The sequence below is a fragment of the Zea mays genome, chromosome 3 (genome assembly GCF_902167145.1).
Source record: "Zea mays cultivar B73 chromosome 3, Zm-B73-REFERENCE-NAM-5.0, whole genome shotgun sequence".
NCBI lineage: Eukaryota > Viridiplantae > Streptophyta > Magnoliopsida > Poales > Poaceae > Zea > Zea mays.
This window is the reverse complement of record NC_050098.1, coordinates 187493731-187637346: the sequence shown is the minus strand read 5'-3', so window position 1 is coordinate 187637346 and position 143616 is coordinate 187493731. Positions and strand designations below refer to the sequence as shown.

The window sequence follows — 143616 nt, the reverse complement described above, 5'->3', positions numbered from 1 at the left end:
TTGCCCAACACAAATAATTCGACTAACTAGTTTGCTCTAGATTATATGTTCTATAGGTGCCAAAGGTTCATCTACAACTATTCTAAATCGACTGTCCAAAATACCGTAGATTATTCCGGACAGGAGAAGCTTTTTGGAAAAACAGACTAAGCGCGGACCGTCCGGGCCCTTGCGGCGGACTGTCCGCGATACCAGGATGACCCTCGGATAGAACCAATGCAAAAATCCAAGTCTACACTACGGACCGTCCAGATTAAAAGCAAGCACCATCCGAGACCACGCGCGGACCGTCCGACCTCAGAAAAGGACCAAGTGACCGTTCGACCTCAGAAAAGGACAATTCGACCTCAGAAAAAGCCAATAAAAAGACCAAGAAAAGGGTTCAACAAAAAGGAGCAAGGGATAACCGAAGTGTTCCCTGGTCTGGCGCACCGGACTGTCCGGTGTGCCACCGGACAGTGTCCGATGCACCAGGGAACTCCAAGCCAAACTCTTCACCTTCGGGAAAACGCAGAGGCTCTCCGCTATAATTCACCGGACTGTCTGGTGCACCACCGGACAGTGTCCGGTGCTCCAGAGGAGAGCAACTCTGAACTCGCCAGCTTCAGGAATCTGCTCCGCTATAATTCACCGGACATGTCCGGTGCACACCGGTCTATCCGGTGAGCCAGCGGAGCAATGGCTACTTCGCGCCAATGGTCGTCTGCAACGCATTAAATGCACGCCAACGCGCGCAGAGGAGCAGAGCACGCACGGGTGGCACACCGGACAGTCTACAGGACTTGTCCGGTGCACCACCGGACAGCCAAGCGAGCCCATAAGTCAGAGCTCCAACGGTCGAAACCCAACGGCCAGGTGACGTGGCTGGCGCAGCCTCCACCAAACGGCTAGTTTGGTGGTTGGGGTTATAAATACCCCCAACCATCCCACATTCAAGTCATCCAAGTTTTCCACCTTCCAACTACTTACAAGAGCTCTAGTATTCAATTCTAGACACACCCAAGTGATCAAATCCTCTCCCAACTCCACACAAAAGCTTTAGTGATTAGAGAGAGTGATTTGTCGTGTTCATTTGAGCTCTTGCGCTTGGATTGCTTCTTTTCTTTCTCAATCTTTCTTGAAATCAAACTCACTTGTAATTGAGGCAAGAGACACCAATTGTGTGGTGGTCCTTGCGGGAACTTTGTGTTCCATTTGTTTGAGAAGAAGAAACTCACTCGGTCCGAGGGACCGTTTGAGAGAGGGAAAGGGTTGAAAGAGACCCGGTCTTTGTGACCACCTCAACGGGGAGTAGGTTTGCGAGAACCGAACCTCGGTAAAACAAATCCGCGTGTCACACTCTTTATTCGCTTGCGATTTGTTTTGCACCCTCTCTCTCGGACTCGATTATATTTCTAACGCTAACCCGGCTTGTAGTTGTGATTAAGTTTGTAAATTTCAGATTCGCCCTATTCATCCCCCCTCTAGGCGACTTTCAATTGGTATCAGAGCCTGGTGCTTCATTAGAGCCTAACCGCTCGAAGTGATGTCGGGAGAACACGCCAAGAAGGAGATGGAGACTGGCGACAAGCCCACTACAAGCCACGGGAAGACTTCATCGGAAGAGTCCCGCAAAAAGGGGAAAGGGAAGGAGAAGAAAGCTTCCCACAAGTCGCATCGGAGTGGCGACAAGAAAAAGAAGATGAGGAAGGTGGTCTACTACGAGACCGATACTTCATCACCTTCCACCTCCGGCTCCGACGCGCCCTCTGTAACTTCTAAGCGCCATAAGCGCAAGAAGTTTAGTAAGACCCCCCTACACTACCCTCGCATTTCTAAACATACGTCTTTACTTTCCGTCCCATTAGGCAAACCACCAACCTTTGATGGTGAAGATTATGCTAGGCAGAGTGATTTAATGCGGTTTCACCTGACCTCACTCCACAAAAGTATATGGGATGTTGTTGAGTTTGGTGTACAGGTACCATCCGTAGGGGATGAGGATTTTGATGAGGACAAAGTAGCCCAAATCGAGCACTTCAACTCTCAAGCCACAACTATACTCCTCGCCTCTCTAAGTCGAGAGGAGTATAACAAGGTGCAAGGATTAAAGAGCGCCAAGGAAGTTTGGGACGTGCTCAAGACCGCGCACGAAGGAGATGAGCTAACCAAGATCACCAAGCGGGAAACGATCGAGGGGGAGCTCGGTCGCTTCCGTCTTCGCCAAGGGGAGGAGCCACAAGACATGTACAACCGGCTCAAAACCTTGGTGAATCAAGTGCGCAACCTCGGGAGCAAAAAATGGGATGACCACGAAATGGTTAAGGTTATTCTAAGATCACTTATTTTCCTTAACCCTACTCAAGTTCAATTGATTCGTGGCAATCCTAGATATACACTAATGACTCCCGAGGAAGTAATCGGGAATTTTGTGAGTTTTGAGTTTATGATCAAAGGCTCAAGGAAGATCAACGAGCTTGATGGTCCCTCCACGTCCGAAGCACAACCGGTCGCATTCAAAGCGACGGAGGAGAAGGAGGAGGAGTCTACATCAAGTAGACAACCAATCGACGCCTCAAAGCTCGACAATGAGGAAATGACGCTCGTGATCAAGAGCTTCCGCCAAATCCTCAAGCAAAGGAGGGGGAAAGACTACAAGCCCCGCTCCAAGAAATTTGCTACAAATGTGGTAAGCCCGGTCACTTTATAGCAAAATGTCATATTTCTAGTGACAGTGACAGGGGCGACGACAAGAAGGGGAGAAGAAAGGAGAAGAAGAAATACTACAAGAAGAAGGGTGGCGACGCCCATGTATGCCACGAGTGGGACTCGGACGAGAGCTCCCCCGACTCCTCCTCTGACGAGGACGCCGCCAACATCGCCATCAACAAGGGCCTTCTCTTCCCCAACGTCGGCCACAAGTGTCTCATGGCAAAGGACGGCAAAAAGAAGAAGGTTAAATCCAAATCCTCCACTAGATATGAGTCCTCTAGCGATGATAATGCTAGTGATGAGGAAGATAATTTGCGTACTCTTTTTGCCAACCTAAACATGCAACAAAAAAATTAAATGAATTGATTAGTGCCATTCATGAGAAGGATGATCTCTTGGACACTCAAGAGGACTTCCTTATTAAAGAAAACAAAAAACATGTTAAGGTGAAAAATGCTTATGCTATAGAAGTAGAAAAGTGTGAAAAATTGTCTAGTGAGCTAAGCACTTGCCATGAGACCATTGACAACCTTAGAAATGAAAATGCTAGTTTAAGTGCTAAGGTTGATTCAAATGTTTGTGATGTTTTAATTCCCAATCTTAGAAATGATAATGATGATTTGCTTGCTAAGATTGAAGAATTAAACATTTCTCTTGCTAGCCTTAGAAATGAAAATGAAAAATTGCTCGCTAAGGCTAAAGAATTAGATGTTTGCAATGCTTCCATTTCCGACCTTAGAAGCAAAAATGATATATTACATGCTAAGGTTGTAGAATTAAAATCTTGCAAACCCTCTACATCTACCGTTGAACATACTACTATTTGCACTAGATGTAGAGATGTTAACATTGATGCTATTCATGATCACATGGCTTTAATTAAACAACAAAATGATCATATAGCAAAATTAGATGCTAAAATTGTCGAGCATGAACTAGAAAATGAAAAATTTAAGTTTGTTCGAAGTATGCTTTATAAAGGGAGACGCACTGGCATTAAGGATGGCATTGGCTTCCAACAGGGAGGCAATGTCAAACTTAATACCCCTCCTAAGAAATTGTCCAACTTTGTTAAGGGCAAGGCTCCCATGCTTCAGGATAACGAGGGTTACATTTTATACCCTGCCGGTTATCCCGAGAGCAAAATTAGGAGAATTCATTCTAGGAAGTCTCACTCTAGCCCTAATCATGCTTTTATGTATAAGGGTGAGACATCTAGTTCTAGGCAACCAACCCGTGCTAAGTTGCCTAAGAAGAAAACTCCTAGTGCATCAAATGAACATAGCATTTCATTTAAAACTTTTGATGCATCTTATATGTTAACTAACAAATCCGGCAAGATAGTTGCCAAATATGTTGGGGGCAAGCACAAGGGATCAAGGACTTGTGTTTGGGTACCCAAAGTTCTTGTGTCTAATGCCAAAGGACCCAAAACCATTTGGGTACCTAAAGTCAAGAACTAAACTTGTTTTGTAGGTTTATGCATCTGAAAGCTCAAGTTGGATCATCGATAGCGGGTGCACAAACCACATGACAGGGGAGAAGAAGATGTTCTCCTCCTACGAGAAAAACCAAGATCCCCAACGAGCTATCACATTCGGGGATGGAAACCAAGGTTTGGTCAAAGGTTTGGGTAAAATTGCTATTTCACCTGACCATTCCATTTCCAATGTTTTTCTTGTAGATTCTTTAGATTACAATTTGCTTTCCGTTTCTCAATTATGTCAAATGGGCTACAACTGTCTTTTTACTGATGTAGGTGTCACTGTCTTTAGAAGAAGTGATGATTCAATAGCATTTAAGGGAGTGTTAGAGGGTCAGCTATACTTGGTAGATTTTGATAGAGCTGAACTCGACACTTGCTTAATTGCTAAGACTAACATGGGTTGCCTATGGCACCGCCGACTAGCCCATGTTGGGATGAAGAATCTTCATAAACTTCTAAAGGGAGAGAACATTTTAGGATTAACAAATGTTCATTTTGAGAAAGACAGGATTTGTAGCGCATGCCAAGTAGGGAAGCAAGTTGGGACTCATCATCCACACAAGAACATCATGACGACTTACAGGCCACTGGAGCTCCTACACATGGACCTATTCGGCCCGATTGCTTACATAAGCATCGGCGGGAGTAAGTATTGTCTAGTTATTGTGGATGATTATTCTCGCTTCACTTGGGTATTCTTCTTGCAGGATAAATCTCATACCCAAGAAACCTTAAAGGGATTCTTGAGATGAGCTCAAAACGAGTTAGGCTTAAGGATCAAGAAAATAAGAAGCGACAACGGCACGGAGTTCAAGAACTCTCAAATTGAAGGCTTTCTTGAGGAAGAGGGCATCAAGCATGAGTTCTCTTCTCCCTACACTCCACAACAAAATGGTGTAGTGGAGAGGAAGAATAGAACTCTTTTGGACATGGCAAGAACCATGCTTGATGAGTACAAGATGTCGGATCGGTTTTGGGCCGAGGCAGTCAACACCGCCTGCTACGCCATCAACCGGTTATATCTACACTGAATCCTCAAGAATACATTATATGAACTCCTAACCGGTAAAAAGCCAAATATTTCATATTTTAGAGTCTTTGGTAGCAAATGCTTTATTCTTGTTAAAAGAGGTAGAAAATCTAAATTTGCTCCTAAGACTGTAGAAGGCTTTTTACTAGGATATGATTCAAACACAAGGGCATATAGAGTCTTTAACAAGTCCTCTGGACAAGTTGAAGTTTCTTGTGACGTTGTGTTTGATGAGACTAACGGCTCTCAAGTAGAGCAAGTTGATCTTGATGAGATAGGTGATGAAGAGGCTCCGTGTATCGCGCTAAGGAACATGTCCATTGGGGATGTGTGTCCTAAGGAATCCGAAGAGCCTCCAAATGCACAAGATCAACCATCCTCTTCCACGCAAGCATCTCCACCAACTCAAAATGAGGATGAGACTCAAGTTGATGAAGGACAAGATCAACAAAATGAGCCACCTCAAGATGACGACAATGATCAAGGGGGAGATGCAAATGATCAAGACAAGAAGGATGAAGAAGCAAGGCCGCCACACCCAAGAGTCCACCAAGCAATCCAATGAGATCACCCCGTCGACACCATCCTCGGCGACATTCATAAGGGGGTAACCACTAGATCTCGTATTGCTCATTTTTGTGAACATTACTCTTTTGTTTCCTCTATTGAGCCACACAGGGTAGAGGAAGCACTACAAGATTCGGATTGGGTGGTGGCGATGCAAGAGGAGCTCAACAACTTCACTAGAAATGAGGTATGGCATTTGGTTCCACGTCCTAATCAAAATGTTGTAGGAACCAAGTGGGTTTTCCGCAACAAGCAAGACGAGCATGGTGTGGTGACAAGGAACAAAGCTCGACTTGTGGCCAAGGGATACTCCCGAGTCGAAGGTTTGGATTTCGGTGAAACCTATGCACCCGTAGCCAGGCTTGAATCAATTCATATATTATTAGCCTATGCTACTTACCATGGCTTCAAGCTTTACCAAATGGACGTGAAGAGTGCCTTCCTAAATGGACCGATCAAGAAAGAGGTATATGTTGAGCAACCTCCTGGCTTTGAAGACAGTGAGTATCCTAACCATGTTTATAAGCTCTCTAAGGCGCTTTATGGGCTCAAGCAAGCCCCACGAGCATGGTATGAATGCCTAAGAGATTTCCTTATAGATAATGGCTTCAAAGTCGGAAAGGTCAATCCTACTTTATTTACTAAAACTCTTGAAAAAGATTTGTTCGTATGCCAAATTTATGTTGATGATATCATATTTGGATCTACTAACGAATCTACATGTGAAGAATTTAGTAGGATCATGACACAAAAATTTGAGATGTCTATGATGGGGGAGTTGAAGTATTTCTTAGGATTTCAAGTAAAGCAACTCCAAGAGGGCACTTTCATTAGCCAAACGAAGTATACTCAAGATATTCTAAGCAAGTTTGGGATGAAGGATGCCAAGCCCATCAAGACACCCATGGGAACCAATGGGCATCTCGACCTCGACACGGAAGGTAAATCCGTCGATCAAAAGGTATACCGGTCGATGATAGGCTCTTTGCTCTATTTATGTGCATCTCGACCGGATATTATGCTTTCCGTATGCATGTGTGCAAGATTCCAAGCCGACCCTAAGGAAGCTCACCTTACGGCCGTAAAACGAATCTTGAGATATTTAGTTTATACTCCTAAGTTTGGGCTTTGGTATCCTAAGGGATCCACTTTTGATTTAATTGGTTATTCGGATGCCGATTGGGCGGGGTGTAAAATTAATAGAAAGAGCACATCGAGGACTTGCCAGTTCTTGGGAAGATCCTTGGTATCTTGGGCTTCAAAGAAGCAAAATTCCGTAGCTCTTTCTACCGCCGAAGCCGAGTATATTGCCGCAGGTCATTGTTGTGTGCAATTGCTTTGGATGAGGAAAACCCTTCGGGACCACGGTTACAAATTAACCAAAGTTCCTCTTCTATGTGATAATGAGAGTGCAATCCGCATGGCGAATAATCCCGTTGAGCATAGCCACACTAAACACATAGCCATTCGGTATCATTTTCTAAGGGATCACCAACAAAAGGGAGATATCGAGATTGCATATATTAACACTAAAGATCAATTAGCCGATATCTTTACCAAGCCACTTGATGAACAAACTTTTAACAAACTTAGGCATGAGCTAAATATTCTTGATTCTAAGAATTTCTTTTGATGTCTTGCACACATAGCTCATTAGTATACCTTTGATCATGTCTCTTTTATATGCTATGACTAATGTGTTCTCAAGTGAGTTTCAAACCAAGTCATAGGTATATGAAAGGGAATTGGAGTCTTCGGCAAAGACAAAGGCTTCCACTTCGTAACTCATCCTTCGCCGTCGCTCTGAGCATCTCTCCAAACTTTGGTATTGAAAGTCACCTAGAGGGGGGGTGAATAGGGCGAAACTGAAATTTACAACATTAATCACAACTACAAGCCGGGTTAGTGTTAGAAATATAATCGAGTCCGCGAGAGAGGGTGCAAAACAAATCGCAAGCGAATAAGGAATGTGACACGCGGATTTGTTTTACCGAGGTTCGGTTCTCGCAAACCTACTCCCCGTTGAGGTGGTCACAAAGACCGGGTCTCTTTCAACCCTTTCCCTCTCTCAAACGGTCCCTCGGACCGAGTGAGCTTCTTCTTCTCAATCAAACGGGAACAAAACTTCCCTGCAAGGGCCACCACACAATTGGTGCCTCTTGCCTTGGTTACAATTGAGTTGATCGCAAGAAAGAATCAAAGAAGAAAGCAATCCAAGCGCAAGAGCTCGAAAGAACACAAGCAAATCTCTCTCACTAATCACTAAGGCGTTGTGTGGAATTTGGAGAGGATTTGATCACTTGGGTGTGTCTAGAATTGAATACTAGAGCTCCTGTAAGTGGTTGAAGTAGGAAAACTTGGATGACTTGAATGTGGGGTGGTTGGGGGTATTTATAACCCCAACCACCAAACTAGCCGTTTGGTGGAGGCTGCTGTCGCATGACGCACCGGACAGTCTGGTGCGCCACCGGACAGTGTCCGGTGCGCCAGCCACGTCACCAGGCCGTTGAGTTCCGACCGTTGGAGCTCTGACTGCTGGGCCCGCCGGGATGTCCGGTGGCACACCGGACATGTACTGTAGAGTGTCTGGTGTGCCACTTCGCGCGTGCCTGACTTCTGCGCGCTCTGGCGCGCATTTAATACTTCTGCAGGTGACCGTTGGCGCGAAGTAGTCGTTGCTCCGCTGGCTCACTGGACAGTCCGGTGTGCACCGGACATGTCCGGTGAATTATAGCGGAGAGAATTCCCGAAGCTGGCGAGTTCCAGAGTCGCTCTCCTCTGGGGCACCGGACACTGTCCGGTGTACACCGGACAGTTCGGTGAATTATAGCGGAGCGCCTCTGGATTTTCCCGAAGGTGAAGAGTTCAGCGTGAAGTCCCCTGGTGCACCGGACACTGTCCGGTGGCATACCGGACAGTCCGGTGCGCCAGACCAGGGCTGCCTTCGGTTATCCCTTGCTCTCTTTGTTGAACCCAATTCTTGGTCTTTTTATTGGCTAAGTGTGAACCTTTGGCACCTGTATAACTTATAGACTAGAGCAAACTAGTTAGTCCAATTATTTGTGTTGGGCAATTCAACCACCAAAATCAATTAGGAACTAGGTGTAAGCCTAATTCCCTTTCAATCTCCCCCTTTTTGGTGATTGATGCCAACACAAACCAAAGCAAATATAGAAGTGCATAATTGAACTAGCTTTCATAATGTAAGTGCAAAGGTTACTTGGAATTGAGCCAATATTAATACTTATAAGATATGCATGGATTGTTTCTTTAATTTTTGACATTTTGGACCACGCTTGCACCACATGTTTTGTTTTTGCAAATTCTTTTGTAAATCCTTTTCAAGGTTCTTTTGCAAATAGTCAAAGGTAAATGAATAAGATTTTTCAAAGCATTTTCAAGATTTGAAATTTTCTCCCCCTATTTCAAATGCTTTTCCTTTGACTAAACAAAATTCCCCCTTAATGAAATCTCCTCTTAGTGTTCAAGAGGGTTTTGATATATCAATTTTGAAATACTACTTTCTTCCCCTTTAGAACATCAATAAGATACCGATTTGAAATTTCCAATTGAAAATCATTTTAAAATTAGGTGGTGGTGCGGTCCTTTTGCTTTGGGCTAATATTTTCTCCCCCTTTGGCATGAATCGCCAAAAACGGAGTCATTAGAGCCCTATTATAATTACTTTCTCCCCTTTGGCAAATAAAACATATGAGTGAAGATTATACCAAAACGGAGAGATGCTCGGAGTGACGACGAAGGATGAGTTACGGAGTGGAAGCCTTTGTCTTCGCCGAAGACTCCAATTCCCTTTCAATATACCTATGACTTGGTTTGAAATAGACTTGAAAACACATTAGTCATAGTACATAAAAGAGACATGATCAAAGGTATATTAATGAGCTATGTGTGCAAATCAACAAAAGAAGTTCCTAGAATCAAGAATATTTAGCTCATGCCTAAGTTTGTTAAAGGTTTGTTCATCAAGAGGCTTGGTAAAGATATCGGCTAATTGATCTTTAGTGTTAATATATGAAATCTCGATATCTCCCTTTTGTTGGTGATCCCTTAGAAAATGATACCGAATGGCTATGTGTTTAGTGCGGCTATGCTCAACGGGATTATCCGTCATGCGGATTGCACTCTCATTATCACATAGAAGAGGAACTTTGGTTAGTTTGTAACCGTAGTCCCTAAGGGTTTGCCTCATCCAAAGTAGTTGCGCGCAACAATGGCCTGCGGCAATGTACTCGGCTTCGACGGTAGAAAGAGCTACGGAATTTTGCTTCTTTGAAGCCCAAGACACCAAGGATCTTCCCAAGAACTGGCAAGTCCCCGATGTGCTCTTTCTATTAATCTTACACCCCGCCCAATCGGCATCCGAATAACCAATCAAGTCAAAAGTGGATCCCCTAGGATACCAAAGCCCAAACTTAGGAGTATAAACTAAATATCTCAAGATTCGTTTTACGGCCGTAAGGTGAGCTTCCTTAGGGTCAGCTTGGAATCTTGCACACATGCATACGGAAAGCATAATATCCGGTCGAGATGCACATAAATAGAGTAAGAAGCCTATCATCGACCGATATACTTTTTGATCGACGGATTTACCTCCCTCGTCGAGGTCGAGATGCCCATTTGTTCCCATGGGTGTCTTGATGGGTTTGGCATCCTTCATCCCAAACTTGCTTAGAATATCTTGAGTATACTTCATTTGGCTTAGGAAGATGCTTTCTTGGAGTTGCTTCACTTGAAATCCTAAGAAGTACTTCAACTCCCCCATCATAGACATCTCGAATTTCTGTGTCATGATCCTACTAAACTTTTCACATGTAGACTCGTTAGTAGACCCAAATATAATATCATCAACATAAATTTGGCATACGAACAAGTCATTTTCAAGAGTTTTAGTGAATAAAGTAGGATCAGCTTTTCCGACTTTGAATCCATTAGTGATAAGAAAATCTCTGAGGCATTCATACCATGCTCTTGGGGCTTGCTTGAGCCCATAAAGCGCCTTAGAGAGTTTATACACATGGTTAGGGTACTCACTATCTTCAAAGCCGGGAGGTTGCTCAACATAGACCTCTTCCTTGATTGGTCCATTGAGGAAGGCACTCTTCACGTCCATTTGGTAAAGCTTGAAGCCATGGTAAGTAGCATAGGCTAAAAATATGCGAATTGACTCGAGCCTAGCTACGGGTGCATAGGTTTCACCGAAATCCAAACCTTCGACTTGGGAGAATCCTTTGGCTACAAGTCGAGCTTTGTTCCTTGTCACCACACCATGCTCGTCTTGCTTGTTGCAGAAGACCCATTTGGTTCCTACAAAATTTTGGTTAGGACGTGGAACCAAATGTCATACCTCATTCCTAGTGAAGTTGTTGAGCTCCTCTTGCATCGCCACCACCCAATCCGAATCTTGAAGTGCTTCCTCTACCCTGTGTGGCTCAATAGAGGAAACAAAAGAGTAATGCTCACAAAAATGTGCAACACGAGATCTAGTAGTTACCCCCTTATGTATGTCGCCGAGGATGGTGTCGATGGGGTGATCTCGTTGGATTGCTTGGTGGACTCTTGGGTGTGGCGGCCTTTGTTCTTCATCCTCCTTGTCTTGATCATTTGCATCTCCCCCTTGATCATTGTCGTCGTTTTGAGGTGGCTCATTTGCCTGATCTTCTCCTTCATCAACTTGAGCCTTATCCTCATTTTGAGTTGGTGGAGGTGCTTGCGTGGAGGAGGATGGTTGATCTTGTGCATTTGGAGGCTCTTCGAATTCCTTAGGACACACATCCCCAATGGACATGTTCCTTAGCGCGATACACGGAGCCTCTTCATCACCTATCTCATCAAGATCAACTTGCTCTACTTGAGAGCCGTTAGTCTCATCAAACACAACGTCACAAGAAACTTCAACTTGTCCAGAGGACTTGTTAAAGACTCTATAAGCCCTTGTGTTTGAATCATATCCTAGTAAAAACCTTCTACAGTCTTGGGAGCAAATTTAGATTTTCTTCCTCTTTTAACAAGAATAAAGCATTTGCTACCAAAAACTCTAAAATATGAAATATTGGGCTTTTTACCGGTTAGGAGTTCATATGATGTCTTCTTGAGGATTCGATGTAGATATAACCGGTTGATGGTGTAGCAAGCGGTGTTGACCGCCTCGGCCCAAAACCGATCCGAAGTCTTATACTCATCAAGCATGGTTCTTGCCATGTCCAATAGAGTTCTATTCTTCCTCTCCACTACACCATTTTGTTGTGGCGTGTAGGGAGAAGAGAACTCATGCTTGATGCCCTCCTCCTCAAGGAAGCCTTCAATTTGAGAGTTCTTGAACTCCGTCCCGTTGTCGCTTCTAATTTTCTTGATCCTTAAGCCGAAGTCGTTTTGAGCCCGTCTCAAGAATCCCTTTAAGGTCTCTTGGGTGTGAGATTTTTCCTGCAAAAAGAACACCTAAGTGAAGCGAGAATAGTCATCCACAATAGCTAGACAGTACTTACTCCCGCCGATGCTTATGTAAGCGATCGGGCCGAATAGATCCATGTGAAGGAGCTCCAGTGGCCTGTCGGTCGTCATGATGTTCTTATGTGGATGGTGAGCACCAACTTGCTTCCCTGCTTGGCATGCACTACAAATCCTGTCTTTCTCAAAATGAACATTTGTTAATCCTAAAATGTGCTCTCCCTTTAGAAGCTTATGAAGATTCTTCATCCCAACATGGGCTAGTCGGCGGTGCCAGAGCCAACCCATGTTAGTCTTATCAATCAAGCAAGTGTCGAGTTCAGCTCTATCGAAATCTACCAAGTATAGCTGACCCTCTAACACTCCCTTAAACGCTATTGAATCATCACTTCTTCTAAAGACAGTGACACCTACATCAGTAAAAAGACAGTTGTAGCCCATTTGACATAATTGTGAAACCGAAAGCAAATTGTAATCTAAGGAATCTACAAGAAAAACATTGGAAATTGAATGGTCAAGAGATATGGCAATTTTACCCAATCTTAGCAAGCAAATCATTATTATCATTTCTAAGATTGGGAATTGAAACATTAAAAGCAATAGAATCAACCTTAGCTAACAAATTAGCATTCTCATTTCTAAGGTTGTCTATGGTCTCATGGCAAGTGCTTAGCTCACTAGATAATTTTTCACATTTTTCAACTTCTAGAGCATAAGCATTTTTAACTTTAACATGCTTTTTGTTTTCCTTGATTAGGAAGTCCTCTTGGGAGTCCAAGAGATCATTCTTCTCATGAATGACACTAATTAATTCATTTAATTTCTCTTTTTGTTGCATGTTTAAGTTGGCAAAAAGAGTACGCAAACTATCTTCCTCATCACTAGCATTATCATCGCTAGAGGATTCATATCTTGTGGAGGATTTAGATTTAACCTTTTTCTTTTTGCCGTCATTTGCCATGAGGCACTTGTGGCCGACGTTGGGGAAGAGAAGTCCCTTGGTGACGGCGATGTTGGCGGCGTCCTCGTCGTCGGAGGAGTCACTAGAGCTTTCGTCGGAGTCCCACTCACGACAAACATGGGCATCGCCGCCCTTCTTCTTGTAGTACTTCTTCTTCCCCTTTCTTCTCCCCTTCTTGTCGTCGCCCCTGTTACTGTCACTAGAAATAGGACATTTTGCTATAAAGTGACCGGGCTTACCACAATTGTAGCATACTTTCTTGGAGCGGGGCTTGTAATCTTTCCCCCTCCTTTGCTTGAGGATTTGGCGAAAGCTTTTGATGGCAAGCGTCATTTCCTCGTTGTCAAGCTTGGAGGCGTCGATGGGTGTTCTATTCGGTGTAGACTCCTCCTTCTTCTCCTCCGTCGCCTTGAATACGACCGGTTGAGCTTCGGACGTAGAGGGGCCGTCAAGCTCGTTGATCTTCCTTGAGCCCTTGATCATAAACTCAAAGCTCACAAAATTCCCGATTACTTCCTCAGGAGTCATTAGTGTATATCTTGGATTGTCACGAATTAATTGAACTTGAGTAGGGTTAAGGAAAATAAGTGATCTTAGAATAACCTTAACCATTTCGTGGTCATCCCATTTTTTGCTCCCGAGGTTGCGCACTTGATTCACCAAGGTTTTGAGCCGGTTGTACATGTCTTGTGGCTCCTCCCTTTGGCGAAGACGGAAGCGACCGAGCTCCCCCTCGATCGTCTCCCGCTTGGTGATCTTGGTGAGCTCATCTCCTTCGTGCGCGGTCTTGAGCACGTCCCAAACTTCCTTGGCGCTCTTTAATCCTTGCACCTTGTTGTACTCCTCCCTACTTAGAGAGGCAAGGAGTATGGTTGTGGCTTGGGAGTTGAAGTGCTCGATTTGGGCCACCTCGTCTTCATCATAATCCTCATCCCCTACGGATGGTACCTGTGCTCCAAACTCAACAACATTCCATATACTTTTGTGGAGTGAGGTTAGGTGATATTTCATTAAATCACTCCACCTAGCATAATCTTCACCGTCAAAGGTTGGCGGTTTGCCTAATGGAACGGAAAGTAATGGAGTATGTTTAGGAATGCGAGGGTAGCGTAGGGGGGTCTTACTAAACTTCTTGCGCTCATGGCGCTTAGAAGTGACGGATGGCGCGTCGAATCCGGAGGTAGATGGCGATGAGGTGTCCGTCTCGTAGTAGACCACCTTCCTCATCTTCTTTTTCTTGTCCCCACTCCGATGCGACTTGTGGGAAGAGGGTTTCTTCTCCTTCCCCTTCCCTTTGTTGCGGGACTCTTCCGATGAAGCTTTCCCATGGCTTGTAGCGGGCTTGTCGCCGGTCTCCATCTCCTTCTTGGCGTGATCTCCCGACATCACTTCGAGCGGTTAGGCTCTAATGAAGCACCGGGCTCTGATACCAATTGAAAGTCACCTAGAGGGGGGGTGAATAGGGCGAAACTGAAATTTACAAAATTAATCACAACTACAAGCCGGGTTAGTGTTAGAAATATAATTGAGTCCGCGAGAGAGGGTGCAAAACAAATCGCAAGCGAATAAGGAGTGTGACACGCGGATTTGTTTTACCGAGGTTCGGTTCTCGCAAACCTACTCCCCGTTGAGGTGGTCACAAAGACCGGGTCTCTTTCAACCCTTTCCCTCTCTCAAACGGTCCCTCAGACCGAGTGAGCTTCTTCTTCTCAATCAAACGGGAACAAAACTTCCCTGCAAGGGCCACCACACAATTGGTGCCTCTTGCCTTGGTTACAATTGAGTTGATCGCAAGAAAGAATCAAAGAAGAAAGCAATCCAAGCGCAAGAGCTCGAAAGAACACAAGCAAATCTCTCTCACTAATCACTAAGGCGTTGTGTGGAATTTGGAGAGGATTTGATCACTTGGGTGTGTCTAGAATTGAATGCTAGAGCTCTTGTAAGTGATTGAAGTAGGAAAACTTGGATGACTTGAATGTGGGGTGGTTGGTGGTATTTATAACCCCAACCACCAAACTAGCCGTTTGGTGGAGGCTGCTGTCGCATGGCGCACCGGACAGTCTGGTGCGCCACCGGACAGTGTCCGGTGCGCCAGCCACGTCACCAGGCCGTTGAGTTCCGACCGTTGGAGCTCTGACTACTGGGCCCGCCGGGATGTCCGGTGGCACACCGGACATGTACTGTAGAGTGTCCGGTGTGCCACTTCGCGCGTGCCTGACTTCTGCACGCTCTGGCGCGCATTTAATGCTTCTGCAGGTGACCATTGGCGTGAAGTAGTCGTTGCTCCGCTGGCTCACCGGACAGTCCGGTGTGCACCGGACATGTCCGGTGAATTATAGCGGAGCGAATTCCCGAAGCTGGCGAGTTCCAGAGTCGCTCTCCTCTGGGGCACCGGACACTGTCCGGTGTACACCGGACAGTCCGGTGAATTATAGCGGAGCGCCTCCGGATTTTCTCGAAGGTGAAGAGTTCAGCGTGAAGTCCCCTAGTGCACCGGACACTGTCTGGTGGTACACCGGACAGTCCGGTGCGCCAGACCAGGGCTGCCTTCGGTTATCCCTTGCTCTCTTTGTTGAACCCAATTCTTGGTCTTTTTATGGGCTAAGTGTGAACTTTTGGCACCTGTATAACCTATAGACTAGAGCAAACTAGTTAGTCCAATTATTTGTGTTGGGCAAGTCAACCACCAAAATCAATTAGGAACTAGGTGTAACCCTAATTCCCTTTCAGGTATAATCTTCACTCACATGTCTTTTACCAAAGGGGGAGAAAGTAGTTCAAAGGGCTTATATCTCACTCAAGTATCCGTTTTTGGCGATTCATGCCAAAGGGGGAGAAAGTATTAGCCCAAAGCAAAAGGACCGCACCACCACTAATTTTTAAAAGAGTTTTTCAATTGGTATGATTTTCAAAAGTATCGCATTGTGTTCAAAAGGGGGAGAAAGTAGTATTTTCAAAATTGATATCTTAAAACCCTCTTGAACACTAAGAGGAGGATTTCACTAAGGGGGAGTTTTGTTTAGTCAAAGGAAAAGCATTTGAAACAAGGGGAGAAAACTTCAAATCTTGAAAATGCTTCGCAAAATCTTATTCATTTACCTTTGACTATTTGCAAAAGAACCTTGAAAAGGATTTACAAAAGAATTTGCAAATACAAAACGTGGGGTGCAAGCGTGGTCCAAAATGTCAAAAATTAAAGAAACAATCCATGCATATCTTGTAAGTATTTATATTGGCTCAATTCCAAGTAACCTTTGCACTTACATTATGCAAACTAGTTCAATTATGCACTTCTATATTTGCTTTGGTTTGTGTTGGCATCAATCACCAAAAAGGGGGAGATTGAAAGGAAATTAGGCTTACACCTATTTCCTAAATGATTTTGGTGGTTGAATTGTCCAACATAAATAATTGGACTAACTAGTTTGCTCTAGTCTATAAGTTACACAGGTGCCAAAGGTTCACAAAAAGCCAATAAAAAGACCAAGAAAAGGGCTCAACAAAAAGGAGCAAGGGATAACCGAAGTGTGCCCTGGTCTGGCGCACCGGACAGTGTCCGGTGCACCAGGGAACTCCAAGCCAAACTCTTCACCTTCGGGAAAACGCAGAGGCGCTCCGCTATAATTCACTGGACAGTGTCCGGTGCTCCAGAGGAGAGCAACTCTGAACTCGCCAGCTTCGGGAATCCGCTCCGCTATAATTCACCGGACATGTCCGGTGCACACCGGACTGTCCGGTGAGCCAGCGGAGCAACGGCTACTTCGTGCCAACGGTCGTCTGCAACGCATTAAATGCGCGCCAGCGCGCGCAGAGGAGCAGAGCACGCGCGGGTGGCACACCGAACAGTCTACAGGACTTGTCCGGTGCACCACCAGACAGCCAAGCGGGCCCACAAGTTAGAGCTCCAACGGTCGGAACCCAACGACCAGGTGACGTGGCTGGCGCACCGGACACTGTCCGGTGGCGCACCAGACTGTCTGGTGCGCCATGCGACAGCAGCCTCCACCAAACGACTAGTTTGGTGGTTGGGGTTATAAATACCCCCAACCACCCCACATTCAAGTCATCCAAGTTTTCCACCTTCCAACTACTTACAAGAGCTCTAGTATTCAATTCTAGACACACCCAAGTGATCAAATCCTCTCCCAACTCCACACAAAAGCTTTAGTGATTAGAGAGAGTGATTTGTCGTGTTCATTTGAGCTCTTGCGCTTGGATTGCTTCTTTTCTTTCTCAATCTTTCTTGAAATCAAACTCACTTGTAATTGAGGCAAGAGACACCAATTGTGTGGTGGTCCTTGCGGAAACTTTGTGTTCCATTTGTTTGAGAAGAAGAAACTCACTCGGTCCGAGGGACCGTTTGAGAGAGGGAAAGGGTTGAAAGAGACCCGGTCTTTGTGACCACCTCAACGGGGAGTAGGTTTGCGAGAACCGAACCTCGGTAAAACAAATCCGCGTGTCACACTCTTTATTCGCTTGTGATTTGTTTTCCACCCTCTCTCTCGGACTCGATTATATTTCTAACGCTAACCCGACTTGTAGTTGTGATTAAGTTTGTAAATTTCAGATTCGCCCTATTCACCCCCCTCTAGGCGACTTTCATAATCAAAGCAAGAGACACTAAGTTTGTAGTGGTCCTTGTGGGGTCTAAGTGACCCGTTTGATTAAGGAGAAAGCTCACTCAGTTTAAGTGACCGTTTGAGAGAGGGTAAGGGTTGAAAGAGACCCGGTCTTTGTGACCACCTCAACGGGGAGTAGGTTTGCAAGAACCGAACCTCGGTAAAACAAATCATTGTGTCATCCGCTTTATTTGCTTGTGATTTGTTTTCAACCTCTCTTTCGGACTCGACTTTATTTGTAACGCTAACCCCAACTTGTAGTTGTGCTTAAAGTTTATAAATTTCAGATTTGCCTATTCACCCCCTCTAGGCGACTTTCACGCTCCATACAAATTATGGTACTTCATAGCAATTACTAACGTTTAAAACCAATAAATAACATTTCTTTTTACTATTAGCGTGACAAATCATTGTTGCTCCATCCAATTCAGCAGCCTCAAACACCATGTAGTCCACTGCGCCAATGTGATCTCAAAAACGACCTAATGCATGCAAGAGCCAAGAACACAATGGACGAGCACCCTGTGGTAATGTCCGCATGAACCTTCAAATCGTAACACATATTTTGCAGGATCCATGAGCCATCATTAGAAGAACACAAACCATGTGTAGGCAATAAATAAAGAACTAACACACCCAAATTATGGTTAGTCCTTAACACAACAAAAAACTAACACCCAAAACAACAGAGGAACAACACAATATTTTTTTTGCAATGACAGAAGGATGGATGACAGGTACATAGAAGTGGTAGAAGCATACCGAGTCGACACCGTGGTAAGGTAAAGGCCATGTAGACAGGCGATGCCGAGCCATCGAACGGGTCATGGGTGGGGACAGTAGGTTGGGGCGGAAGAATAGGGTGAAGGACGGGAAGACGAACGGGACGTCCGACGATGACAAAAATGATGGTGCACGCATGCTGTGAAACGTTCTCGTGGACGTATAATAGCCACTATGCGGGTCGGCGTCAGGACTAGTGTCAGAGAATACGGGGAGGAGACGCTTGCTCCCACGCCCTCTGCCAAGAATGGGATGGTGCGGAGGCGGAGGCATGAGGGGAGAGAGAAAAGAAACAGGATGATGAACGAGGTGGCGACAACTGAGGCGAGGATCATCATTATCGTGAGGAGGTATAGAAGGCTAAATGGACATTTTCTGGCGGGCCGGCTCGAGGCACGGCCCATTTAATAGTGATTGGGCCAGCCCGACATTGAGCGTCGTGCAATGCTTGGGCCGGCCCGGCACGATTATATTTTTTATTTTACAAAAAAACGTATATACATATGTACAATTTATATTAAATATTAAAAACAACTGAGCATGATGTTCTACTGACTAGATGGCTCCATCTAGTGTCATCCGCTCTTCTTCCATCAAGGTATGGGTTCAAACCCCACCTCTTGTATCGTTTTTTAACATTTTATGATGATTTAACTAAATGGCCTGTGGGCGTCGAGCCTAGCGGGCCCTTGCCAGGCCGCTGTCCCGGCACAGTTAGCAGGCCGACATGGTGGACGTCGAGGCCGCCGTTTGGCCATCTATATGCGGTGGTGTGGTTTGAGACGTGGAGGTTGCGCGAAGGGAACGAATGTGCAACGGGTTAATTTGAAATAGATGTGATGTGTTATTTATAAAAACATGGCGTGAGACGACCATTGAAACTGGTAGTTTAAAATATAGTAAAGATATATAAACAGTTGAATCATGTTTTCAGTTGTCCAATAAAATGGAGATTAGCCTTTAATTTCTTTCTCATGTAGTCATAGTCATGTATGCCGTATAGCTCCATATGGGTTGACTAGTAATCTCTGCCTTATAAATAATTATCTCTCTGAAATAGAACGTACTGCCACCACTCAGATGAGGACGCTGGACGCGAGTCTCACCCAAGGATCCTGGACATTTTGAGAAAAAATAGATATAACTATGAATATAATAATACGAGCGTGGTGGAGACTTGAGACACTACTGGCCAATGGCGCGCGCTGGCGCGCGCATGAAAATTAATACTTATAAATGTTGTAAAATAAAAAACGAAACATTATATTATACATATATCTATATAGAGTGTTGCAGTCTGTCATATGATTATGACCATTGCAGAATATATGATCATTATAGAAGGTGACGAGTTACAAACAGCACGTGTTTAGTATCACTTGAGTCTACATATATATTAGGATGTATAGACAAAAGATATTTGGATATTGTTTTCTAAATAAGGCAAAAAAGTTATATATTTTCCAAAGAAGGTGGTGCATTGAAGGCTTAAATCTAAAGTTTAAACATCATTCCAAGATATCATTATCACAATCAAACTTTAAACATTTGCGCCTAACCCATAATCCAAAAGGAATGGTAAAATGATGAATTTGAGAAGTGAGAAGATTATTTTAGTTTACTACCTTTTCGGTGGTGATTGAAAAGACTCTAGGTTTTGGTCTATAGTTTGAAGACTATCATCTGTTTCAAAGCTATCATGTTGCTGACATGCAAGTCAACGTGGAAGCATAAGGAAATATAAATCTAAACAACTCGAAAAAATTGAATTACTAAACACGTTGAGTTTAACTTACATGTGGTGAAATGGATGTTGATAGTCTAGATAGTGTTGTAGAGGACGAAATTGTTTGTTTTGTTTCAGATAGTAGCTTTGTTGGAGTTTATGGATATACTGGAATGTTCAATTTGGTTGATGGTAAGGATAGATCTCTTCCATATGAAGTTATGACAGACTTGATGAATTAGATTATATGGCATGTTTGTTTGGGATTAAACTCTGTTTAGATTATAATCATTCTTATTTTCAATTAAGTATTAGTTCAAAATAAGTTAGATTATATAATCTGGACATATTATAATCTCAAACAAACATGCCCATAGAGTATATAGAAATTGTAATATTTTTATAATTGCAATTTGAAATACTATACAAATAAGAAAAATGAAAAGTACATTTGTATAACCTTATTAATCATTCCAAGTATGTTTAACTGATTGTGTTATTAATTGTTAGATAATAGCATATAAATTTACGAAAGTAAAAAGGGAAGTAATAAAGATATTAAGGCAAAGTATGTAAGACAAGAGCATCGTAAGTACGTAGTTAATATATACCTATAAAAGATAATTGTTCATATCATCTGAAACATGAATAAAAAAACTTCAATAAGGCAATACAATAAGATGAAATGACATAGGTATTCCATGAATGCATCCAAAATTAACATGTCCGGCAGAGGGGCCAAAAAAATAAAGATTAGGGAGAAGTCTACACTCTCATGGTAATATTGCATTGTGATATGCCATTTAATAGGTCTGTTAAAGTAAGATAGGAGCATCGAAAGTGCATACTAAAGACTTATAAAAGATAATTGGTCGTATCATCTGAAACATGAATAAAAAACTTTAATAAAACAATATAATAATATGAAATGACATAGGTATTCCCTGAATGCATCTGGAAGTAACATGTCGTGCATGAAGCCCAATAGCATTCGAAGCACACGGACGCGCGAGTGGATGCGTGGCAATTAATAAAAGGCAAAGTCAGATCCACATTATGTGGTCCTAGTTTTTGTAAGTTTTCTTTTTTTAAGGAGAAAATACATTTAGGGTTTCTAATGTGATAAAAAGAGGCAAAGAAGCATATGTGCCTTCCGGTGTAGTTGGAGGGGAAAAGGGGGAGAAAAAAAGCATGGTTGCTTTCCCGTGTAGATCGACAACGCATTGTATCCCGGTGTAGATCGAGAGCGCATTGCAAAGATTCAAAATCAAACACATGAGAACATGAGAAATCGAAGTGAAGCATGGAAAGGACCTGTTTATCTCCAAAAAACCGACAACGGCGGATGGTAGACACCGGCGGAAGCAAATGCGCCGTCGTTGTCACCCTCAGCAACATCGTTATGCCGGAAAGCAATCGAAGATTGAGACCCTTGCAGGGAGCAACGAACATGGTAAAGCGAAATGAAGCCTGAGAAGGGTCTGTTTACCTCTAGAAGACGATAGCGGTGGTAGAGACAGCAGTGCCATTTCTGTCGCCGTGTGCACAGTGGACATCGGGAGTAGCCTCCGTTCGTATGATTTAGTCATTTTAGGTTTATCCTATTTTAACTATGACCAACAATATATATAAGATTACATTATTCTAAACTAAAAAAGTTATTTATAATGGTAGTTAAAGTCACGATGAATCTAATAACTTTACTTTTATGTTGTAAAATCTTATAAAACATCAGATATAACTGGTCAAAGTTAATAATAATTGACTTAGAATAAATCTAAAACGACTAAATCATGTAGAGGGAGGGGTGAGTAGCTGAAGGCTGCAACGCGAGAGGTCCAGAGCCTTCTGGGCGCTACTGCTTTCTTCCTGCATTTTTTCTATTTTATTTAGTTTTTTTTTTGCGATAATCTATTTTATTTAGTTGGGAAGTTGAAGAGAAGGCATGTTAGCGGCTGATTCGTTGGATCGCCAAGGTGACGAAGGGGACACGTGTGCGGAGGAGATTTTTTAAGCGACGTGGATGCTGCTTATGGTCGCGGGGCTGCATCCGTTTAATAGAAAGAAATGTTTGTCCCATACTCCCATCTTATTCATCGAGTTACTGATATTCTGGTGCCTCTGGGGAGTGGTGACTGATACTGCCACCCAAACCCAACGAACTTGCGGCACTTTGCAGCCTTTGCAGGAGGAACAAGGGCGGAACGAAAGTCACGAGCTGCGTCGTCAATCGTCGTACGCGGTACGCCCTGTTTCCGCACCCACGCCTGCAACGTCCTGTCAGATGGCTGCGTCCGTCTATTGATCCATGTGGATCGATCGAGGCGCCCCGGCCCCGCCAGCAAACAGTTTGTAGTGGCACGCCATTTCTGGTGGCGGAACATGTCTCGCGAAATCCATGCCTCTGATGCCCCTACGGCCTACGCCCGCTACCCTATCCACTACAGCCATCTCTCATCAGTTATCAGTGAACGAGCTCCTTTTCCTGTGATAGGTCGGATGTTGGCGCACATGCTGTTGTCCTATGGGGCCCCGCTGATCTGAATTGTTAGCAGTACCACGAGATGGGTTGATTAGAATTGGAAAACTGTGATGATCGCCCTCCCCGGACGATCAGATAGACACTAAATTGAAACTAGTATGTGTTTACCATCAAAAGTGATCGGGCAGTCTAACCCTTATGTCCGGACGGTCTGTACCTCAACAGTTCGACATGGCGACACGTCGCGCGGAACAGATTCGGTTAGAGTCAGAGGCGGACGTACAGGGGGGCAAAGTAGTCCATGCCCCCCCCCTGAAATTTTGAAACTATTTATATGTATAGTATAGTTTACTATAAAAGTGTATAAATAATAAAATGTATGATGAGCCAAAATAAACTTCTCTATTCTTATTGATGAATCACGTGATATTTCTGTTAAAGAACAAATGACGTTGATATTGAGGTAAATTCGTTTGCAATATAAGTGATATTAGGCTTATTAGCTATCTATATTTTGTTGCATGAGTAACTAACTTTTAACTTTTTGTAATGTAGATATGTGAACAATGAAGGCCATGTGGTGGAACAGTTCCTTGCCATCAAGCATGTCAAGGATAGTAAATCAGATGTTTTGAAGGAAGCTCTTTTCGCCCTTCTGGATCATCATGACTTATCTATATCCAAGATTAGAGGACAAGGATATGATGGTGCATCAAATATGAGAGGTGAATTTAATGGCTTGCAAAAAAAGATTATGGATCTTAGTCCACATGCTTATTATGTTCACTGTTTTGCACATCAACTACAACTTGTGGTAGTTTCTGTTGCTAGTAGTGCTTGTTGTCAATCCGTTCATGACTTTTTTGAGTACATTCAATTAATTGTAAGCACCATAAGCTCATCTTGCAAGAGAAGGGGTGCCATAAGGGAAAAAGAACATGAGAGTATTGTAGAAAAACTTGAAAGAGGTGAATTTATTACTGGAAAGGGTCTTCATCAAGCAACCAATCTTGCTAGACCCGGTGACACGAGATGGGGTTCACATTATTTAACCTTGCTTCGTTTAGAAACAATGTGGGAGTCAGTATTGCATGTTCTTGCTATTGTCCATGAAGATGGTCGTGTACCAACACAAGCAGCAGGGTTGATAGAAAAAATGGAGAGTTTCAAATTTGCTTTCATTCTAAAATTGATGTTGAAAGTGCTTGCAATCACAAATGAGCTCTCTCAAATGTTGCAAAGGAAGAGTGTTGATATTGTTCTTGCCATGGAGTTACTTGATGTTGTTAAAGCCCGAATGGCTATGATGAGGACAGATAATGGTTGGGAGTCATTCTTTGAAGATGTGAAAGAATTTTGTGCTAATAAGGGTATTCCTGTGGTAGACATGGATGCAGAAGTACCTATTAGAGGTCGATCAAGGCGAGATGGATTCACAGTCACAAATCTTCACTACTACCGCACCGAGATATTTTTTGTTGTTCTTGATAAAATCAATACAGAGTTGTGCCATCAGTTCAGTGAAGTTTCAAGTGAGTTGCTAGTTGGTTTTGCTTGCCTTGATCCAAAGAAGTCATTTTCTATGTTCAATTTGGAGAAGCTTGTTAAGCTTGTTAAGTTATATGATCAAGATTTCACAGTTGTTGATCGTGCAATGTTAAGAGAGCAACTCAAGACATATATTGTTCATGTGAGAAGGCATGCTGCTTTTAGTACTTGTGAAGATATTGCAACTCTTTCTATTAAGATGGTTCTGACTGGAAAGCATGTTGTGTTTCCTTTAGTCTACAAGCTAATTGAGTTGGCCCTATTATTACTTGTGTCAACGTCAAGTGTTGAAAGAACATTTTCAGCTATGAATATAATTAAGAGAGAATTGTGTAACAACATTGAAGATGATTGGTTGAATGATTTAATGGTTTGCTACACTGAGAAAGAGATCTTCAAATCCATTGATGATGAGCTTATTATTCGACGATTTCAACGCCTCAAAACTAGAAGGATGCAATTGCCTCGGTCACAAGAACTTAACGGTATGTTTGCTTTTTTATTTATATGGTTTTCTTTGAATTTTATATCATGTATTGATATAAAACTTGAATTTTATGTGACAGTAGTTGTTTACGGTATGGCTTGATTTTATCATGTGATTTTTTGGCCCACCCTGAATTCTCGTTCTGCGTCCGCCACTGGTTAGAGTTGCTAATTTTTTGTTGATTTTGTTAGCAAACTTTACGGGATTTGTTTAGAAACCGACTAGTAACTGACCACCTTCTTATATAAATGAAAGGGTACGTCCGATTGACACACATTCAAAACTATCTAAACAATTTATCTTATTTGCTTTGTTTTTTTGCATACATTAGCCTTCCTCAACCTCAATCTTCATCTACCTTTGGCTCTATGCCGTCTAGGAATGTCTTGGATGGATCACCACTAGAAGATTACCAAGCATGGAGAGATCAAGATTGCATTTCTTCCACCTTTTCCTCAAGTCCCCAATGTAAATGAATTTGCGGACATCCAATCTATTAAATAATATGTAGATCAACAACAGGATCAAATGAAACAACAAATTAGAGGGTTGGAGATAAGAGTAGGATCACAACAGACTATTTCTATTGACATGATACCATGTCAGCTAAGAGGGGTAAATCGGATTGACTATGTTGATAGTTCAGGAGTTAAATTAGACTGCAAGGGCTAGTTTGGGAACCTAATTTTCCCAAGGGATTTCCATTTTTCAAGAAAAAATAAACTATTTTTCCTTAAGAAAGTGGAAATCACTTAGGGCCTGTTTGTTTAGTTGGAATTGGGATAAATTAGAATTTGATACCTAGCCAAGTCTATTTGGATGTACCTGGAATTGGAAATCAACTTTCCACTCACTTTCCTAGCCCGAATATGAAGTCCACGAGTGATTCCTAGCCTCTAAACATGGAAAAGGATTCATCTCACCCTCCCGACACGTCTCCGCCTCTGTCGTGACGCCCGACATACGACGCGCGGCGATCTGCGCACTGCATCGCTCCCGTCGATCATTCCTTGGTAAACCTTCTCAACTAGATCGTGCTCTTTGATCCGTTGTAGGGAGTGTGTGGGCTAGCTAGGTTTGGGTCTAGGCGGAGCGGCGGCATCGTGCAGTCGCCCACGACGAGCTCTAGGAGGAGGGCGCCCCGGGAGGGAGCCGCGGCCAGAGGAACGATGCTAGCGAGTCCAGCGTCGCGAACGCGACAGATGGGCGTGGCGTCGACCGCATCGGCACAGGGTCCTTGGTGCGGTGGATGGGATCTCCCACGCCGATCTCCAACAGCTGCTTCCAGCGAGTTCCAACAGCTGCTTCCACGCAGATCTGTATCTAAGCCATACAGATTCGTTCTCTTCTCCATGACTCTATCCCACCCACCCACCCCGGCTCCCCTCCCCTCCACACATCCATCGACAAAGAGATCTACGTGGATGTTTCAGTGGACGGATTCAGTTGCAGGCCACCCACACATGTATGAGTCTGGAGAGGTATCCGTAAGCTTGATCAGGGAGCTGAGGAAGGTTGGAGATTGATCAGGGAGCTGAGGACGGATTCAGTTGCAGGCCACCCACACATGTATGGTTCTCTGTCCTGCTCTTAACCGTTGTTGGGTGAGCGTATTGGCACTTCCAGTGAACCGACGCTGGACTAGCTCACCGAGTTGTGAGCACCAACAAATCAGCCAACTCGGCCATGGTTCTCTGTCCTGCTCGCAATGCAAAGGCGAGGGAACCTTGACAACACAACCCAAGCCCTTCCTTCCTGATGGTGGTGCATGGTAGGCATTAGAGCGATGTGCAGATTTGTTGGATTCCTTTCAACGCTATTACAGCTAGTGTGACAGATTCGTGGAGTATTACAACAAGGGTGACAAATGCCAAAATGGGTGGAAGTCTCATGTCTACACGGCTGCTATCAAGAATGTCCAAGAAAAGTGCAATGTGGAAATCACAAAAGACAACATCATGTCAAGGAACAAAACATTTGACAAGCACCACACTATCATCAATGGTATGCTAGAAACAAGTGGCTTTGGTTGGGATTGGAACAAGAACAAGATATCTGTTGATAGTGATTCTGTATGGGAGGCTTATGTGGCGCTAAATTTTAGTTTTTTCTGTTGTTACACTATTTTAGATTCTGTTTGCTGCTTACAATAAAACTGGGCAGTTACATGGTATCATCTAGAGCTCACCTCAAATAGTTTTCTGCAAAAAAATAAAGAAGCTAATGGATACAGACACAAGACAATCTTATACTAAGACTTGATCAGCTTGGTGTTTGGGAAAGATCATGCAAATGGTGAAGCGACAAAGACCCCAGCTGATGGTGCGAGAGATGAGTAAGGAAGAGGGAACCGGTAAATAGCTTACTTCATCAACAACCTCAGGAAGCTTGAAGAGGCAGCGGTTAGTGATTCCTTCACCTCAATGATGGCGGAGAAATTAGACAAGTTCACTGAAGCTATTAGGGATGAAGCACCAAAAGGGCCAACATCAAAAGAAATTTTTAGCACATTGGAAGAGATAGATGGGTTAGGTGAAGACACATTTTTAGACTTGTTTGATATCTTAACAAGTGATGCGCGCAAGTACGAGTCCTTATTGGCACTTCCAGTGATCCTGAGAAAGAGATGGCTGTTGAAGCAACTTAAAAAGTGAACCGAGTTGTGGTTGGGTGAATTGAACTGTTGTTGGGTGTGTTGATGTTGATGTCTTAGTTTATGTTGGGTGAATTGAACATCACATTGAGTAGCAAGTAATGTGTTCCAATGATATGTAGACTGATAGTCGCCTAGAGGGGGGGTGAATAGGGCAAAACTGAAATTTACAAATATAAACACAACTACAAGCCGGGTTAGCGTTAGAAATATAAACGAGTCCGAGAGAGAGGGCGCAAAACAAATCCCAAGCGAATAAGCAAGTGAGACACGGAGATTTGTTTTACCGAGGTTCGGTTCTTGCAAACCTACTCCCCGTTGAGGAGGCCACAAAGGCCGGGTCTCTTTCAACCCTTCCCTCTCTCAAACGGTCCCTCGGACCGAGTGAGCTTCTCTTCTCAAATCAAAGCCGGGAACAAAACTTCCCCGCAAGGGCCACCACACAATTGGTGCCTCTTGCCTTGATTACAATGGAGTTGTGATCTCAAGAACAAGTGAGAAAGAAAAAAAAAGCAATCCAAGCGCAAGAGCTCAAAAGAACACGGCAAATCTCTCTCGCTAATCACTAAAGCCTTGTGTGGAATTGGAGAGGATTTGATCTCTTTGTATGTGTCTAGAATTGAATGCCTAGCTCTTGTAAGTGGTTGAGAAGTGGGAAAACTTGGATGTTGTGAATGGAGGTGGTTGGGGTGGTATTTATAGCCCCCAACCACTTCCTAGCCGTTGCACCATTCTGCTGAGCGCGGACGGTCCGCGAGCCAGGTCCGGACGGTCCGCCCCTGTTGATCAACGGCTGAAAACGCAACGGTCAGCAGTAACGGCTATATCAACGGCTATATTGTATTTAATGCGTCGTCAGATGTCAGACAGAGCCAGTCGCGGACGGTCCGGTCGTGCACCCCGGACGGTCCGCGAGGCCCCCTATAATTCATTTCTCCGAACCCGTTACCTTCGGGTTTTTCGGTTTCTTACCGACCGGACGGTCCGCGCCTGAGGTCGGACGGTCCGCGCGAGGGCTCAGACGGTCCGCCCTTTTTCTCCGGACAGTCTGTAGTAGAAACTTTGTTTTTGCATTGGTTCTGTCCGAGGGGTATCCCGGTGTCGCGGACGGTCCGCCGCCAGGGCCCGGACGGTCCGCGCTTGGCCTGTTTTTCCAAAAAGCTTCTCCTGTCCGGAATAATCTACGGTATTCCGGACAGTCGATTTCGTATAGTTATAGATGAACCTTTGGCACCTGTAGAACATATAATCTAGAGCAAACTAGTTAGTCCAGCAATTTGTGTTGGGCAATTCAACCACCAAAATAAATTAGGAAATAGGTGTAATCCTAATTCCCTTTCAATCTCCCCCTTTTTGGTGATTGATGCCAACACAAACCAAAGCAAATATATAAGTGCATAATTGAACTAGTTTGCATAATGTCAGTGCAAAGGTTGCTTGGAATTTATGCATGAATCGTTTCTTTCTTATATAACATTTTGGACCACGCTTGCACCACATGTTTTGTTTTTGCAAACTATTTTGTAAATCCTTTTCAAAGTTCTTTTGCAAATAGTCAAAGGTAAGTGAATAAGATTTTGAGAAGCATTTTTCAAGATTTGAAATTCTCTCCCCCTGTTTCAAATGCTTTTCCTTTGACTAAACAAAACTCCCCCTAAATGAGATCCTCCTCTTAGTGTTCAAGAGGGTTTTGATATATCATTTTTGAAATACTACTTATCCCCCTTTTGAACACAATAGGATACCAAATGATAAAATTCTTTGAAAACACGAAGTTTTTTGAAATAGGTGGTGGTACGGTCCTTTTGCTTTGGGCTCATTTCTCCCCCTTTTTGGCATGAATCGCCAAAAACGGAATCATTAGAGCCCTCGAAGTGCTATCTTCCTCTTTGGTCAAAAATAAATGAGTTAAGATTATACCAAAGAAGAAGTCCGATCTTTTAGCTTTGGGCTCTTACTCTCTCCCCAAAGTCCTCTTCTTTGATGCTCATGCTTTTCTCCCCTAAGAATGGAGAGTTGCTTGGAGTGACGGCGAAGGATGAGTTACGAAGTGGAAGCCTTTGTCTTTGCCGAAGACTCCAATTCCCTTTCAATTCACCTATGACTTGGTTTGAAATAGACTTGAAAACACATTAGTCATAGCATATGACGGAGATATGATCAAAGGTATACAAATGAGCTATGAGTGCAAGTTAACAAAAGAAATTCCTAGAATCAAGAATATTTAGCTCATGCCTAAGTTTGTTAAAGGTTTGTTCATCAAGAGGCTTGGTAAAGATATCGGCTAATTGATCTTTAGTATTAATGTAAGAAATCTTGATATCCCCCTTTTGTTGGTGATCCCTTAAAAAGTGATACCGAATGGCTATGTGTTTAGTGCGGCTATGCTCGACGGGATTGTCGGCCATTTTGATTGCACTCTCATTATCACATAGCAAAGGGACTTTGGTTAATTTGTAACCGTAGTCCCGCAGGGTTTGCCTCATCCAAAGCAATTGCGCGCAACAATGGCCTGCGGCAATATACTCGGCTTCGGCGGTGGAAAGAGCGACCGAATTTTGCTTCTTTGAAGCCCAAGACACCAAGGATCTTCCCAAGAACTGGCAAGTCCCCGATGTGCTCTTCCTATTGATTTTACACCCCGCCCAATCGGCATCGGAATAACCAATTAAATCAAATGTGGATCCCTTAGGATACCAAAGCCCAAACTTAGGAGTATAAGCCAAATATCTCAAGATTCGTTTTACGGCCGTAAGGTGAGCTTCCTTAGGGTCGGCTTGGAATCTTGCACACATGCATACAGAAAGCATAATATCCGGTCGAGATGCACATAAGTAAAGTAAAGAACCTATCATCGACCGGTATACCTTTTGATCTACGGACTTACCTCCCGTGTCGAGGTCGAGATGCCCATTAGTTCCCATGGGTGTCTTGATGGGTTTGGCATCCTTCATCCCAAACTTGGTTAAGATGTCTTGAGTGTATTTCGTTTGGCTAATGAAGGTGCCCTCTTGGAGTTGCTTTACTTGGAATCCTAAGAAATACTTCAACTCCCCCATCATAGACATCTCGAATTTCTGTGTCATAGTCCTACTAAACTCTTCACAAGTAGACTCGTTAGTAGACCCAAATATAATATCATCAACATAGATTTGGCATACAAACAAGTCATTTTCAAGAGTTTTAGTAAAGAGTGTAGGATCGGCTTTACCGACTTTGAATCCATTTGCAATGAGAAAATCTCTAAGGCATTCATACCATGCTCTTGGGGCTTGCTTGAGCCCATAAAGCGCCTTAGAGAGCTTATAGACATGGTTAGGGTACTCACTGTCTTCAAAGCCGGGAGGTTTGTCAACATAGACCTCTTCCTTGATTGGTCCGTTGAGGAAGGCACTTTTCACGTCCATTTGATAAAGCTTAAAGCCATGGTAAGTAGCATAGGCCAATAATATGCGAATTGACTCAAGCCTAGCTACGGGTGCATAGGTTTCACCGAAATCCAAACCTTCGACTTGTGAATACCCTTTGGCCACGAGTCGAGCTTTGTTCCTTGTCACCACACCATGCTCATCTTGCTTGTTGCGGAAGACCCATTTGGTTCCTACAACATTTTGATTAGGACGTGGAACTAAATGCCATACCTCGTTCCTCGTGAAATTGTTGAGCTCCTCTTGCATTGCCACCACCCAATCCGAATCTTGGAGAGCTTCCTCTACTCTGTGTGGCTCAATAGAGGAAACAAAAGAGTAATGTTCACAAAAGTGAGCAACCCGAGATCTAGTAGTTACCCCCTTATGAATGTCGCCGAGGATGGTGTCGACGGGGTGATCTCGTTGGATTGCTTGGTGGACTCTTGGGTGTGGCGGCCTTGGTTCTTGCTCATCCTCCTTTTCTTGATTATTTGCATCTCCCCCTTGATCATTGCCATCATCTTGAGGTGGCTCATTTGGTTGATCTTCTTCTTCATCGACTTGAGCCTCTTCCTCATCTTGAGTTGGTGGAGATGCTTGCATGGAGGAGGATGGTTGATCTTGTGCATTTGGAGGCTCTTCGGATTCCTTAGGACACACATCCCCAATGGACATGTTCCTTAATGCGATGCATGGAGCCTCTTCATCACCTATCTCATCAAGATCAACTTGCTCTACTTGAGAGCCGTTAGTTTCATCAAACACAACGTCACATGAGACTTCAACTAGTCCAGTGGACTTGTTAAAGACCCTATATGCCCTTGTGTTTGAGTCATAACCAAGTAAAAAGCCTTCTACAGTTTTAGGAGCAAATTTAGATTTTCTACCTCTTTTAACAAGAATAAAGCATTTGCTACCAAAAACTCTAAAGTATGAAATGTTGGGCTTTTTACCGGTTAGGAGTTCATATGATGTCTTCTTGAGGATTCGGTGAAGATATAATCGGTTGATGGCGTAGCAAGCGGTGTTGACTGCCTCCGCCCAAAACCGATCCGAAGTCTTGTACTCATCAAGCATGGTCCTTGCCATGTCCAATAGAGTTCTATTCTTCCTCTCCACTACACCATTTTGTTGTGGCGTGTAGGGAGAAGAGAACTCATGCTTGATGCCCTCCTCCTCAAGGAAGTCTTCAATTTTAGAATTCTTGAACTCCGTCCCGTTATCGCTTCTAATTTTCTTGATCCTTAAGCCGAACTCATTTTGGGCCCGTCTCAAGAATCCCTTTAAGGTCTCTTGGGTTTGAGATTTTTCCTGCAAAAAGAATACCCAAGTGAAGCGAGAATAATCATCCACTATTACAAGACAATACTTACTCCCGCCGATGCTTATGTAAGCAATCGGGCCGAATAGATCCATGTGGAGTAGCTCAAGCGGCCTGTCGGTCGTCATGATGTTCTTGTGTGGATGATGGACTCCAACTTGCTTCCCTGCCTGGCATGCGCTACAAATCCTGTCTTTCTCAAAATGAACATTTGTTAATCCTAAAATGTGCTCTCCCTTTAGAAGCTTATGAAGGTTCTTCATCCCAACATGGGCCAGTCGGCGGTGCCAGAGCCAACCCATGTTAGTCTTAGCAATTAAGCATGTGTCAAGTTCAGCTCTATCAAAATCTACTAAGTATAGCTGACCCTCTAACACACCCTTAAATGCTATTGAATCATCACTTCTTCTAAAGACAGTGACACCTATATCAGTAAAAAGACAGTTGTAGCCCATTTGACATAATTGGGAAACAGAAAGCAAATTGTAATCTAAAGAATCAACGAGAAAAACATTGGAAATGGAATGGTCAGGAGATATAGCAATTTTACCCAAACCTTTGACCAAACCTTGATTTCCATCCCCGAATGTGATTGCTCTTTGGGGATCTTGGTTTTTCTCATATGAGGAGAACATCCTTTTCTCCCCTGTCATGTGGTTTGTGCACCCGCTGTCGAGTATCCAACTTGAGCCCCCGGATGCATAAACCTACAAAACAAATTTAGTTCTTGACTTTAGGTACCCAAACTGTTTTGGGTCCTTTGGCATTAGAAACAAGAACTTTGGGTACCCAAACACAAGTCTTGGAGCCCTTGTGTTTGCCCCCAACAAATTTGGCAACTACCTTGCCGGATTTGCTTGTAAGCACATAAGATGCATCAAAAGTTTTAAATGAAATGTTATGATCATTTGATGCACTAGGAGTTTTCTTTCTAGGCAATTTAGCATGGGTTGGTTGCCTAGAGCTAGATGTCTCACCCTTATACATGAAAGCATGATTAGGGCCAGAGTGAGACTTCCTAGAATGAATTTTCCTAATTTTGTCCTCGGGATAACCGGCAGGGTATAAAATGTAACCCTCGTTATCCTGAGGCATGGGAGCCTTGCCCTTAACAAAATTTGACAATCTTTTAGGAGGGGCACTAATTTTGACATTGTCTCCCCTTTGGAAGCCAATGCCATCCTTAATGCCAGGGCGTCTCCCATTATAAAGCATGCTACGAGCAAATTTAAATTTCTCATTTTCTAAGTTGTGCTCGGCAATTTTAGCATCAAGTTTAGCTATATGATCATTTTGTTGCTTAATTAAGATCATGTGATCATGAATAGCATTAACATCAATATCTCTACATCTAGTACAAATAGATACATGCTCAACAATAGATGTAGAGGGTTTGCAAGATTTTAATTCTACAACCTTAGCATGCAACATATCATTTTTAGTTCTAAGGTCGGAAATTGTAACATTGCAAACGTCTAGTTCTTTAGCCTTAGTAATCAATTTTTCATTTTCTACTCTAAGGCTAGCAAGAGAAATGTTTAATTCTTCAATCCTAGCAAGCAAATCATCATTATTATCTCTAGGATTGGGAATTGAAACATTACAAACATGAGAATCAACCTTAGCATTTAAACTAGCATTTTCATTCCTAAGGTTGTCAATAATCTCACGGCATGTGCTTAGCTCACTAGACAATTTTTCACATTTTTCTATTTCTAGAGCATAAGCCTTTTTAACCTTAACATGTTTCTTGTTTTCTTTAATTAGACAATCCTCTTGGGAGTCCAAAAGGTCATCCTTTTCATGAATAGCACTAATCAATTCATTTAGTTTTTCTTTTTGCTCCATGTTAAGATTGGCAAAGAGAATACGTAAATTATCCTCCTCATCACTAGCATTATCATCACTAGACGATTCATATTTAGTGGAGGAGTTGGATTTAACCTTTTTCTTTTTGCCGTCCTTTGCCATGAGGCACTTGTGGCCGACGTTGGGGAAGAGAAGTCCCTTGGTGACGGCGATGTTGGCGGCGTCCTCGTCGTCGGAGGAGTCGCTTGAGCTCTCGTCGGAATCCCATTCCCGACAAACATGGGCATCGCCGCCCTTCTTCTTGTAGTACCTTTTCTTCTCCTTTCTTCTCCCCTTCTTGTCGTCGCCTCGATCACTGTCACTAGATATAGGACATTTAGCAATAAAATGACCGGGCTTACCACATTTGTAGCAAACCTTCTTGGAGCGGGACTTGTAGTCTTTCCCCCTCCTTTGTTTGAGGATTTGGCGGAAGCTCTTGATGACGAGCGCCATCTCCTCATTGTCAAGCTTGGAGGCGTCTATTGGTTGTCGACTTGGTGTAGACTCCTCCTTCTTCTCCTCCGTTGCCTTGAATGCAACGGGTTGGGCTTCGGATGAGTCGCCAAGCTCGTTGATTTTCCTCGAGCCTTCTATCATGCACTCAAAACTTACAAAATGCCCGATAACTTCCTCGGGGGTCATTTTAGTATATCTAGGATTACCACGAATCAATTGCACTTGAGTGGGATTTAGAAAAATGAGAGATCTTAAAATAACATTTACCACTTCGTGGTCGTCCCACTTCTTGCTCCCGAGGTTGCGCACTTGGTTCACCAAAGTCTTGAGCCGGTTGTACATGTGTTGTGGCTCCTCCCCTTTGTGAAGCCGGAACCGACCGAGCTCCCCCTCGATCATTTCCCGCTTGGTGATCTTGGTGAGCTCGTCTCCCCCGTGTGCGGTTTTGAGTACATCCCAAACCTCCTTGGCGTTCTTCAACCCTTGTACTTTGTTATATTCCTCTCTACTTAGTGAGGCGAGGAGTATTGTTGTGGCTTGTGAGTTGAAGTGCTCGATTTGGGCCACCTCATCCTCATCATAGTCTTGATCCCCTATTGACGGTACCTGCGCACCAAACTCAACAACATCCCATATACCTTTGTGGAGCGAGGTTAGATGATATCGCATTAAATCGCTCCACCTAGCATAATCTTCACCATCAAAAGTTGGTGGTTTGCCTAATGGGACGGAAAGTAAAGGTGTATGCTTTGAAATGCGAGAGTAGCGTAGGGGGATCTTACTATACTTCTTGCGCTCTTGGCGCTTAGAAGTGACGGATGCTGCGTCGGAGCCGGAGGTGGATGGTGATGAAGTGTCGGTCTCGTAGTAGACCACCTTCCTCATCCTCTTGTGCTTGTCACCGCTCCGATGCGGCTTGTGGGAAGAAGATTTTTCTTTCTTCTCTTTGTGATGAGAAGAAGATTTCTTCTCCTTTCCTTTGTTGGAGGAGATCTTCTTCTTCTCCTTCCTCTTGGTGCGGGACTCTTCCGATGAAGTGCTCCCTTGGCTTGTAGTGGGCTTTTCGCCGGTCTCCATCTCCTTCTTGGCGTGATCTCCCGACATCACTTCGAGCGGTTAGGCTCTAATGAAGCACCGGGCTCTGGTACCAATTGATAGTCGCCTAGAGGGGGGGTGAATAGGGCGAAACTGAAATTTACAAATATAAACACAACTACAAGCCGGGTTAGCGTTAGAAATATAAACGAGTCCGAGAGAGAGGGCGCAAAACAAATCCCAAGCGAATAAGCAAGTGAGACACGGAGATTTGTTTTACCGAGGTTCGGTTCTTGCAAACCTACTCCCCGTTGAGGAGGCCACAAAGGCCGGGTCTCTTTCAACCCTTCCCTCTCTCAAACGGTCCCTCGGACCGAGTGAGCTTCTCTTCTCAAATCAAAGCCGGGAACAAAACTTCCCCGCAAGGGCCACCACACAATTGGTGCCTCTTGCCTTGATTACAATGGAGTTGTGATCTCAAGAACAAGTGAGAAAGAAAAAAAAAGCAATCCAAGCGCAAGAGCTCAAAAGAACACGGCAAATCTCTCTCGCTAATCACTAAAGCCTTGTGTGGAATTGGAGAGGATTTGATCTCTTTGTATGTGTCTAGAATTGAATGCCTAGCTCTTGTAAGTGGTTGAGAAGTGGGAAAACTTGGATGTTGTGAATGGAGGTGGTTGGGGTGGTATTTATAGCCCCCAACCACTTCCTAGCCGTTGCACCATTCTGCTGAGCGCGGACGGTCCGCGAGCCAGGTCCGGACGGTCCGCCCCTGTTGATCAACGGCTGAAAACGCAACGGTCAGCAGTAACGGCTATATCAACGGCTATATTGCATTTAATGCGTCGTCAGATGTCAGACAGAGCCAGTCGCGGACGGTCCGGTCGTGCACCCCGGACGGTCCGCGAGGCCCCCTATAATTCATTTCTCCGAACCCGTTACCTTCGGGTTTTTCGGTTTCTTACCGACCGGACGGTCCGCGCCTGAGGCCGGACGGTCCGCGCGAGGGCTCAGACGGTCCGCCCTTTTTCTCCGGACAGTCTGTAGTAGAAACTTTGTTTTTGCATTGGTTCTGTCCGAGGGGTATCCCGGTGTCGCGGACGGTCCGCCGCCAGGGCCCGGACGGTCCGCGCTTGGCCTGTTTTTCCAAAAAGCTTCTCCTGTCCGGAATAATCTACGGTATTCCGGACAGTCGATTTCGTATAGTTATAGATGAACCTTTGGCACCTGTAGAACATATAATCTAGAGCAAACTAGTTAGTCCAGCAATTTGTGTTGGGCAATTCAACCACCAAAATAAATTAGGAAATAGGTGTAAGCCTAATTCCCTTTCATAGACATTCGAGACAAATCTGCATTATTATTACTATTCTCGTCATGCATGCTTCTTGATAAATTGTAGGGTGAAACCTTGTCTCTAATCTATTGCACATGTATATGACTCATCAAGGCACATGTGCACATAAGAAACATATCTATTTTGTAGTGTACAGTGTATGTGGTTACTTCCCTCCAAATATGTAAATTCCATATATAACTATCCAAACAGGATATTGAATTTGATTCATGGAAAATAATTCCATTAGCATCCAAACAAAAAATTGAATTGAATCAAATTCTAAGGAATTATTTTCTTTAGGAATCTAATATCTAGAATGTTATTCATGGAATGAGTTTCATTTCCAAGGAAACAAACATGCCCTTAGGAAAATGGTTCCCAAACTAGCCCTACTTTGTTGTTTCAAAAAATTGTCCAGTTATTTTGTCCCCGCTACATGCGGGCCGCAAAAAGTTGCCAATTGGACCGTGGAATGGGCTGAGATCGCACATAAACTGGGCTGAAATATTCTTTTGCTGGCACTCTACCAGCAGAAAGGTCGAAGATCGGAATGAGCGTCATTTCTGCTCATCAAAAACAGTGGACCAATGTGGCTAGGAATCAATCGAACTTCCGTTTCTTTAACGAAAAGAAGTATCAAATTCGAATTCTTGATGACTAAACACTTTCGGATGCAACCATTGGTAACCTACCACAACCCTGTCGCACTCAGACGAATTGTTCCTCCATGTACCACCTTGTATAATACAGCTATGAGCACGTTTCATTTAATTTTTACACCACAAGAACCTGCAAAACTAAACAATTACAGCAGAGAGAGTTAAGAAACCCAGGGCTCCCTAGAGAGCAGTAAAACCGTTGCCGCGGCGAGCCTCTTAGCTGTCCGATCGCCCTCACTTCTTCCACATGCCGCTGATCCTCCTCAGCACGTTGCCGTTCTTCCTGGCGGCCGCGTCGTCGTCCAATTCCTCGCAGAGGCCCGCGTACTTGCCGCCCTCCCACGACTCGCTCCGCTCCACGACCTTGCCGTTCCCGCCCTTGCCAACGGTCAGCAGCGCCATGGCTGTCTCCGCGGCCTTCCGCCACTGCTCGGCCTGCACCCGCAGGCGACGCAGCTCGGTTTCCATCTCGCCCTTCTTCGCCGCCTCCGCCGCGTCGGCCTCCGCCGTCCTCGCGGTCGCGGAGCCCTTCTCGGACTCGTACTGATGCAGCTCCTGCTTCAGCAGCCCGTTCTCGTGCAGCGCGCCCTGCAGCTGCTGCTTCAGCGCGTCGGCCGAGCCGTCCGTTCTCGCCTCCGCTTGTAGCTTCCTGTTCGCGTCCAGGGCGCTCCGTAGCTCGGATTCCTTGTCGAACAGGCTCGCCTTGAGGAAGATGACCTCGGATTTGGCGCCCTCGAGCGCCGCCGCAAGCTTGCCGTGCCGCAGGTCGGACTCTGTCTTTATCTGGTCCATGAGCTCGTACGCGCACTGCGTCTCGACGGTGCTAAGGATCTTCTCTTCTTGGTACCTCTCCTCCGCGGCCTCCAGCTCCGCCCTCAGCTCGGCGGCCTCCGACTCCGAGCCCGAGCAGTTGCAGCGGTCGCTTGCGGCCTTCGACGACGTCTCCGCGATCTCGTCCTCAAGAGCCTTGACCGTGGCACGCGACTCCTCGAGCTCCTTCACCACGAGGCTGAACGAGTCCATCAGCTTGGACCCGTCGGTGAGCAGCGAATCGATGGTGGCCCGGCTCGCCTCCAGCTGCTGCTTGCACTCCTCGTGCATCGCGCGCGCCTGCGCCTCGGCCTCCTCGCTTGCCTTGAGCTTGGCCCTGAGCTCGTTGATGGTGGCCAGCGCCTCCACCACGTCCTGCCGGCGGTCGGCGCGCGCCGTGGCGGCGAGCTGGACGCGGAGGCGGTGCACCTCGCCCATCGCCGCGGCAAGCGCGGTCGAGTCCGCGGCGTGCTGCTTCTGCATGGCCTCCAGCTCCGACTGCCACGAGCGGTCGCGCTCCTGCGACAGACGACGCAGCTCCAGGAGGCGGGACTCCTCGGCCGACGAGAGCTCGGCGAGCTGAGCCTCGGTGTCGCGCGCCTGCGCGGACGCCGCGGCGGCCTGCGCCTTGGCGTCGTCCACCTCCTGCAGGGCCCGCTTCCTGGAGAGCTCGGAGGAATGGAGCTGCTCCTTGGCCTTCTTGAGCTCGTCTTGCAGCTGCGACAGCTGGGACTCCAGCTCCGATAGCTTCGTCGTCGGTGGCCTCCTTTTCTGATGATTTCATTGCACACAAGGACAAATTAATGCCGACAAGATCAGTGATGGTCATATTAGTACTGTACTCCTCCTCAAGCTCCGTTTGAATAAACGCGGGTGATTTGATTTATACAGGAGCATTCTTTTTCCAGAAAAAGACGCTGCTGAGCTTAACCAGTGCAGGGGTCATGAGAAATGCTGTTGTTATGTTCACTTTCTAGTTCATCTCCAGTATCCAAAAAAAACATATAACATATAGCACTCCTAGTTCTAAATTATATAAGATATTTTAACTTTTGTACATGCATTGATTTTATTATATATTTAGTTATAGTGTATTTCTAAATACATAATTAAAGTTATATATCTAAAAAATACTAAAAACAGTCTTATGATTTAGGATGTATTTAAATATCGGCAATAACAAATGCCATGGCTGATTACTTTTCTGTACGAGAAAATGACTAGCATGATGGGATGTTATAAGTTTATAACAGAACTATCAGAGTGTTTAAAGCGCAACCGCCAAATGAACCTTCCCATTTTGAGGGTGTTTTTCAAGACCACGATGAGTGCCGCCGATAGAGAGAATAAACCAACGGTGTCAATTAGGGTCCCTGGTCCCGGTCCCAAACCAAGAGTTTGCGTCAGTTCTATCAGATGCGCCTGTTTTGCCGTTGGTTGCAGCGACACTGGTGGTAGCAGAACTGGTACCGCTATCTTAATCCACCAGTTTGGTAGCAACGCGAGGACCAGCTTCAATTATTTCAGAGATTTGCTAGCCATTCAATATCTCTGGACCATTTGATTTGGGCACTTAGCCAGCACCTAATACTTGTCTGTTTCAGTCTAACTGACAGTTTGCTCCATCATGAGAGACGGAGAGCGAGACCCAACCGCTCCCAAGTCCTAACCGAGCGCTAATAACATGAACCATGAGAAACGATATACAAAATCGACGCATTTAAGAGCAGTTAACAGTCTTCAAAGGCTTGTGATGAACTTAATTGAACGGTGCTCCTGATATGATAACACCGACGTACTACCAGACAGAAACACTAATGGAGTGTTTGTTTAAGGAATGATGTAGTCCATCATCTTCTCACTCCTCACTTTTTTGTTTGGTTTGTGGAATGGAGTGAGTTAATCTATCACCACTTCATTCATCATACTTAGTTGTTTAGTACTAATATGTGGAATGGAGTCATCCACCAAATTTGAGAAATAGACTCATGATGCACCACTTCATTTTGGATAGAGTGATTCAATCAAACCAAACACCTCATAAAGTTTGTCTTATATATATCTTCTGCCTGGCGAAATTACTGTATGTAACAGCATTCCGAAATGGAGCAACAGCAGGGAGAGGGGGAGTCGCCATTTACCTCTCTCTCGGCGCTCACCGCCGTGCGGCGGTCGACCTTGGGGCTGAGGCCGGTGGGCGACTCGGCCATCCTCGCCGTCCGGCCGGCCTTGTTACCGCCCAGGGAGGACGTCCGGGTGGGGTGTTCCAAGGAGCCATTCCTTCACGCCAAAAGAAGATAAACCACAGCATCATCAGGTATGAGTCCGAGGACCTCAAAAAAAAATCACAAATGGCAGCCAAGGGCAATCTCACCCCCCCCCCCCCCCCCCCCCCCCCCCCACAGCAGCGAGCAGCATGTTACCTGGAGCTGTTGCTGCTGGAATATAGCTTGAGAAAATGCATTTTGTTCAAGGACAGCATGCTCAGAAAAGGGGCGAAACCGCAGCGTTTCCCCTCATGCCAAATGCAAAGGGGAGGGAGGGAAAAAAAAGGAAAGCTTTTGCTTTGGAAACTCTAGCTCCAAAATCTAAACCGAGTAGAACAGGTTGGAAGCTCTGACGGGGAAACCGAACTAAAGAGCGCGGTGGAGTCCAGCCGAAGCCGCGTCGGGGAGGACGAGGCGGACGGGATCGATGCTCCAGCTCAACTCAGATGCAAAGCGAAGAAGAAGGAGAAGCAGCGAGATGCAACGGAGGGGGCGCACACGACAAAGAATCCGAGGCCGGAAAGCGCAAGAGGCCGACAGGGAATGGAGGGGAGGAGCAACGCCGAGCCGGGACTGGAGCCGACGAAAGGGGCCGCGGCATTAGCTTAGCATAATACTATTCTCCTCCTCCACCACCGCAGGCAAGCACGGGCGGGAATCAAAAGGCCGGGCAGAGTGCGAGATGGGGCGGAGGCGCGGGGCGCGCTTTGCTTTACAGATGCGGGTTAGGCAGCAAGTGGACCTGCCTGTCGTCCTTGGCTCCGAGCTCAAGAACGGGACAGACACCCCTTGCGCATGGAGCTATCCGCGAACAGTCACGGTCACATGCGGCCGTGATTTGAAAACTTGGCCGCTTCCTCCTCCTCGGCTCCATGAAAAAGGTAAAAAAATAAATGGGAAAGGGGGGACAGAGGCACAGAGCAGACAGATGGTGGTGAGGAGGAAAGCATAGTTAAGAGCCGCCCAATCGCATAACTCCATCCCAAAGCTTGCTGCGTGCACGTAAAATCGGCGCCGCAGCTGTGAACCTGTGAATTGCTGTGTCAGCCTCTGTTTATTGTGCCACCCCTGAGCTGAGAACATGCATGGATGAACAGTTCTCCCTGCACTTTGGTGAGGCGTGTACAGTCATAGAGTAGGAGATTAGCTCGTGCGAGGTCCAAAATGGCCAAACTGAAGAGAGAAGGCCCGAAGAGGAGAGAGAGAGAGAGAGAAGCACGGACATTGACTTGGAGAGGAGAATCTAATGAACAATCGGCAGGATTGACGCAGAGAGAAATAAACAAGAGAAGGATGGAAAAAAACGCATACGCATCAATCATCATCAGACGGCACATGGAATTTAGCGTGGAACGAAGGGGATGAAACTGAACAAACCTCGTCTTGGCCGCCGCCTGCATGGCGATACCCCTATGTTTATTCCCGGAGGCCGGAGCTCCGAGGCACACCGGCACAGGCTACCGCCACGCCTCCGAGAGACCAAGCGCGCGGAATGCTGCGAAATTGAAGGACAAAAGACGAAAGCGCGCGGCCGTCAGCTAGCTCCCGCTCCCTTTGCCATGGACGAGAGGCGGCACCGCGGCAGGAAAGATTGGTGTGTAGCAATGGCGACGGCGGAGCTTGCTATAGCCTATGGCCTATAGGTAGCGCGCTGTCTGCACGCGCGCAAAGCAGCTAAATAATGGACAACAACATGCAGCAACAACAACAACAACAGCACGGAGGCATTGGCTGCTGATGGCTTGCCCGTCTAATCTGGCACTAACTAGTCAGCACTCCAACCACTTAGCCAGCGACAGGGACAGCCGTGTGGTTTCTAAACAATTGACGGCATCCTTAAACCGGGAGGGACACATGACATGGTGAGGTTTCTTTAAGCTTGGCCACGGGGTGATGGCTTGGCGCGCGCTGCTCATGATCTCCGCTACGGGTGTGTGTAGAGAGGCCGGGGCCTGCAGGCTGCAGCTACATGCCTACATGGATGGACATCGTCGGCTCTCTCTGGTGGAGGATAATAACGCATTATACGCGCGCCACTACAACCACCAAGCTTAAGGCCGCCGAAAGGTAGGCCTGAAGCAAGCAAGCAAAGCAAAGCAAGAACCCACCACTCCACGGCTCCCCCCTTTTGTTCGCTCTCGCTCTCGCTTAGTCTTTGCACTCACTCAACGCCCCCACACGCACGAAAGCAGCAGCGGCGCGCCGCCCACACTCAGCACCCCCCGCTGCCTGCCTGGAATCGTGCGTGGTGCATAAGTAGTTGGGGCCTTAACAGAATGAAAGCCACGCCCGGATACAGAGCGACCTTTTTTTGTTAATAGCAGAATGAAGCGGCAGCCATAAGAAGGGACACGCGTACGTGTTTGCTTTGCTATGTTATCTTGGGCTTAGGATGACTGGATCTGTGGATGCCACGAGGACAAAGGCTTGGAGATGATCCAAGGCTAATCTTTCTCCTTTGTGTGTTAACTACCTGGGTAGATAAGTAGCAGCAGGAGTAAGCTGTAAGATACTGTCACGCTTGCATAGTGTGCAACCCGCCCTGATGTGATGAGATGACATAGCAAGTCGTTGAAAGAAGAAACCAGCTCACCTATACAGGACTCCGACTCGCTGCGCGACCAAGATGCCTTAACGTCTCCTCCTCTCCGTTGCTTGCCCGGCCCTTCATCTCATGCTCCGACGGAGTTGTGGGAGTGGGATGCCATCCTCTGTAATCAAGTTTAAGCTGTAAGCAGTGCAGGAAAGCAGTCAGGCCAGTCAAGGCTGCCGCGGCGACCAGAGCTGCGAGATGAGGAACAATCTTTTATGTGTGCTCGGTCTCCCGTGCCCTGCTAGAAAACCAGATGAAACGAGGTATTCGTATCCGTACCTGATGATTTTCGGCATTTTTTTTCTTTTTTCCTTTTCTTTTTGCCAGGAGATTCAACGCCTGCTGATGTTACCGTTGGGCTCGGACGTCGATCGCTGATCCCGGATAATGATGATCGCCCCGTGTTGTCCACTTGATCAGCGATGCTTTGTTTTCAGTACGGGAAAAGCGTAGACGAAGCACGTGGCAACCGTATGATCGAGACCAAAGGTCGCCTTGTTCGCTTCACATTATGCACTACAATTTATAGAGACAAAACACTGTAAGAAGTCGATAGGGATTAAAGGCAATCTAATAGGTTGATGCATGTTTTTTTTTTTCAATGCCTCCGCTGTCAGTGGAACGGCAATTGCACAAAAGGCTCCGACGACGCTCTCGTCGCCTCCGGCCACGTGGAATGTCTAGCAAGACGTTCAGATGACTGGTCTGTTGCTGCTCCGACAAGGGGAGCTGTGGATCGAAACTGGAGCAAATTGATTTGGTTGCATCGATCGTGAATAATCGCTATACGAAGAAACCTGGGACCCGGTCTGTTTACTGATCTGAATATTTGTATTTGTATACAACTTGTCCGCCTCCAAGACTGCTTTTGCAACTAAATGAAGATCTGATACAAAGTTTTTTTTATAGAAAAAACTAAGAATCTGTTTTCCCATAGCTTGTAAATACGGTAGCAGTGGGTCTCACGAAACCAGCTAAGAAAACTTAAAACAACTCCAAAGGAACGCGCAAACTAACCCTAAAACAGATATTAGTTAAGAATAGTGGTTTTTCTTACTCCAACAGTTCCCTCATTCTTCTCCAAAAAATTGGTGTCCCCGCATCGACAGCCTCCTCTCCCTCATATTTTGGTGTGTTCCATCCTTCTCCAATTTATTCCTCAACGTAACGGATCATCCATAGCCTCCCGACGACTGTACAGATTGTGTCATATGTCACATTTATAGTAACTGTTGGAGTAACCATCATGATTCACTCTTAAAACCTTTTAGCCTACTCTTAATAATCAGTTTTTGGGGTAAAAATTTTAACATCCTTTTATAGTTGCTCTTAGGGTCCGTTTGGCAAGAATATGGCTTTTCGTAAAAAAACAATTTTTTGGTAGAACTAAAGCTATTTCGTAAATCGTTTGATAAAAAAGGCTTATTCTAGAGAGCCAAAGTCATTTCCCTTATTAAAGTGGCACAGACAGAGCCGATAAAACTACTATTTGTGGCTTTTCTCCATAGTGTTATGAATCAACACGATACAAAGTAGATTAAACACAGATTTAACGTGGAAAACCCTTCCAAAGCTAAGGAAAAAACCACGGGCGCCGACCAGCAACAATATCACTATTCTTCGGGTGGTTACAGATTGCAGGAGATATACAAAAAGGTGGCGATCTCCTGCGATTACAAGTGTATTTATTGGCCGTCTTCTTCGGAATTTGGATCACAAACTCAACACATAGTACAAAAATGACTTTCGGTTCTATGTGCTTTTCGTAATAATTCATTTTAAAAAAGGTGTTTTGCAGGGCTCTGGCTTTTTTCTAAAAAAGCTAGAGCCAAAACCCTACCAAACGGGCTCTTATTTGACAAGTTCTTTTAATTTATTTTATACCCCGTTTGAATGTAGATATTGGTGCACAAAATTGAGAATTGGAATCAACTTTCCTGAATTCTGTTGTTTGGTTGCACATGAAATTACGATTTGGAATCAGAGAGCCATTTCTATAGTATTGGACTATAACTAGAAACACTCTCTCCTAATTCAGGGTGTCACCCCTATGTATTGTATGGAATTAGATCACCCAATTCCAAACTCCAATACATTGACATCCAAACAATATAATTGGAATTTCATCTCATTTCAATAATATGGTTGATTTGGTATTGAAACCAATTCAATTTCATGCCCTTCAATACTGACATCCAAACGAATCATTAATTTTACAGCCACAACCACCCAACGATAGGGGTGGACACTTTTTTATCATAAATCGAACCAAAATGTTAGTTTTCTAAAGTTCGTCCGGGTCAGCGATAGGGGTGGACACTTTTTTTTATCATAAATCGAACCAAAATGTTAGTTTTCTAAAGTTCGTTCGGGTTAGGTTTTTGCATCTACGAAGCTTGATTTTCGGTATCGTAATTGGTTTTCGCCATATACCGAACCAAAATACCAAAAAAACACAATACCAAACCGTATCAATTATGAAATTTAACTCTTTATCTAAATGTGTGTTAGAATAAAATTGTTATCCACTTATTTCTATTTGTTGTAAGATGCATATATTTTAAAAATTGTATGTAATCTATAATGAAAACTTGTTGTATGTGCTGCTTTATAACCTTTAGGAACAATCTTTTATGTTGTGCTCTAGTATTCCGGCGTGCATGCCGGGCTCACCTGTACGGGTACGGCCACACGCCTGCCTGGGCGACAAGGGGACCGGTCAGAGCAGAGACCAGATCCCGTAAGTAACGCGACAGGTATATTATGGTAGTATCTGTATCTCACTTTCGAGCGCGCTCGACGTGGACCACTCTCGCGGGAGCAGCGGCGGCAAGGCGCGCGCGGCCGAGAGCAAGTAGCAGGCGCGGATGGGATCGATGGACGTATGCATGTGAATATCTATCCGGTCGCTCGTGAGGAGCCATCGTTGCACAGAGCTAGCGTACGTACGTACGCCGGGATCGGGTTAATTACTAACATATACCAACACGGCAACACGTGATTCACAACGGGTGAATCTCTCCCCGTGATGATGTACTAGGGTGTTTGGTTTGAGGAATGAGCTAGTCCATCATCTTCTCACTCCTCACTATTTTTATTTAGTTTGTAGAATGGAATGAGTTGATCCATCACCAGCTCATTCCTCATAATTAATTAGTTAGTACTAATATGAGAAATATGGTCATCCCACCAAATTTGAGGAATAAACTAATATGCACCACCTCAATTTGGATGTAGTGATTCCTTAAACCAAACACCTCCTATATGTACCGACCTGAAGTTACATGTATCGCTTAGTCGCGCTGAGAGTACTGAAGGCGAAGGATTACTTCTGGCCGATCCGATGCGCAACTGAGATGGCCATCGATGACGCAGCTGCCGGCGGCGGGTAGGCATCGTCGTACTTGACTTGCTTGCCGTCATATCCACTACTGCTGCTCGGTTGACACCTACGTCTACGTCGCACGCCGGTCCAGCTCCGTCTCTCCGTGCACCCAGCGCATCATCATCGTCCGTCCCATGGCCATGGCTCGCGCGTGCAGCGACTGCATTCAATACGCCGGCTCCGCTCGTGTCCCTGATCGCGACTCCTACGTCCCTACGCCCGGTTTGCTCTCGTAACCACCCGAGTAATGGCGAAGGGATACGGATCGATCGCGCTCCACGTTCCACAGTGGGCGTCACGTAGTACGTCTACGTCATGAGCACTTGTTAGGGCTTTCGTACGTTCGCTGCTGTGTCGGTATCAGACGACGTCGGTCCTGTAGCCTCGCTCCAGCCGGCCGGCCCCCGTGCATAGATGCACTGAGCACCCCTAGCTAGCTAGTGGCCGGGCGTGTAGTGCGTGGTGGTCTCGTCTTTTGTAGAATTGCGTACGTACCCTACTGGCCTACTGTGTATCGGCGACACGTCGTTTTCAAAGAGGTGGAGACCGATAGACGCTTCCAGCCCGAACCTTTCTGACTTGATTGGCGGTTGTGTATACTTCAACATCGGAATGGAAAGCAACCGAGGTTGTGTTGTGGACCGGAGCAACGCAGCATCTCGTAACAATCCCATGTCAATACTTAACCGGTACGCATACACACGACTGTGAACACAAATCCACTGTCAAAAACCGGCCCTGTTCGAAAACTGAACTAAGGCCTCCCTTGGAACGCATGAATTTCACAGGATTGGTATAGAAATTTTATAGAAATTAGTTTACAAGCACAGAAAAAAACGTAGAATTTATGAAATTATCTTTTGGTGATCCAAAAAGAGGCCTAAAATGGCTGAAGCTCTGCCATCTCATAAAAATAGATCCGGTTCCTAATTCAGGCGAGTTTCAGCCCGGTCTATACAGAGGATACAGCTATACTCACTCTAGCACAAATAAAAAAAAGGTGAAGCATACAAAGGCCTGCACTGCACATGACTTCGGTTCGAAATTCACAAACAAAATCTGCGAATGGGCTGTACCAAACCAATCTCAGGTAGAGATGGCCAAACGGGCCGCCCGGTCCGGCCCGGTGAAGTCCGGCCCGTTTTGGACCTGGCCCGCCAGGCACGGTTAGAAAACCGGGCCAGACCGTCTAAGCACGCGGGTTCAATTTCCTATCCGAGCCCGGCCCGCAGCGGGACTAAACGAGCCGGACCGACCCGTTTAGCACGAAAAAGCGGGCCGGTAAGCACGTTTTAGTGTTAAAAAACGGTTTTAGAGGTAAACGGGTCGTGCCGGGCTAGTCCACCGTGCCTAGTTCCCTGTTCGAGTCCGGCCCGCTTGTTCATGACGGACCGGCCCAGACCGGACCCAAACAACGGGCTTCATGTCGGGCTCGCGGGCCTCGTGCTTATTGGCCATCTCTAATCTCAGGTGCCTCTGACGCGGCCCCGACCCGTATATTCCGCCCACAAGGCCACACAACTGGCCCATGTTACCAGAACCTTACTCCGCAGGGCCCCAGCTCAGCCGCTACCACGTGATCCGACTAGGGATGGCAATGGGTCGGGTTCGGATCGGGTAGAGTAAATACCCGCCCGTGACCATACCCGCGGGGATTATCCATATCCGCCCATGACTATATCCACGGGTAAAATTTTGTACCCGTGCCCGTACCCATCGAGTATCGGGCGGATATCGGGTATCCGTCGAGTATAACAGCTTGGTGCATTCTCCCTAAATGAAGTCTAGTGCAGTTCTGAGCGTCGCACATCTCCATGATCACCAGAGGCACATAATGTTGTTGCACAGTGCAGTCATGTAGATGTAGCCCTGGACACGTGTTGCTAATGTTTTTTTGTTAATAAACTTCCAACTCGTCAAAATCGGAGAGTAGCTAGCATAGTCGTCTGGTGTATTAACACTCTCTTAGCTCAAGTACTTGTACTAGATAGCACTGGTACTACGTACTGGCACTTTATCAAACGTACTGGCACTAGTACTAGAACCAGATCAGAAGCATCAGTAGACACGGAGGGATGGCAGTAGGATGAGCCGTCAAGGATGGACGGCTAGCTAGCGTACTTGTAGGTTGAAAATCTAAAATCACTATTTTCGGATATCCGTCGGGTACCCGCGAGTAAGAAATCAAATCCGTACCCGACCCATAATAGAATCGGGTCGGGTACGGGTAAGTCCCACGGGTCGAATTTCGTGCCCGAACTCGTACCCGACGGGTCGGATATCCAACGGATATCCAAACCCGCGGGTAAAATTGCCATCCCTAGATCCGACCGACGACTCGCGCGTAGTGATGAAAACGGGACGGCAGCCGGATATAGGTCATTGCGTATCCTATTCTAACATTTTCTCCTGAATACTAGACCGGATATGAGTAGTTAAGATTCGGGACGGAAATAGTACGAGACCATTAATAATCCGGACATGTAAGAAACGGATAACAGATAATACTCGGATAGGTACCGGATAGTTATCAAGTAGTTCATCCCAATGATATTAATTGTCGAACCATCCAGCAAACACATAAATTAAGCAATACATAATCATGTATATGATAGATCTAATGTAGAAAAGGAAACCAATAAAATTGACATTATGCAGTTCAAAGTTACTAATCACAAGAACATTGTAGAACCAGCACCATAATATTAAAAAATCATAAAATATTGTAGTTTCACTAAAAAATTGCAAATAAGTTACAAAAACTAATAAACATTTTATACGAAGATAACTCAAGCCATCATATGGAAATGATAAAAGTAAAGTACTGATTATGTTGAAACTTACAGTGAAAGTGATTTCACATGTAACTCATACAAATAAGTGAAAGTGAAATGAAACAAACACAGGCATCTTATAGATCTTATGATCCAAACATATGTTATAGTTATATATGGACATATGTTGTGCCTCGATAAAATTTCACGATTTTTTAGGCTAATTATGTATTATTAATTTCTTGTCGTAGAAAATCATCAAAATACAATTAAATCCATAAAATATTGTAGCGTCGACAAAAAAATGCAAATAAGTTACCAATACTAATAAATACTCTATACAAATATAACCTTAAGTTCTCACATGGAGATAACCTTAAGCCCCCACGTAAAAACGATAAATTCTATTAATTCGATATAAATTTGGACATTATTTCAATGATTTTTGCCTAAAGATGTGTTTAAACAAAAAATTGATGTACTACAAAGTTATAGATCTCTTCGAGCTCTACAATTTTCATACAAATTTTATCTTCGGCCGATTTCATATGTAAAAGTTATGATTTTATAACTATATTATGCAAAAAAGAAAAAACGGGTACCTGAATTCCGGGAACCCGTACCCGACCCGAATATCCGGGTATTTACCGGGTAGTTCTCGCTCCGTATCCGACCAAACCCGAAGTTGCAATATCCAGATATTACCTGTATCCTACTCAAATATAAAAATACATGTATCCGTATTCGAAAAATGGGTATTCGTGCGCTAGAATGCCAGCCAGACTGTCTGATCTGTTCATATGTTGGTCTTTGCGTTCCCATTCACGTTGGCCAGGCAAAGGCAGGCCCACTCCGGAGAAATTTGTAATTTTGGCACTCTCAATTTTGGTTATATGTTATTACGTTATCATATGTCTATGACTGATGGGACCATCTGTGTCTATAATTTGTGGGTTCGTTGACATATTGACAAAGCTCACAAATGATAATGACAAAATTGCTAATGGCTCCCTAGTTCGAGAAACGTGGGACCAACAGGGTCGTTGCGTGAACAAAAAATAAAAAAAGGATAGGGACACTTGTGTAAAAAAATACCAAACTCGGGTAGAGATGGCAACAGGCACAAACCCGCTGGATTTTGCCATCTCAAATCCGTACCCGTGAAAAATATCTATACCCATTAAAAAAACCTGTACCAAAGACGGGTTTGAAATTTTGCTCAAACCCATACCCATCAGGTTAGCGGGTACCCAAGGGTTACCCGCGGGTTTCATCTCCAATATGATTGTTCTTCTCATAATCAATAAGTATTGTAATGATTAATGGGATCGTGATCCAAATTTTATGTGATGAACAACGAGTTCGTGATTTGGTATAAAAATTATTAGTGGGAAGAATGAAATACAAATAATAAGTTGTATAATCAAGTGACATTGCACCGAGTTATCCATCCACTACATATATAATGCTAGTATAAACTATAATAGCAAGCAATCAACACTCTCACCAACTACATACATTTCTATTTGATAAAAATTAGGAAGTAAATAGGGAGATAACATGTTTGTTGTTTATTTATAAAATAAAATGACAATATGCACTAGGTTTGGTCGGGTTTAAAAAATCCACGTGTCCACGAGTTTGAGTACCATAGAAACAAACCTATACCCAAAAACCCGTCGGATATAGATTTATGTTTATTAAGAAACCTATAGGTATAAAAATTAACTTAAACTCATATCCCAATGGGATAAAAACTCATTGGATTTCGTTTTTAGGTAACCATTGGCATGTCTAAACTCGGGTGGCCGAGCGCCCAACCGAAACCTCGACCGGTCCTCGCCCTCCAGGAGGGATGCCCCACGGGTCAGAGACTGCGCGCCTCCCTTCCGAGCCGCTTCCTCCCTCTGTCACTGATGGGTCTTGGTCTTGGCAGTTGCGCACTCGGCAGAACAGAGTAAAATAGAATTAGGCCTATCCTCCCAGAGCCGAGAAATTTGCCATTATGGAGGTCCTCAGGTGCGGCTTCGACGATTTAGAGGCGTAGGCGAGGGATTTGCTGTTATGAAAAACTAGGGGACAACCCACACTCCAAAATAGACATGACCACACCATTACACGGATAGAAAAATGATTAGTATCGTTGATACTGTCACCGTCTCCAGCGCCGTGAGCGCCGTTGAGGTGTCCCTTCTCTCCTCCTAGCAGACATCTTCCTTCTCTCCTCTCTCGCACGGGTGTCCCTTCTCTCCTCTCTCGGACCAGAGGCCTCCCTGCTCGCACCGTCTCGCTCGCACCAGTGGCCTCACTGCTCGCACCAGAGCCGCACCAGAGAGCTGTCTCGCAGTAGAGATCCCCCCACGGACGCGAGAGGGAGGGTTCTTCGACGAGGAGCCGGAGCTGAAAGACGAGTTCGAGAGAGGAACCGGGCCGAAGCGGTTTCGCTACGGCGAGCTCGCCGTCGCCACCGGAAACTTCTCAGACACGCAGAAGCTCGGGGAAGGCGGGTTCGGTTCAGTGTACAGGGGATTCCTCGAGGACATGGATCTCCATGTCGCCATCAAGAGGGTGTCCAAGGGGTCGAAACAGGGGAGGAAGGAGTACGCCTCGGAGGTGAGGATCATCAGCCGGCTGAGGCACCACAACCTGGTGTAGCTCATCGGCTGGTGCCACAACGGCGGCGAGCTCCTCCTTGTCTACGAGCTGATGCCCAACGGCAGCCTCGACAAGCATCTCTACAACAGCAGCGACGACGGTCTGCTGCCGTGGCCGGTCCGGCACGAGATCGTGCTGGGGCCGAGATTGGGGAGGAACGACGAGGCGTTGAACCTGGCGGCGAGCGAGCGCGGGATCTCCCCCGACAGGCGGTTGGCCGAGACGTTGAGCGCCCTGAGCGTGCGCTGCGCCAGCAGCGGCACGACGCCGGTGAGCAGGTTGCGGTCGAGGAGCAGCGAGGTCAGGCGTCGCAGGGCGGCGAGGGAGGGCGAGATCTGGCCCGTGAGTCGGTTGCCGGAGAGGACGATGACGGTGGCCTGGTGGAGCATGGCGAGGGTGGCGGGGACGCAGCCCTGGAGGCGGTTGTCGGCGAGGTACAATAGCTTGAGGTTTGGGAGCGCGCGCGGGAGGGCCTCCGTGATGAGGCCTGTGAGGGCGTTGGACTTGAGGCTGAGGACCCGCAGCTCGGCCAGCGGGGCGAGGAGCGCGACGGTGAGGGAGCCCGTCAGGTTGAGGGCGTCGAGGACGAGCTTGGTGACGCGGCCGGCGGGGGCGCATTGGCGCACGCCGGGCCAGGAGGCACAGAAAGCGGGCGCCGTGTCGGGGCGCCACGGGAGGCGGTCGGAGCGGTCGAGGGAGGACTTGAAGGTGAGCAGAGCGTCGGCGTCAGCGGCGTTGATGGCGAGGTGTAGGTGGGCGATAATGTGGAGCAGGAGGAAGCATGGCCTAGGGTGCATGCCTGGTAGCGAGAATAGGGAGAAGGGTAACGAATGTAGAGATGACGTGAGTATCACTGGTTTATTCATATACGTTACCTTGTAATGGTGTGATCATGTCTATTTTGGAGTGTGAGTTGTCCCCTAGTTTTTTATAACAGCAAATCCCTCGCCTACGCCTCCAAATCGTCGAAGGAACACATGAGGACCTCCGTGATGGCAAATTTCTCCCCAGAGCCAGATCTGAGGCGTCACCCGCCACCGCACCCGTGTCGTCCACCTCCTCGCGTTAGCGACGCCTTCTGGAAGCTTCGGGAGGCCGCGCTGCGCTCCGGCGGGCGGGCGGGATGGGGGTGTTCGATCGGCTGCCCCCGATGGACCACATGCGTTCCGAGAAGATGTGCTTCGTGCAGCTCATCATGCCCGCCGACAGCTCGCGCCTCGCCGTCACTTACCTCGGCGAGCTCGGCCTACTCCAGTTCAAGGACGTGAGTGCTCCTCCCTCTCTGTCGCCGCTCCCTGCTACCTCGGCGCCCCTGGTCTTCTCGCCCGGATCTGCGTACATCCAGTCTCGAGTCGTGATCTCTCTCCCGGCCCCGCTCGCGCGTGTCACGCTCTGCGCTATGTTTTTTTGTCAGAGAAAAGCTGTAGGAGAAATCCCCACAACACGAAAAATATTTTATTACGATAAGAGAGAAACAATGTACAAACCGAGCATTACACTGGACAAGAATTTAGAGGAGAAACATAAGAAAGATGGGGAGGGAGTGAGTGGGTTTATAAAGAGACAAGCCACTGAGAAACAGACGAATTGAGATCCGGGCTAAATCTGATCATCTGAAGCTTCAGCGTGGAATTGAAGCATGTCCTCCAAGAATTGAAGGACGGAACAGACTCTCTAAAAATAGCCGAATTCCGCTATTTCCCAGATTTCCCAGGCAGAGATAGCCAGCACCTCCATGAAGAAAGGTCTATCAAATGCAGTTTTGGCTTCAGGGATCATCTGAAAAAAGTTTAAGTGATGTGCCCAGTGCGCTATGTTGGATCTAGCTCTAGGCCGTGATAGGATTGGAGAGCTGGTGTTTTGATCTCCGGTGTCATTCGATTCCAGTTTGGCGCGCGTTTCACGTCTGAGCTGGGTTGGGCGGCCGCGCCGATCAGTTGGAGTGGGAGGTCGGTTTAGACTAGGGACACGCCCATCAGTCTCATTGATGCCTCAGGTTTACGGGAATGGCTCACGTGAATGGGTTAATGTAGGAGAGCAGGAGGAGCGTTCATGACAAGCGTGAAATTGGGTCGCTGTGCTTTAGCTGTGGTTGATAATATTCACAGCATGTTATTGAGTGTAAAAGAAACTTGCACACGAGTTCTAGTCACTAGATGCGTTACAAACAGGGCTTATACTTTTGGGGTTAGACAGCTACACCATTAGATGTAGCTCGATACAGAGGCGGCGGTTCTTCCCTTCATTGAGTGCGCTTAATCTTGAGGGAGGTGATTGCATTTGTGGCCCCTTAATACAGAATCATAGATGCTCCATTAAATCCATGCCGACTATGGGCCTGTTTGGTTTCCTGTCTAAGGCCCCTAAGGTTACTGGTTTCCTGTCTAAGGCGCCTAAGGTTATTGGTTTCCTGTCTAAGGCGCCTAAGGTTAGTTCTTCAATTCAAGCGACTAAACTTAGGCAAATTGTGGCATCCTACCCGGAAACCAAACATGCCCTACGTGTTTTCTGAACACGTTGGGTGAGAGATCTTTAGCGAGCAAATTCGCAAGCATTTGCTCTATGGTTATATGGTCAAGTTAAATTATTGTTAATGTGTTTGGCAATAACACTTGACTTGTTATAGGAGTAACATATTGTTGGTTCATTAGCGCAACATAGATTTGATATGATGTCCACCACTTTTAAACTAAGTATAAACTTTTTAAGCCACATAGCTTGCATTGTTGTCTAATTATATGCAATAAACTCATCATACATTATCGACGATATAGTGATAGTTTATTTTGAGTTTTTTTTCACGATATAACTTCTCCTCCGAGTGTGAATATGTAACCCGACGTAGACTTTCTATCTTCACTCCCCACATAATCTGAATCTGAATGCCCTATAATCTCAAGGCTACTTGATTTTCTGTATGTTAACATGAGGCCCTTTGTATCTTGCAAATATTGCAAGACTTTCTTGAGAGAAGTAGATGTGCTGTGTAGCAACGTATTGGATGAGAATAGAACCAACCAGTTACAGAATATATAGGGGAGGAGGAGATCATGTGGCTTATAGAAGTAGTGCCAGAGTGATCTCCTCAATCAATCAGGATTAGACCTTCCCAATGTGTCTGATACAGATGGATCCCTACATCAATCAAGGCGTCTACTACCATAACAACCTTGGATTCTATCTATGCAAGCACACGCCATTACAGGAAAGCACACACCATTACAGGAAAGGAATCTTGCATTGCTAACACCCCCCGCAGTCAGAGCGTCGAAGCCTTGGACGTTCAGACTGGACCGAAATTCTGTGAAGCCCGAAGTAGGTAGCCCCTTGGTGAAGATAGCAGCATACTGCGACGACGTCAGAACGTGAAGAACACAAATGTCATCGAGGGCCACACGCTCGCGAACAAAGTGAAGATCAATCTCGATATGTTTGGTGCGCTGATGCTGGACGGGGTTGGAGGACATGTAGACAATGCTGATATTGTCACAATAAACCAAAGCGGTGCAGCGCGGGGGACATGAAGTTCCTTTAGTAACTGATGCAGCCAGGTGACTTCAGCAACGACATTTGCAACAGCTCGGTACTCAGCCTCGGCGCTGGAGCGGGAGACCGTGTTCTGACGCTTGGAGGACCAGAAGATGAGACTATCACCAAAAATACAACAAAGCCTAAGGTAGACCTGCGGATATCAGGACAACCAGCCCAATTGGCATCTGAGTAGATCGGCAGTTCAGTCTGTGCGGAAGGTCGAAGTAACAAACCGAGATGAAGGGTGACACGCACGTAATGAAGAATGCACTTTAGAGTAGCAAGGTGAGGCTCACAGGGGTCGTGCATATGAAGGCAGGTCTGCTGGACTGCATAAGAGATGTCAGGCCGTGTGAAAGTGAGATACTGGAGGGCCCCTACAAGGCTACGGAAATCTGTAGGATCAGTCACTGGATTACTAATAGTGCCAGACAGCTTGGGATTGACATCAATTGGGGTGGAACAGAGCTTGCATTCAGCCATGCCAGCTCGGTCAAGGATGTCAATCATGTACTGACGTTGAGACAAAACAAACTAGTTGTCGTGCGTTGGACCTGCATCCCCAAGAAATGGTGAAGTTTGCCAAGGTCCTTCATAGAGAATTCCTGCTGAAGTGAGGTGATGATGCGACGGAGAAGAACTTTGGTAGAAGCTGTCAGAACAATGTCATCACCGCCGAGCGTCAGCCTCAGGGTCTCTTCCTCCACCAGCGCCACTACGCCATCGACATCCCGGAGCGGGCTGGCATGTCCAACGGCAAGCCCTGCTCCACACCCGTCGACACTCAGGCGAAGCTCTCTAAGGACGACGGGCCCCTAGTCACCGACGTGACGTCCTACCTGAGCCTCACCGGCACCCTCCAGTACCTAACCTTCTCCAGGCTCGACATCGCCTACGTCGTCCAACAGGTGTGCTTGCACATGCACACCCCGCGGGAGCCTATGATATCCTGGCCCCGGAGGATGGTGATATCCTGGACCACGGCTTAATAGAATTAATAGAGTACTCATATCAATAAGGTGCATCTTCTTTTTCGGAAGTTTATCTCGAAAGAACCTACAAGTAAAGCATGCTTGACTTGGAGCAATTTGGAATGGGAGGCCGACCGGGAAGTTTTCACGGGTGCGCATTAGTGATGGACAAAGTGCACACAAAAGACTCATGTTAGTCTGTGGGGACAATATATGATATTAGAGAGCTGTCAGGAGTAAGTACCGTCGGTCCGGGAGTGAACGGGGTGTTACAAGTGGTATCAGAGCCGACCCTCGCGGTTTCACGGGCATGTGTGGGTCAGGGGGTCGGGTATATGGCGCTTGGCGCATGTGTGCCCTGAAGCGTCCCGATCCTTTGGGACTCAAATGTGATACAATTACTAGTCCCAGGAGGCTAGTAACCACATTCCTTACTTCAAATAATACAGAGTTCGAATAAATGTTATTACAATACCAGGGTACAAGCTCGAAGGAGCCAGAATACAAAGCGCAGTAGAAGATACACTAGCCCAAGCCACATGCAGAACTGGGTGCAGGCACAGCCCCCTCAATCAAGCATAGCAGAGAAGAAGTCTTCGGCTGCTGAAAAACATAAATAAATCTGAGTGAATACACTAGGTATTCCGCAAGCCCATCCCGCTCCCGTAAAGAGAAAGGGACCTATATCATACATGCTTTATATGGTGGAGTTGAAGTCACTCTTCTTTTTCTCAGAGAAAGGCAGTACTTTTAGGGTTTTTCCCAAGGAAATAGAAATAACACAATACTCAACCACCACTGAGCTTCCCGCTCTCGTGGCATCATTTTCTTTTCCAAAAACGCACTCACACACACATTTCCCTGTTCATAGAGGTTGTAAAACACTAATTGTCATACCACACCAGACTCGTCCATACCAGTGGACACAGACTATTCGAATAGGTTTGAACTCTGCGCAGAGGGGTACACTTTACCCACTAGTCTGGCTCTGCGATCCCATGGCCAATGAGATCCGAATCCGAATCTCTTTCTTACCTCGCACGTCCTAACCTTAACGGTTATACCGGTAGGAGTCAGGCCACCGCCATGTCCAAACCGGACAAAACATTCCTCCTCCTTATCCTCCCGATGCTCCCCAGCCTTCATAACCCTGGGGTTGGACCGTACGAGTTCAGATTGAGTGACTGTCCACACAGTCTCGAGTGGTTGTATTTATCATGAGTACAGGTAGTGAAAGATGACAATCCGGTCCTAATATGAGGGGACAATCCTTCTGCTCACGCCTAAACCAGCTGAGCCTTCGCCTTAGGCCCTCCCCTAAACTAGGGAGTCCCTGATCATCCCACTCAGGAGGTGATGAGGGTGAATACCCTTCATCGCACACTTTTTGAAAACCTCGCTTAGTGAAACACACTGCCCTTTTTCCCATCCCACATTTTTAATTCAAAAGATGTTTGTTAATGCGGCTATCTCTCTGCTCACAATGCAAATATTCCATCCCTTAATCCCGGCTTAGGTAGTGGTAGAAGGAATAGGTAAATTATGCATCAAGGGAAGGATGGACTTGCCTTCGTCGAAGCTTTCCTGACACAAAAGATTTATCTCGTAGGGTTCGAGCTCCTGCCCTTCTTCCGGGGCTACGGGTTCCGGATCGACGGCCCCCGCTTCTTCTAGCAAAACAGGCAATAAACAATACATCAAACAGTGGTTTACTGAGTGGAGTGTGTCAAGTTCCTAACATTATCATTCTATGTGGCTTAGAAAGTGCTTGGATAATTTTTGGTACATAGAATATCAAGATATATGTACAAAACTAAATGGGAAAAAGAAAAGGAAAAGGATTTTCGGCTCTGGTGGGCCGGGGGGGGGAGAATTCCGGCCCAGCCGGGTGCGGGCGCGAGAATGCCGGCCCAGCACGGCCCAAGGGCGAGAGACAGCGTGGGCACGCGAGGAGATGGTGTCGGTTACGGGCCCACGCGCCAGGGAGAGCGGGAGGGGAGACGACGTCAGCGGCAGACGGGGAAGGGGTGAACCGGCCGATCCGCGGGGAAAACCTGGCCGCCGGCTGGTTCAACGGCGTTTCACCGTCGGTGACCCGGTTTCTGGGGATTGGGTAGGTGCCATAGCACGAGGAGAGGCTGGCGAGCTTAAGGGTGGGCCCAATTTTTCCAGAGGTGACTGGGAGGGAGCTGACCACGGTGGGGTGGCGGAGCTCCGCGGCGGGAGTCGTCGTCGGTGAAGTTTGGGTGGTGATCGGGGGCAGGGGAGCGTTGTTCAGAGTTTGCGGTGATGTGGTGAAGTTACTGATCCTAGTGAATTGCTCGCTGAATAACCAGAGGGGGGGGGGAAGGAGAAAGAGCTCACCTGAGCGGAGGGAGGGGCGGCGGAGCTGGAGCAGTTGAGCTCGGGAATTGGGGAGAAGAGTTGCGAGGCTGGTGCAGGGCATGGAGGAGCTTGGGGCGGCCCTTTTATAGGCGCCCGAAGGGAGGGGAGCAGCGGTGTTAGGTGGAGGTGAGGTGCACAACAATCGGTGTAAATGGTGCACAGCGGCGACGACGGGACCGCTCGGCGGGGCAGTGCCGTGCAAGGACGCGACCACGGCAAGCGAGGACGAAGCGGTGTCGAACTTCTCTGTGCGGCGAGTGCAGGCGGGGAGGAGGAGAGGACGGTGGCCGGCAGTGATCGCGTTGAAGCCGTGCGCGGCGAGGGAGATAGGGTGGCTGACTGGCGGGGCCGGCTTGTCAGCGATGCGCGGGCGCGAGAGAGCGAGGGTGAGTGCGGCTAGCAGGTGGGGTCGGGCAGCAGCGATAGAGGCGCGCACGCGGAGCGGGCTAGCGCGCGCGAGGTTGCAGGTCGGAGGTGGGCCGAGAGGGGAGGGAGATCGCACGCGCGGGGAGAGAGAGGTCGTGGGTATGGGCCGGAAATTGGCCCAGCCAGGGGGGAAAGGTTTCTTTTTTTCATTTTCTATTTCCATTTCTTTTATCTCCTTTCCTCAATTAATTAACTAGATAATCTTAGGTGCTAAAAATATAATCTATGTGAGGTGCTTCTAATCAAACAAAGTGTATGCATATGATGAGAAGACCTATGGGGTGGAGTTTAGGGAGAGATAAATAGGGGGGTTAGATTAGGGTTCCAAACCTCGGGTTGAAATTTTGGGATGTTACAAACCTACCCCACATAAAAAATATCGCCCTCGAGATTCAGACGGGGCTCGAGAAAAGGTAAGGGTATTTCTTCCTCAAAGAGTCCTCACTTTCCCAGGTAGCTTCCTCTTCTCCTTCTCTGCTCCACTGAACTTTACAGAGTCTTACTTCTGAGTTGCGGGTCTTTCGGACTGCTGAGTCAAGAATCTTTATTGGCTTTTCCCGGTACTGGAGATCTTTCTGAATCTGGATTGTCTCTGCCTTGATGTGGTTCTCTGGTACTTGCAGGCACTTGCGGAGCTGGGACACATGAAACACATTGTGGATATCTGACATGGATTCTGGTAATTCAAGGCGGTATGCTGCGGGTCCCACTCTGCCAATGATGGGATAGGGGCTGACGAATCGCGGTGCTAGCTTTCCTTTCATTTGGAACCTTTTGACACCACGCATTGGGGAGACCTTGAGGTATACGAAGTCTCCTTCCTCAAATCTGAGTTCTCCCCGCCTGTTGTCTGCATAACTTTTCTGCCGACTCTGAGCTTCAAGTAATCTTTTGCGGATCAGGGCAACTTTCTCTTCGGCCTATTTAACAAAGGCAGGTCCTTCCAGTGCCTTTTCCCCTACGTTGGACCACATTAGGGGGGTCTGGCACTTTCGTCCGTACAATACTTCGAACGGTGACATTTTGATACTGGCCTGATGGCTGTTGTTATATGAGAATTCGACATATGGCAAACTGGACTCCCAGTTTCTGTCGAACATCAACACACAGGCTCTTAATAAATCCTCGAGAACCTTGTTGACCCTTTCCGTCTGAACATTTGACTAGGGGTGATAGTCGGTGCTGAAATCTAACTTGGTGCCCATAGCTTGCTGAAGGCTCTTCCAAAATTTTGAAGTGAACTGTGTCCCCCTATCTGACACTATCTTCCGAGGGATACCATGGAGTCTGACTATCTCTTTAAGATATATCCGGGCAAGGGTGGCTCCTCCAATGGTGGTTTTCACTGGGATGAAGTGGGCTACCTTGGTAAGACGGTCTATTATTACCTAGATAGAGTCATTCCCTTTTTGCGTCCGGGGTAGTCCGGTTACAAAATCCATGCCTATTTCCTCCCACTTCCATTCGGGCACTGGGAGGGGTTGCAATAGGCCTGCAGGTTTCTGGTGCTCGGCTTTTGTTCGTTGGCAACTGTCACATCGGGCCACATACTGTGCTATTTCTTTCTTCATCCCTCTCCACCAGTATCTGGTTTTGAGGTCTAGGTACATCTTGGTGGTTCCTGGGTGGATGGAGTAGGCTGAGTTGTGAGCTTCATTGAGCAGGACTTCCCGTGCCTCTCCTTTTGGTACACATAGACGGTTCTTAAACCAAAGGACTCCTTGCTCATCTGTCCTGAGGTCCGGAAGTTGTTCTTTGAGAGCTTTTGCCATAAGTCTTGCTATCTTCGTGTCCAGGCGTTGAGCTTTGCATATGAGGTCTTCTAGCATTGGCTTGACTTTAGGCCGCCGTTGTTTCCCAGACATGCATTCAGCTGAGCTGATTCTTTCTTCCAATCTTCTAAAAAGTTGGTTCCCTTTATCCCGAAAGGTTTTCGGCTGAGGGCGTCTGCTACCACGTTGGCCTTTCCGGGGTGGTAATGGATCTCAAGGTCATAATCTTTGATCAGTTCCAGCCATCTTCTCTGACGGAGGTTGAGATCTGGCTGAGTGCAGATATACTTCAGACTCTTGTGATCGGTGAAGATGTGGCATTTGTTCCCAATTAGGTAGTGCCTCCATATTTTCAGGGCATGCACTATGGATGCCAATTCCAAATCGTGGGTGGGATAATTCTGCTCATGCAGCTTGAGTAAGCGTGATGCATAAGCAATAACTTTCTCATTTTGCATCAGGACACACCCTAAGCCTTGCCTTGAAGCATCACAGAAGACGACGAAATCCTGGTGTATATTCGGTAGTGTCAAAACGGGCGCGGCCGTGAGCTTTTTCTTTATGATCTGGAAACTTTCCTCACACTTCGGGGTCCACACAAACTTATTGTCTTTCTTGAGGAGTTCGGTCATAGGTCTTGCTATGCTGGAGAATCCCTTGATAAAGCGGCGGTAATATCCTGCCATTCCCAGAAAGCTTCGAACTTCACTGACGTTGGATGGCTGCTTCCATTTTGATACTGCTTCTACCTTGGACGGGTCTACTTCTATTCCTTCTGTAGTCAAGATATGCCCAAGGAAGGCTATCTTTTCTAACCAGAATTCACATTTGCTGAGCTTAGCATAGAGTTGATGTGCTCTGAGTCTTCTAAGGACAATCCAGAGATGATGCTCATGATCCTCGCGACTCTTGGAGTAGATGAGGATGTCGTCAATGAAGACTATGACAAACTTATCTAGCTCTTTCATAAATACCTTATTCATGAGGTTCATGAAAAAGGCGGGTGCGTTGGTTAGTCCGAAAGGCATTACTGTGAACTCATATTGTCCATATCGGGTGACAAATGCAGTCTTCCGAATATCTGCTTCCTTGATTCTCAGCTGGTGATATCCAGACCTTAGGTCTATCTTGGAGAAATACTTGGCTCCTTGTAGCTAGTCGAAGAGATCGTCGATCCGAGGGAGTGGATACTTGTTTTTTATTGTAACTTCATTCAAGGATCGGTAATCAATACACATCCTCATACTTCCATCCTTTTTGGTGACGAAAAGGACGGGTGCTCCCCAAGGAGACGAGCTGGGACGAGTGTATCCTTTTTGTTGCAACTCTGTGATCTGGAGTTTTAATTCTGCTAACTCTGTGGGAGCCATGCGGTATGGTCTCTTTGCGATGGGCGTAGTGCTAGGGATTAGATCTATGTAGAACTCCACTCCTCTTTCAGGCGGCATTCCTGGCAACTCTTCTGGGAATATGTCACACCCGGTTTTAGAAGGAAAACCGAATGTGAACCATGTACGTGCCAGGATCAGCAATTCACGTACACAACAGTTACATAACTAGACATCATCACACAGTGCTCAAATCATAATATAAAAGGGGAAATAATAGTCGATTACATCATATGTCTGAGACATCCACATAGTCTTTACAATAATCAAAGTGCGGAAAAGAAACATAGATACACGTGGCCTTCACAGGCAGCCGACTAGGGGTTGCCGCTAACCCACGCCTAGAACTCGTCGTAATCTTGGAACTCCTGGAAGTCTCCTTCCACGGCTTCATATTCTCCTAAGCAGTGGTTGCAATGCTGACAACCTGGGGGGTGGGGAGTTTGGTGTGTAGAGCAAGGGTGAGTACACATCAACATACTCAGCAAGTATCCTGTTTGGCTATAGTGGACTAGCTTTATGTGGGGGTAAGTCAAGCAGTTGCTTTTAGTTGGTCAGATTATTATTACTAGTAGAGAAAGCCAAGTTTTAGATTTAACCCACGTTATTAACCCAAACGTACTCTTTCCAAACGGAAAGAATACCACTTACCATTACCAGAGTCAATACAAAAAACATCAATCTCATTGCCACCTGTAATCCGAACATCTCTGATCAAGTACACTAATCAATGGAGCTCCCTTGGCCGCTCATAACCGCGAGCACGACTGATATATCAGTTTTCATACACTCTGCAGAGGTTGCGCACTTTACCCACAAGCCGTGATTCCCTTTCTGACCGGAGATCATGACTCTCCATTGATCACTACCAAGGTGACCCAGCAGGGTATCACTACGTAGCCTTAACAAAGATTCCCCGAGGTTGTAGCCGCCCGTTAGGTTTCCTAAATGTACCGCACTCCTTCCCAAGGGCGAACCAAACTTGGCAGAGCGAGCCGCATACACCGAGCCCCATTGACGCCACGACGGCTAAGCGAACTACACCCCGGTTCCTCTAATTATTTAGCTAAGGGCATCCCATTCCACTCTCATGGTTGCACTGTTTTCTCGGGCGGTCATCCACGAACAGGTCCTTACGGAGAGGCACTCGAGAAACCGCTCGAGCCCCCTTGAATGCCACAAGTATAACATCATAATAAAGAGGGGAAACAGCGTATCATTGATAAATCTCATCATGTTCATTGATTCGTGTTGAGCAATAGCATAAAGCTAAACAATAATAATCCAACCCAAATAGGTAAACAAGGACATGAATAACAAAAGCTAGTCAATCCTTAAGTATAATTGTGTAAATGCGGGAAGTGAATTAAGAATGTATAGGACAAAGATATGTCAAGGGACACTTGCCTCCACCAACCAGCTGCTGCTCAGGGGCTTCTCCTGCGAGTTCCTCGGGCTCTTCAACCAGATCGTTCTCTATACGAGCGCAAACATACATACATCGACACATTTAATACAAAAGAACAGTACACCATACAATAGAATGCAATAAATAAACAGACGTTCCACGTGGGGCTCGCAATTACGGTTAAGAGAGAAAGAGGAAAAGACAGTTGAGTCTACGGTCGAGAAGCGATCACGTTACATAATTATAAATGAAACCACTCGCTTAACAGAAGGGCATTAATTTGGACACTGCGTTTAGCATAAAGTAAAGTCATGTTCCACATTTAATCATTATAAATAGATAAAAATAAATGAAAGGGAGTGGTCGCACGGTGAGATGCGCGACACAACATTTAAATTGAATTAAGAAATAAACGACTCGCCGCGCGACAGAGCGCGCAACGAGATTCTTGCATTAATTATAGATAAACGTTAAGCGTTGCGCGACGAAACGCACGGCGGCTTACGTCGACAGAACTACATTTAAAAACGAATCGTCGCGCGACGAAGCGCGCGACGCAGCACTGTAATAAATATAAATTAAAAGAATCATCGCGCGACGAAGCGCGGGACACAACAGATTAATAAATATAAATTTAAAAAGAATCATCGCGCGACGAAGCGCGTGACGCAACACGTTAATAAAGATGAAATTAAAATGAACCGTCGCGCGGTGAAGCGCGCGACGCAGCACATCGACTAAACAACAATTAAAATGGATTAAAACGAGGGTTAAACGCAGCGCGACTATGGTCGCACGCGCGAGAGCACGTTGTGCGTGCCGAGGGCACGCGAACCGTGCAGGCGCGCGCGGCGCGAAGCTGCCGTGGCACGGGCTCGGGCAGGGGCGCGCGAGGGCGCAGCCGAGGGCACGGCCGAGGCGCGCCCATGGCGCGGGGGTGGGGGCCGGGGCGCGGCCACTGGCGCGCGGGGCCGGGGAGGGCGTGGTGCGGCCGAGCCGCCGCTGGGGCAGGGCGCGCACAGGGAGGGGCTCGACGGGCATGGGAGCGCGGGACGGGGAGGGGAGCGCGGGGCCAGGCGCGGCCGAGCCGCCGCCGGGGCGCGGGACGGGGAGGGGAGCGCGCGCGGCCGAGCGCGGGGCCGAGCGGCTCGCCGGGGCAGGGGCGCGCAGCCAAGGCGCGGCGCGCGAGCAGGGGAGGGACGCACGCGTGGCTAGGGGAAGAAGAAGGGGAGAGAGAGAGAGAGAGAGAAGGGAAGGGGAAAAACTCACCTCCGGGGATCCAAACTCCGGCGATCACGTCTCCAAACCTTAGGGCACCACGGGGAGAGAGAGAGAGGTGGAAGAGGGAGAGGGAGGTTACTGCGCGGGAGAAAATCAAATGAGACAAAGGGATTAGGGGGAGGGGGCGCGCGCATGGGGGCAGGGGCGCTAGGGGCGCGCGGGCCGGACCGGGCCAGGCTGGGCCAGGCTGTGACACATCGCGGATCGAAACCCTCGACACGCATGACCACTAAACGGAATCCGATCGCGAACCAAAAATCCGAAACGCGGTGAGACGAACACGCGACATCAGACAAAGAAATGTGCTTCGGCATGATGCAACACCCATGACACTTAGGTTTTGTTTATACATGACACGGACACCCGTCACTATATTGCTTTGAAATTGGGAAGAAGGAGCGAAACGGGAAGAGAAAAGAGAGTAACGCCTGAAATTGGCGAGTAAAAGGAAGAAAAAATTTTACCTCCAAATTCAGGGCGTTACAGAATACATCCATGAATTCTTCTATTACGGATATACTTTCTGCTGCTAGATTAAACACCATTGGATCATTGGCGGGTGGTTGAGCCTGACAAGAAACTGATTTTCCTTGACGGTCAGTGAGGAGGACGGTCTTGCTTGCGCAACTTATGATGCCCTTGTGCTTAGTTAGCCAATCCATTCCTAAGATCACATCAATTCCTTGGGATGGCAAGACGATTAAGTCTGCCAAGAACACTACCCCACTTAAAAGAATTCTGACATGGGAGCATTTGAGCTGGCATAGAAGGTCTGACCCTGGGGTTCGGGTGACCAATGAGATTTCTAAGTGTGTAGAGGGGATGCCATGCTTTTCCACAATTCTAGTGGCTATAAAAGAATGGGATGCTCCTGAATCAAAAAGTACAGTAGTGGGAGTAAATTCAACAAGGAACTCACCGAGCACTACTCCCGGAGCTTGCTGAGCCTCTTGAGCATCGACGTGGTTAACTCGTGCTCTACCCTGATACTGAGTCTTGCTCTGCTGACTGTTGGAGGATGGTGCCGAGGTATTCTTGGGGCCATTCACCGAGTTGGAGTAAGTAGGTCCTGGTGCCTTCAACTGGGGGCAGTTATTTTTGAAGTGACTGGGGTCTCCGCAGTGCCAACAAGCATTTGCTGGTGGTTGTTTGCTTGTGACCGAGGGGGCCTGAAAGGAGCTCTGACTCTGCTGGCTGAAACGTGATGGAGTGGGTCTAGCTGGTCTATTGAAGCTTGGTCCCTTGGGTGGAAACCCGAAGGATCGAGCTCTCTGGTGCCGGTCTTGCTGCTGAGCTCGGAGAACTTGAAATTTTCTCTTGAGGTGACCTTTTTCTTCTTCCTTTGCCCTTTCCACTTGTATGGCTTTATTGGAGAGGTGCGAGAAGCTGAGGAAATCTTGGCTGGCAAGGATGGTCTTGAGTTCTGGTCTTAGCCCTTTTAGAAAACGGGCCATCCTCTTGGCTTCTGTGCTGACATCGTCAGGCGCATAGCGAGCTAATTTTGTGAATTTGTGCACGTACTCGCTGACAGATCTTCCACCTTGAGTTAGTTCCCGAAATTCATCTTCCTTGAGCTGAACGATCCCCTGGGGTACATGGTGCTCTCGGAAAGCAGTTTCAAATTCTGCCCAAGTAGCATCTCTGACGGCAGTGCTGAAGGTATCCTACCATGCTAGGGCCATCCCGGAAAGTTGATGAGCAGCCAATTGAACACGTTGATTTTCTGGGCATCCGATGGCTTCTAACTTCCTTTTTATCGTGCGCAGCCAGTCGTCGGCATCGAGGGGATTGCTGGATCCAGCGAACGTGGGAGGCTTGAGCCTCAGAAAATCTCCCATCCTGTCCTGTGGTCTTCCACCATTCGAGCGCTGATTCTCCAGACTTCTAGTGAGGACTTCAATGAGTCGGGTTTGGTTGGCTAGAACTTGGGCTAAATCTAATGGCAGCTCCGGAGGTGCGAGGAGGTGGGTCTCACTCCCCTCTCCACCGGCTTCTCCTTCCGCTCCTAGGGGAAACCCTGCTCCAATCCCGGAGGCGGTAGGCGTGGTTTTATCCGAAGCCATCTGCCAGGGAAAAAGAGTTACTACTATGCGTATGCCAAAAAAAATTCAACCAAGTTATTTTATTCATTACACAAGTTCATTACAAGCATACAGTTGCCACAAGTCGCACTACCCGTGGGTGCTATCTAAGGTACTCCCGAACTCCTTTTCTAAAGTGTCCGCAAATTCCTTGAGGAGGTCATCAAGGCAAGCTAGGGACATATCCTCGGTGTCGGACGAGTTCTCTATCCTGGTAGGAGGTAGGGCTGGAGGGGCTTCCTCCTTCTGCTCAGTCTGGCATCCTTGGCTTCTGGTCTTCTTTCGGATTTTCTTCGCGGGGGCGAGCTTCTTTAGCTTCTTGCCGTAATCCATCTTCAGGGTTCGGTAGGCTTCACGAGTGTTGGTTTCCTCGCCTTCCGCTATTTCGAGACTCTCTTGGAGGGATGCCTTTTCCCTTTTAAGTTCCTTGACTTGTTGCTCCAGGCTTTCCACCCGGGAGTTTAGGTGAGTGCAGTGGGAGGAAAGGTCATCATATTGGTTATCGAGAGTGTGGAGGTATCCGGCCATGTAGACGATGGTAGGGTCATCCTCGGTAGGATCTCTTCCTGACAGGGCCTGAAGTCTTTTCCTCCAGGCAGGGGTATTTTTGTTGCTGGGTGGAAAGTAGTGAAGGGGAGTTTCAAAGACTACTCTGCTGTAGTTTTGGCATAGCTGTCGGAGGGCTTTTCGGGCAACATTTTGGCAAGTGTCTGGGAAGCGGTGTCCGGTGAAAGTGACTTGGAAAAGAGGGTGGTTTGGGTAGTTTCGGCTTTCTCCCAGGTAGACTGCCATAGAGCAATTCTCCATTCTAATCTCGAGATATTCCTTCCAGACATATTTTGGCTTCTTGCGGATCCCCATGCGAAGCGCACAACTTCGCAACAGATGTGGGAACCCCTCTACCTCTGAGCAGTAGGATGTCCTAATGACCAGAGAGTCTTCCATCTGGAATAGGAAAAGAAGGGTCTGCTAATATCAGGGAAAAGGAGAGAAGATTTTTCTTGGGGTAAGAGGTATTTTCTTTTAAGGCAAACTTTTAAGGTCAGGGCTGCGACCTACGGCCAGTCCTATGGCTCTGATACCACCTGAAGCGTCCCGATCCTTTGGGACTCAAATGTGATACAATTACTAGTCCCAGGAGGCTAGTAACCACATTCCTTACTTCAAATAGTACAGAGTTCGAATAAATGTTATTACAATACCAGGGTACAAGCTCGAAGGAGCCAGAATACAAAGCGCAGTAGAAGATACACTAGCCCAAGCCACATGCAGAACTGGGTGCAGGCACAGCCCCCTCAATCAAGCATAGCAGAGAAGAAGTCTTCGGCTGCTGAAAAACATAAATAAATCTAGGTGAATACACTAGGTATTCCGCAAGCCCATCCCGCTCCCGTAAAGAGAAAGGGACCTATATCATACATGCTTTATATGGTGGAGTTGAAGTCACTCTTCTTTTTCTCAGAGAAAGGCAGTACTTTTAGGGTTTTCCCAAGGAAATAGAAATAACACAATACTCAACCACCACTGAGCTTCCCGATCCCGTGGCATCGTTTTCTTTTCCAAAAACGCACTCACACACACACATTTCTCTGTTCACGGAGGTTGTAAAACACTAATTGTCATACCACACCAGACTCGTCCATACCAGTGGACACGGACTATTCGAATAGGTTTGAACTCTGCGTAGAGGGGTACACTTTACCCACTAGTCTGGCTCTGCGATCCCATGGCCAATGAGATCCGAATCCGAATCTCTTTCTTACCTCGCACGTCCTAACCTTAACGGTTATACCGGTAGGAGTCAGGCCACCGCCATGTCCAAACCGGACAAAACATTCCCCCTCCTTATCCTCCCGGTGCTCCCCAGCCTTCATAACCCTGGGGTTGGACCGTACGAGTTCAGATTGAGTGACTGTCCACACAGTCTCGAGTGGTTGTACTTATCATGAGTACAAGTAGTGAAAGATGACAAATCGGTCCTTATATGAGGGGACAATCCTTCTGCTCACGCCTAAACCAGCTGAGCCTTCGCCTTAGGCCCTCCCCTAAACCAGGGAGTCCCTGATCATCCCACTCAGGAGGTGATGAGGGTGAATACCCTTCATCGCACACTTTTTGAAAACCTCGCTTAGTGAAACACACTGCGCTTTTTCCCATCCCACATTTTGTATTCAAAAGATGTTTGTTAATGCGGCTATCTCTCTGCTCACAATGCAAATATTCCATCCCTTAATCCCGGCTTAGGTAGTGGTAGAAGGAATAGGTAAATTATGCATCAAGGGAAGGATGGACTTGCCTTCGTCGAAGCTTTCCTGGCACAAAAGATTTATCTCGGAGGGGTCGGGCTCCTGCCCTTCTTCCGGGGCTACGGGTTCTGGATCGACGGTCCCCGCTTCTTCTAGCAAAACAGGCAATAAACAATACATCAAACAGTGGTTTACTGAGTGGAGTGTGTCAAGTTCCTAACATTATCATTCTATGTGGCTTAGAAAGTGCTTGGATAATTTTTGGTACATAGAATATCAAGATATATGTACAAAACTAAATGGGAAAAAGAAAAGGAAAAGAATTTTCGGCTCTGGTGGGCCGGGGGGGGGGGGGGAATTCTGGCCCAGCCGGGGGGGGGGGGGGCGAGAATGCCAGCCCAGCACGGCCCAAGGGCGAGAGACAGCGTGGGCGCGCGAGGAGACGGTGTCGGTTACGGGCCCACGCACCAGGGAGAGCGGGAGGGGAGACGACGTCAGCGGTAGACGGGGAAGGGGTGAACTGGCCGATCCGCGGGGAAAACCCGGCCGCCGGCGGGTTCAACGGCGATTCACCGCCGGTGGCCCGGTTTCTGAGGATTGGGCAGGTGCCATAGCACGAGGAGAGGCTGGCGAGCTTAAGGGTGGGTCCAATTTTGCTAGAGGTGACTGGGAGGGAGCTGACCACGGTGGGGTGGCAGAGCTCCGCGGCGGGAGTCGTCGCCGGTGAAGTTTGGGTGGTGATCGAGGGCAGGGGAGCGGTGTTCTGAGTTTGCGGTGATGTGGTGAAGCTGCTGATCCTAGTGAATTGCTCGCTGAACAACTAGAGGGGGGGGGGAAGGAGAAAGAGCTCACCTGAGTGGAGGGAGGGGCGGCGGAGCTGGAGGCGGTTGAGCTCGGGAAAGGGGGAGAAGAGTGGCCGAGGCCGGTGCAGGGCATGGAGGAGCTCGGGGCGGCCCTTTTATAGGCGCCCGAGGGGAGGGGAGCAGCGGTGTTAGGTGGACGCCGGTGAGGTGCACAACAATCGGCGTAAATGGTGCACAACGGCGGCGACGGGACCGCTCGGCGGGGCGGTGCCATGCAAGGGTGAGTGCGGCTGGCAGGTGGGGTCGAGCAACAGCGAGAGAGGCGCGCACGCGAGGGAGCAGGCCGGAGGTGGGCCGAGAGGGGAGGGAGATCGCACGCGCGGGGAGAGAGGCCGTGGGTATGGGCCGGAAATTGGCCCAGCCAGGGGGGAAAGGTTTCTTTTTTTCATTTTCTATTTCCATTTCTTTTATCTCCTTTCCTCAATTAATTAACTAGATAATCTTAGGTGCTAAAAATATAATCTATGTGAGGTGCTTCTAATCAAACAAAGTGTATGCATATGATGAGAAGACCTATGGGGTGGAGTTTAGGGAGAGATAAATAGGGGGGTTAGATTAGGGTTCCAAACCTCGGGTTGAAATTTTGGGATGTTACAGGCCCGAAGTGGTCACATGGCATGGCATATGACGACACTAGACACAGACATGGCTAAGAGGGGAGGTTCCTGGATTGGGGTTGACCGACGAGGACTTCGGTCTTCTAAGGGGTGTGGATTGTGATATCCTGGTCCCGGGGGACGGTGATATCCTAGTCCACGGCTTAATAGAATTAATAGAGTACTCATATCAATAAAGTGCATCTTCTTTTTTGGAAGCCTATCTCAAAAGAACCTTCAAGTTAAGCATGCTTGGCTTGGAGCAATTTGGGATGGGTGACCGACCGGAAAGTTTTCTCGGGTGCGCATGAGTGAGGACAAAGTACGCACAAAAGACCTGTGTTGGTCTGTGTGGACAATATATGATCCTATAGAGCTGCCAGGAGTAAGTACTGCCAGTCCGAGAGTGGACAGGGTGTTACAGAGCCCCATCTCACCGCTCTCAAGCGGATCCTGCGCTACCTCCGTGGCTCCCTCGACTATGGCCTTCTACTCCGACCCTCTCGACGTTGGAGCTCATGGTCTACACCGACGCTGACTGGGCTGGTTGTCCCGACACGCGTCGGTCCACTTCCGGTTATGTCATGTTCCTGGGCGCCAACCTCGTCTCTTAGGCCGCCAAGAAGCAGCCCGTCGTCTCTCGATCCAGCGCAGAGGCCAAGTACCGTGTTGTGGCCAACGGCGTGGCAGAGGCCTCTTGGCCACGCCAGCTGCTCCACGAACTCCACAGCCCCCTATAGCGCGCCACCCTCATCTACTGCGACAACGTCAGCACGGTCTACCTCTCCACCAATCCCGTGCAACATCAGCGCACGAAGCACGTGGAGACCGACTTGCACTTCGTCCGCGAGCTTGACGCTACCGGTGACGTTTGGGTTCTCAGCGTCCCCACCACGCTGCAGTTCGCTGACATCTTCACCAAGGGGTTACCGTCGAGTGTATTCCTAGACTTTCGATCCAGTCTCAACATCTGTATAGGATTAAGTTGCGACTGTGGGGGGTGTTAGAATCCCGTTTAGGGTTTGGGGTTCTCCCTATGTATTTACTCTCTCACCCATGTGTAATGGGCCAGGCCCAGTTACCTCAAGTCTATTAATACAAGTATACAACACCTAACCTTAAGATAGGGTTAGGGTTTCCCACATAATCAGCACCCCACCCTGTGTAGCAGACGCAGACATGACAACAAATTTATCAAAATTTGACCCAAACACAGAAGCAAAGAGAAACCGGTTCATTACTTCCACTTTGGTTTCCTGGATGAATACAATATCTGCATACAATATCTACTTGGAAGATAAAATAACATCTCTAACAGAATCCTGTTGCACCTTATTATTAAGTCCTCTCGCATTTCAGATCAAGATTGAAGATGGATTCATTTGGATAAGAATAGTGTCGGGGACCATAATTAGGGGTACCCTCAAGACGCCTAATTCTCAGCTGGTAACCCCCATCAGCATAAAGCTGCAAAGGCCTGATGGGTACGATTAAGTCAGGGATCAGTCCACACGAGTGACTCGATCACGCTTCGCCCGAGCCTAGCCTCGGCCAAGGGCAGCCGACCTCGAGAGACTTCCGTCTCGCCCGAGGCCCCCCTTTTTAACGGCGGACACACATCCGGCTCGCCCGAGGCCCTGGCTTCGCTTAGAAGCAACCCTGACTAAATCGCCGTGCCGACTGACTAAGTTGCAGGAGCATTTAACGCAAAGGTGGCCTGACACCTTTATCCTGACACGCGCCCCCCGGCAGAGCCGAAGTGACCGCCGTCACTCACCGCTCTACTGACCAGTCTGACAGAAGGACAGCGCCGCCTGCGCCACTCCGACTGCAGTGCCACTCGACAGAGTGAGTCTGACAGGCAGTCAGGCCTTGCCAAAGGCGCCATGGCGAACTCCGCTCCGCCCGACCCCAGGGCTCGGACTCGGGCTAAGACCCGGAAGACGGCGAACTCCGCTCTGCCCGACCCCAGGGCTCGGACTCGGGCTAAGACCCGGAAGACGGGGAACTCCGCTCTGCCCGACCCTAGGGCTCGGACTCGGGCTAAGACCCGGAAGATGGCGAACTCCGCTCCGCCCGACCCCAGGGCTCGGACTCGGGCTAAGACCCGGAAGACGGCGAACTCCGCTCTGCCCGACCCCAGGGCTCGGACTCGGGCTAAGCCCCAGAAGACGACGAAACTCCGCCTCGCCCGACCCAGGGCTCGGACTCCGCCCTGGCCTCGACCGAACAACCTCCGCCTCGCCCGAGCCGATGGCTCAGACTCGGGCTCAGCCCCGGAAGACGACGAAACTCCGCCTTGCCCGACCCAGGGCTCGGACTCCGCCCTGGCCTCGGCCGAACGACCTCCGCCTCGCCCGACCCGATGGCTCGGGTTCGGCCTCGGCAACAGAAGACAGACTCAACCTCGGCTTTGGAGGAGCCCCCACGTCGCCCGACCTAGGGCACAGGCCCGCCACGTCAACAAGAAGCGCCATCATCATCCTACCCCGAGCCGACTCGGGTCACGAAGAACAAGACCAGCGTCCCATCTGGCCAGCTCCACCAGATGGACAATGATGGCGCCCCACAAGCTCTGTGACGACGGCGGCTCTCAGCTCTCTTACGGAAGCAGGGCGACGTCAGCAAGGACTCGACCGCTCCAACAGCTGTCCCTCCGCCAGGCCCCGTCGCTCCTCCGACAGCCACGACATCACGCCATCAAGGTGCCAAGACCTCTCCGGCTGCCACATTGGCATGTACCTAGGGCACTAGCTCTCTCTCCGCTAGACACGTAGCGCTCTGCTACACCCCCCATTGTACACCTGGACCCTCTCCTTGCGACTATAAAAGGAAGGACCAGGGCCTTCTTAGAGAAGGTTGGCCGCGCGGGGACGAGGACGAGACAGGCGCTCTCTTGGGGCCGCTCGCTTCCCTCACCCGCGTGGACGCTTGTAACCCCCCTACTGCAAGTGCACCCGACCTGGGCGCGGGACGAACACGAAGGCCGCGGGATCTCCACCTCTCTCACGCCCGTCTCCGGCCACCTCGCCTCTTCCCCCCTTCGCGCTCGCCCACGCGCTCGACCCATCTAGGCTGGGGCACGCAGCACACTCACTCGTCGGCTCGGGGACCCCCCGGTCTCAAAACGCCGACAGTTGGCGCGCCAGGTAGGGGAAAGCGCTGCGTGCTGACGAACAGCTTCCCGTCAAGCTCCAGATGGGCAATCTCCAGCAACCTCTCCGGCCCGGGACGGTGCTCCGTTTCGGGAGCCTTGAGTTCATGTCCTTCGACGGCAGCTACGACATGATACTCCTTCCTCCGCCGCGCGACAACGACAATGGCGGCCGACAACCCGCCCACCGGCGGCGGAATCGGCGACATCTTCCCTGCGTGGCGGGAGAACAACATTCGAGCTCGCTCCGTCCTCTCCCCCGCCAACGGAGGAGGAGGCAAGGCAGCCAAGGCCAAGCGGGAGGCCGCGCTTCGTCGGCTGTCGAGCGAATCGACGTCCCCAGCGCCCCGACGGAAGGCACGCCGGGCGTCGACCTCGCGTTCGAGACGGAGGCAGGCGCCGTCCCCCCGCGACACGCTGATCCCGAGCAAGAAGACGACGCCAGCGCGCTGCGGAAAGCCTGCAGGACGTCGCCCTCGTACCTGAGATGACGGTGCAACCAGTCCCCGATGTGACTACGTCACTCCTCGTCGACCAAAAGGTACCGACTAACTCCCATCTTATATCATTTCGACTCGGCCTCGACCCGCCAAGCGACCTCGCTTTGGCGGGCGCTCTCATTGAGGCGAGTGCAACCCCACTGGGGTTTCGTATGCGGTCGCCTTGGGACCGGTTGACGGACGTCTCAACCTACGGGCCCTCTGGGTCCGAGGAAGATGACGATCCCAGCACCTGTTGGGATTTCTCTGGACTTGGCAACCCCGGTGCCATGCGGGACTTCATGACCGCATGTGACTATTGCCTCTCCGACTGTTCCGACGGAAGCCGCAGCCTTGACGACGAGGGCTGCGGCCCAAGCCGCGAATGTTTCCACATCGAGCTAGGGGATCCCTCCGAAGGCAACCATCTCGGCATGCCGGAGGACGGTGATCTTCCTAGGCCGGTGCCTCGCGCTGACATCCCGCGGGAGCTAGCTGTGGTCCTCGTTCCGGCGGGGGGTTACGACCCACAACTCGAGCAAGTCCGCGAGGCGCAGGCCAGGCTCAACGAGGGAACAGGAGCGCTTGAGCCGATCCGTCGGGACGCCGGGCAGGCATGGGCGGGCCAACCCCCGGCCGGAGAAATACGTCACCTGCCCCAAGGTCTCCAGCGCCGCGTCGCCGACGATGTCAGGGTCAGGCCGCCGCCCGCATCCAGCGGGGTTGGTCAGAACCTGGCAGCCGCAGCGATGCTCCTCCGTGCGATGCCGGAGCCATCAACCACCGAGGGTCGGCGAATCCAGGGAGAGCTCAAGAATCTTCTGGAAGGCGCCGCGGCCCGACGGGCCGAGAGCACTGCCTCCCGAAGGCAGGGATATCCCTCGGAACCTCATGTCGCGACTTCCCGATTCATGCGGGAAGCCTCGGTCTACACCGGGCGCACGCGTAACACCGCGCCTGCGGCCCCGGGCCACCTCGGCAACGAGCACCACCGACGCGACCGTCGGGCCCACCTCAACGAAAGGGTGCGCCGATGCTACCACCCCAGGCGTGGGGGACGCTACGACAGTGGGGAGGATCGGAGTCCCTCGCCCGAACCACCCGGTCCGCAGGCCTTCAGTCGGGCCATCCGACGGGCGCCGTTCCCGACCCGGTTCCGACCCCGACTACTATCACGAAGTACTCGGGGGAAACGAGACCGGAACTGTGGCTCGCGGACTACCGCCTGGCCTGCCAACTGGGTGGGACAGACGACGACAACCTCATCATCCATAACCTCCCCCTGTTCCTCTCCGACACTGCTCGCGCCTGGTTGGAGCACCTGTCTCCGGGGCAGATCTCCAACTGGGACGACTTGGTCCAAGCCTTTGCCGGCAATTTCCAGGGCACATACGTGCGCCCCGGGAATTCCTGGGACCTTCGAAGCTGCCGACAACAGCCGGGAGAGTCTCTCCGGGACTACATCCGGCGATTCTCGATGCAGCGCACCGAGCTGCCCAACATCACCGACTCGGATGTCATCGGCGCGTTCCTCGCCGGCACCACTTGCCGCGACCTGGTGAGCAAGCTGGGTCGCAAGACCCCCACCAGGGCGAGCGAGCTGATGGACATCGCCACCAAGTTCGCCTCTGGCCAGGAGGCGGTCGAGGCTATCTTCCGAAAGGACAAGCAGCCCTAGGGCCGCCCGACGGAAGAGGCTCCCGAGGCGTCTACTCCGCGCGGCGCCAAGAAGAAAGGCAAGAAGAAGTCGCAATCGAAACGCGACGCCGCTGACGCGGACCTTGTCGCCGCCGCCGAGTACAAGAACCCTCGGAAGCCCCCCGGAGGTGCTAACCTCTTCGACAAGATGCTCAAGGAGCCGTGCCCCTACCATCAGGGGCCCGTCAAGCACACCCTCGAGGAGTGCATCATGCTTCGGCGTCATTTCCACAGGGCCGGGCCACCCGCCGAGGGTGGCAGGGCCCGCGACGACGACAAGAACGAGGATCGCCAAGCAGGAGAGTTCCCCGAGGTCCGCGACTGCTTCATGATCTATGGAGGGCATGCGGCGAATGCCTCGGCTCGGCACCGCAAGCAAGAGCGCCGGGAGGTCTGCTCGGTGAAGGTGGCGGCGCCAGTCTACCTAGACTGGTCCGACAAGCCTATCACCTTCGACCAGGCTGACCACCCCGACCATGTGCCGAGCCCGGGGAAATACCCGCTCGTCGTCGACCCCGTCATCGGCAACGTCAGGCTCACCAAGGTCCTGATGGATGGGGGCAGCTGCCTCAACATCATCTACGCCGAGACCCTCAAGCTCCTGCGCATCGATCTGTCCTTCGTCCGGGCAGGCGCTGCGCCCTTCCACGGGATCGTCCCTGGGAAGCGCGTCCAGCCCCTCGGGCGACTCGACCTCCCCGTCTGCTTCGGAACGCCCTCCAACTTCCGAAGGGAGACCCTGACGTTCGAGGTGGTCGGGTTCCGAGGAACCTACCACGCTGTGCTGGGGAGGCCATGCTACACGAAGTTCATGGTCGTCCCCAACTACACCTACTTGAAGCTCAAGATGCCAGGCCCCAACGGGGTCATCACCGTCGGCCCCACGTACAAACACGCGTTCGAATGCGACGTGGAGTGCGTGGAGTACGCCGAGGCCCTCGCCGAGTCCGAGGCCCTCATCGCCGACCTGGAGAACCTCTCCAGGGAGGTGCCAGACGTGAAGCGTCACGCCGACAACTTCGAGCCAGCGGAGACGGTTAAGGTCGTCCCTCTTGACCCCAGCGGGGACACCTCCAAGCAGATCCGGATTGGGTCCGGGCTCGACCCCAAATAGGAAGCAGTGCTCGTCGACTTTCTCCGCGCAAACGCCGACGTCTTTGCGTGGAGTCCCTCGGACATGCCCGGTATACCGAGGGATGTCGCTGAGCACTCGCTGGATATTCGGGCCGGAGCCCGACCCGTCAGGCAGCCTCTGCGCCGATTCGACGAGGAGAAGCGCAGAGTGATAGGCGAGGAGATCCACAAGCTAATGGCAGCAGGGTTCATCAAAGAGGTATTCCATCCCGAATGGCTTGCCAACCCTGTGCTTGTGAGGAAGAAAGGGGGGAAATGGCGGATGTGTGTAGACTACACTGGTCTCAACAAAGCATGTCCGAAGGTTCCCTACCCTTTGCCTCGCATCGATCAAATCGTGGATTCCACCGCTGGGTGCGAAACCCTGTCTTTCCTCGATGCCTACTCAGGGTATCACCAGATTCAGATGAAAGAGTCCGACCAGCTCGCGACTTCTTTCATCACGCCGTTCAGCATGTACTGCTATGTCACCATGCCGTTCGGTTTGAGGAATGCGGGCGCGACGTACCAGCGGTGCATGAACCATGTGTTTGGCGAACACATCGGTCGCACCATCGAGGCCTACGTCGATGACATCGTAGTCAAGACAAGGAAGGCTTCCGACCTCCTCTCCGACCTTGAAGTGACATTCCGATGTCTCAAGGCGAAAGGAGTCAAGCTCAATCCTGAGAAGTGTGTCTTCGGGGTGCCCCGGGGCATGCTCCTGGGGTTCATCGTCTCCGAGCGAGGCATCGAAGCCAACCCGGAGAAGATCGCGGCCATCACCAGCATGGGACCCATCAAGGACTTAAAAGGCGTACAGAGGGTCATGGGATGCCTCGTGGCCCTGAGCTGCTTCATCTCACGCCTCGGCGAAAGAGGTCTGCCTCTGTACCGCCTCTTAAGGAAGACTGAGTGTTTCGCTTGGACCCCTGAAGCCGAGGAAGCCCTCGAGAACCTGAAGGCGCTCCTTGCGAAGGCGCCTGTCTTGGTGCCCCCAGCTGATGGAGAAGCCCTCTTGGTCTACGTCGCCGCCACCACTCAGGTGGTTAGCGCTGCGATTGTGGTCGAGAGGCAAGAGGAAGGGCATGCACTGCCCGTTCAGAGGCCAGTCTACTTCGTCAGCGAGGTACTATCCGAGACCAAGATCCGCTACCCACAAGTTCAGAAGCTGTTGTATGCTGTGATCCTGACAAGGCGGAAGTTACGACATTACTTCGAGTCTCATCCGGTAACTGTGGTGTCATCCTTCCCCCTGGGGGAGATCATCCAGTGCCGAGAGGCCTCGAGCAGGATCGCAAAGTGGGCAGTGGAAATCATGGGCGAAACGATCTCGTTCGCCCCTCGGAAGGCCATCAAGTCCCAGGTGTTGGCGGACTTCGTGGCCGAGTGGATCGACACCCAGTTGCCGACGGCTCCGATCCAACCAGAGCTCTGGACCATGTTTTTCGACGGGTCGCTGGTGAAGACAGGAGCCGGCGCGGGCCTGCTCTTCATCTCGCCCCTTGGAAAGCACCTGCGCTACGTGCTGCGCCTCCATTTCCCGGCGTCCAACAATGTGGCCGAGTACGAAGCTCTGGTCAACGGGTTGCGGATCGCCATCGAGCTAGGGGTCAGACGCCTCGACGCCCGCGGTGATTCGCAGCTCGTCATTGACCAAGTCATGAAGAACTCCCACTGCCGCGACCCGAAGATGGAGGCCTACTGCGATGAGGTTCGGCGCCTGGAAGACAAGTTCTTTGGGCTCGAGCTCAACCACATCGCTCGGCGCTACAATGAGACTGCAGACGAGCTGGCTAAAATAGCCTCGGGGCGAACGACGGTCCCCCCGGACGTCTTCTCCCAGGATCTGCATCGACCCTCTGTCGAGATCGACGACGCGCCCGAGCCCGAGGCACCCTCGGCTCAGGCCGAGGTACCCTCGGCTCAGCCCGAGGTACCCTCGGCCCCCGAGGCCGAGGTACTGAACGTCGAGGAGGAGCAGAGCGGGGCCGCGCCTGATCGAAACTGGCAGGCCCCGTACCTGTGATATCTCCGCCAGGGAGAGCTACCCCTCGACCAAGCCGAGGCTCGGCGGGTAGCACGACGCGCCAAGTCGTTCGTCTTGCTGGGTGGCGAGGAGGAGCTCTACCACCGGAGCCCCTCGGGCATCCTCCAGCGCTGCGTCTCCATCGCCGAAGGTCAGGAACTCCTGCGAGAAATACACTCGGGGGCTTGCGGCCATCATGCAGCGCCTCGAGCCCTTGTCGGGAATGCTTTCCGGCAAGGCTTCTACTGGCCAACGGCGGTGGCTGACGCCACTAGAATTGTCCGCACCTGCGAAGGGTGCCAATTCTACGCGAAGCAGACCCACCTGCCCGCTCAGGCTCTGCAGACGATACCCATCACCTGGCCCTTCGCTGTATGGGGTCTGGACCTCGTCGGTCCATTGCAGGAGGCACCCGGGGGCTACACGCACCTGCTGGTCGCCATCGACAAATTCTCCAAGTGGATCGAGGTCCGACCCCTGAACAGCATCAGGTCCGAGCAGGCGGTGGCGTTCTTCACCAACATCGTCCATCGCTTCGGGGGTCCCAAACTCCATCATCACCGACAACGGTACCCGGTTCACCGGCAAAAAATTCTTGGATTTTTGCGAGGATCACCATATCCGGGTGGACTGGGCCGCCGTGGCTCATCCCATGTCGAATGGGCAAGTAGAGCGTGCCAACGGCATGATTCTACAAGGGCTCAAGCCTCGGATCTACAACGACCTCAACAAGTTCAGCAAGCGATGGATGAAGGAACTCCCCTCGGTGGTCTGGAGCCTAAGGACGACGCCGAGTCGTGCCACGGGTTTCACGCCGTTTTTCCTGGTCTACGGGGCCGAAGCAATCTTGCCCACTGACCTGGAATACGGCTCCCCGAGGACGAGGGCCTACACCGACCAAAGCAACCAAGCTAGCCGAGAAGACTCGCTGGACCAGCTGGAGGAGGCTCGGGACAGGGCCTTACTACACTCGGCGCGATACCAGCAGTCCCTGCGACGCTACCACGCCCGAGGGGTCCGACCCCGAGACTTCCAGGTGGGCGACCTGGTGCTTCGGCTACGGCAAGACGCCCGGGGAAGGCACAAACTCACGCCCCCCTGGGAGGGGCCATTCGTCATCGCCAAAGTTCTGAAGCCCGGAACATACAAGCTGGCCAACAACCAAGGCGAGATCTACGACAACGCTTGGAACATCAAACAGCTACGTCGCTTCTACCCTTAAGATGTTTTCAAGTTGTTCATATACCTCGCACCCACGCAAAGTTTAGTCGTCAAGGAAGGGTCGGCCTAGCCTCGGCAAAGCCCGACCCTCCCTCGGGGGCTAAAAGGGGGGAGACCCCCTCTGCGTCGAATTTTTCCTCGAAAAAGGATCTCTTTTCAGCAGAATTTCTTTCGTGCTTTTTGACTGCTTCGAAAAGCGGATCCTGGAAACGACGGAGTACACGTAAGCAGCCAAGGCCGACCGAGCCGAGGGACTCCTACGCCTCCGGGATACGGATACCTCACTCATCACCTTCTGTGATAAGTAACTCGCGTTCGGATAAAGTGATTCCGTGGACCGAACAAGTCTTAACGACCGGAAGCTCTTCTGCCGAGACGGTCCTTCAAGCCTTCTCGACTGAATCGGTGACAGGGCCTCATGGACGGGCGAAAGTACGCGTAAGCGGCAAGGCCGACCGAGCCGAGGGACTCCCACGCCTCTGGGATACGGATACCTCACTCGTCACCTTCCGCGAGAAGCAACTCTCGCCCACGCAAACATCCCTGTTACCGGCGGAAGGTCCAGATGCTCGAAATAAGAGGAAAAGGAGACGCGGCTTTACAACGAAGCGAGGGTGTGTTTTCTGGCCTCGGCAGCCGCAGAAGGCACACGCTACAAGACAAACTGATCCTGCAGGCTCGGGTCTTCACGCCGAAGGGGGCCGTACCACCCTCGGCATCGACGACGCCTTCAGCAAGGTCCGACCCAGCCTCGGATGGCGACGCGGTCCGGGGACTTCTCCGGGAATCCGGCCCGAGCAGGCGGCTCGGCCGGTTACCCCTGGGGCCTCGGCCAAGCATCTTCCAAGGGCGCCAGCCCGACCCGAAGCCTCGGGTCATCAACTCCGACGTCAAGCCCCGCTGATGGGCAACCCGGCTAAGCTCCGGCTAACCAGGTTCCCATTTTCGAGCCAACTCCGCCTCTGTTCGTACTGATATCGCTACCCCTGGCCTCGGCTCATCGAAGAGCGGCCAAGGGGTCCTTTTAACTAAGCTAGAGGAGCCTCAGACAACGAGGCCGATCGAGCCGAGGGATTCCTACGCCTCCGGGATACGGATACCTCACTCGTCACCTTGACACGGGGCGACTCATGCTTGGTGAAGCGGGTCGGATAATCAACAGACGAGACTTAGTGCTCGAAAATGAGGAAAAAACACGGCTCCGTGCCGAAATTACATACATGTTCAGGCCCCGACAGCCACAATGAACAAAAACACTGGCATTCAAAGTGCCATTACAAACGGAACTCCGGTTCCCCCTCCGCAGGTACGAACAACCCCCCTCCGAGGGGGAAGGCCTGCGGAGCAACGGAAGGCCGACGAACGGCGCGCCGTCACCTGCTCCAGCAGCGGCGACGACGACGACTTCTGCTCCGGGGGGTCGAACAGCGGCAGCACTGACCTCAGGGCGGGTGCTGCTGCCAGGAGGCCCCCGCCCACGCCAAAACTCATGAGGCAAGGACGGGCAGAAGGCCGTAGAGTTGGAGGTCAGTCCGTGGCCGGCCCGGGCCGTCGCGCCGGCGGAAGAACCTCTTCCAGGTGCCGTGGCGGACGCCGGCGCCGCGAGCGGCTCCAAAGCCACTCGCGTCTGAAGACCAGGCACGCTGCAGCTGCCAGCGCCACGGGCAACAACCGCTCCTCCCCCCCATCACTGAGTGAAGGAGCGGGCCACCGCCCGCGCAGGGGCTGACCCCAACTCGGCACTCTCCCCTCCCCAGCCTTGGTGATGAAAATCCTTGAGGCTGAGGGAGGGGAAGGGGCCGCAGCCCGGCTCGCTTTCCCCCACCATCAAGCCGGAGGTCACCATCCTGGATGACCACCGGTGGAGGGGTGCGACCGGGCTGCATGATGAAAATCCTTGAAGCCGAAACGATGGCTGAAAGGTACCAACTCCCACGGAGTTGCGTTCCTCCAACGAGGAGGCGGAAAGACGGCGGGTACCCCCCATCCGGGGGCTTGGAAGATGGAAAGACTCGACGCATAAGGGAGGAAGAAGACATGGTTGCCTTCCGAAAGGGGTCGACCCTCCTTTTAAAGACGACTCTCCCGACGTGCGCCCCCAGACGCCACGGGCCGAGTCTTCTCCAACACGCTCCAAGGCCCTCCCCTGCGGCGCGGGGGCTGGGTCCCGCATGTCATGCAAAACAACTCAGAAGCAGAAGAAGCCAAACCGTCGTGCGCGGTGCACACGACCGCCCAGCGGTTACAGGCGATTCCCCACTTTCGCCCAGACCAACGGGCGGGAGGGGCGGGCAGCCATGCAGGCGGCATGCAACCGCGCCAGGTGGACGCGCTTCTCCGACTTCTGACGCGCCGGCTTGGAGGCCCAGGCCCACGCGTCGCACAACCAGCGCGCCAGTTGCTGCATGCAAGCGACCGCACCGCCACTTGTGCCACCGTCGCACCTCTTCGATTACGGAGCCTATGCCGCGACTCGAGGCGACCCAGCACACGACCCAGCAGCGCCAGCCTGGCGCGTTGGTCAAAGCGGCCGAAAGTGGGCCGACAGTAATGGCGGTGGCAGGCGGGCGGGCGCAGCAGTCACGTCGTCAGCCAGGCTCACGTCCCATCCTGGGACAGCAAGAGAGCCTCCACCCACGGAGTGAAGACGGTGCACCCGTGATCTGTTCCTCGAACGGCTCGCGCACGCGCAACGGCCGCCCCGCCAACCACTCGCCCCGTCGCATTAACTCCGCGACGGGACACGCGGCGCCTCTGGCAGGAGAAGCGGACGACGCTTCGCCTTCGCCGTAATAACCGCGTCAAAAAAGAGGTACGCCACGTCGTTCGATTTCGTATCCTTTTCCTTTGTCCTCTTCCTCTATCTCTTGCAACAGGGACCGGGAAAGGAGGATACCCCGAAAAGGATCCTTCCCTGTGAAGGAACCGGGCTCCGAGCCCCCCTACTGATCAGAGGTTCGAAGGCCGGCCCTCCGAAGGGTTCAACAGTCGCCTCAGATCGCGTGGGCCCGACACTCACTACTGGTCAGGGGTTCGAAGGCCGGCCCCCCGAAGGGTTCCATGGCCGCCTCAGGCTACTCGGGCTCCGCGCCCATTACTGATCAGGGGTTCGAAGGCTGGCCCCCGAAGGGTTCACAGTCGCCTCAGACACCGAGCGAGGGATGACCAGGGGTACGTTCAATACATAACCGAGGCTCGGGCTGCGCTCCCGAGGTACCCTAGGACATTTCCGGGACCAGCGGGAACGATCTTGTAACGGAATCCCATCGGAGGGAGGCATCGAGCCCTCGGACCCCGTCGCCAGGGGACCGGGTCCGGCAAATCACCCGCAGGTACTTTTGGGCGTGCCTCTGGGCCCCTAGCCGACCCCCAACGAACGGGGCACGGACGTCCACTCGGATTACCCGCTTGCAGCTCACCGGAGACACCATGTTCGGTGCCCATCGAGGGTAACATGGCGCTCTCCCCCCTCCTCCTTGCGGAAAGGCGACGTAGGGGCGTATGTAAAAAAGCCGAGTCTGTCCCTGATCGTCCTCTCGCCCTGTGCAGAGGCTCGGGGGCTGCTCTCGCAAACCTGGCTCCGGCCAAAACCGTTGACAGCGTCAACATACCAGCCCGAGAGCTTGGGCCCCGACCGTGCACCCGAGCTACGGCCAGTTCGCATGAGGGAACGACCAGACCAGCCGAAGCATTACGCAAGGCATTAAGACCTCGAAGGAGTGTAACCACTCCTCCGAGGCCTCGGGGGCTACACCCGGCGGGTGCGCTCGCGCGCACCCACCGGAACCAAATGCAACCGAGAAAGGCTGGTCCCCTTGCAAAAAAGTGCGACGAAAGCCTCCAAGCGAGTGCTAACACTCCCTTCGAGGCTCGGGGGCTACTGTCGGGGACCATAATTAGGGGTACCCTCAAGACGCCTAATTCTCAGCTGGTAACCCCCATCAGCATAAAGCTGCAAAGGCCTGATGGGTACGATTAAGTCAGGGATCAGTCCACACGAGTGACTCGATCACGCTTCGCCCGAGCCTAGCCTCGGCCAAGGGCAGCCGACCTCGAGAGACTTCCGTCTCGCCCGAGGCCCCCCTTTTTAACGGCGGACACACATCCGGCTCGCCCGAGGCCCTGGCTTCGCTTAGAAGCAACCATGACTAAATCGTCGTGCCGACTGACTAAGTTGCAGGAGCATTTAACGCAAAGGTGGCCTGACACCTTTATCCTGACACGCGCCCCCCGGCAGAGCCGAAGTGACCGCCGTCACTCACCGCTCTACTGACCAGTCTGACAGAAGGACAGCGCCGCCTGCGCCACTCCGACTGCAGTGCCACTCGACAGAGTGAGTCTAACAGGCAGTCAGGCCTTGCCAAAGGCGCCATGGCGAACTCCGCTCCGCCCGACCCCAGGGCTCGGACTCGGGCTAAGACCCGGAAGACGGCGAACTCCGCTCTGCCCGACCCCAGGGCTCGGACTCGGGCTAAGACCCGGAAGACGGCGAACTCCGCTCTGCCCGACCCCAGGGCTCGGACTCGGGCTAAGACCCGGAAGACGGCGAACTCCGCTCCGCCCGACCCCAGGGCTCGGACTCGGGCTAAGACCCGGAAGACGGCGAACTCCGCTCTGCCCGACCCCAGGGCTCGGACTCGGGCTAAGCCCCAGAAGACGACGAAACTCCGCCTCGCCCGACCCAGGGCTCGGACTCCGCCCTGGCCTCGGCCGAACAACCTCCGCCTCGCCAGACCCGATGGCTCAGACTCGGGCTTAGCCCCGGAAGACGACGAAACTCCGCCTCGCCCGACCCAGGGCTCGGACTCCGCCCTGGCCTCGGCCGAACGACCTCCGCCTCGCCCGACCCGATGGCTCGGGTTCGGCCTCGGCAACAGAAGACAGACTCAACCTCGGCTTCGGAGGAGCCCCCACGTCGCCCGACCTAGGGCACAGGCCCGCCACGTCAACAAGAAGCGCCATCATCATCCTACCCCGAGCCGACTCGGGTCACGAAGAACAAGATCGGCGTCCCATCTGGCCAGCTCCGCCAGATGGACAATGATGGCGCCCCACAAGCTCTGTGACGACGGCGGCTCTCAGCTCTCTTACGGAAGCAGGGCGACGTCAGCAAGGACTCGACCGCTCCAACAGCTGTCCCTCCGCCAGGCTCCGTCGCTCCTCCGACAGCCACGACATCACGCCAGCAAGGTGCCAAGACCTCTCCGGCTGCCACATTGGCATGTACCTAGGGCACTAGCTCTCTCTCCGCTAGACACGTAGCGCTCTGCTACACCCCCCATTGTACACCTGGACCCTCTCCTTGCGACTATAAAAGGAAGGACCAGGGCCTTCTTAGAGAAGGTTGGCCGCGCGGGGACGAGGACGAGACAGACGCTCTCTTGGGGCCGCTCGCTTCCCTCACCCGCGTGGACGCTTGTAACCCCCCTACTGCAAGCGCACCCGACCTGGGCGCGGGACGAACACGAAGGCCGCGGGATCTCCACCTCTCTCACGCCCGTCTCCGGCCACCTCGCCTCTTCCCCCCTTCGCGCTCGCCCACGCGCTCGACCCATCTAGGCTGGGGCACGCAGCACACTCACTCGTCGGCTCGGGGACCCCCCGGTCTCGAAACGCCGACAAATAGCAAAGAGACAACCAAGGAGGGGATCCCTCAAAAATAGGACAGCAGAGTAGTTGCATGGGCCTCCTCGCCATCCTCAATTGTCCATCCAAATAAAGCTGCCAGCGCCATCAGATGAGCATCCGAAATTGGCTACTGGAAGAGCTTACTATAGGAGTTTTGACTTAAAAAAATATGTGCACCTGCTACTCAAATCGAGTGAATTTATTAGTGCATTGTCTATGGTGAAGTATGTGGTCTAGATAGCCATACTTTTTGCTTGGTTGTAGCCATTTTTGTTGATGGTCTATCATGGTTATCACGGCACCCTGGCGAGGTGACTTACTGAGTCACCTCTAGGGCGTTTGGACGCCTGTCTAGGTGACAGTTAGGTGACCAACTAGTTCTACCATTTACTCAATCAGTCCTCGATCAATCGGTCCTCTTCCTCTCATCATCCTTAGTCCTTCTCGTGTCCTGCCGACTGTCAAGTTTTGAGTAGAGTGGAGCTAAGCGGCGCACGCCAAGTAGAGCAACAGATGTGGAATGGGAGGCAGAGGATTAATGGCAGTTTGACCTCAGAGAAGTTGTTGGCAATGGCTTGTCCACGGAGAAGTTGCTGGCGGCAGCAGTTTGTCCACGACGTTTAGTTCATAAATACTACCTATCTATAGGTTCGATTCACCTCCCTACAAAGTGCACGGCCCGACGTCTAGGCATCCTCGTCACGACACCATACTTTATAGACGAGTGTCGTGTTGGTTTCAAGCAAGACAACGCATCACGACAAGTCCGGTCGGGCACCTAGACTCCTAGTCGGCACCTAGACGACACCGTAATAACATTGTGGTCCATAGACCTTTATCTATTTGTTTGTTCCTTTTCTGAATGGATGGTAGTTAATCTAATGTTTGACTTCCTCTATTAACATATACTCCCTCTGTCCTTAACTTTGACTAAATATGTAAAATAAAATATTAATATTATAATACAAAATTAGTACCATTTGATAGGTTGTTGAATCTATTTTCACAATAAATTTGTAAGAAAGTGAACTGCTTGATTGTATTGCATAGGGATGGTGAATACATATATATAGACTCGGAACCCTAACCCTAATGGACCGGCAGCCCAACAGTGATGCCCCCCCCACACACACAGAACACATACTCTAACATCCCCACACAGTCGCAATGAGGGCACCGCACACGATGAGACTGGAGTAGAAGCCGAAGGTAGGAGCCGACAGGTTGAAACCCCCTCAGTTTCAACGTCGTGAAGGTGAGCATGTTGCGGCTGGAGTAGAGACCGGTGTGCACTCCAAGAAGACGATAGCCACTGGATGTCGAGGTAGCCGAAGTCGAGGTGGTCGTGGTCGGGAGACACAACAGTAGCCTGTTCTTCGGGAGGGGTCGACGTTCGAGCGTCAACGATCGATGGGGCGACATAGCAAAAGAGCATCAGCAGGTCGAGGACCTTCTTGCTTCTTCGATCGTCTGGACGTTGAGGAGCCCCACCAGGGAGGCGGCGGCAGCGCACACGTTTGCGCACGGTCAAGGTGGCTGCACCCGCGGCAGAGTAGAAGCGGTAACGGCGGAGCCGACCGAGAAGGCCACGGCAGCAACGGATCCAGCCATGAAGACGACGAACCGTCTAAAGGGACGACAGATCTACCCAGGAAGGCCACAACAACGGTGGATCCGACGCGGCAGCGACGGGTCCAACGAAGGCGATAAGGGGGGGATAGGGCCTAGCAGGGGATGGGTTACGCCGATGAAAGGAGCGTGAAGGGGTGCTACTAGGTGTCGACGCGGTCCGAGGATCAGACCGCCTCCGTCGACAGATCGGGGCGGCCAGCGGCGCGGGGAGGCAGTGCGGCGATGGATCGGGGCGGCCGGCAGCGCGGGGAGGCACTGCGGTGGCGGATCGACGGTTGAGGAGGTGGGGCGGGGAAGGACGGTCGTGGTCGCGCCCGCGCCGTGAGCAGGGGAGGCGGGGCGACACAGTCCGGCGGCGCGGATTCGAGACCAAACGACAGTGGCGGCGCGGATTCGGGCGCCTGCGACGGGAAGCGCGACCAAGGGTGTGGCGGCACAGCTCGGCGACGTGGATCCGGGCGTGAAGACGGCGACACAAGGGAGGGGCGGCCACGCCGGATGGGGAGGGAAGGGCGTGAACTGGAAAAGGGGGCCGCGGCTGCGCCTCCGTAGTCGGCGGGGAGGGGTCGTCTAGAGTATGTGTTCATATATATATATATATATATATATATATATATATATATATATATATATATATATAACCTTAATGCGCCGGCAACCTGAAAGGGAATTAGGCTTACACCTAGTCCCTAATTAATTTTGGTGGTTGAATTGCCCAACACAAATAATTGGACTAACTAGTTTGCCCAAGTGTATAAATTATACAGGCGTAAAAGGTTCACACTCAGCCAATAAAAAGATCAAGTTTTGGATTCAACAAAGGAGCAAAGAGGCAACCGAAGGCACCTCTGATCTGGAGGCACCGGACTGTCCGGTGTACACCGGACTCCAACTCGAACTCGCCACCTTCGGGAATTTCCAGAGGCACTCGCGCTATAATTCACTGGACTGTCCGGTGTACACCGGACAGTGTCCGGTGCGCCAAGGAAGAGCGGCCTCAGGAACTCGCCGGCTTCGGGAATCTCCAACGGCTAGTCCACTATAATTCACCGGACATGTCCGGTGTGCACCGGACTGTCCGGTGCAACTCCGGAGCAACGGCTATCTCGGTGCCAACGGCTACCTGTGACGCATTAAATGCGCGCGCAGCGCGCGCAGAAGTCAGGCGTGCCCATACTGGCACACCGGACAGTGAACAGTACATGTCCGGTGTGCACCGGACATCCAGGCGGGCCCACAAGACAGAAGCTCCAACGGTCGGAATCCAACGGTATTGGTGATGTGGCTGGGGCACCGGACTGTCCGGTGCGCCATCGAACAGACAGCTCCACCAACGGTCAAGTTTGGTGGCTGGGGCTATAAATACCCCAACCACCCCACCATTCATGGCATCCAAGTTTTCCACTTCTCAACCACTTACAAGAGCTAGGCATTCAATTCTAGACACATACAAAGAAATCAAATCCTCTCCAATTCCACTCAAGGCTTTAGTGATTAGTAAGAGAGATTTGCCGTGTTCTTTTGAGCTCTTGCGCTTGGATTGCTTCTTTTCTTTCTCACTTGTTCTTGTGATCAAAACTCCATTGTAATCAAGGCAAGAGGCACCAATTGTGTGGTGGCCTTTGCGGGGAAGTTTTGTTCCCGGCTTTGATTTGAGAAGAGAAGCTCACTCGGTCCGAGGGACCGTTTGAGAGAGGGAAGGGTTGAAAGAGACCCGGCCTTTGTGGCCTCCTCAACGGGGAGTAGGTTTGCGAGAACCGAACCTCGGTAAAACAAATCCGCGTGTCACACTCTTCATTTGCTTGCGATTTGTTTTGCACCCTCTCTCGTGGACTCGATTATATTTCTAACGCTAACCCGGCTTGTAGTTGTGATTATTTTTGAGAATTTCAGTTTCGCCCTATTCACCCCCCCTCTAGGCGACTATCAATTGGTATCAAAGCCCGGTGCTTCATTAGAGCCTAACCGCTCGAAGTGATGTCGGGAGATCACGCTAAGAAGGAGATGGAGACCGGCGACAAACCCACTACAAGCCAAGGGAGCACTTCATCGGAAGAGTCCCGCACCAAGAGGAAGGAGAAGAAGAAGAGCTCCTCCAACAAAGGGAAGGAGAAGAAACCTTCTTCTCATCACAAAGAGAAGAAGGAGAAATCTTCCTCTCACAAGCCGCATCGGAGTGGGGACAAGCACAAGAGGATGAGGAAAGTGGTCTACTACGAGACCGACACTTCATCAACATCGACCTCCGGCTCCGATGCGCCCTCCGTAACTTCTAAACGCCAAGAGCGTAAGAAGTTTAGTAAGATCCCCTTACACTATCCTCGTACATCTAGACATACTCCGTTACTTTCCGTTCCATTAGGCAAACCGCCAACCTTTGACGGTGAAGATTATGCTAGGTGGAGTGATTTAATGAAATTTCATCTAACCTCACTCCACAAAAGTATATGGAATGTTGTTGAGTTTGGAGCACAGGTACCATCCTTAGGGGATGAGGATTATGATGAGGACGAAGTGGCCCAAATCGAGCACTTCAACTCTCAAGCTACAACCATACTCCTCGCCTCTCTAAGCAAGGAGGAGTACAACAAGGTGCAAGGGTTGAATAATGCAAAAGAAATTTGGGACCTACTCAAGACCGCGCACGAAGGTGATGAACTCACCAAGATTACCAAGCGGGAAACGATCGAGGGGGAGCTCGGTCGCTTCCGTCTTCGCCAAGGGGAGGAGCCACAAGACATGTACAACCGGCTCAAGACTTTGGTGAACCAAGTGCGCAACCTCGGGAGCAAGAAGTGGGATGACCACGAGGTGGTTAAGGTTATTCTTAGATCACTCATTTTTCTTAACCCCACTCAAGTTCAATTAATTCGTGGTAATCCTAGATATACTCAAATGACCCCCGAGGAAGTTATCGGGAATTTTGTGAGCTTTGAATGCATGATCAAAGGCTCCAAGAAGATCAACGAGCTTGACGAACCCTCCACGTCCGAAGCACAACCGGTGGCATTTAAGGCGACGGAGGAGAAGAAGGAGGAGTCTACACCGAGTAGACAACCAATTGACGCCTCCAAGCTCGACAATGAGGAGATGGCTTTAATCATCAAAAGCTTTCGCCAAATCCTCAAGCAACGGAAGGGGAAGGATTACAAATCCCGTTCCAAGAAGGTTTGCTACAAGTGTGGTAAGCCCGGTCACTTTATCGCCAAATGTCCATTATCAAGTGACAGTGACAGGGATAACGACAAGAAGGGAAAGAGGAAAGAAAAGAAGAGGTACCACAAGAAGAGGGGCGGCGATGCCCACGTGTGCCGCGAGTGGGACTCCGACGAGAGCTCCACCGACTCCTCCTCTGACGAGGACGCCGCCAACATCGCCGTCACCAAGGGACTCCTCTTCCCAAACGTCGGCCACAAGTGCCTCATGGCAAAGGACGGCAAAAGGAAGAAGGTAAAATCAAGATCCTCCACTAAATATGAAACCTCTAGTGATGAGGATGATGATAGCAATGAGGAGGATAACTTGCGCGTTCTTTTTGTCAACCTTAACATGGAACAAAAGGAAAAACTAAATGAGCTAATTAGTGCCATCCATGAAAAGGATGACCTCTTGGACTCCCAAGAGGACTTCCTAATCAAGGAAAATAAAAAGCATGTTAAGGTTAAAAATGCTTATGCTCTAGAGGTAGAAAAATGTGAGAAATTATCTAGTGAGCTAAGTACTTGCCATGACACTATTACCAACCTTAGAAATGAAAATGCTAGTTTAAATGCTAAGGTTGATTCACATGTTTGTAATGTTTCAATTCCCAATCTTAGAAATGATAATGATGATTTACTTACTAAGATTGAAGAATTGAACATTTCTCTTGCTAACCTTAGAGTAGAAAATGAAAATTTAATTGATAAGGTTAAAGAACTGGATGTTTGCAATGTTACAATTTCCGATCTTAGAGATAATAATGATATCTTGCGTGCTAAGATCGTTGAACTTAATTCATGCAAACCCTCTACATCTAGTGTTGAGCATGTTTCCATTTGTACTAGATGTAGAGATGTTGATATTAATGCTATTCATGATCACATGACCTTAATTAAACAACAAAATGATCATATAGCAATATTAGATGCAAAAATTGCCGAGCATAACTTAGAAAATGAAAAGTTTAAATTTGCTAAAAGTATGCTCTATAATGGGAGACACCCTGGCATTAAGGATGGCATTGGCTACCAAAGGGGAGACAATGTCAAACTTAATGCCCCTCCTAAAAGATTGTCTAATTTTGTAAAGGGCAAGGCTCCCATGCCTCAAGATAACGAGGGTTACATTTTATACCCTGCCGGTTATCCTGAGGACAAAATTAGGAGAATTCATTCTAGGAAGTCTCACTCTGGCCCTAACCATGCTTTTATGTATAAGGGTGAGGCATCTAGCTCTAGGCAACCAACCCGTGCTAAGTTGCCTAAAAGGAAAACTCCTAATGCATCAAATGAACATAGCATTTCATTTAAGACTTTTGATGCATCTTATGTTTTGACTAACAAATCCGGCAAAGTAGTTGCCAAGTTTGTTGGGGGCAAACACAAGGGCTCCAAGACTTGTGTTTGGGTACCCAAAGTTCTTGTTTCTAAAGCCAAAGGACCCAAAACCGTTTGGGTACCTAAAGTCAAGAACTAAAATTGTTTTGTAGGTTTATGCATCCGGAGGCTCAAGTTGGATCATCGACAGCGGGTGCACAAACCACATGACAGGGGAGAAGAAAATGTTCTCCTCCTATGAGAAAAACCAAGATCCCCAACGAGCTATCACATTCGGGGATGGAAATCAAGGTTTGGTCAAAGGTCTTGGTAAAATTGCTATATCTCCTGACCATTCTATTTCCAATGTTTTTCTTGTAGATTCATTAGATTACAATTTGCTTTCTGTATCTCAATTATGCAAAATGGGTTACAACTGTCTTTTCACTGATATAGGTGTCACTGTCTTTAGAAGAAGTGATGATTCAATAGCATTTAAGGGTGTGTTAGAGGGTCAGCTATACTTAGTAGATTTTGATAGAGCTGAACTCGACACATGCTTAATTGCTAAGACTAACATGGGTTGGCTCTGGCACCGCCGACTAGCCCATGTTGGGATGAAGAATCTTCATAAGCTTCTAAAGGGAGAGCACATTTTAGGACTAACCAATGTTCATTTTGAGAAAGACAGGATTTGTAGCGCATGCCAGGCAGGAAAGCAAGTTGGAGCCCATCATCCACACAAGAACATCATGACGACCGACAGGCCGCTTGAGCTATTCCACATGGATCTATTCGGCCCGATTGCTTACATAAGCATCGGCGGGAGTAAGTATTGTCTTGTAATAGTGGATGATTATTCTCGCTTCACTTGGGTATTCTTTTTGCAGGAAAAATCTCAAACCCAAGAGACCTTAAAAGGATTCTTGAGACGGGCTCAAAATGAGTTCGCCTTAAGGATCAAGAAAATAAGAAGCGATAACGGGACGGAGTTCAAGAACTCTCAAATTGAAAGCTTCCTTGAGGAGGAGGGCATCAAGCATGAGTTCTCTTCTCCCTACACGCCACAGCAAAATGGTGTAGTGGAGAGGAAGAATAGAACTCTATTGGACATGGCAAGGACCATGCTTGATGAGTACAAGACTTCGGATCGGTTTTGGGCCGAGGCGGTCAACACCGCTTGCTACGCCATCAACCGGCTATATCTACACCGAATCCTCAAGAAGACATCATACGAACTCCTAACCGGTAAAAAGCCCAATATTTCATATTTTAGAGTCTTTGGTAGCAAATGTTTTATTCTTGTTAAGAGAGGTAGAAAATCTAAATTTGCTCTTAAGACTGTAGAAGGCTTTTTGCTAGGATATGATTCAAACACAAGGGCATATAGAGTCTTTAACAAGTCCACTGGACAAGTTGAAGTTTCTTGTGACGTTGTGTTTGATGAGACTAACGGCTCTCAAGTAGAGCAAGTTGATCTTGATGAGATAGGTGTTGAAGAGGCTCCGTGCATCGCGCTAAGGAACATGTCCATTGGGGATGTGTGTCCTAAGGAATCCGAAGGGCCTCCAAATGCACAAGATCAACCATCCTCCTCCACGCAAGCATCTCCACCAACTCAAAATGAGGATGAGGCTCAAGTTGATGAAGTAGAAGATCAAGCGAATGAGCCACCTCAAGACGACGGCAATGATAAAGGGGGAGATGCAAATGAGGAAGACAAGGAGGATGAGGAACAAAGGCCACCACACCCAAGAGTCCACCAAGCAATCCAACGAGATCACCCCGTCGACACCATCCTCGGCGACATACATAAGGGGGTAACTACTAGATCTCGTATTGCATATTTTTGTGAGCATTACTCTTTTGTTTCCTCTATTGAGCCACACAGGGTAGAGGAAGCACTTCAAGATTCGGATTGGGTGGTGGCGATGCAAGAGGAGCTCAACAACTTCACTAGGAATGAGGTATGGCATTTAGTTCCACGTCCTAATCAAAATGTTGTAGGAACCAAATGGGTCTTCCGCAACAAGCAAGATGAGCATGGTGTGGTGACAAGGAACAAAGCTCGACTTGTGGCCAAGGGATACTCCCAAGTCGAAGGTTTGGATTTCGGTGAAACCTATGCACCCGTAGCTAGGCTTGAGTCAATTCGTATATTATTGGCCTATGCTACTTACCATGGCTTTAAGCTTTATCAAATGGACGTGAAAAGTGCCTTCCTCAATGGACCAATCAAGGAAGAGGTCTATGTTGAGCAACCTCCCGGCTTTGAAGACAATGAGTATCCTAACCATGTCTATAAGCTCTCTAAGGCGCTTTATGGGCTCAAGCAAGCCCCAAGAGCATGGTATGAATGCCTTAGAGATTTTCTTATTGCAAATGGATTCAAAGTCGGAAAGGTCGATCCTACGCTCTTTACCAAAACACTTGAGAATGATTTGTTTGTATGCCAAATTTATGTTGATGATATTATATTTGGGTCTACTAACGAATCTACATGTGAAGAGTTTAGTAGGATCATGACACAAAAGTTCGAGATGTCTATGATGGGGGAGTTGAAGTATTTCTTAGGATTTCAAGTGAAGAAACTCCAAGAAGGCACCTTCCTAAGCCAAACGAAGTACACTCAAGACATTCTAAGCAAGTTTGGAATGAAGGATGCCAAACCCATCAAGACACCCATGGGAACTAATGGGCATCTCGACCTCGACACGGGAGGTAAGTCCGTGGATCAAAAGGTATACCGGTCGATGATAGGTTCTTTACTCTATTTATGTGCATCTCGACCGGATATTATGCTTTCCGTATGTATGTGTGCAAGATTCCAAGCCGACCCTAAGGAAGCTCACCTTACGGCCGTAAAACGAATCTTGAGATATTTGGCTTATACTCCTAAGTTTGGGCTTTGGTATCCTAGGGGATCCACATTTGATTTGATTGGTTATTCGGATGCCGATTGGGCAGAGTGTAAAATCAATAGGAAGAGCACATCGGGGACTTGCCAGTTCTTGGGAAGATCCTTGGTGTCTTGGGCTTCAAAGAAGCAAAATTCGGTCGCTCTTTCCACCGCCGAAGCCGAGTACATTGTCGCAGGTCATTGTTGCGCGCAATTGCTTTGGATGAGGCAAACCCTGCGGGACTACGGTTACAAATTAACCAAAGTCCCTTTGCTATGTGATAATGAGAGTGCAATCAAAATGACCGACAATCCCGTCGAGCATAGCCGCACTAAGCACATAGCCATTCGGTATCATTTTCTTAGGGATCACCAACAAAAGGGAGATATCGAGATTTCTTACATTAATACTAAAGATCAATTAGCCGATATCTTTACCAAGCCTCTTGATGAACAAACTTTTAACAAACTTAGGCATGAGCTAAATATTCTTGATTCTAGGAACTTCTTTTGTTGATTTGCACACATAGCTCATTTTGTATACCTTTGATCATGTCTCTTTCATATGCTATGACTAATGTGTTTTCAAGTCTATTTCAAACCAAGTCATAGGTGTATTGAAAGGGAATTGGAGTCTTCGGCGAAGACAAAGGCTTCCACTACGTAACTCATCCTTCGCCGTCACTCCAAGCAACTCTCCATTCTTGGGAGAGAAACCATGAGCACCAAGCAAAAGAACTCCATCTTTGGTATAATCTTATCTTATTTGTTTTTGACCAAAGAGGGAGAAAGTACATCGAGGGCTCTAATGATTCCGTTTTTGGCGATTCATGCCAAAGGGGGAGAAAGTAAGAGCCCAAAGCAAAAGGACCGCACCACCACACCAATTTCAAAAACTTCATGTTTCCAAGAATATTTTCAATTGGTATCCTATTGTGTTCAAAAATGGGGAAAAAGTAGTATTTCAAAAATTATATCAAAACCCTCTTGAACACTAAGAGGAGGATCTCATTTAGGGGGAGTTTTGTTTAGTCAAAGGAAGAGCATTTGAAAAAGGGGGAGAAAATTTCAAATCTTGAAAATGCTTTACAAAATCCTATTCATTTACCTTTGACTATTTGCAAAAGAACTTTGAAAAGGATTTACAAAAGAATTTGCAAAAACAAAACCTATGGTGCAAGCGTGGTCCAAAATATTAAATAAGAAAGAAACAATCCATGCATATCTTGTAAGTATTTACATTAGCTCAATTCCAAGCAACCTTTGCACTTATATTATGCAAACTAGTTCAATTATGCATTTCTATACTTGCTTTGGTTTGTGTTGGCATCAATCACCAAAAAGGGGGAGATTGAAAGGGAATTAGGCTTACACCTAGTCCCTAATTAATTTTGGTGGTTGAATTGCCCAACTCAAATAATTGGACTAACTAGTTTGCCCAAGTGTATAAATTATACAGGTGTAAAAGGTTCACACTCAACCAATAAAAAGATCAAGTTTTGGATTCAATAAAGGAGCAAAGAGGCAACCGAAGGCACCTCTGATCTGGAGGCACCGGACTGTCCGGTGCACCAGAGGACTCCAACTCGAACTCGCCACCTTCGGGAATTTCCAGAGGCACTCGCGCTATAATTCACCGGACTGTCCGGTGTACACCGGACAGTGTCCGGTGCGCCAAGGAAGAGCGGCCTCAGGAACTCGCCGGCTTCGGGAATCTCCAACGGCTAGTCCACTATAATTCACCGGACATGTCCGGTGTGCACCGGACTGTCCGGTGCAACTCCGGAGCAACGGCTATCTCGGTGCCAACGGCTACCTGCGACGCATTAAATGCGCGCGCAGCGCGCGCAGAAGTCAGGCGTGCCCATACTGGCACACCGGACAGTGAACAGTACATGTCTGGTGTGCACCGGACATCCAGGCGGGCCCACAAGACAGAAGCTCCAATGGTCGGAATCCAATGGTATTGGTGATGTGGCTGGGGCACCGAACTGTCCGGTGCGCCATCGAACAGACAGCTCCACCAACGGTCAAGTTTGGTGGCTGGGGCTATAAATACCCCAACCACCCCACCATTCATGGCATCCAAGTTTTCCACTTCTCAACCACTTACAAGAGCTAGGCATTCAATTCTAGACACATACAAAGAGATCAAATCCTCTCCAATTCCACTCAAGGCTTTAGTGATTAGTAAGAGAGATTTATCGTGTTCTTTTGAGCTCTTGCGCTTGGATTGCTTCTTTTTTTTCTCACTTGTTCTTGTGATCAAAACTCCATTGTAATCAAGGCAAGAGGCACCAATTGTGTGGTGGCCCTTGTGGGGAAGTTTTGTTCCCGGCTTTGATTTGAGAAGAGAAGCTCACTCGGTCCGAGGGACCGTTTGAGAGAGGGAAGGGTTGAAAGAGACCCGGCCTTTGTGGCCTCCTCAACGGGGAGTAGGTTTGCGAGAATCGAACCTCGGTAAAACAAATCCGCGTGTCACACTCTTCATTTGCTTGCGATTTGTTTTGCACCCTCTCTCGTGGACTCGATTATATTTCTAACGCTAACCCGGCTTGTAGTTGTGATTATTTTTGAGAATTTCAGTTTCGCCCTATTCACCCCCCCCTCTAGGCGACTATCACAACCCAACAGTGGTGCCAGTCCACACACAGAGAACACATACTCTAACAAAATTTATTTAGAGACACAAATGTTTAAATATTTTCTATAAACTTAGTCAAATTTGAGAAAGTTTGACTAACACGATTCCCTTGACGACACATAAGATCTTGTTCGATTATTCCCATTCCATATGGATTGAATGGGCGTACCCAGTGTCGTAGGCTTCCCGCACTTTGCGGGGTCTGGAAAAGGGTATCTTTGAGCGCCAAGCCTTACCCGCATAATATGCAGAGGCTGGAGCTCGAATCCGGGACCTTCCGGTTATAGACGGTTGGCTCTACCGCTGTACCAGGCCCGTCCTTCTCCATATGGATTGAATGGGATTGGGAAAAAAAATTAAGAAGAACTTTGACTTGCTAATGAGTTAAACCCACCAACACCATCCAATCCACATGGATTGAGATTAAAACGAGCAGGCCCTAAATAGGTACTGGGGGAATAGCAACAGTCGGTCAATGAAGCAATTTTTGCATGTAACTCATTTGAATGTCAGATAGCCATCCACTGAATGTTTCTCTGCTAAGATTTAACACCTAACTTTTTGCTTCAATGATGCACACATACTATTGGTCTCATCAAAGTCCGTGACCCCTATCCTTTTGGGGTGGACCCAAGCTGGCGTGGAAGTTGGTCTGAGCTACCGTTTCTAAATTAATTAAAGATGAAGATGTCTATACTAATGGGTGTTGCCTAGATGAACCTGGGGGTTGTATTAAGTTATTTTGACGCACGATTTCATGGAAATGCCCTTGACATAAGGTGTTGTATATTCGTTTGTATCTTCTCTTCTGATACAGCCAAATTAGAGAGAAATTGTAGTGCTTTAACTGCGCACATTCTTCAGGTATCAATTCATACCACAGATGATTTTCCTGAATAGCCTTTTTAGTTACTTAGCACTCCTGATTCTTATCAAGTGGTGCACGGGCTCTCAAGCTGATCTTTATCATGTCATGATATATATGTTCCTTGATCCCGCTGGAGATCTTGGAGAAAATCAACTGTTTTGGGGCCAAAAGAAACTCCAGGTTCAATTAAGTGCATCCTTCTGAAAAAAATAAAAGTAATACTTTGTATTTCCAATATCCTTGGTGTGCCCTTTTGTCTCCCTTTTCCTTTCAGATATTATTGTTACCTCTAGCTCTGGTCGTTGTTCCATGCATGCTCTTCCCAAAACCTTTTATCTTGAAGAGACTTCATAAGGAGGTATTGTGATTTGGAAAATGTTCTTGAAAATATATCAAGGCAATTTCTGTACTAAGTTCTCTTTAACAACGACCCTTTTACTTAGTGCATCCTCAAAATTTCTCAACAAATATACGTAAATGGTCGTTGTTTATGAGAAACAAATAGAAATTCCTTTTATGTTTAAGTAGGCAAGGCGAAAATAACTATTTTTGCATACCTGGATGCAGAGATTTCAAGGTCACACCTATCGCTTCCTAGGGACATCTGAAATGGATCCAGATTCTGAACCTGATTCCAACCGAACACGTCATGATGATTTCAATTTCAGCGAAGTTTTTGTGTATCAAATGATACATTCCATTGAATTTGTACTTGGTGTGGTTTCAAATACTGCATCTTATCTTCGCCTTTGGGCTCTGAGGTTTGCCTCTTGTGTATTGTGATGTTATGCTGGTTGTTGCATGTTTTTAACTTTCCCCGTTTCAACTCCTCACTTCTGTGTATTAATTGTTGGTTTGAGTTTGGCGCATTCAGAGCTGTCAACAGTTTTCTATGAGAAGCTGCTGTTACTTGCCTGGGGGTAAGCACTTGCCGCTACTCTAACAAACCTTTTTTTTCTCGAGAACTGCGCCCCATAATATATTAAGAAGAGGAAAAAGGGGGCCAAGAAAGGCTAGTACAAAACAGCCTCCTTACGGAGGCCAGTAAGAAGCATACATAAAAGAATCCATTAGACTCTTCTTAGCTCTTAGCTAAAGGTACAGCTAGATGGCAGAGCCCTTTAGCACCAGCAATCTCCCATTGCATTCTTTCCTCATTAGCAGCTCTAAATCTTATGGTAACACTGGGGTTGCAGCCATCAAAAACGCATTTGTTTATATGTTTCCACAAGGTCCAGGCTCCCAGAATGATAAGGGAATCAAGCCCTTTTCTAGTGAGCCCAGTAGCAATATTCCCCACCGATTTCCACCAGCCTAGATATGAGCCAACATCAGGTTGAGGAACCAAAGAATGCAAACCAAAATTCCTTAACAACAGGTACCGGAATTCCCTGGAGAAGGAACATGTAACAAGGAGATGATCAATATTTTCATCTTTTTTATCACAAAAGGGTCACTTCTCAGGATGACTCAGCCCTCTTTTAGCAAGTTTATCCGCTGTCCAGAGACGATTTTGTGCAACCAGCCAGATGAAGAAACGACATTTTGGCAAGGCCCAAGTTTTCCAAATTTTCTTGTGATGAGGGAAATTTACATACCCCAAAAAGAAGCCCTCGTAAGCAATCTTTGCTGAATAGATGCCATTAGGAGCAATACTGAAAACATGTTTATCCTCAACCTCAAGCTGCAGCTGCCAAACTGAAGTCATATCCCACAACTGAAGATAATCTGTTAAGACTCCCACTGTCAGTGGACCTTTAATATCAGAGATCCATTTTCTATCTGTAATTGCCTCATAAATTGTCCTGCTATTGATAATCCTCTTGGGTATAATATTATAAAACTTGGAGTAAGGTCTTTAATTCACTTACCATATAACCACTTATCCTTCCAAAACTTTGTATTTGTGCCATCTCCCACCTCAGTAATGACCACCTCCATGAAGAAAGCTCTAGCTTTTCCAGGAACTTTTATGTGGAGATCGGACCAAGGGCGAGTAGGATCAGTCTTCTGCAGCCATAGCCAACGCATTCGAAGGGCCCAACATAATTCAGGAAAACTAGATATGCCAAGACATCCAAGCTGAAGTGGTCGGCAAACTCAACCCCAGACTACAAGACAATGACCTCCTCTTCCAGTTCTGTTATCTGTAAGTCCCAGGATGAGAGGGCAGTGGTCAGAATCTTGGGAGGCAGTACTTTGAAGGAGGACATTTGGAAATAGTATTTCCGAGTCCACTGAGCATAACACCTTATCCAGCTTGACAAGAACTGGATTCACTTGCTGGTTGGACCAAGTATATTGTCTCCCATGTAAGGGAATTTCTTTCAGGGCTAGGTCTTCAATTAATCTTTTGAATCTATTCATCATAGCTCTGATGAAATGATTGGTATTCTTGTCGGAGGTCCTGTAGATGAGATTGAAGTCCCCAGCCAACATCCAAGGCCCTCGGCAGCCAATTTTCAATTTATTGTCTGTTGCTTTTATAAGAGACCTGACCTTCCAACACTTCTTTGTACATGTATGATGGGCAAACTTTAATGATCACTTACTAAGATTGCTTACTTGTTGTTCGTAGGTATGACAGTCTTATCGTGAAGTTAGTGGGGCTTATAGTTTTTTCTTTTGCTACTTACTTCATAGTGCTCATGATGGAAACACTGAGTGCCTTCTTGCATGCACTGTGTCTGCACTGGGTTGAGTTCATGAACAAGTTCTATCACGGGGATGGTTCGAAGTTCAAGCCATTTTCATTTGCTCTGCTAGCAGATGATGAAGACTGATGTATGTGTAGTTCAACACTTAAAGAGATTGGTTCATCTCTTACAATTTTTTGGAGCACAGGTGTCAAATTTGGTGGGCAAGATGGGCTTTCCCCGATACACAACATTTTGTCACACCGCTAGACTTCATCCTAGCGCATGAGTGCAGTCGTCATTGAGATTGCCAACCTTATTTTGTAAGTTTACAGCAATATACATTGTAGAGGGCAGGTTCATCTTACAGTTCCTCCAACGGAGATGTAGATTATAGTTGCTAACAAAAAAAGGATAGAAATGTAGATTGCCCGGGTACTTTTAGCTTTAAATTTTATCAACATGACTGGCCCTTGCCACATATAAATGAAAAGATGTATTTGGCCATTCATATGCTGAGGCTGGAAGAAAGGCATACAAGATATTTTGCTGTTTTGTTTTGCAATTCAAATAAATAGCTTGTGATTAATCTTTTTAAATGTTGCTCTTTTGTCTGATGTGACTAATGTTCAAGTACTGGCAGACCTTTATGTGGTCCGTGTGATAGGTTAAATTTTGGATTAGCTTTGCTAGCTTAAGTTTAGTATTGACCTAACCGATGGAAAGAATTAAATTGACTTCCTTTTCGGTCGCAAGTTGCATTCTGTAAATCACATGGAAATATTGATGTCCAACAGATTGTATAGTTTCTACCTTTTTATGCAAATCCCTACCAAGGTAACAATATTGGTGGCCAACTCACTGTAACCATCCTACTTCCTCATAAACTTCAATTATGTCTGGAACTTTAAGTCAAGGGAAAATGTTTTCAGACAAGATGACTGAGAATATCACTACAATTGTATGCAACCATGCATTGTAGGCTTCGGTCGAGCCATTGTTGTCCTCACTAACAATATTAGGATATTTATTAAAGAAGTATTCATGTATCTGGGAGCAACTCATACTCCATGTTCAAAGATATTCGTAGTAGCAGCTATCACGTTACAACTGCGTGTAAAGGTGGTGTTGAAAACCTCCATATCACAGCCCCATATGAATGTGAGACGAAAGTGGTAGAGAAAGCGTTATGCACATCCTTTGAGTTGTATTACTCTATAATTGAATCACTCATTGAATTTGTTGTGATGTCTACCATATTTTAAAATCCCAAGTCTTTTCGAGTATGGCATGAAAGACTAGTACACCCTGGATTAACAATGATGCGAAACATTATAACTAGCTCTACTGGATGTGGCATGAAAACAACATAAATTTCTAAAGGCTTTCTATGTGTCTCTTGTGCTAAAGAAAAATTGATAAGTAATCCCTCTTAATTGAAAATAAAGGTTGAGTCCCCGAGTTTCCTAGAGACATCAGTGTGACATATGTGGTCCAATTAGTCCCTTGTTTGGGCCCTTCAGATACTTTATAGTTCTTATATATGCTTGTGCTAAATGGAGCTATGTGTGCTTGTCGTGCACCACGTGTTTGTGAAATTTATTATTCGGATTATGTATGAGCTTTCCGAAGAACCACATATATATAGTTGATCAAAATGGATAACACTGGAGAGTTTATCTCTAAGGCTTTCCATGACTACTTTCTCGTTCTGAACATAAATGTAGAGCAGTCTATACCCTATGTGCGCATACAGAACGAGCTCGTGGGCCCATTTTAACTTCTACTCGGTTGGTGTGGTTGGTTCCTTGGTCTGGTTAATTTCCTAGTGTGGTTAGTTTCCTTATGGACTGGTTGATACAGGTGGCTCTAGGTGATGAATAGTGTTTATATATCAGCTGTGTAGAAATAATGACGGTGTTCACAATAAACATATTTGGAAAGCAAAGGTGTTGCTCAAAATCAAAATTTTCTTGTGGCTTACGTTGCAAAACTATAGCAAAAATAGTCTCCCAAAATAAAATGGAAAAGGGATGAGCTTGTGTTTAATTTGATTCAGTAATCAAATCACCCATACAGATCATCTGTTTAATTTGCTCCTTGTTAACATATTGATGGTACTTCGTTGTTTGAGCTACGCTGAAAGTGACACGATCTGATAATACTTTAGGTGGTTAAACTTTTGTAGTTTTGTTGCTTTCTTCAGTAATGAAATTTGGTCCTATCTTGTGGAAAATTCGAAGACATCGTAGGATGTGGCTACAATTTATGTGGAGAAGAGTGGGAGAGGAGAATTTTGGAGAACCCCACTTGGTTTAGGAAGCCAACCCAATGGAGGTTTGTATAGGCAATGAAGATTTGGCGCCCAAATGGGTGAGCGTCCTCGATAGCTAAAATACAATGTGTGCAATTTTTTTTTTAAAAAAAACAGCATAAAATCATGTATGTCGTACATATAAATTAAATATACAGTTTGAAATTAATCCTAGATGTTAAGAAGCAAACAAGCAGCTAACATGACAGTCCATCATGTGCTGAAAATGACATTATGAATCTCAGCATCACACAGATTTCAAACTGAATTGTTGCGACTGCTCTTAACTTCAGGTGTCTCGCATTACATGATTCTGTGGTAATTTTTAAAACATCACAACATGGTATTTTAGCGGGTGCAATATTTTTTTCTCATATAGACTAGTGCCACTGCCACCAATGGAAATGCTTACAACATCTCCATGGGATACTCCCTCCAATCTTCAAATACTTGATGTTTTAGAAATGATCTCATATACCAAGAAGCTATTAAATAAATTTTCTCTGTCATGTCCTAATAAATACATTCAGGTTTCATACCAAATATAAGGGCATATACAACCTAGAGACTCTAAACGGTTTTGTAAATACAAGAGATAGCTAAGAGACTGTATGATGCAACCTTAAGACTCTGATCATAATACAGTTAATAGACAATAAGTATAGAAAGTCGTGAAGGAAGAGATTTTTTTCACTTAACAGCTTAGAGACTTGTCAAGAGACGTCTCATTTAATAGGGATGTAAATGTCTAAGAAGATAGTAGCATATATGGTTGCAACGCTGGTCTTCATTACGACAGGTCTTGGGATCGCTTGTGCATGCAAGCATGCGGTGGAGAAAACCAAGCGTCTATGAATAATTAGTCTTGCGTGAGAGAATATGCGGACCACCTAGATCACGGATATACTAGTCCAAAATGAGTTTCAAATACTTTAACATCAAGTATTTGCATCCAAAGTCAAAAATCCTTAAAAGTTAAGTATTTAAAGACCGGATAGAGTATTTGCATCCAAAGTGAAAACCCCTTAAACTTTTTATGTCCTAAATTGATTTTAAGCTACTCGCCTAAAATAACGTATAGGAGTTGCACTATCAGAGATCGGGCGGAGATGCTCGTATATTGAGGCCTTCTCCAACAACACCCCACACACCTCCCTCCACCCTCTTTAACGTGTACTATAGGGTGGAACCTAGAGGCAATGAGTACCCGAAACCAAAAATCCGACGAATTTTACACGATGTCAAAGTGGGTATAGAATAATTTCTCTACCAATGGATATGTTAGTGGGCAAGAATTTATAACTGTTAGGTAAACGAGTATGAGTGGATACTACCCATACTTATGTACCTGTAGGTAAAATATATCCACATCATACCATTATTATCAATAATAAAACACATCTCAGCTAAAAAATCCTTCTCAGGATATTATTTGTTTAACTACCGACGGCTATACATCAGTTGCCATCCTAGTGAACCAGTGTGTATTAAAAGGTAACTAAAATAGTCTGATTTTTCAAACTTTAAAAACTGATAAAAAATATATCAAATATAATTGAATTATAGTATACAAAGGGAGCGGTGAATGGTTGGAAACCTTCTAAATGTAGGAGTATCTTTTGAGGTAAAGTAGTAAAATATAATAGAAAGTACAGATAGGAGGAGAAATATGAGGGGAATGGTTGGAGATGGTCTCACACCACAGACAGGCAAATTAGGATTCAGGCAACCATCACATTCAGACAGGAGGGAAAGCTAAGCATGAATCCTGTTCCAGAAAACGAGTAGCCTGATAAAAGACTTGGTATGTTAATCACCATTATTTAGGCCTAGGACTACTATATTATATTTATGCTGAATAATACATATCTGTAAATGTAAAAGGTTGCCAAAAGTAGCAACAGTCAAATCATCCTAAATATACGGACAAAAGCAGCGCTAAACCGAAGCCAATTTACACCTGAGAGGCAGCCATCGCAGAGATTAACACCCTTTGTAAGTGCCTCCTGTTTTCTGCCAATACACATGGTAAGCAATGCAGAGACTTCCCTAGCTGATGGATAAACACCGTAGAGAAAGAAGCAATTGTCAAAACAAAGAAGAAGAAAAAAGGAAACATACATATAGCATGATACAGAATCTTTAGTTAACAAAATTCAGGGAGCAATAATATTACCATAAATTGCTGCTGTATTAGCCCTTTATTAGGTTTCCCCATTGTGGTACTGAGTGCGTACAGAGAGAAAATTATTAGTGGAATAATGTAATGATCGAAATTTTCTGCCATGTTTAGTGAGACGGAAAATAGCTGCAGTATTGTTTTACTAACAAATGACAGTACGATAGATTACCTGTGGCTGCATATAGCCCATCCCTTGGTTGTAGACTCCATGCTGAACCAACTATAAGTAAAATGAGTAGTAACTAGTAAGACTGCCAGAGTATAACTGGGATAGTGGTCAACACATATGAAAAAAAACTAACCTGATTACTTGAGCTACTGGTGCCACCATGGGGACTAATTGCATCCTTCTTTACAGAGCCCTCGCCAGCCTTTGTAGACAGCTTGCTATCACCCTACGAAAATTTTCCAAAAAAAAAATTGTGATCAGTATTCAGTTGCATCCTGGGCCTGGCTGTGCAAACAGTACATGACAGTATTAACTTGTTCACAGCTACCACATTAGTTACCCAGGAGCTTGCTATGATTGGTAGGTTGTGCAGCCAAACAACAACAGTCAATTATGGAAGAAAAAACGAGATCATGTATGCAATGTTTCTTAGAACTAGCAGTCTTGTTCAGGTTATTTAATACATACTAGTTTGCAGCTTCCAAAGCTGATTGTGTGTATTTCCTGTCAAGTGCTCTATGTTTTCTGACTAAGGTACTATAGGTCAATAAACTGATTAGGTTGTGTACACTGTAAACTTCTACGGTTCAGCCAAAGCAAAGTCAAATAAGTGTTGTTCTGACAGAAAAAATAAATAAAAGCATGTAGATTGCATACCTCCATCTGTAATAACCAGCCCGTCATCAGAAGAGAACATGCAAAGGGCATAAAGAAACACCATGAGAGAGATGTACGAAACATTATAATAAACAGAGAAGATCCACATCTACAACACAGTGAGGGTAAGCCATCAATGACCTCTTTGTACTTTTGTAGGTAAATCTTGAGAGGCTCGACGTACTCCTCGAATCCTAAAGTGGCCATCGCCCAGAGCAAATCGTCCCCGTTGATTGTCTTTCGTTTCTCCTTCTGGCATTTGTCGCTGGCCCTGCAACCAGCACCCGTGAACTTACATCAGAACCTATCCTACATTAAAACAAAGAAAAACCAACCCGATCCAAGACCAAGGCTACGCTACGCTACCGTCTACCAGGCGGTGCCAACTGTCAACTTACTCGCTGGTCACGAATGATATGAACTCGGAGACGCACTCCTGCAGGGTCTCCTTAGCGTCCTTGGCGATCTTGCCGTTGGCCGGGACGGCCTTCTTCATGATCCGGCTGATGTTGGCGATGGGCAGGAACCGGTCCTGCTCCCGGACGCCTCCGCCGCCGCCGCTGCCCTCGTGGCTCCCGCCGTCGTCGGCCATCGCCAGCGACCGGGCGCCTCCGCCGAAACCCTAGATCCACCAAGACGAAGCCACACGTCATCGATCGCGTCAGATCGTAGAGAGGTGCCGCCGGGAATCGGAAGGTGGCGGGCGCGCAGCGTGTCGACGCGCCGTACGTACCTTATAAAAACGCGCGCGCGGGGAGGCGAGGAGGGGAGAGAAGGGGGCGGGAGCTGGCGGCGGAGGGAGGAGAGGTGGGGAATGGGGATCGGACGCTGGAGAAGAGGAGGCGCTCCGGGTGGGTGCGATGGTGGAAGCGGAGGTATCTGGGCCGTTCGTCGGCTGTAAATAGGGAACAAGAGCGAGTGGGCCCTGGCCATGGGCCCGTCGTCTAGCTCCTGTCGGTCGACTTCTATTTTTGTTTTACGAAAGTGGACCCGGTGGTAGAGAACTTGATATGTTATTTCTACCGGATTTCTTCCAACAATGCCATTTCATTTACATTTAATGACCTGACTAGATAAGTACCCGTGCGTTGCAATGGGATATAATATCATGGTAATTTATGTATTTGGTCGCACGACTGACTGACCCACCTGCCTCGAGCGTTCCTCGATCCTCATCCGTGCTCGCCAAGCGACGAAACCCAAGACGGCAACGCCACAGCCCACAGCACACCGCGCGGCCACACCAAAGCCAAGTAAGCAGCTTAGGAACCCACGCGCCCGACGTAGGCCTGAGAATGGGTCACAATCCAGCCCTAACCCCACTCCAATCCTAGAAGACTTAGAAGCTGACTCGGCCCTACCTAAATCCAAAATAATTTGTTGTAGCTCAATCCGAATCGATTTTAAAACCTTCTCACCCTAATCCGCTCCGATCCTTTCAAAATCCATGGGCCAATCCACATTAGCAATCCAAGGGCCCTCATAAACAAGCAAACACCTCCAGCGACTAATGAATCAGTATAAATCCATGGGCTCACGCTGTCCACATGGGCGCATAACAGCAATAGTTAAACAAGCTAGCACGTAGACTGTGCTATCTAAAAATACACAACATTGTGCTATCTAAAAATACAGTGTTGCAGTCAAAATATAATCATGTCCATTCAAATTGTGCTATCTAAAAATCGAATTATTACAAATTGTCAACGATTTCGTCTCAGTTTTTTTTTTGATAAAATTCAAGCTGATGCCATGGCTTGAAGCTGGTGCCATTGTTCTTGCTGATCGTGGTGTTGTCTTCATTGATGAATTTGATAAAATGAATGATCAAGATCGAGTTGCTATTCATGAAGTTATGGAACAGAAAACTGTAACCATTGCAAAGGCAGGAATACATGCCTCACTAAATGCAAGATGTAGTGTAATTGCTGCAGCAAATCCAATATATGGAACTGTAAGCTGCTAAGCTCTTATCATGTCTTTCACTTGCTCCATAGTACCTCTTGATTGTTTGCTATTTCTGACAACAATTCCTGGCTTTATGACAGTATGATCGTTCATTGACACCAACAAAGAATATCGGGCTTCCAGATTCACTGCTTTCTTGTTTTGATTTACTTTTTACTGTTCTTGATCAAATGGACCCTGAGATTGACCGGCAAATCTCAGAACACGTTGCACGAATGCATAGATATTGCACTGACGATGGAGGTAGTTTTTCTGTTTTACAGTCCAATATATATTCAATATATATTTGTTTTCAGTTCTTTAATTCTTTTCGTTTGGTTAATAAAAGACAAACCTCATAATCTGTAGGAGCAAGGTCTCTTGATAAAGAGGGATATGCTGAAGAAGATGATGGTGATGCTAATGCAGCCATTTTTGTCAAGTATGATAGAATGCTCCATGGTCAGGATAGAAGAAGAGGAAAGAAATCCAAGCAGGACAGGCTAACTGTCAAATTTTTGAAGAAATATATTCATTATGCGAAGAACCTTATTCAACCAAGGCTCACTGATGAGGTAACCTTTTTCCAATCTTGGATACAGTCATACAGAGCAATACAAAGTTGTGGAGGTATTAGTGTTTATGGAAGAGCTACAGGTCTGAGATCCATGCAGAATTTAGAGTTTTTATTATGTCAAATACCCTCAATCTGCCCACAGTTTTAGCTCCAGGAATTTTTTGGACCTAGTGATGACCAAGCTCCAAAAATTCTTGGAGCTGGAACTCTGCCAAAAATTTCTGGACCTAGTGATGGCAGGTAGCTGCTTAAATGGAGGACGAGTGCAACTACAATCATTAATAATAGTGATAAGAGAGAAAGTGGCGTGCTTGCAACTAACATACACCAATTAATCAGAATGGTGGCTAGAGTTCGTATGATACTAATTAACTCCACCCAAATATGATACTAATTAATAATACTGATTTTTTCTTTTGCGATTATGCATAAACTTTGTGACAAGAACCATGCTTTAGATGAAATTCATAATCACTAACCGAAATATGGACAGAAACCCGTAATAACTGGGAAATCATCTACACGGGAGTTCTGAACCAAAACCCAAAGAATCCCCTTCTCTGTTTAACTTGTGGGATGCCGGTTGGGGACCAATTCCTCACACGATTGACCTTGTGTCGCATGATTCCACTGCATTTGCGCCGGAGGCCATAGAGAGCACTGCACTTTTAAGCCTCCACCGGATGCTCGAAAGAATCTGTCGCCAAAGAAACAATGGGAGCAGAAATTTATCCTATTATTTCTACCAGCGGAGAGCTGGAACTCTGCCAAAAATTTCTGGACCTAGTGATGGCAGGTAGCTGCTTAAATGGAGCCCCAATCCATACGAACACAATCCAAGCATATGGTGATACAATAATAATGTATTGAGGAAAAAAATGTATGGACTTGCATGCAAAGCTGTGAGCCCAGCGGTCTCCACGCTCGCAGCGGTTCCCGGTGACGCAGCAAGGGGCACCGCCGCAGAAGCCGTAGTTGAAGATGGCCTCCAGAATCTGGATCTGCTCCGGCCTGGGGTTCCACCGGGGCTTTGGATCCGGGGTCCGCTCCTCGCCACCTACGCATGCACAAATCGAGAACCAAGATAATCAACCAGCACGTACGTAGTCAGCTTCAGTTCACCCCTCGATCTTGATCCCCGTCTCGCTACAAATAAACACTACCTCTAAAACTGATAGGGGGCATCACGAATGGGGCGTCCATACGGCAACTGTCGGGGCGGGGACCGCACGACAAGCAGGGGCGCCGGCCATGGATGGTGGCGAGGCGTAGTCCAACACAGAGGCGAGGTCGAGCACCAAGAACGGTCGACGCTGGGAGCGGCGCGAGCAGGGGCAGTGGTCGTGGATTCCGGGTATCCCGGGCGCGGCGCTGGGTGCGCGACGGTGGGGGCGGCCGCAGGGGCGACAATCATAGCGCCGAGGTCGGGGAAAAGGGGGCGCTTCGCACGGGCGGTTTGCGGCGGGCGGCGGGAGTTCGTACCGGCGGGATTCGCGACGGCGGGCACGCGGGATTCGCGGAGCGTGCGCTACGGCAGGTAGGCGGGCGTGCGGGCGTTTCGCGCGGCCGTTCGGTAGCGGCGGGGGCAGTCTACAATAGACTCTTAATAGTTAGTAGAGATATATAGGGGTGTTTGGTTATCTAGGATAGTGTTTGGTTGAAGAGCCAAGTAGAACGGAATGACTTCAATTAGGGAATATTCTCCTCAGATCCGGAACCATCCCGCTCCAAAAAATCAACCGAACGGAGCCGCTCCGTTTCCAGCCTGCTCGCACAGTCACGCTCTGTTCCGTTCACTCTGCAACCAAACAAAAAACAGAGTCGCTCCGTTCCAGATTACCAAACACAGAACAGAGCTGCTCCGTTCCTAGAATCAGGAATAGAACGACTCCGTTCTACTTGGCTCCTCAACCAAACACTACCTCCGTTCCTAGGATTTAGGCTTATTTAGGAGCAAGTGTAATGGAAAGGACCCATGGGCTAACTAATCAATTTTAAATAGTAAGAGATTTTGGTCCTCTCAATCCCCTTCATTATCCTTGTCCTAAATGAGCCCTTAGGACTTATTTGAGAGCAAGAGTAATGAAGGGAATTGAGGGGCTAGATCCTTTACTATTTAATTTTTGAATAATGAGGGGGGTTTTAGCCCCCGCAATCCTCTCGATTACTCTTGTTCCAAACAAACCTTTAGTCACTCTTCTAAACTGGATCCTAATGCCCCTCTGATGCAGGATGGCCCCCACTCCCTTCGGCAGGGAGGCATCGTCCTCTATTGGCTCGACGTGGCTAGACCTATTGTCCCCCTCCCTCTCCCTTGGGAATCTCGGGAGAGTTACAGAGTCTTCTGCGCAGCGCAGGAGGCTATCGAGGCTGAGGCCGAGTTGCTACGGGTCCAACGGTCGCGTGGTTGGTAAGGCACTCACCCCTTATCCCTTGGTGTCCTTAGCGTCTTCCTTACTTTTATCGTTTTTCCAATAGCTTTGGAAGTCAAATTGGAGGAGTTGTGTTGTCGCTTGGGCCAGGCCTTGGACTTCGTCGGGGCTCACGGTTCCTCTCTGGCAGAGCATTTGGACAACGTCTCGTGATGCGTTCGGGGTGTTGTAGGTTTCGGCATCCATCAGGGTGTCGTCGTGCCTCTGCTCGTTGGGGAGCTTCAGTTCAGTTGCAACCTATGGGAGGTCGTCGGCCCTCCTAGATGAGGGTCTGGCGTCGTCGTGCCTCTGCTCGTTGATGAGGCAGCAAGTCGCATCGTAGATAGGTTGTCTGTGGATGATATTATTTGTAGCGCTCACTGACCCCATGTTGTAACGTGCTTCGGCATGAGTTCTCGAAAAAATGATCCATCGCTTTTCGTTCTTGTGGGGCGACATTGTTTGTAGTGCTCGCTAGAGCCTGAGCTTTCGAGTCTTTACTTGTGCGTGAATCAGTCTACGAGGGTTGCCCGCGTTCACGGTGGGGACTACGATTTGCGTCTCCCTGATGTCTTGGCCCATGTGTCTGAGATCGTGGAGCTCAGAACTTCACCGGAACGCAGCAGTTGCTCTCACCATTATGCTGCTACACTTTGATGGTAATTTCCATAATGCCATCGGTCCGCTTGAGGGTTCGTCAGCGACAGATCTAGACCTGTTGTTAGGTGATTTCGATGTTGTTGCGAACATCATGCTCGGGGTGGTGTTGTGAAGAAAATAGTACGCAATCGTCCATAGTTTCGCGATTCATAATCTTCTGTGGCTCCACGTGTGACTTAGCTGCTCCGATGATGCGTATGGATTTCAGGCCCCCTGACCCTGGTTTATCTCGAGCCATTTTTGGGTATGGGGGTTGAAAGTCGCCTAGAGGGGGTGGATAGGCGGAAACTGAAATTTACAAACTTTAAGCACACTTCAAGCCGGGGTTAGCGTTAGAATAAAATCTGAGTCCGGGAGAGAGGGCGAAAACAAATCAACCAAGAAATAAAGCGGATGACACGGTAATTTGTTTTACTGAGGTTCGGTTCCAAAGAACCTAGTCCCCGTTGAGGTGGTCACAAAGACCGGGTCTCTTTCAACCCATTCCCTCTCTCAAACGGTCACTTAGACCGAGTGAGCTTTCTCCTTAATTCTCACGGGTCACTTAGACCCCGCAAGGACCACCACACAATTGGTGTCTCTTGCCTTGCTTACAAAACACTTGGGAACAAGAATGAGGAAGGAAGAAAGCGATCCAAGAACAAGAGCTCAAAGAACACGAGCAAAACTCTCTCTAGTCACTAGGTGTTTGGAGTGTATTTGGGACTTGGAGAGGCTTTGATTCTTTTGAATTGTGTCTTGTATTGATTGCACTAGCTCTTGTATTGAATGTGAAGTCTGAAAAACTTGGATGCTTGGAGTGGTGGTGGTTGGGGGGTATTTATAGCCATCAACCACCACATAGCCGTTGGGGAGGCTGTCTGTCGATGAGCGCACCGGACAGTCTGGTGCGCCAGCCACGTCACCCAACCGTTAGGATTCTGACGGTTTCGACCGTTGGAGCTCTGACTTCTTGGGGCACCGGACAGGCACTGTTCACTGTCCGGTGCGCCCTCTGGCGCTGCTCTGACTCTACGCGAACTGTCTGCGCACTGTTCATGTTGCAGGCGACCGTTGGAGTAGACCGTTGCGCTCGCTAGCCGTTGCTCCGCTGGCACACTGGACAGTCCGGTGAATTATAGCGGAGCGACTCTCCAGAAACCCGAAGGTGGCAAGTTTGAATTCGTACGGCCCTGGGCACCGGACAATCCAGTGCGCCAGACTAGGGTTCTCTTCGGTTTCTTTTGCTCCTTTCTTTTGAACCCTAACTTGGATCCTTTTATTGGTTTGCGTTGAACCTTTAGCACCTGTATAATATATAATCCAGAGAAAACTAGTTAGTCCAATTATTTGTGTTGGGCATTTCAACCACCAAAATCATTTAGGAAAAGGTTTGACCCTATTTCCCTTTCAGGGGTGCTTTTCGTGCAACTTTCACCCATCTGTCAAACTCGTGCGGGGCGAGCCCCTGCTAGGTGCAGGGGTTCGTATGGGAGGCTCGTCCCGTCTTTTTAGTTTTACTCTCCTCCTCACATCCCCTTCGTGGGAATGGGGAAAGGTGAGTTGTACCACACTTTACTTGATGGGCTAGCAATGGCGCTCAATGTGTTTCAAACGGGTAATCCGCTAGGGACCGTCCTCATACTCCCAGGCACTCAACTCATATAGTTGTCGATTCCGTTCGACCGGGACCGACAGCTTGCTGCCTCTCTCCGTGATTAACCATGAGTCAGTCTTTCCCAAGACTCGAACACGAGGTGGTGACGCCCTTAACATTTTGTATGTCAAGGTCCCGGTCGCTAGTGTGCCCATCTTTGGTTGTCCCTCGCTTTATTTTTGTTGGAGCGACCGTGTGCCCTCCATGAATTGGCCTTCGAACTCTAGAATTCATGGCTGCTTTGCCATGAGCCTTTCGTTTTTCGGTCCCTACCAAAGGAATTTGAACTGGTTCGGGTGCTTACCGGAAAGCGAGCCCACAGTGTTCGCTTAGTTCCCTGTGTCGGGGCGCTCTCGAAGGGTGATCTGGTCAGTTTTCGCTCCCTTCGATTTTCTTGAGACCGTGCAGGAGTCGGGTAGACAACAAAGAGAAAAACATATATTAGTGCGGTCATGCTTATTGGAAGGATATAAATGTAATGCCTATCAAAAGGACACATAAATTGTTCAACAAGGAAGGCTAGTTCTCTGGTGCTCCCTGGTGCTCCCCTATTCTCGAGCCTTGAGGCATCTGGCCCGGGGTCCGAAGCAAGTAGTCTTGGGGGCATTTGGGCTTTTTCTATGGATACAATCGTCGTAATTGCTTGATGTCCCATGTGTTGGCGAGCGTCCTTGCCTTTTCGTCCTTCAACTTGTAGGTGCCTAGTCGAAGTATATTTCGGACTACGAATGACCCCTCCCATGGTGGGGACAGTTTGTGCAAGTCTTTGTTAGTATGGACCCGTTGAAGCACTAAGTCTCCTACTTGTAGGGTCCTTCTTCGAATGCAGCGGCTATGGTACCTTCGCAGTGCATGTTGGTACCTTGCCGAACGCAAGAGTGCTACATCATGAGCTTCGCCGAGTTGGTCCCATGCGTCTTTCAAGTTCGACTCATTATGCTCGCTCGTATATAGCTTTACCCTCAGGGCATCGTACTCGAGGTCGGTGGGGAAGACTGCTTCGGCTCCATAGTCCATAAAGTATGATGTGTATTTGGTTGAGCGGTTCAGAGTTGTTCTTAGGCTCCAAAGGACTGTGGATAGCGCATGTGGCCACCGTTGTCCGAGTTGCTTCAGACAAGTGAAACCACCATTATCCGAGTTGCTTGAGACAACTGAAAACTCGAGATTTGAGGTCTTGCATGATCTTCTCGTTAGCCCGCTCGACTTGTCCATTCGCATGGGGTGGGTCATGGCGCCCAATCGACATGGATGTTGTATTCATCGTAGAACTCTAGGAATCTTTTCCCGGTGAACTGTGTACCCTTATCCGTTATAATCGAGTTTGGTACCCTGAAACAATGGATAATGATGGTGACAAACTTTACGACTTGCTTAGAGGTGATCCTCATGATAGGCCATGCCTCGATCCACTTGGTGAACTTATCAACCACGACCAGGACGCGTGTGTAGCCCTGGGTGCCTTTATGAGAGGTCTGGCCATACAGAGTCCCCAGACGGCGAACGACCAGGTGATGGGGATGGTTTGGAGCGCATGCATGGGTAGATGGGTTTGTCGCGCGTAGTATTGGCACCCTTTGCATGTTCTCACCATCTGTGTGCATTCGATATTGTGGTTGACCAGTAGAAGCCATGCCAGAAAGCATTTCCCATGAGGCTGCTCGGGGCAGCGTGGTGCTCATAGGTCCCGCTGTGGATGCCATCTAGGAGATGCCTTCCCTGTTCGATTGAGATGCATAGCTGTCTTATCCTAATATGTCCCTTTTTAGAGATCTTCCCCAATTAGGATGAAGGGCTTGGCCTGCCGATGAAGCATTTGTGCCTTGGTTTCGTCTTGAGGAAGCAGGCCATTGGTTAGGAAGCTATGGTACAAAGCTCTCTAATTGTTTGCAGGACCGATCTGGAGGTTTATTCTTTCCACGACAACGACCAACTTCGGGGTCAGAGGGCAATGTGTCTGGGGGGCTGTCCGCCCTCCTAGCTGGCCTCGTCGTAACGGACGATCGGTCCAAAAAAGATCGATGGCAAAGATCCCTGTCGAGATGGTCGCTCATCCTAATGCTATTTTTGCGAGGGCGTCCACTACGTAGTTATCTCACTGGGGGATTCGATTTAGCTCAAGGTCATCGAACTGGTCCTCGAGCTGTCGTACCTCCTAACAATACGCTATCATCTTAGGGTCACGATAGTCTGAGTCCTTCATTAATTGTCCTACAACAAGCTGGGAGTCCCCTTAGACGTCTAAGCGTCGGACGCCCAGTTCTATGGTAATGCGTAGGCCATTCACGAGGGCTTTGTACTCGGTCACATTGTTAGAGGCTTGAGAACAGAGTCGCACGATGTATCACAGCTGCTCCCCCAATGGTGGAATGGAGACGAGTCTGCCACTGGCCCCCTCCTTTGTTAGCAACCTATTAAAATGCATGATCCAACATTTCTTGTTGGTCGGAGCCGACTTCATTTGAGTGTCGGTCCACTCCGCGATGAAGTCGGCGAGGAGTTGTGATTTGATCGTTGTTCGTGGCATGTAAGAGATCCCATATCCCATCAACTCAAGAGCCCATTTGGCGATCCTCGCATAAATGTTCGGATTGCGGGTCACTTGGCCCAAGGGGAATGACGTCACCACAGTGACGGGATGCGATTCGATGTAGTGTCTAAGTTTTTATTTAGTAATTAAGATAGCGTACATGCTTTTGTACCTAGGGGTAGCGAGTTTTCACGCTTGTGAGGACCTCTCTCACGAAGTAGAAGGGGCACTGAAGCGGGCGTATGCCTTCTCCTTCCTGCCTTTCGACGACGAGCACCAAACTGACTACTTGAGTAGTCCCTACAACATAGAGTAAGAGCGGCTCCTTATCCTCCAGCGAGGCTAGAATAGGAGTTCGAGTCAGGATATTCTTAAGGTTGTCAAGGGCTTCTTGCGCTTCTGTCGTCCATTCGAAATGGTCAGTTTTCCTCAGCAACTTATAGAGCGGTATCCTGCGCTCTCTGAGGTGCGACACGAAGCGGTTGAGGGAGGCCATGAATCCCATGATTCGCTGGACTCCCTTGAGATCCTGTTTGGACCCCATATTCGTGATGGACGAAACTTTTTATGGATTGGCCTCAATACCCCGCTCGGAGTCCAGAAAGCCAAGCAGCATGCTTCTTGGGACACCGAAGACACACTTTTTAGGGTTCAACTTGGTATCATAGGCTTTTAGCTTATCAAATGTTTCTCTTAGGTAATGCATGAGGCCTTTGGTCCGTCCGGTCTTGACCATGATGTCGTCGACATACGCTTCTATGGTTCTTCCGATGAGGTCACAAAAACATTCGATCATGCACCGCTGGAATGTGGCCCCCGCGTTTGTCAGACCGAACGACATTCTCACATAGCAGTACGAGCCGAAAGGGGTGAAGGCTGTTGTCGGTTGGTCGGACTCCTTCATCATGATTTGGTGATATCCCAAGTAAGCGTCAAGGAAACTTAGAACTTCATAACTTGAGGTGGAATCGACCACCTGATTGATGTGCGGGAGGGGGAATGGATCCTTTGGGCATGCCTTATTTAGGCCGGTGTAATTGACGCACATTCTCCATTTCATATTTTTCTTTAGGACTAACACGGGGTTGTCCAACCACTTGGGGTGGTTAATTTCTCGGATAAAACCGATCGCGAGAAACTTGATAATCTCTTCCTCGATGGCCCTGCGCTTTTCTTCGTCGAAGTGGAACAGTCGTTACTTCACCGGTTTAGATTCGAAATTGATCCATAAACAGTGCTCGGAGACCTCCCTCAAGATACCCTTCATGTCGAAGGGTTTCCAGGAAAAAATGTCTTTTCCATGCGGAGGAAGTCGACAAGTGCGCTTTTCTATTTTTGAGAAAGGTTTGACTTGATGCACACCACCCATCTGTCGGCATGCTCGGGGTCCATGGGCACCTCATTTACGTCATTTGATGGCTTGTAAGTTATGCCCGTCCTCTTCGCATCTGGTGCTTGCTCGTCCAGGGTCTGGAGCATCTCTGAGAGCTCCTGATTAGCGACGACTCCCTCGACCAAGTCACAGCACTCGACCTTGCACTCATATGCATGGCACACTATGGTGCCTACGGTGATGGTACCCGTGGGACCTAGCATTTTGAGCTTCAGGTAGGTGTAATTTGGGATAGACATGAATTTCGTGTAACATGGTCGCCCAAGGATGGCATGATAAGTCCCCTGGAACTCAACTACCTCAAAGGTTAGGGTTTCGGTCCTGAAGTTGATTGGCGTCCCGAAGCTAGCGAGGAGATCAATTCGCCTGAATGGGGTTGAAAGGGAAATGGCCTTAAAACCATTTCTTATATTTTGGTGCTTGATGATCTTCACAATCGTTCGGACTGACAAGTTTGCCTAGTCTCTGATTCATAGGTTCATAAAATCAACAGTTCAGTTTCTAAGTCAGAATCAGCTCAGTTCCAACCAAATAGGGGGGTAATACATGGAATAGATGAACTACCAATAGTTCTACTATTTGGACAAATTATAAATATCCCGAGGAACCTTTTCAACATGTCTAGAAAGGTTGGAAAGCTCGAAATCAACATATCACTATTGTGGAGCTAGTATTGGGCAAAAGAAGATATATGAGTGAAATAATCAAAATGCAAAGAGGATTGGACTATGGAAATGAGGATACAACACCTCAAATGAAGACATAAAAAGAAGCAAAAAGTTCAAGACTCAAGATCAAAAGAAGCCCAAAAGAGTCAGCGAAGAAATCCAACAATGGGGCAAAATAGGCTTGCTCCAGCCTGCGGCGCACCGGCCAGTGTCTGGTGCCCAGGCTGGCGTGCCAAATGAATTGGCCGCTCTCGGGAAAACGAAGAGCTCCACGGCTAAAAATCATCGGACTGTCTGGTGTGCACCGGACTATCCGGAGAGCCCAGGGCCAATGGTCATCTTCGCCAACGGTCGACTGCTACGTGGTCAGAAAGGACAGAAGGTCATAAGTGGTCAGAGAAAGCCAGTCGCATCGGACTGTCTGGTGCGCCACAAGGGCAGACGAATCCAACGGTCGACTCCAACGGGCGACTGACATTGTAACACCCCGGGATCCACAAACACCCCAGAATGCTACTAAACTACACATCTAACATTCGTATATAAAATTTCGACAGCATCTCCTTTGAAAATGGCATAAACGGGGAAGCAACAAAGTATAAATAGATATCATGATAAGAAAACATAATAGACATTAATAGTCTGCTAGCAATGGGAAGACAACCATAACGGCATGAGCTAAATTATCCAGTGCGCACAACTAGTTAGAAACAAACATCCTTTGACAAGAAGCTTCTAATTAAATCATGACTGCGCCTAAGCAACGTTATTATAAGAGTGAAGGTGGATGTGCTGCTACTTCCCACTTCCCTTGATGAGCAACAAGCACCTGCATTGAGTAATGCAAGAGTGAGATGAAACATCTCAGCAAGCGAATAATTTTGACGAGATATTTAAACTACAAATTGAATTCATCAACATTTAAAATCAGAAATACTTGTAGATATGGAACTCAGTAGTCCCACTATAACCAATACCATCTCATTTCCTCGAACAACCACAATAGGTTCTATAACACTTCCCTGCGTCAACAATACCTGCAAATATCACTTCAATGTATGCATAGGAATGCAATGTGTAGGTACTCTATCTTTATACCTCTGAGAGTATAAAACCACATCATCTGCAAATATCACTTCAATGAATGCATATGAATGCAATGCATATGTCCTCTGCCTTCATACCTCTAAGGGTATGAAGCCGCATCGTACCCCTCCTTGGGCAACGTACGATGCTAAATTGTACCGGTACGGTCGGACCATAGGTCAAGACAAAACTTCAGATGCAAATGAGTCATGCAATGTATATGGCATACTGCATTTATCAATAACCATCACTTCCTTCAGATACAATACAAACCTCAAATAATACTTTATTTACCTTCAGATACAATACCAACCTCAAATAATACTTCATTTACCTTCAAATACAATACCAACCTCAAATAATACTTCATTTACCTTCAGGGGTGTGAATTAATCTCATGAATCATACTCGAATCATAATCATCATCAATATATGATTGAGCATCAGTATAATGCAAGCAAGTAAAGCATCACCATAGAGTCCAATTATGAAAGAATCCAATACTTCTGAATATTAGAGTGTAGGCAATAGAAATAACAGGTCAGAACGGAAGCAACCACCGCTACATTCACTTGCCTTCATCGAAGAAGAAGAAATGTACTAGACATGATCTAGAGTGTAGCCACCTGCTAGCGGGCATAAAACTTAGTACAAATATTTCACAAACATTTGTCATCAATCAACAAAACACTCCTACACTTGAAACCAAGACCCAGTGGAAAGACTCCCACCCTGAACCACATGCCATACAACAGCAGCGCTGTTTGTTAAATTTTTATCTTTAAAATCAAAACAGCGGTGATATTAAACAAATACTCTAGCAGTATCTACACAAAATACTCTACAACTTCAGTATTCAATGGATAATTAAATTCTGCCATCTACAAGTTCTAAAACATCTGACAAGATAACTGACTGAATCTGTTTTAGACAGCAGTATGGTTAACTTTAAAATTCGATATCTCCCAAACTACTGAACCAAAAAGTATGAAATTCTGCTGGAAGTAAGAACTTTTATCCCTCTACAAAAGTCTCCATAGTTGGAAGATCCAATTCGGCCATTTACTAGATGAAACCCACCAGTGAACAGACCCACTTATTTTTGTCAGGCAAACAGGAACAGCCACAGTAAAACAAACATAACTGGAGTTTCACAAATCATATGAATGCACTCTTTAACAATCTGGAAATCTTATGAAATTATCTACAACTTCTTTTACCAACCCACAGTTTAATTCTGTTGATAAAATTGCCTAACTCTTAAGAGAACAGATTCTGCACAGAATTATGAGACTGAAAAACTGCTATAATCAAACTGTCATAACTTTCTGTTCTGATGTCCGATTGAGGTGTTCTTCACGGCCACGGAAAGATCTACAAATTATCTACGACTCATATATAGATTTTTTATTTTTTGAGGCCACTAAGATCACAGAAAACTGGTATGAACAGAAACTGTCGAATCTGCCATTCTGCAGAAATTAAATTCGAAATCAAAACCTAACCCCACACCTAATCCAACCTCTAATCCTTCAATCCACATGATCCACAACCTCCAAAAGCACATAATTATAGGGAGAAACAAGGATCCCATCCTTACCTAGGGTTTTCCCTAAGAAAAATCTGCAAGAGATGGGGGTAGCACATCTCCTTGATCCTCTCTTCCTCTTCAATCCATCTTGTTCCTCCTCTTCTCGATCCTTGTTGCGTGGGGAGGGGAGATCTAGGGAGGAAGAAGTATTGGAGGGCTGCTGCAATGGGGGGAGAGGGGGCGACCAACCAAGGGGGAAAAGTGAGGCGGCCAAGAAAGGGGAGGGGGTGGCGGCCAAGAAGGGGAAGAGGTGGCCACCTAGGGTTTATTTTGTGGGAGAAAAGAAGTGATGCCTCAGATGACTTCTGATGCAGCATCCAATGGCCCACAACCCTTTTTCCCATATCCACTCACCGAAGATCAACTTTTGGGTCAACATTTTTTGGGATATTACACTCTACCCCCCTTAAAAAGAATTCGTCCTCGAATTCACCACTCCAACCAAAACATCCAAGGTACCCAATATAGCACCACCATTCAAAACATGGGTCCATTATTGGTCTTAATTAACACAAGAACTTCTACCTTGGACTAATTGTTTAAGGAAACTACACGACCTGACATCAAGCATGAAACAACATGCAATGAAGCTCAAAGCAAGTCATAGATGCAATCAACACTACAATTTCACACCATCGAATTTGGATGCAACTATACATCAACATCAATGTCTTAAGACAACACTCTTTTATGAAGGGGTAATATGCACTAAGCACAACCCTTACCAACTTCAACAATTAATTTTAATTAAATGGTGAAACATCCCCACCTGACGAATGTATAAGAAGATCAAACCCCTCACCTCAAAGCACCACGAAACAAGTAGTTCTATTGAAACAAAACTCCTAATCTTCCTAAATCTTATTCTTGCCATCATGAAAAGATAATCATGTAATCTAACATTCTTTGCACCCCACGAAAGGGAGAAAATCTATAGAACTAATGGAGCAATAAAGCCAACAAGAAGCCAATAACATTATGTGCGGCACATTTCATCGAAGAAATGCCAAAAGCTCCACAAAGAGCACTGACAGCACAACAACACAATACTTGGTTAACCAATGTCACTATACTCCATCCAACAACTCAACTAGGGAAAAATATCTAAACTAGTGAGGTTAACCTACACATAACATAAGTCTTCATCTACTGTAGTTCAGAAACTTACATTTCATTCTATCATACGATGCACTCAAAGTACCAGACATACAAGGTCAATAATAACCCCTAATCCTTCACACATTTGACAAACATATTAAGCTGATGTAAAAACCACATCATCTAGGAGTAGGTGACTAGCCACACCCAACCAACTCCAGGCTAGGCAATGACTTCCTTCAAACCAATAGATAGGTGGTCTAAAAATGGCTCCACAAGCATGCATCGGAAAGGGAACCATCAGATCCTCAATGTATTAATATATAATCAATGGATCAAGAGAATCAAAGATTTATTCTACAATTAGTATGACTAACAGGCAACCACTTTAAACCACATCTAGGCTTTGTGGCAACTAAAACACACAATAGGAGAGAGACATGTAAGCCATTATGGCTATGAAAAGACTTCCCCCAAAAATCCATATAAAGTACCAATATTCATTTCTTTCAGAACCGGTTTCTCGTCATAAACAATCATTCTTTGCAAAGATAGTTGGAACTATCCACCAACCGCTCCACAACTAAAATTCAAATTGATGGTTGCCTTGTAACCCAAAACACACTCCTCTTAGATACATCCTCAATCAAGCATATATAACAATATTATTGTAATAAAACTCAACCATGAAAAACATGGTGAAAACAACATAGGCATACTTGTATATCACAAGCATAATAACAACGTCAATCTCACAAAAGACTAGCGATATCAAACGCATTAATAAAACAATATAAAGATTTAGAGATAAATTATATCAGGCATTAGGTCATAAACAACTTACCACATCACCATAAAGCAATAGGGAGGGGTGAAATTATTGTCATCTGCACTTCAAAGACATTAATATATATCAAAGATATTTGTACCCATACCCTTCCTATATGTGCAAGTGTGTCAAATTTATCTTCAAATTGCCAAGAATCTAAAGCCTATGCTCCGATACCAACTGTAACACCTCGGGATCCACAAACACCCCAGAACGCTACTAAACTACACATCTAACATTCGTATATAAAATTTCGACAGCATCTCCTTTGAAAATGGCATAAACGGGGAAGCAGCAAAGTATAAATAGATATCATGATAAGAAAACATAATAGACATTAATAGTCTGCTAGCAATGGGAAGACAACCATAACGGCATGAGCTAAATTATCCAGTGCGCACAACTAGTTAGAAACAAACATCCTTTGACAAGAAGCTTCTAATTAAATCATGACTGCGCCTAAGAAGCGTTATTATAAGAGTGAAGGTGGATGTGCTGCTACTTCCCACTTCCCTTGATGAGCAACAAGCACCTGCATTGAGTAATGCAAGAGTGAGATGAAACATCTCAGCAAGCGAATAATTTTGACGAGATATTTAAACCACAAATTGAATTCATCAACATTTTAAAAGAGTCACAATTAAAATCAGAAATACTTGTAGATATGGAACTCAGTAGTCCCACTATAACCAATACCATCTCATTTCCTCGAACAACCACAATAGGTTCTATAACACTTCCCTGCGTCAACAATACCTGCAAATATCACTTCAATGTATGCATAGGAATGCAATGTGTAGGTACTCTATCTTCATACCTCTGAGAGTATAAAACCACATCATCTGCAAATATCACTTCAATGAATGCATATGAATGCAATGCATATGTCCTCTGCCTTCATACCTCTAAGGGTATGAAGCCGCATCGTACCCCCACCTTGGGCAACGTACGATGCTAAATTGTACCGGTACGGTCGGACCATAGGTCACGACAAAACTTCAGATGCAAATGAGTCATGCAATGTATATGGCATGCTGCATTTATCAATAACCTTCACTTCCTTCAGATACAATACAAACCTCAAATAATACTTTATTTACCTTCAGATACAATACCAACCTCAAATAATACTTCATTTACCTTCAGATACAATACCAACCTCAAATAATACTTCATTTACCTTCAGGGGTGTGAATTAATCTCATGAATCATACTCGAATCATAATCATCATTGTTGGGGACTTGTTCTCAAATGCTAGGAGTTAAGAACAAGGCAAAATAAAAGGTGTTAAATATAAAAGTCCTTCGTTCTTCAAGACATTATATCCCTTCGGATATAATGAATTCCGGACGAAGGATATGAAGGAAGAAACCTTCGTAAGCTCGATAGATGATAAGGAAGAATTCATATACGGAATACAAGGAATAATATAGATATTATCATCAACTTATTTTTATTTTCATTATCATATTCAGAATAACAAATTATAAAAGTACCTTCGGATTGACGGAAAATAAAGGTACATGCGTGATGCGAAAAGCGAATGCCAAGTCAGCGTGAACAGTATGGGAGTACTGTTCATCTATTTATAGGCAAGGGACGCAGCCCATGTAGAATTACATTAATGCCCTTTACATTTATCAATAACTCTATAGTAATTCTTCGGGGTCTAATTTGCCTTTTCATCTTTAAGTCGGTTCCCCTTTTCTGCTGTCATGCCGAAGCTTTTCTGCGCATAGCTTCGTGATCATCTTATCTTTCGTCATAATCGCCTTCCGTCTCACTCAAGCTTCATCCTGACCGTACTCTTGTATACTCATAACCCGATTCTGAAGATACCTGTTCACATATTTCACTTGGAAAACATTGTCAAATCATGTTTTTGAGGACCTTCGCAAGCCGAAGGCCCCCAACAGTAGCCCCTCGCAATATTAATTTGCTGGAATGATAAATTCATATTGCGACATGGACGAAGGCTTTAAGCCGAAGGTCCGAAAAAACACCTTCCCTTTGCTAGAATAGCAACAGTCATTGACAAGCGGGACCCTCCAGTTTTCAACGCACTAGATGTATAAATAAGAGCTCACCACGAGTTTATTTGGCACGCTTTCTTGCCATCTGCTCTTGCTCACTTGACTTTTAGCCTGTGCGCAACAACACTTGCTTGGCTTTTTAAATTCTTAAGCTTTGGATTTGAGAGCACTTTCTCAGCGTTTGCGAAGATGTCTGAAGATAAGAAAGCTGTTGCTGAATCGAAGCTGAGCCTTTCTGAGGAGATGCATCTCGGCTTTCTTCAATCAATAGCAAAGACCAATACAGAGAAGATTACTAGGGAGATTTTGGAGGGTTTATCTGAAGACACTGGTGGCAGTGACAGTTATGATGTGGATAGTGGTGGTGAAGACTCCGAAGATCGACCTTGGCGACCAAGCCACACAGTCTTCGGAAAATCGAGCATTAAACAGAGTCATCTTGATAATATGAGGGGAAGATATTTTCGAGACATGTCTACTGTGAGGGCAGATGACGGGGAGAAGACTGTGCCTACTCCCGAAGAGAATGAAGTCGTAATCTTCCGAAGCTTCTTAAAGGCTGGACTGCGGTTTCCCTTGAGCAGTTTTGTCGTGGAAGTACTGAAGATATTTGAAATCTACCTTCATCAACTTACTCCCGAAGCAATCATAAGAATGGGCATCTTCGTCTAGGCCGTGAGGAGCCAAGGTTTAGAACCAAATGCAAAAAGTTTCTGCAACATACATGAGCTATTGTATGAGACAAAACCGTGGGGTAAAGAGCAGTATCACAACAATTTTGGCTGCTACAGCTTCGGCGCCCGGTCTGGGTCAAGCTGTCCCGTGCCAACCTTTCGAAAGAGGTGGCCCGGCGACTGGATGACGGAATGGTTTTATGTGAAGAATGACTTGAAAACTCGGGAAGATATTAAAGATATCATTATGCACCCTATCTGGCAACGCTTCGGCCTTCGGAGCCCACCAAGGTGAAATCCTTGGAAGCCGAAGAAACAGAAACAGCAGAACAAATTTCGGCTGAAGAAACTGGTACTGCCGCCCCCGAAGCATCTTCCGAAGCCTTCGATTATATTTTATGTCATTCTTCGAGGAAAAATTTGATTGAAAAAGAAAAGCAAGAGGCCCAGTTTTACGCTCAAAAGCTGAAATATCCAAAGGGGGCGTTGATATTCAACGACAGTGGAGAAGAAGACTTTTTGTATTGTCTCCCTGACAGCAAGGAGATTTCTGTCTGTCGGGAGATGAGCAAGAGCTTCGGATTCCCAATACTAGAAAACGGGCTTTCGGTGTTATCAAAAGACGATCTAGCCGACAGCTTGGCATACAATAGCTTAAAGGTGCGAAAATAAGGTTTTTTGTTATTATGTCTTGGAATCAAATTTTTTCATTTGTTTAAACTTATTGAAACCAAACTTTTTTGCAGGGTCTTATACTTAGCAATGCCCTCAGGGCCCAAAAAGATGCCGAAGACGAAGGGTGTGTTATGGCCCTAAGCAACCTTCGTTCCGAAGTAATTGAACTAAGGAACGAAGGTCTCGAAAAAGATAAAATATTGCATTCATTGATAAATAGAATAAAAGAAGACGAAGCTACTTTTAAAGTTCAAGCTAAGGCTCAGAGGCGTGAAATTGAAGATCTCCGAAAACAACTAGCTAGAGCTAAAGAGGAACGCACACTTGAAGAAACAAAACGAGAAATCAGTGAACAATGGGCCAACCATTTGGAAAAAAGTGTTGAAGAGCTTCGTGCATCTAAGAAAAGATGCTATAAAAAATCTGTGGAATGTGTTAAAAAAGTAAAAAACAGCTTCGCCAGCGTTGGCGCATTCTCAAGTGAGGAGAACTTCCCAAGGGGTGACCCCGAAGGCCCAATCGAATGGATCAGCCACGAGGCTGAGGCCTTTGAAGAAATTTTGAATAGCCGCGGAGACATATGTGCCTTTTCGGGTGCCAGGGGGATTGCTACCATTTTGGAGAGGAAAGGCTGTGAGCATGTGAAATTCTTGGCACAATCCGAAGCCGCCTTATCCTCCGAAGATATAAAAGACCCCTCGGCCGAAGCAAGCCTGGTCGGTGGAAAATTTTTCACCGACATCTGGGACAATGGTGGTCGGGAAATGGCCCAAGAAATTATTAGAAAAAGCGAGAAAGACATTCATGACGCTAGGAAAGTAGCAGAGGCTACTGAAAAAAGTGCGGATCCCGAAGAGCAATTAGGTACTGACTAGTGGTTTTCGGGTCTTTGTTGTAATTTTTAATTTCAGACTTGCTTACGTTTTGTAATAAAGCCGTACTTTCTCCTCCCTCAGAGCCTACCGAGCCATCGGCGGACCCCCCCCCCCCCCCGCGAAGGGGGACGACGAAATTAGAAAAATGGCCGAAGCCATCATGGATAAAGTTGTTGATCAGCTACTAAACGAGGCTGCAGAAATAGTTCTAAGGGAAGATTAAATGTTATTGTAAAAACATTTAGAATGTAACATTTGTTGAGAAACATGTGTAATATTTTGTAACTTTGAATGTAATATATTAGCTGTTTATGATTTTATTTTTTACGATGCATGAAACTTCTTATACATACCATTTTTGAGCCTTCAGCGAAAAAACACCTTCCCTTCTTTTCATGCTTCGTAAACAATATCCGTGTTCTCATAAGATCAGTAACCAATCCTCGTAATAACCAATAGATCTTTCCATTTCAGAATTTGACGAAGGTATAACTCTTCAATAGCTATTTTTTGTGCCTTGTCACTATTTCTTCGAAACAGTTTTCGAATATCAATGCTGAGACCCCCTTCTTGCGTTATTGATGCAATATGATGTATGATGTTATGTTATGCAAATGATGTAATGATGTGATGTTATGCAAAATGATATTTGCCGAAGGTCGATGTTTTTTCACTGCAAGCCTCCCTTAGGAGCTTCTTCGCCTTTTACTTTCAGCGGAATCAGCGTTTATTTTTTGCTGCAAGCCTCCCTTAGGAGCTTCTTCGCCTTTTACTTTCAGCGGAATCAGCGTTTATTTTTCGCTGTAAGCCTCCCTTAGGAGCTTCTTCGCCTTTTACTTTCAGCGGAATCAGCGTTTATTTTTCGCTGTAAGCTCCGCATTCCCTTCGGAACGACTTTTGAGCAGAAAACTTACACTGCGCTCCCTTAGGAATGACTTTTTGCTGATTCGTAAACAATTACGCTGCGTTCCTTAGAACAAAATTTTTGATAATCCGAAGGTCCTCCTTACCACCATAAATTCTTATGCTTCGGCAACTTAAGCCTATGGAGAAGATATATTTTCATTATGGTAAAAAAGCGAAACTGTTACAAGAGATTAGAAACGACAAAAAGCACTTAAGCCTCCCATAATTGTTCCTTATTAAAAAGAAAATAATACTGAATGCGAAAAACTGCTGTCGGGGTAGGATATTTGTCAGTAAATATGCTTCGACTCTGGCACAGTTAAAAGTCGCCTAGAGGGGGGGTGAATAGGGCGAAACTGAAATTTACAAGTTAATCACAACTACAAGCCGGGTTAGCGTTAGAAATATAATCGAGTCCACGAGAGAGGGTGCAAAACAAATCGTAAGCGAATAAAGAGTGTGACACGCGGATTTGTTTTACCGAGGTTCGGTTCTCGCAAACCTACTCCCCGTTGAGGAGGCCACAAAGGCCGGGTCTTTTTCAACCCCTCCCCTCTCTCAAACGGTCCCTCGGACCGAGTGAGTTTTCTCTTCTCAAATCAACCGGGAACAAAACTTCCCCGCAAGGACCACCACACAATTGGTGTCTCTTGCCTCGGTTACAAGTGAGTATTGATCACAAGAAAGAATGAGAAAGAAGAAAGCAATCCAAGAGCAAGAGCTCAAAAGAACACAACAAATCACTCTCACTAGTCACTAAAACTTTTGTGGAATTGGGAGAGGATTTGATCACTTGGGTGTGTCTTGTATTGAATGCCTAGCTCTTGTAAGTGGTTGGAAGTGTGAAAACTTGGATGACTTGAATGTGGGGTGGTTGAGGGTATTTATAACCCCAACTACCAAACTAGCCGTTTGGTGGAGGCTGTCTGTTGCATGGTGCACCGGACAGTCCGGTGCACACCGGACAGTGTCCGGTGCGCCAGCCACGTCACCAGGCCGTTGGGTTCCGACCGTTGGAGCTCTGACTGCTGGGCCCGCCTGGATGTCCGGTGGCACACCGGACATATACTGTAGAGTGTCCGGTGCGCCACTTCGCGCGTGCCTGACTTCTGCGCGCTCTGGCGCGCATTTAATGCTTCTGCAGGTGACCGTTGGCGCAAAGTAGTCGTTGCTCCGCTGGCTCACCGGACAGTCCGGTGTACACCAGATATGTCCGATGAATTATAGCGGAGAGAATTCCCGAAGCTGGCGAGTTCCATAGTCGCTCTCCTCTGGGGCACCGGACACTGTCCGGTGTACACCAGACAGTCCGGTGAATTATAGCGGAGCGCCTTTGGATTTTCCCGAAGGTGAAGAGTTCAGCGTGAAGTCCCCTGGTACACCGGACAATGTCCGGTGGCACACCGGACAGTCCGGTGCGCCAGACCAGGGCACACTTCGGTTATCCCTTGCTCTCTTTGTTGAACCCAATTCTTAGTCTTTTTATTGGCTAAGTGTGAACCTTTGGCACCTGTATAACTTATAGACTAGAGCAAACTAGTTAGTCCAATTATTTGTGTTGGGCAATTCAACCACCAAAATCAATTAGGAAAATAGGTGTAAGCCTAATTCCCTTTCAATCTCCCCCTTTTTGGTGATTGATGCCAACACAAACCAAAGCAAGTATAGAAATACATAATTGAACTAGTTTGCATAATGTAAGTGCAAAGGTTGCTTGGAATTGGGCCAATATAAATACTTATAAGATATGCATGGATTGTTTCTTCATTTTTAACATTTTGGACCACGCTTGCACCACTTGTTTTGTTTTTGCAAATTCTTTTGTAAATCCTTTTCAAAGTTCTTTTGCAAATAATCAAAGGTAAATGAATAAGATTTTGCGAAGCATTTTCAAGATTTGTAATTTTCTCCCCCTGTTTCAAATGCTTTTCCTTTGACTAAACAAAACTCCCCTAGATGAAATCCTCCTCTTAGTGTTCAAGAGGGTTTTAAGATATTGATTTTGAAGATACTACTTTCTCCCCTTTTTGAACACAATGAGATATCAAATTGAAATTTACCAATTGAAAAACCTTAGTTTTAAAATTAGGTGGTGGTGCGGTCCTTTTGCTTTGGGCTAATACTTTCTCCCCCTTTGGCATGAATCGCCAAAAACGGAGTCATTAGAGCCCCTTTTAAGCTACTTTCTCCCCTTTGGCAATAGAAAGTATGAGTGAAGATTATACCAAAGCCGAAGTCCTTTTGCTTTGGACTCATGCTCTCTCCCCCAAAGATGGAGAGTGGCTCGGAGCGACGACGAAGGATGAGTTATGGAGTGGAAGCCTTTGTCTTCGCCGAAGACTCCAATTCCCTTTCAATGTACCTATGACTTGGTTTGAAATAGACTTGAAGAGACATTAGTCATAGCATATGAAAGAGACATGATCAAAGGTATATGAATGAGCTATGTGTGCAATCTAACAAAAGAAGTTCCTAGAATCAAGGATATTTAGCTCATGCCTAAGTTTGTTAAAAGTTTGTTCATCAAGAGGCTTGGTAAAGATATCGGCTAATTGATCTTTAGTATTAATGTACGCAATCTCGATATCTCCCTTTTGTTGGTGATCCCTCAAAAAGTGATACCGAATGGCTGTGTTTAGTGCGACTATGCTCAACGGGATTATCCGCCATGCGGATTGCACTCTCATTATCACATAGAAGAGGAACTTTGGTTAATTTGTGAGAGCACCTAGAGGGGGGGGGGGTGAATAGGTGATCCTGTAAAGCTTTAAACTTAAGCCACAAAAACTTGGTTAGGCGTTAGCACAATAATCGCCAAGTGTCTAGAGAGGAGTCTCAACAAAACACAATAACCACGAAGATATCAATCATAGAGATGGCACAGTGGTTATCCCGTGGTTCGACCACGACCAACGCTTGCCTACTCCACGTTGTGGCGTCCCAATGGACAAGGGTTGCAATCAACCCCTCTCAAGCGGTCCAAAGACCCACTTGAATACCACGGTGTTTTGCTTTGTTTTTCTTAATCCCGTTCGCGAGGAATCTCCACAACTTGGAGTCTCTCGCCCTTACAAAGATGTTCACAAAGAAGCACGGAGTAAGGGAGGGATTAGCAACTCACACAAGACACAAAGATCACAGCAAGTACGCACACACAAGACCCAGACTTAAGCTCAAAAGACTAGCACACTAGAACGGAGCTCAAATCACTAGAATGTCGAACAAGTGCGCAAGAATGGAGTGTGAGTGATCAAGAGTGCTCAAGGAATGCTTGGTATTTTCCTCCATGCGCCTAGGGGTCCCTTTTATAGCCCCAAGGCAGCTAGGAGCCGTTAAGTGCATTCCAGGAAGGCATTTCTTGCCTTCTATCGACTGGCGCACCGGACAGTCCGGTGCACCACCGGACACTGTCCGGTGCGGATTTCCTTCCTTATTTGGCGAAGCCGACCGTTGGCAGCCTTGGAGCCGTTGGCGCACCGAACACTGTCCGGTGCACACCGGACAGTCCGGTGCCCCCTCCCGACTGTTGGCTTGGCCACGTGTCTCGCGCGGATCGCGCAGCCGACCGTTGGCCCGGCCGACCGTTGGCTCACTGGACAGTCCGGTGCACCACCGGACAGTGTCCGGTGCACCCAGACAGAGCTAGCTTTGGCTGAAACAAAGCTATCTCTCTCCAATTTGTTTTTCCTGTTTCCAGCACTTAGACACAATACATTAGTCCATAAAACAATGTACTAAGTCTAGAAACATACCTTTTGATATGATTTGCACTTTGTCCACTACATTGCATAGATCAACACAAAAGCACTTGCGTTGGCACTCAATCACCAAAATACTTAGAAATGGCCCAAGGGCACATTTCCCTTTCAATCTCCCCCTTTTTGGTGATTTATGCCAACACAACATAAAGCAACTAGAACAAGTGCAATATCAATTCAAATAAGAACTCAAATTTGTTTTGAATCAAATTTGGCATATATGGATCATTCTTTGCCGCCACTTGGTTTGTTTTTGCAAATCAAACTCAAATTTCTATCTCTAAGTCAAACACACTTGTTAAGACATAAAGAGAGTCATTCCAAGAGAAATTGATTCAAGATTTCAAAAACTCCCCCTCTTTCCCATAATCAACACTTCTCCCCACAAGAAGCCAACTTGATAAAAAGAGCCAATAAGAGTATTTTGACAAAACAAAAGCTCTATTCTATTATTTTCAAAATTCTCAAGTGTTAGCTTATCCATTTATTGCTTTGGCCTTTATTTTCTCCCCTTTGGCATCAAGCACCAAAACGAGATCAATCTTGGCCCCAGAACCCCATTGCCTCACCAAAATCTTCAACAAGAATACAAAGGCAATAAGAGTACGTGAGATGAACTTGGAATAAGTTACCCCCTCATCGGAGTGCAGTGGAAGCCTTTCATGGTCCAAGTCCACCTTTTCCCTTTCAAACCTCCTTTGAGACTAAATCAAGCAAACTCAAGCACACGGTTAGTCTCAAAGGGTCAAGTTGTCACACAACTCCCCCTAAATATGTGCATCACTTGCAAAAAGGACTTGTGAGGTCCAGGGAGTGTTTGTACAACTTGAGCACCACAAGTAAGCAACAAAATGCAGAAGGAACATGATCAAGGGCATAAACACATGTATGCTATAAATCAATCCAAGTTCCGCGAATCTAGGACATTTAGCTCACTACGCAGCCTGCAAAAGGTCTTCTCATCTAAAGGCTTAGTGAAGATATCGGCTAGCTGGTTCTCGGTGCTAACATGAAACACTTCGATATCTCCCTTTTGCTGGTGGTCTCTCAAAAAGTGATGCCAGATGTCTATGTGCTTAGTGCGGCTGTGTTCAACAGGATTATCCGCCATGCGGATAGCACTCTCATTATCACATAGGAGTGGGACTTTGCTCAAATTGTAGCCAAAGTCCCTGAGGGTTTGCCTCATCCAAAGTAGTTGCGCGCAACACTGTCCTGCGGCAACATACTCGGCCTCAGTGGTGGATAGGGCAACGGAGGTTTGTTTCTTAGAACTCCAGGACACCAGGGACCTTCCTAAGAATTGGCACGTCCCTGATGTACTCTTCCTATCGACCTTACATCCAGCATAATCGGAGTCTGAATATCCAATCAAGTCAAAGGTAGACCCCTTTGGATACCAGATCCCGAAACAAGGCGTAGCGACTAAATATCTTAGAATTCGCTTCACAGCCACTAAGTGACACTCCTTAGGATCGGATTGAAATCTAGCACACATGCATACGCTAAGCATAATATCCGGTCTACTAGCACACAAATAAAGTAAAGACCCTATCATAGACCGGTATGCTTTTTGATCAACGGACTTACCTCCTTTGTTGAGGTCGGTGTGTCCGTCGGTTCCCATCGGAGTCTTTGCGGGCTTGGCGTCCTTCATCCCAAACCTCTTGATCAAATCTTGTGTGTACTTTGTTTGGGAGATGAAGGTTCCATCCTTGAGTTGCCTTACTTGGAACCCAAGAAAGTAGCTTAACTCGCCCATCATCGACATCTCGAATTTCTGAGTCATCACCCTGCTAGACTCTTCACAAGACTTTTGGTTAGTAGAACCAAATATTATGTCATCGACATAGATTTGGCACACAAAAAGATCACCATCACAAGTCTTAGTAAACAGAGTTGGATCGGCTTTCCCAACCTTGAAAGTATTAGCAATTAAAAAGTCTCTAAGGCATTCATACCATGTTCTTGGGGCTTGCTTAAGTCCATAGAGCGCCTTAGAGAGCTTACACACGTGGTCGGGGTACCGTTCATCCTCGAAGCCAGGGGGTTGCTCCACGTACACCTCCTCCTTGATTGGCCCGTTGAGCAAAGCGCTCTTCACATCCATTTGGAACAACCTGAAAGAATGGTGAGCGACATATGCTAGCAAGATACGAATGGACTCTAGCCTAGCCACAGGAGCAAAAGTCTCCTCAAAGTCCAAACCTGCGACTTGGGCATAACCTTTTGCCACAAGTCGTGCCTTGTTCCTTGTCACCACCCCGTGCTCGTCTTGTTTGTTGCGGAACACCCACTTGGTTCCCACAACATTTTGCTTGGGACGAGGCACCAATGTCCAAACTTCATTTATTTTGAAGTTGTTGAGCTCCTCCTGCATGGCCAACACCCAGTCCGGATCTAGCAAGGCCTCTTCTACCCTGAAAGGCTCAATAGAAGAGACAAAGGAGTAATGCTCACAAAAATTAACTAATCGAGATCGAGTAGTTATTCCCTTGCTAATATCACCCAAAATCTGGTCGACGGGATGATTCCTTTGAATCATCGCTCGAACTTGGGTTGGAGGTGCCGGTTGTGCTTCTTCCTCCATTACATGATCATCTTGTGCTCCCCCTTGATCACACGCCTCCTGTTCATCATCTTGAGTTGGGGGTTGCACCATTGTTGAGGAAGAAGGTTGATCTTGCTCATCTTGTTCCTGTGGCCGCACATCTCCAATCGCCATGGTGCGTATTGCGGTCGTTGGAACTTCTTCTTCATCTATATCATCAAAATCAACAACTTGCTCTCTTGGAGAGCCATTAGTCTCATCAAATACAACGTCGCTAGAGACTTCAACCAAACTCGATGATTTGTTGAAGACTCTATACGCCTTTGTATTTGATTCATAACCTAACAAAAATCCTTCTACGGCTTTGGGAGCAAATTTGGAATTCCTACCCTTCTTCACTAGAATGTAGCACTTACTCCCAAAAACTCGAAAATACGAAACATTGGGTTTGTTACCAGTTAGTAGCTCATACGACGTCTTCTTGAGGAGGCGATGAAGGTAGACCCTGTTGATGGCGTGGCAAGCCGTGTTCACGGCTTCCGACCAAAAGCGCTCGGGGGTCTTGAACTCTCCAAGCATCGTCCTCGCCATGTCTATAAGCGTCCTGTTCTTCCTCTCTACCACACCATTTTGCTGTGGTGTGTAGGGAGCGGAGAACTCGTGCTTGATCCCTTCCTCATCAAGGTACTCCTCCACTTGAAGGTTCTTGAATTCGGACCCATTGTCGCTCCTTATCTTCTTTACTTTGAGCTCAAACTCGTTTTGAGCTCTCCTTAGGAAGCGCTTGAGGGTCCCTTGGGTTTCAGACTTATCCTGCAAAAAGGATACCCAAGTGAAGCGGGAAAAGTCATCAACAATAACTAAACCATACTTACTTCCTCCTATGCTTAGATAGGCGACGGGTCCGAAGAGGTCCATATGCAGCAACTCCAGGGGTCTTGACGTGGTCATCACATTCTTGCTGTGATGCGCTCCTCCCACTTGTTTACCTGCTTGACAAGCTGCACAAGGTCTATCTTTTTCGAAGGTAACATTAGTTAAACCTATCACGTGTTCTCCCTTTAGAAGCTTGTGAAGGTTCTTCATCCCCACATGTGCTAAGCGGCGATGCCACAGCCAGCCCATGCTAGTCTTAGCAATTAAGCATGCATCTAGACCGGCCTCCTCTTTTGCAAAATCAACTAAGTAAAGTTTGTCATCTAATACACCCTTAAAGGTTAATGAACCATCACTTCTTCTAAAGACAGACACATCTACATTAGTGAATAAACAGTTATATCCCATATTGCATAATTGACTAACAAATATCAAATTATATCCAAGAGACTCAACTAAAAACACATTAGAAATAGAGTGCTCATTTGAGATTGCAATTTTGCCTAAGCCTTTCACCTTGCCTTGATTCCCATCACCGAATATTATTGAATCTTGGGGATCCTTGTTCTTGACGTAGGAGGTGAACATCTTCTTCTCCCCCGTCATGTGGTTTGTGCATCCGCTGTCGATAATCCAGCTTGAACCCCCGGATGCATAAACCTGCAAGGCAAATTTAGGCTTGGGTTTTAGGTACCCAACTCTTGTTGGGTCCTACAAGGTTAGTCACAATGGTTTTAGGGACCCAAATGCAAGTTTTATCTCCCTTGCATCTTGACCCTAATTTCCTAGCAATTACCTTCCTATCATTTCTACAAATAGCAAAGGAAGCATTTAAAGCATGATATATTGTAGAGGGTTCATTAACTTTCCTAGGAACATTAACAACATTTCTCCTAGGCATATGACCAATGTCTCTCCTAGACATATCTCTACCATGCATATAGGAAGAACTAGAAGCAAACATGGCATGAGAGTCAAAGGCATCATAAGCATTACAACTCCTATAAGACTATCTTCTATCATGGTACATAAAAGCATGGTTCTTTTTAGCACTGTTTGCCATAGGGGCCTTCCCTTTCTCCTTGGCAGGGATGGGAGCCTTATGGCTTGTTAAGTTCTTGGCTTCCCTCTTGAAGCCAAGTCCATCCTTAATTGAGGGGTGTCTACCAATCGTGTAGGCATCCCTTGCAAATTTTAACTTATCAAATTCGCTTTTGCTAGTCTTAAGTTGGGCATTAAGACTAGCCACTTCATCACTCAACTTTGCAATAGAAGCTATGTGTTCACTACAAGCATCAATATCGAAATCTTTGCACCTATTGCAAATCATGGCATGTTCTACACAAGAGTTAGATTTATTTGCTACTTCTAGTTTAGCATTTAAATCATCATTAACACTTTTTAAAGTAGAAATGGTTTCATGACATGTAGATAGTTCACAAGAGAGCATTTTATTCCTTTTAAATTCTAGAGCAAGAGAATTTTGCGCACTAACAAATTTATCATGCTCTTCATATAAAATGTCCTCTTGCTTTCTAATAATCTATTCTTATCATTTAAAGCATCAATCAATTCATTTATCTTATCCACCTTTGTTCTATCTAGACCCTTGAATAAACATGAATAATCTATTTCATCATCACTAGACTCATCCTCACTTGAAGAAGCATAAGTGCTAGTGTTACGAGTGCTTACTTTCTTTTCCCTCGCCATGAGGCAAGTGTGATGCTCGTTGGGGAAGAGGGATGACTTGTTGAAGGCAGTGGCGGCGAGTCCTTCGTTGTCGGAGTCAGATGACGAACAATCCGAGTCCCACTCCTTGCCAAGATGTGCCTCGCCTTTTGCCTTCTTATAGTTCTTCTTCTCCCTCTTGTTCCCTTGTTCCTGGTCACTATCATTGTCGGGACAGTTAGCAATAAAATGACCAACCTTACCACATTTGAAGCATGAGCGCTTCCCCTTTGTCTTGGTCTTGCTTGGCTGCCCCTTGCGACCCTTTAGCGCCATCTTGAAGCGCTTCATGATGAGGGCCATCTCTTCATCATTGAGCCCGGCCGCCTCAACTTGCGCCACCTTGCTAGGTAGTGCCTCCTTGCTCCTTGTTGCCTTGAGAGCAATGGGTTGAGGCTCATGTATTGGACCGTTCAACGCGTCGTCCACGTATCTAGCCTCCTTGATCATCATCCGCCCGGTTACGAACTTCCCAAGAACTTCTTCGGGCGACATCTTTGTGTACCTAGAATTTTCACGGATATTGTTCACAAGATGTGGATCAAGAACAGTAAAAGACCTTAGCAATAGGCGAACGACGTCGTGGTCCGTCCATCGCGTGCTTCCGTAGGTCCTTATCTTGTTGATGAGGGTCTTGAGCCGGTTATATGTTTGGGTTGGCTCCTCTCCCCTTATCATTGCAAATCTTCCAAGCTCTCCCTCCACCAACTCCATCTTGGTGAGCATGGTGACATCATTCCCCTCATGTGAAATCCTGAGGGTGTCCCAGATCTGCTTGGCATTGTCCAAGCCGCTCACTTTATTGTATTCGTCCCTGCACAATGAAGCTAGAAGAACAGTAGTAGCTTGTGCATTTTTGTGAATTTGCTCGTTGATGAACATAGGACTATCCGAGCTATCAAATTTCATTCCATTCTCTACAATCTCACATATGCTTGGATGGAGAGAGAACAAGTGACTATGCATTTTGTGACTCCAAAATTCGTAGTCCTCCCCATCAAAGTGTGGGGGTTTGCCAAGAGGAATGGAAAGCAAATGTGTATTTGAGCTATGCGGAATACGAGAATAATCGAAAGAAAAGTTTGAATTAACCGTCTTTCGTTTGTCGTAGTCGTTGTCGTCGTTGTCCTTTTGGGAAGAAGAGGACTCGTCACTGTCGTCGTAGTAGACGATCTCCTTGATGCGCCTCGTCTTCTTCTTCTTCCCATCTCTTCATTTGTGGCTCGAGCCCGAGTCGGTAGGCTTGTCATCCTTCGGCTCGTTGACGAAGGACTCCTTCTCCTTATCGTTGATCACGATTCCCTTCCCCTTAGGATCCATCTCTTCGGGCGATTAGTCCCTTCGTGAAGAGAACGGCTCTGATACCAATTGAGAGCACCTAGAGGGGGGAGGGTGAATAGGTGATCCTGTAAAACTTTAAACTTAAGCCACAAAAACTTGGTTAGGCGTTAGCACAATAATCGCCAAGTGTCTAGAGAGGAGTCTCAACAAAACACAATAACCACGAAGATATCAATCACAGAGATGGCACAGTGGTTATCCCGTGGTTCGGCCAAGACCAACGCTTGCCTACTCCACGTTGTGGCGTCCCAATGGATGAGGGTTGCAATCAACCCCTCTCAAGCGGTCCAAAGACCCACTTGAATACCACGGTGTTTTGCTTTGTTTTTCTTAATACCGTTCGCGAGGAATCTCCACAACTTGGAGTCTCTCGCCCTTACAAAGATGTTCACAAAGAAGCACGGAGTAAGGGAGGGATTAACAACTCACACAAGACACAAAGATCACAGCAAGTACGCACACACAAGACCCAGACTTAAGCTCAAAAGACTAGCACACTAGAACGGAGCTCAAATCACTAGAATGTCGAACAAGTGCGCAAGAATGGAGTGTGAGTGATCAAGAGTGCTCAAGGAATGCTTGGTATTTTCCTCCATGCGCCTAGGGGTCCCTTTTATAGCCCCAAGGCAGCTAGGAGCCGTTAAGTGCATTCCAGGAAGGCATTTCTTGCCTTCAGTCGACTGGCGCACCGGACAGTCCGGTGCACCACCGGACACAGTCCGGTGCGGATTTCCTTCCTTATTTGGCGAAGCCGACCGTTGGCAGCCTTGGAGCCGTTGGCGCATCGGACACTGTCCGGTGCACACCGGACAGTCCGGTGCCCCCTCCCGACCGTTGGCTTGGCCACGTGTCTCGCGCGGATCGCGCGACCGACCGTTGGCTCACCGGACAGTCCGGTGCACACCGGACAGTCCGGTGAATTATAGCCGTACGCCGTCAATTTCTTCCTGAGAGCAGCAAGTTCGCCTGAGCCAGTCTGGCACACCGGACACTGTCCGGTGCACCACCGGACAGTCTGGTGCACCCAGACAGAGCTAGCTTTGGCTGAAACAAAGCTATCTCTCTCCAATTTGTTTTCTCCTGTTTCCAGCACTTAGACACAATACATTAGTCCATAAAAGAATGTACTAAGTCTAGAAACATACCTTTTGACATGATTTGCACTTTGTCCACTACATTGCATAGATCAACACAAAAGCACTTGTGTTAGCACTCAATCACCAAAATACTTAGAAATGGCCCAAGGGCACATTTCCCTTTCAATTTGTAACCGTAGTCCCTAAGGGTTTGCCTCATCCAAAGTAGTTGCGCGCAACAATGTCCTGCGGCAATGTACTCGGCCTCGACGGTAGAAAGAGCTACTGAATTTTGCTTCTTTGAAGCCCAAGACACCAAGGATCTTCCCAAGAACTGGCAAGTCCCCGATGTGCTCTTTCTATTGATTTTACACCCCGCCCAATCGACATCCGAATAACCAATCAAATCAAAAGTGGATCCCCTAGGATACCAAAGCCCAAACTTAGGAGTATAAACTAAATATCTCAAGATTCGTTTTACGGTCGTAAGGTGGGCTTCCTTAGGGTCGGCTTGGAATCTTGCACACATGCATACGGAAAGCATAATATCCGGTCGAGATGCACATAAATAGAGTAAAGAGCCTATCATCGACCGGTATACCTTTTGATCCACGGACTTACCTTCCGTGTCGAGGTCGAGATGCCCATTGGTTCCCATGGGAGTCTTAATGGGTTTGGCATCCTTCATCCCAAATTTGCTTAGAACATCTTGAGTATACTTCGTTTGGCTAATGAAGGTGCCCTCTTGGAGTTGCTTCACTTGAAATCCTAAGAAATACTTCAACTCCCCCATCATTGACATCTCGAATTTTTGTGTCATGATCCTACTAAATTCTTCACATGTAGACTCGTTAGTAGACCCAAATATAATATCATCAACATAAATTTGGCATACAAACAAGTCATTTTCAAGAGTTTTAGTGAATAAAGTGGGATCGGCTTTTCCGACTTTGAATCCATTAGTAATAAGGAAATCTCTAAGGCATTCATACCATGCTCTTGGGGCTTGCTTGAGCCCATAAAGCGCCTTAGAGAGTTTATACACATGATTAGGGTACTCACTATCTTCAAAGCCGGGAGGTTGCTCAACATAGACCTCTTCCTTGATTGGTCCATTGAGGAAGGCACTCTTCACGTCCATTTGATAAAGCTTGAAGCCATGGTAAGTAGCATAGGCTAATAATATACGAATTGACTCAAGCCTAGCTACGGGTGCATAGGTTTCACCGAAATCCAAACCTTCGACTTGGGAGTATCCCTTGGCCACAAGTCGAGCTTTGTTCCTTGTCACCACACCATGCTCATTTTGCTTGTTGCGGAACACCCATTTGGTTCCTACAACATTTTGATTAGGACGTGGAACCAAATGCCATACCTCGTTCCTAGTGAAGTTGTTGAGCTCCTCTTGCATCGCCACCACCCAATCCGAATCTTGAAGTGCTTCCTCTATCCTGTGTGGCTCAATAGAGGAAACAAAAGAGTAATGCTCACAAAAATGTGCAACACGAGATCTAGTGGTTACCCCCTTATGTATGTCGCCGAGGATGGTGTCGACGGGGTGATCTCGTTGGATTGCTTGGTGGACTCTTGGGTGTGGCAGCCTTGGTTCTTCATCCTCCTTGTCTTGATCATTTGCATCTCCCCCTTGATCATTGCCGTCATCTTGAGGTGGCTCATTTGCTTGATCTTCTCCTTCATCAATTTAAGCCTCATCCTCATTTTGAGTTGGTGGAGATGCTTGCGTGGAGGAGGATGGTTGATCTTGTGCATTTGGAGGCTCTTCGGATTCCTTAGGACACACATCCCCAATGGACATGTTCCTTAGCGCGATGCACGGAGCCTCTTCATCACCTATCTCATCAAGATCAACTTGCTCTACTTGAGAGACGTTAGTCTCATCAAACACAACGTCACAAGAAACTTCAACTTGTCCAGAGGACTTGTTAAAGACTCTATATGCCCTTGTGTTTGAATCATATCCTAGTAAAAAGCCTTCTACAGTCTTAGGAGCAAACTTAGATTTTCTACCTCTTTTAACAAGAATAAAACATTTGCTTCCAAAGACTCTAAAATATGAAATGTTGGGCTTTTTATCGGTTAGGAGTTCATATGATGTCTTCTTGAGGATTCGGTGCAGATATAACCGGTTGATGGCGTAGCAGGCGGTGTTGACCGCCTCGGCCCAAAATCGATCCGATGTCTTGTACTCATCAAGCATGGTTCTAGCCATGTCCAATAGAGTTCGATTCTTTCTTTCCACTACACCATTTTGTTGTGGCATGTAGGGAGAGGAGAACTCATGCTTGATGCCCTCATCCTCAAGGAAGCCTTCAATTTGAGAGTTCTTGAACTCCGTCTCGTTGTCGCTTCTTATTTTCTTGATCCTTAAGCCGAACTCGTTTTGAGCCCATCTCAAGAATCCCTTTAAGGTTTCTTGGGTATGAGATTTTTCCTGCAAAAAGAACACCCAAGTGAAGCGAGAATAATCATCCACAATAACTAGACAGTACTTACTCCCGCCGATGCTTATGTAAGCAATCGGGCCGAATAGGTCCATGTGTAGGAGCTCCAGTGGCCTGTTAGTCGTCATGATGTTCTTATGTGGATGATGGGCACCAACTTGCTTTCCTGCTTGGCATGCGCTACAAACCCTGTCTTTCTCAAAATGAACATCGTTTAATCCTAAAGTGTGCTCTCCCTTTAGAAGCTTATGAAGATTCTTCATCCCAACATGGGCTAGTCAGTGGTGCCAGAGCCAACCCATGTTAGTCTTAGCAATTAAGCAAGTGTCGAGTTCAGCTCTATCAAAGTCTACCAAGTATAGCTGACCCTCTAACACTCCCTTAAATGCTACTGAATCATCACTTCTTCTAAAGACAGCGACACCTACATCAGTAAAAAGACAGTTGTAGCCCATTTGACATAATTGAGACACGGAAAGCAAATTGTAATCTAAAGAATCGACAAGAAAAACATTGGAAATGGAATGGTCAGGTGATATAGCAATTTTACCCAATCCTTTGATCAAACCTTGGTTTCCATCCCCGAATGTGATTGCTCGTTGGGGATCTTGGTTTTTCTCATAGGAGGAGAACATTTTCTTCTCCCCTGTCATGTGGTTTGTGCACCCGCTATCGATGATCCAACTTGAGCCCCCGGATGCATAAACCTACAAAACAAGTTTAGTTCTTCACTTTAGGTACCCAAATGGTTTTGGGTCCTTTGGCATTAGATACAAGAACTTTGGGTACCCAAACACAAGTCTTTGACCCCTTGTGCTTGTCCCCAACATACTTGGCAACTACCTTGCCGGATTTGTTAGTTAAAACATATGATGCATCAAAAGTTTTAAATGAAATGTCATGATCATTTGATGCACTAGGAGTTTTCTTCTTAGGCAACTTAGCACGGGTTGGTTGCCTAGAACTAGATGTCTCACCCTTATACATAAATGCATGGTTAGGACCAGAGTGAGACTTCCTAGAGTGAATTCTCCTAATTTTGCTCTCAGGATAACCGGCAGGGTACAAAATGTAACCCTCGTTATCTTGAGGCATGGGAGCTTTGCCCTTAACAAAATTAGACAATTTCTTAGGAGGGGCATTAAGCTTGACATTGCCTCCCTGTTGGAAGCCAATGCCATCCTTAATGCCAGGGCGTCTCCCTCTATAAAGCATGCTTCTAGCAAATTTAAACTTTTCGTTTTCTAAGTCATGCTCGGCAATTTTAGCATCTAACTTTGCTATATGATCATTTTGTTGTTTAATTAAAGCCATGTGCTCATGAATAGCATCAATGTTAACATCTCTACATCTAGTGCAAATAGTTGTGTGCTCAACGGTAGATGTAGAT

At 47.3% G+C, this 143616-nt stretch overlaps 6 protein-coding genes across 7 annotated transcripts; 3 read left to right on the top strand and 3 right to left on the bottom strand.

The window, feature by feature from the left end:
- The first annotated feature begins 23241 nt into the window (after window positions 1-23241).
- Window positions 23242-25250, top strand: LOC109945168 (zinc finger MYM-type protein 1-like). Its single transcript, XM_035966591.1, has 3 exons — window positions 23242-23273; window positions 23366-24843; window positions 25177-25250. The coding sequence occupies exons 1-3, from the start codon at window positions 23257-23259 to the stop codon at window positions 25248-25250; spliced, it is 1569 nt and encodes a 522-aa protein (XP_035822484.1). The 5' UTR covers window positions 23242-23256.
- A 12254-nt stretch (window positions 25251-37504) lies between these two features.
- On the bottom strand, window positions 37505-42640 carry LOC103651046 (interactor of constitutive active ROPs 2, chloroplastic-like). Of its 2 annotated transcripts, none has more exons than XM_008676639.4 (3): window positions 40803-42002; window positions 40521-40659; window positions 37505-39150 (listed from the first exon to the last, which is right to left on the bottom strand). In XM_008676639.4, the coding sequence occupies exons 1-3, from the start codon at window positions 40859-40861 to the stop codon at window positions 37804-37806; spliced, it is 1545 nt and encodes a 514-aa protein (XP_008674861.1). In that variant the 5' UTR covers window positions 40862-42002; the 3' UTR covers window positions 37505-37803. The 2 variants fall into 2 exon arrangements, with proteins under 2 accessions (XP_008674861.1, NP_001309796.1); NM_001322867.1 differs by lacking the exon at window positions 40803-42002 and adding an exon at window positions 42024-42640 and having other exon boundaries at window positions 37567-39150.
- Window positions 42641-53012: 10372 nt separating this feature from the next.
- On the top strand, window positions 53013-99774 carry LOC100276964 (uncharacterized). The gene is given in 2 exon segments (NM_001150650.2): window positions 53013-53317; window positions 99451-99774. Coding segments are annotated over 2 exon segments (357 nt in total). The 5' UTR covers window positions 53013-53176; the 3' UTR covers window positions 99667-99774.
- A 5851-nt stretch (window positions 99775-105625) lies between these two features.
- LOC100285917 (uncharacterized) lies at window positions 105626-107701 on the bottom strand. The gene is made up of 8 exons (NM_001291585.1): window positions 107575-107701; window positions 107240-107463; window positions 106983-107112; window positions 106842-106847; window positions 106318-106410; window positions 106185-106235; window positions 106010-106058; window positions 105626-105886 (listed from the first exon to the last, which is right to left on the bottom strand). Exons 2-7 carry the CDS (start codon window positions 107431-107433, stop codon window positions 106038-106040), a joined length of 495 nt encoding a protein of 164 aa, NP_001278514.1. The 5' UTR covers window positions 107434-107463; window positions 107575-107701; the 3' UTR covers window positions 105626-105886; window positions 106010-106037.
- Window positions 107702-108573: 872 nt separating this feature from the next.
- LOC103651044 (DNA replication licensing factor MCM3 homolog 1-like) lies at window positions 108574-109609 on the top strand. The gene is made up of 4 exons (XM_020550982.1): window positions 108574-108795; window positions 108890-109052; window positions 109158-109363; window positions 109514-109609. The coding sequence occupies exons 1-4, from the start codon at window positions 108589-108591 to the stop codon at window positions 109607-109609; spliced, it is 672 nt and encodes a 223-aa protein (XP_020406571.1). The 5' UTR covers window positions 108574-108588.
- A 198-nt stretch (window positions 109610-109807) lies between these two features.
- Window positions 109808-110740, bottom strand: LOC103651045 (uncharacterized). The gene is made up of 2 exons (XM_020551161.1): window positions 110529-110740; window positions 109808-110422 (listed from the first exon to the last, which is right to left on the bottom strand). The coding sequence occupies exons 1-2, from the start codon at window positions 110566-110568 to the stop codon at window positions 110094-110096; spliced, it is 369 nt and encodes a 122-aa protein (XP_020406750.1). The 5' UTR covers window positions 110569-110740; the 3' UTR covers window positions 109808-110093.
- Between the last annotated feature and the right edge of the window lie 32876 nt (window positions 110741-143616).

Excerpts from the sequence above, each read along its gene's own strand:
- LOC103651045 (XM_020551161.1), bottom strand. The coding sequence starts at position 110,568 with ATGGACGCCCCATTCGTGATGCCCCCTATCAGTTTTAGAG. Across the intron at positions 110,423-110,528 it reads GCCCCCTATCAGTTTTAGAG|GTGGCGAGGAGCGGACCCCG; the intron begins GTAGTGTTTATT and ends GTGCATGCGTAG.
- LOC103651044 (XM_020550982.1), top strand. The coding sequence starts at position 108,589 with ATGCCATGGCTTGAAGCTGGTGCCATTGTTCTTGCTGATCGTGGTGTT. Across the intron at positions 108,796-108,889 it reads CAAATCCAATATATGGAACT|TATGATCGTTCATTGACACC; the intron begins GTAAGCTGCTAA and ends GCTTTATGACAG. Across the intron at positions 109,053-109,157 it reads ATATTGCACTGACGATGGAG|GAGCAAGGTCTCTTGATAAA; the intron begins GTAGTTTTTCTG and ends CATAATCTGTAG.
- LOC109945168 (XM_035966591.1), top strand. Across the intron at positions 24,844-25,176 it reads TCGGTCACAAGAACTTAACG|CCTTCCTCAACCTCAATCTT; the intron begins GTATGTTTGCTT and ends TGCATACATTAG.
- LOC100285917 (NM_001291585.1), bottom strand. The coding sequence starts at position 107,433 with ATGGCCGACGACGGCGGGAGCCACGAGGGCAGCGGCGGCGGCGGAGGC. Across the intron at positions 107,113-107,239 it reads ATATCATTCGTGACCAGCGA|GGCCAGCGACAAATGCCAGA; the intron begins GTAAGTTGACAG and ends TGCTGGTTGCAG. Across the intron at positions 106,236-106,317 it reads CCAGTAGCTCAAGTAATCAG|TTGGTTCAGCATGGAGTCTA; the intron begins GTTAGTTTTTTT and ends TTTTACTTATAG.
- LOC103651046 (XM_008676639.4), bottom strand. The coding sequence starts at position 40,861 with ATGCTGTCCTTGAACAAAATGCATTTTCTCAAGCTATATTCCAGCAGC. Across the intron at positions 40,660-40,802 it reads TCCAGCAGCAACAGCTCCAG|GAATGGCTCCTTGGAACACC; the intron begins GTAACATGCTGC and ends TTTGGCGTGAAG. Across the intron at positions 39,151-40,520 it reads CGGTGAGCGCCGAGAGAGAG|AAAAGGAGGCCACCGACGAC; the intron begins GTAAATGGCGAC and ends TGAAATCATCAG.